The 117,077-nt window shown below is 52.8% G+C and overlaps 3 protein-coding genes across 4 annotated transcripts; 2 read left to right on the top strand and 1 right to left on the bottom strand.

Annotated features, from left to right (window-relative positions):
• The first annotated feature begins 8,221 nt into the window (after nucleotides 1-8,221).
• On the top strand, nucleotides 8,222-61,974 carry COL16A1 (collagen type XVI alpha 1 chain). Its single transcript, XM_064363602.1, has 72 exons — nucleotides 8,222-8,383; nucleotides 9,922-10,028; nucleotides 11,991-12,065; nucleotides 12,176-12,293; nucleotides 13,508-13,631; nucleotides 13,943-14,209; nucleotides 14,812-14,892; nucleotides 15,017-15,142; nucleotides 15,931-15,983; nucleotides 16,276-16,303; nucleotides 16,839-16,874; nucleotides 17,887-17,913; nucleotides 18,891-18,953; nucleotides 19,238-19,279; nucleotides 19,405-19,449; nucleotides 21,839-21,874; nucleotides 22,242-22,304; nucleotides 22,664-22,708; nucleotides 22,794-22,889; nucleotides 23,070-23,108; nucleotides 23,727-23,771; nucleotides 23,905-23,931; nucleotides 24,441-24,551; nucleotides 24,927-24,962; nucleotides 25,200-25,235; nucleotides 25,313-25,423; nucleotides 25,783-25,818; nucleotides 27,967-28,002; nucleotides 28,113-28,157; nucleotides 28,469-28,600; nucleotides 29,382-29,417; nucleotides 29,591-29,698; nucleotides 30,286-30,408; nucleotides 30,513-30,566; nucleotides 30,737-30,778; nucleotides 31,113-31,148; nucleotides 31,236-31,289; nucleotides 31,480-31,548; nucleotides 33,521-33,565; nucleotides 33,657-33,683; nucleotides 34,443-34,502; nucleotides 34,691-34,738; nucleotides 34,862-34,915; nucleotides 38,456-38,509; nucleotides 38,728-38,760; nucleotides 40,860-40,976; nucleotides 41,065-41,106; nucleotides 41,200-41,286; nucleotides 42,039-42,083; nucleotides 43,048-43,092; nucleotides 44,832-44,885; nucleotides 45,445-45,498; nucleotides 46,027-46,080; nucleotides 47,511-47,555; nucleotides 47,649-47,702; nucleotides 47,970-48,005; nucleotides 48,354-48,416; nucleotides 50,740-50,811; nucleotides 51,005-51,058; nucleotides 51,683-51,727; nucleotides 51,927-51,971; nucleotides 52,247-52,300; nucleotides 52,725-52,778; nucleotides 54,900-54,950; nucleotides 55,288-55,377; nucleotides 57,163-57,198; nucleotides 57,800-57,844; nucleotides 59,034-59,222; nucleotides 59,650-59,716; nucleotides 60,460-60,636; nucleotides 60,808-60,885; nucleotides 61,630-61,974. Exons 2-72 carry the CDS (start codon nucleotides 9,956-9,958, stop codon nucleotides 61,830-61,832), a joined length of 4,851 nt encoding a protein of 1,616 aa, XP_064219672.1. The 5' UTR covers nucleotides 8,222-8,383; nucleotides 9,922-9,955; the 3' UTR covers nucleotides 61,833-61,974.
• Nucleotides 61,975-70,380: 8,406 nt separating this feature from the next.
• Nucleotides 70,381-86,084, top strand: PEF1 (penta-EF-hand domain containing 1). Of its 2 annotated transcripts, XM_064363601.1 has the most exons (6): nucleotides 70,433-70,447; nucleotides 70,962-71,100; nucleotides 80,512-80,812; nucleotides 82,384-82,539; nucleotides 83,051-83,194; nucleotides 85,103-86,084. In XM_064363601.1, exons 3-6 carry the CDS (start codon nucleotides 80,698-80,700, stop codon nucleotides 85,330-85,332), a joined length of 645 nt encoding a protein of 214 aa, XP_064219671.1. In that variant the 5' UTR covers nucleotides 70,433-70,447; nucleotides 70,962-71,100; nucleotides 80,512-80,697; the 3' UTR covers nucleotides 85,333-86,084. The 2 variants fall into 2 exon arrangements, with proteins under 2 accessions (XP_012295532.1, XP_064219671.1); XM_012440109.2 differs by lacking the exon at nucleotides 70,962-71,100 and having other exon boundaries at nucleotides 70,381-70,447.
• A 2,650-nt stretch (nucleotides 86,085-88,734) lies between these two features.
• Nucleotides 88,735-98,257, bottom strand: HCRTR1 (hypocretin receptor 1). The gene is made up of 9 exons (XM_012440110.3): nucleotides 98,065-98,257; nucleotides 97,098-97,158; nucleotides 96,523-96,864; nucleotides 96,199-96,377; nucleotides 94,831-95,074; nucleotides 94,326-94,441; nucleotides 92,216-92,430; nucleotides 90,842-90,963; nucleotides 88,735-89,158 (listed from the first exon to the last, which is right to left on the bottom strand). The coding sequence occupies exons 3-9, from the start codon at nucleotides 96,719-96,721 to the stop codon at nucleotides 88,968-88,970; spliced, it is 1,266 nt and encodes a 421-aa protein (XP_012295533.2). The 5' UTR covers nucleotides 96,722-96,864; nucleotides 97,098-97,158; nucleotides 98,065-98,257; the 3' UTR covers nucleotides 88,735-88,967.
• Between the last annotated feature and the right edge of the window lie 18,820 nt (nucleotides 98,258-117,077).

Raw genomic sequence — 117,077 nt, 5'->3', positions numbered from 1 at the left:
CACAGGTAACCCTCACAGCATGCTTGTGAGGTTGGGACAATTGTTTCACCAATGAGAAAACTGAGCTTTACTCCAGGAAGATGGAGTAGTTTGTCAAAAGTCATACAGCTAGTAAGTGGTAAAGGTGGGATGTGAACCCAGTTACCCTGGAGCTACAGTCCCTTTGCCCCTTCCTTTAGCCACTATGCTGAGCTCTTATTTGCCTTTTTTGGAAACAGGATCTCTGTTTGTTGCCCAGGCTGCAATGCAGTGGCATAATCACAGCTCACTGCAGTTTTAACCTCCTGGGCTCAGGAGATCTTCCTGCCTCAGCTTCCTGAGTAGCTGAACTACAGGCATGCACCACCACACCTAGCTAATTTAAAAATTTTTTTGTAGAGACAAGGGTCTTACTATGTTGCCCAAGCTGGTCTCAAACTCCTGGGTTCAAGTGATCCTCCTGCCTGGACCCCCCCAAAGTGCTGAGATTATAGGTGTGAACCACCATACCTGGCTCTTATTTGATTTTTACAGGTGAAGAAAGTAAGGCTCAGAGGAGCCTAGGGATTAGCTCAAGGTCACACAGCACAGCAGGACTGACTTGTGTTGGTTAGTGGCCAAAGGGATGTTTGGATAAGGGTGTGGTGGTAGCAAGCTATGCCATTCTTGCCCTGAAAGGCTAGGGTCATTAGGTGTGGGATTGGGTCTGGAGGAAGTCTGGGGGCCAGGCCAGTCTGGGGGTTCTCACTGCTGCCTATGTGCCAGCCTCACTTCGGCTCCAGGAGAACTTGTGCTACGGGGCAGGAGCCCCTGGAAACACCTAGGCAGACGTGAGCCACATCCCGCTGCCCCGCCTGGGCTTATCTCAGATGGCATCTTGTCCTTGCTCTGCTTAGGTCTGGAGAGATATCTGATAGGTAGGAGAAGAGGATGTGTTAGTTCTTTGCTCTCTGGGAGCTTCTTCTGTCTGGGGAGAGGGAGCATTGCCTGGGTTAGGGATCCTCATGCGGGCAGGCATTTCTGAGAGGCCACTAGGTGCCAGCATCATGTGAGGGACTTTTTCTTTGTCACTATCTCCTTTAATCCTTCCAGCAACCCGAAGTGATAGGCACTGCTGTTATCTCCCACACAGAAGAAGAGGTTACATGATATCCCCATCATAGAAACAGTAAGAGCTGGAGTCAGGATTTGAACCCACACGCAGGTAATCAAACATCATACTCTCCTGCAGGGGTTTTCAAATGTGGTCCCTGGGTCCGCAATATCAGCATCACTCTGAGAGTGGGGCCTGATGATCTGTGTTAACAAGTCCTCCAAGCTTGAGAACTCCTACCCTCCTGCTTTACCGTACTTGGGGGACCGCGGGTGACCTGATTAAACTCATGGCCCCTGGGGTTAGGCAGAGTGGAGTTCCAATCTCTGTCCCACTACTTTCCAGCCTTAAATCTTTTTTTTTTTTTTTTTTTTTTTTTTTTGAGATGGCGTCTCACTCTGTTGCCCAGGCTGGAGTGCAGTGGTGTGATCTTAGCTCACTGCAACCTCCGCCTCCTGGGTTAAAGCAATTCTCCTGCCTCAGCCTCCCAAGTAGCTGGGATTACAGGTGCGTGCCACCATGCCTGGCTCATTTTTGTATTTTTAGTAGAGATGGTGTTTCACCATGTTGGCCAGGCTGGTCTCGAATTCCTGACTGCCGATGATCCCTCCGCCTTGACCTCCCAAAGTGCTGGGATTACAGGCATGAGCCACCGTGCCCAGCCCTAGCCTTAAATCTCGACTCCTTGTGAAGCAGGGTGATAGCAGCACCTTACCTCTGTGAACTGTGGCGGGGTTAAATGAGATAGTGAATCCCATCTGACAGATGAGCAAAAGGAGTCTCAAAGAGGGAAAAGGACTTGTTCAGGTGCCTGCATGTGAGCTCATTCCCAGAAGGACCCTGCTCTGTGGGCCTGTCTCAAAACGACCAGTTCAAGCCCAGGCTCCAGCTGTGTCAGCTGTGGAAGCTTCTTCATTCTTAGCATGGGGAAGGTACAACCAACCATAGGTACTCCTGTGGTTGCTGAGACTACATGAGTTTCTCCCCATCACTCAGGCTGGAGTGCAGTGGCGCCATCTCAGCTCACTGAAGTCTTGACCTCCTGGACTCAAGTGATCCTCCCACCTTACCCCCCAAATAGCTAGGACTACAGGCTCACACCACCACACCCAGCCAATTTTTGTGTTATTTTGTAGCGATGGGGTTTCACCGTGTTGCCCAGGTTGGTCTCGAACTCCTGGGCTCATGCAATCCACCTGCCTCGGCCTTCCAAAGGGCTGAGATTACAGGCATGAGCCACCACACCCAGCCATTAGCTGCTGTTATTAAAGGGAGAGCCGGGCTCCAACTCTGGTGTCCTGAGTCTTCTCATGATCCAGCCCTTGCTTAGAATATGATTAAGGGTTTAAAGAAGGTGATGCAATATGGGAATTCTGAGGAGCAGAATCTTCCTTTTGGGACAGAGAAGGATTTCTTTAATTTTTTATTTTTGGAGACTGAATCTTGTTCTGTCACCCAGGCTGGAGTGCAGTTGTGCGATCTCAGCTCAGCTCACTGCAACCTCCAGGTTCAAGTGATTCTCCCACCTCAGCCTCCCCAGTAGCTGAGATTACAGGCATGTGCCACCATGCCCAGATAATTTTTGTATTTTTAGTAGAGATGGAGTTTCACCACATTGGCCAGGACGGTCTCGAACTCCTGGCCTCAAGTGATCCGCCTACTTCTGCCTCCCAAAGTGCTGGGATTATAGGTGTGAGTCACCTCACCCAGCCCAGAACAGGATTTCTGCCCCTCAGCACCACTGACATTTGGGACCAGATAATTCTGATTGTCAGGGGCCATTTTGGGATTGGAGGACAGTGGGCACATTCTTGGCCTCTGTCCTCTGGATGCCAGTGGCAACCCCTCCCCCATTATGACAATCAGAAATGTCTCCAAACACTGCCAAATGTCCCCTGGGAGCAAAGTTGCCCCCTGTGGAGAACCACTGGCCAGAATAATTAGGCCAGTTTCTTTTAGATGCTGTAACACACCAGGTAGGTAGGTTAAGCTGGGATTATATGCCACATGGAGGCCAGGGCCCAGGGTCACATAGTGGATAGAGGTAAGACTGGCACCCAGGGCTTTTGTACCTGCCACAACTCTGTGAGTCATTCAAAACAGATGGGCAGAGCCCAGGGGCAGCCAAGCTGGGGCTCAGGATCCCTGGAGTGTCTCCCTCCCCCAGTGTCCATCTTCCCTGGCCAATTGCCACATCCACAGCAGGGCCCACCAGGCTCTGGGCTCACCTCTCTTGCAGCCCTGGGATGGTCAAACCAAGCAGGTGTCTGGTAACAGGAGCGGCTTGAAGTAGGATGCCCTGGCTGGGCCTGGTGGCTGGGGAAGGTTGCCAGGGCCTAGGTCTCAGTGAGGAGATTGCCATGGCCCCATAGGGAAGGTGGGCATGATCAGAAAGGAGCACTGACCTTCCCACTATGACCATAAAGCTGCCAGTCAGAGATGAAAGATGGGTCTCCCTGCCACAGGGACGCGGACAGCCGTGGAGACATGGTGGCCCAGCTGATTTAGGGCAAGAGGGAGGGAGAAGGAAAGACAGAGAGGCCGAGATCTAGAGCCAGCAAGATGGAGACCAGACCCAGAAACAGAGACGGGCAGATGGAGAATGAGTGAGACACACACACAGAGACAGAGACAGGGTGAAGAGAGATACAAATGCACAGCGAGATAGGAACAGGGGAGTCAGAGACAAAGACAGACAGAAGACAGGAATGTATGCAGCAAGTGTGAGAAAAAGAGACCAGAGGCACAAACACATAGAGATGCAGAGTTAGATACACAGGGTCCAAACCAGAGGGCAACAGAGACCCGAGGGAGAGAGCTGGAGACGGGCCAGGCCCACTGAGAAGGAAGACAGAGCCACAGAGATCTCACACAGATACAGAGGACAGAGACAGAGAGAGACACACTCAGAGAAACCAAAGCAGGACCAAGCCTGGTCCTCTGCTCTCCGTCTCTCTTCTGCGCCCCAGATGCTGCACCCGGGTGTCTGCAGATGAGGATGCACGTGCATACTCATGTGTGCTGATGCCATACCTCCTGCGGTGCACGTCTGTGTCTGTGTGCTTGGACAGTGCTTGCGTGCATTTAGCCATTCATTCAATCGTGGGTGCCTGCAGGGTGCCAGGCTCAGCTGAAGGACGGTATTATTGGTGGACAGTGACACTCAAGGAGCTTTCGTGCTTATTAGTAGAGAAAGACAACAAGCAAACAAATACCAGAGCTATGTAGAGATTTCAAACAGGGCAGGCCGGGCACAGTGACTCATGCCTGTAATCCCAGCACTTTGGGAGCCTGTGGCAGGAGGATCACTTGAGACCAGGAATTAATTCAAGACCAGCCTACGTAACATAGCGAGACTGTGCCTCTACAATTTTTTAAAAAAAAAATAGCCAGGAGTGGTGGCACCAGTCTGTAGTCCTAGTTTCTCAGGAGGCTGAGGAGGGAGGATCACTTGAATCCAGGAGTTCAAGGCTGCAGTAAGCTATGATCACACCACTGCACTCCAGCCTGGGTGACAGAATAAGACCCTGTCTCAAAAAAAGCAAAGCAAAGCAAACCAACAAACAAAAAAACCCAAACCAGGATCATGTGATGGGGAGCAACTAGCAACTCCTCATATCTGGTGGGCAGGAAAGGCCACTCTGAGGAGGTGAGACCTGGATATCGGAATGCCAGCCTGGCAAAGACGAGGGGCAAATCCTTCCCAGCAGGGGGAAGAGTTGGTGCACAAGCCACGAGGGGAAAGTCAACTTAGTGACTTCAGGGCTGAGAAAGGAAGTGAGTGGGAGGCTACAGCTTTTGGGGTGAGGCGGACAGGAAGGCAGAGGCGAGATCATAAAGGACTTGGCAAGGCCAAGGGAAAGATTTGGGGCTTTATTCTAGGAAGAGGGAGGCAAGAGAGTGAAGCCAACTGATAGGGGTTTGAAAAGGTCTTACTGGCTGCCGGGTAGGAGGTAAGCGGGTAGCAGGGCCCCCAGGCAGCAGGCAGACCAGCTGGGGGCTCTTGCAACAGCCTAGCAGAAGATGATAGTGGCCTGGGTGAGGGTCGTAGCTGGGGAGGTGGGGAGGAGTGGATGAGCATGGGCTGTATTTGGGAGGTGGAATTGACAGGACTGGATGGGGCTGGTAGTGAAAAGGAAGGAGCCAAGGTTTTCAGGTTTTTGCCTGAGCATCAGAATGAATTATGGCAGCATTTAAAGGGATGAGGAAGTCAGGAAGGGCTTATCTGTGAAGAGTAATCAATCATGTGGGATGTGTCTGTGTGTGCACCCGCATGTGCATATGCCTGGGCCCAGGTGTGCACTGTACATATGGGAGTTCCGGTCCACTCTGCAAGCCTCAGGCCTTTCCACCATCTCTGCTTGAATGCGTGGGGGCTCCTGGGCCTGTCCTGGGACCAGGCCCTGTGTTGGCTCTTCACTCTGCCCCAGCCCCAGGGTCTGCCCTGCCAGACGGGGATTCCCCAGTGGGGACGGAGGGCCCTTGGGCACTGCCAACATCTGGGCAGACTACCCCAGGTCCAGGAGGCCTTGGTAGCCCCACCCAGCAGCAGCATGCAGGCTCCAGGGCAGCTGGTGGTGATTAGCAGCATTGATTACCTCGAGGCGATGCCATCTGGGGTGAGGGCACTGAGCCCAGCCCCAGGGGATACCCGGCTTGCTGGCATGCAGGGCTTTCTGGCACTGCATGCATGTAAATGTGTCAGCATGGCTTCGTGTGTGCATATGTGTACCTGTGTCGTGTGCTCATGTCCCAGCGGGTGTTTCTCTGCGAGCCAAGTCTGTGCGGCCACCTATGTGTGCACACAAGCATGTGCTGCAGGTCTGCAGCCTTCTCTGCTTGCATATCTGAGTAATTATGGGCACATGTATGTTTGTGTGCACACGTGTCTGCATGTACATGCGTTTGTCTGTGTGTGCACATTCAAGTATACGCAGCGCTGTGTGCATGCATTCTGAGAATTACGCACCTGCGTTTGGGTGTGTCCAGGGATATACTTTTGTGGGGTAATCCGGGCTCTTACATATGTCTCTGTGTATCTTTTATGTGGAGGCATACCCTGTGTGTCTCTGCTGTGTTTGAGTGTTTTTAGGGCCAGGGTGTGTCTATGTGAACATGAATGCCTATACATGCATATGGAGTCTGCACACCTGAGTGCTGTGCTAGAACATACTTGACCTCGTGTTTCTGGATGTGTGCACCTAGGTGGAAGGGAGGAAGGGCGTGGCACATTCTATGATAGTGTTTCTAGGTGTGAGGTGTGTCGCAGGCGTGGCTGTCCCTGTGAGCACCCTTGGTGTGCTGTGGGAAGGCATCTGGCTCTCCCTTCTCAGGTTCCTCCACCCCTGGTCCCGCCACCTGCCCTATCTGGGCGCAGTGGGAGCTGTCAGGATGGCACAGGGTTGAGAACACGTGCTGAGTCCAGGCTGGCTGGACGTGAGTCCTGCTCCACCGCTGACTAGCTGTGGGGTCCCGGGCAAGTTGTGTTTTTCCTGTGCTGCAGGTTTGGGAATAAAAAGGAAATTCTGCCTCACGTTGTTGTCAAGATCGAAGGAGTTAGCATACGTGAATTTCCACCACAGAGCCTGACATATATGCGTTTCCCACCTCTCCCAAGTGCCTACCACGGGCAGGGCAGGTGGTGCCTGTGCCTGCCCACCCCTCGGGCCAGAGCACTCAGAAGGCCCCACCCCCTCCGCTTCCCGCCTGCTGAGCTCAGCACTTCCCAGGCCCCACCGCTGCCACCGCCACATCTGGGGCTGGCTCCTCACTGGGACCACAGTGGACGCCTCTGTGGCGTGGTTGGGGTTTCCGCTGACTCAGCGCCTCTGGGTCTGGAGGTGGGAAATCCCAGGGCTGCCCCCCCAACCTCCCCCTGCCCGGGTTAGACAGGGCCACACGGCTGGGCACGTTGCTTTGACAGGGCCCCCCTCAGTTGGGGGCCCTCAGTTTCTCCCTCTTCAGCCTAGCATCTCATGGCCTCTTGAACCGACTTTGTGGCTCCTCGGCCTCGGGTCAGCCCACGGGGGAGGAGACCCTTGGCGGGGGGTTCATCTTGGTCCGCGGCCCTGCCTCTGGACAGAACTGGAAACATTACCCGCTCCTTCCTCCTCGGAGCTCCAATCTTTCAGCCCAGCTCAATTCCTCTTGCGTCCTTGAACCCTGAGTATAAAGCAGCTCCTTTCCCAGTGCTGGTATAAAGGCTCAAAATCCAGTCCCGTCCCCGCCAGGGATCTCAGTGATAACAATAATAGCAGCAGATATTTACTGAGCTCCTGTATGTGCCAGACCGTGTGCTAAGCACTCTTACAGCCTTTCCCCCATTTCCTGCTTACAGAAGGCCATGAGGCATGTGCTCTCACGATCCCACCTTCCAGATGAGAAAACGGAGTACGGTTACACGGCACATTTGGAGCTGCAAAGCCAGAGCAGGGGCCAGGGATCTGAGCCCTTCCAACCTCATGGAGTCGGGAGGAATAAGAAGAGAATAAGAAGACTCCCTCAGTCCGGCTTCTCTGGGAGTCAGGCCAGAGCAGAGGGGGTTAATTTAGCACAGGGGAGGGAGGGGTTTCCTCCCCTTCCTCTGTGTTCTCCTCCTCCCAGTACAGACAGACTAGGGACAGACTGACTGGGAATGTTAGGCCGAGGGACTGGAAAAAGCTGACCACCGAGGCTTGGGCGGCAGCCACATCATGGGTGCCACGCACTTGGGAGGAGGGTCTCAACCCCTCTCCCTCCACCTCCTTCCCTCACCCATAACCCCCGCAGCCTTCTGGGGGCGCAGCCGGGACTTGGATAGGAGGGCACTTCAAACTCCAGGCCTGGCTCTTAAAGGGCCCACAGGAGCCCCCTTCCAGGGCAGCTCTGGGCACGCAGGGTCCCGCCTAGCTCGAGGCTGGCTCACCTGGCAGGGAGGCAGGAGGGGCGGGCCTGGGAGCTCGGCCAGAACCGGGGAAGGGCGGGGCTGTGCACCCCGCAGTCCAGCCGCCTCTGCTGGCGCTGGAGCCCCCTCCCAGCTCTCCTCCTCCTCCTCCTGCCTGGTGGGCCGGTCCAGCTGTGTTCCATTAGTGTCCCTGGCAGGCCCCCAGCCCCCTGGAACCGCCCCTCTTCCCCCACCCGGAGTGACCGGCAGTCCGCGGCAGGCGTGCACGGGGCAGCAGACAGCCGGGAGAGCTCGAGCGCCAGGAAGCTGGGGACTGGCGACCCTCAGGAAGAGATGGAGACCCCCCAGCGGGCCTGAGGAACCTGGGCCCTGCTTCCTCAGGCTGCTGCCTGGACGGCTCAGTGAGGTGGGGGGATCCCAGGCCACTGGTAAGTGGGGATACAGTGAGTGGTCTCAGGGCTCTGGGCTGAGAGGCCCTTTCTGCCCCTGACTTGCTGTGTGACCTGGGGAAAGTGGCATTCCCTCTCTGGGCCTTGCTTGTCTTCCCTAGAGCGAGATGAGCTCTAAACTCCAACCTGGTTCTGACTGTCCCTGCGCCCAAATCTATGCCTCTGTGTTGGGGTAAGCAGTCTCCTTGGAAGCTTCTCTGGCTCTGTCCCTGTAACCCTCCACTCTGGCTGGAGCCCGAGGAGTGGGGACAGGATCACACCCATCCTCACGCCTCCACATGCACCCACATGCGGCCCACAGCTGGAAGCCCTTCTATTGGCTGGCAGGAGGGGAAGGCCAGGGTAGGGTTTGAGAGGTGGGATATGTATACCGCTGGGACGGGGGAGGAATAGGCTGGGGGCACAGTTCTGTCCCAGGGAGAAGGGGGCTGGAGTCCTAGCTCCAAATAGATTGGAATAAGGGGTCCTTTCTGTTTTCATTTCCTATCCATGATTGATAGAAGGAAAATTGGATTCCATCAGAGTTGGAAGGAATGAGGTCAGACTTGCATTAGAACTTCCCAACAGGAAGACCTACAGGAGGGGTGGTCCTAGGCTGGCTGTGTGCACGTGGGTATATGCAAGCTGCTGTGTCTGGGTCTATCAGCGAGCATATGTTTCTGTGAGCATGTCTGTGTGCAGATAGGTGTGTGTGCACACTGGTGCCACATGTGTCCTGACGTACATGTACCTGTGCATCTGCGTGTGCTGCCTGGCTCTATGTTTGTGCACGTGAGCTGCCCGTCCTGGGAGAGGCCAGATGATGTATGGCTCTGCTGGCCGCTTGCTGAGCCTGCATTGATTTATCTGGGCCCATCCATCAGGGTTTAATAAAACTAAAAGACGAGCATCCATCAGTGGGGGGCTGGCCATGAGAGCCTGAACCCTAGAGACCTTCTCTCCTGTCCACTGTACACATGGGGAAAGCTTCTGTGGCCCCCACACTGCCTGTGGAAGCCTGTGGCCCACAGTCTCAGCCCAGTCACCAGCCCCTGACCTTGTTGGGCTGAGCTGGGTGCAGCTATTTAGGTAACAGGCCGGTATAGACACCAGGACAGTGCACAAGTTGTTAGGCTGTTGAAAGTCTTCCATGTGTCTGGATGAATAGCCTCTGTTTTAAGCCCCCATCACTATTCCAACTTCTCTGGCCTTTTAAGACCTTCCAGACCTCTCCTCAATCCAGCAAGTATCCACTGGTGAGGCCAGATGCTGCCTGGACACGATTTCAGTGCAGTGGGCAGTTTTCTGCTCTGGCTGGTTGGTATCCGTGCCATACCGGTGGTTAAATATTTTGAATATCACCTCTGCCCAAATCCTAGCCCAAGGCCTGTGGTTGGGCCCCTGGGAGAGACTGATGCCTGGCCAGACCTCCTGCCACCCCAATACCAGTGCCCCACAGGCTGGCTACTACTTACCCACATGTGGAGTTGTGCTGTGTGAACTCAGAAATCCACCTTCCCGGTCTCTGTGGTTTTCAGGTGCTGTGGCTGTAGCTGACCTCTTTGGACCAGGATGTGGGTATCCTGGGCTCCTGGCCTGTGGCTGCTCGGCCTCTGGGCTACCTTCAACCATGGGGCAAATACAGGTGAGATGACACAGGAGACCCAGAGTATCACAGGCCTGCAACTGGGTTCCTGGGGTGCTGGGGTCCTTGCACATATGTGACCATGTATGTGTGGTCATATGGGCAGTTACAGCAGAGTCTAGGGGCTGGGCTCAGGGTGGTCTGGCGCGTGGGCACCCTCGAGCTTGTGTGCGGTCAGCTGGAGAGCGTGTGCACATGTGTCTTTGTACGTTTATGTCTCTGAGCATCTGTGTTTGTCTCTCAGACTGGCTCTATGCATTTGTAGGTATTCCTGTGTCTCTGTGTGTAAGACAACACCCCCCACCCCAATACATAAACCAAGCCTGTGGACTCATTGCTGGTTGGGCCAGTGGGGTGGGGAGGAACAGGTAGCGAGCTCATCCTGCAGAAGGACGCCGCCTCCCCAGAGAACCCCAAGTCCCGCGGATCCTTTTCATGGTGGAGACTCTATCCCTCTAGCTCACGTGCTTCTCCTCCTCCACGGCTGGCCCTGAATCCCCAATAAAAGGCCCGCCCCAAGGCCCAGACTCTGGATGAGACAGAGGGTGCAGCTTTCCAGGGCCCAAAGCCAGGGGAAGTTGACCGGGCAACTTGCCTGGCCTTGCTGGGTGCCCTCTGGGCTCAGTAGCTCAGCCGCCTAGCCAAGCAGGAACAGAACTCCTAGAACCCAAATCCAGCTAGGAAAGGCAGAAAAACCAAGGAGCTGAAGTGAGAGGGATTGTGCACCCAGGGTGAGTGTGACCGCCTGCCCCTTGTATGTGCACGTATGTGTTTCTGCTTGTGTGTGCGTGAGCTTCGCTCTCCTCTCCCTCACCGGGTCCCCTCGGGGGATGGGGCAGAGAATTTCAACATCTGTAAAGAATCTGGGCCCAATGCCAAGGGGTGAGTCACCCACTGCTGCTGTGATGCTGAAGACAGTGATGGTCTTTCTGACCAGACCTGGGGGAGGGAGAGTCCAGTGGGGTCACTGGGACTGGGACCCAGGGACCCAGGATTCCTTCTTCCAGCCAGTCTAGCCAGGGAGTGCAAGACCAGCTTCACTGTCTTCCCCCACCTATCCCTCTGCGTGGATGAGAAGGCCTTTTTGATTCTGGCCTCTGTCATTCGTGTTGCAGCACCTCCCCCAACACTTCTGCTCAGTCAGCCCCAGGAAGAGGGCAGTCCATGGCTGCCCACCTGTTCTTTCAGGGCTTTGGAAACCTGAATTAAGCTATCTCCTTCTCTGGGAGCCCTTACCCCTTAATATGCCCTGCCTGGAGCTCCGAGGCCCTGGTGGTACTCTTGAGCTTGTGGTCCCCTCAGACCCTCAGTCTCTTCTCACTGTTTCACAAGGTGGTTATTCAGGTAAATATTCATTCTTTTGGCTCAAACTTGTGTCTGGCCTGCTTGTCTACTTTGGACATAGGAAGTTCCCATTGCTGGGAGCACGTGTGCCAGCTGTGCATGTCATCCTGGTGGCAGGAGAGCTACAACTCCCACATGTACAGACATGCACATATAATTAAACATAACACAAAGTGTGCATGATTGTGGCATTTCCTCACCTCCGAAGAGCTCCTCTGCCCCCCACCTGGGTGTACGTCATGAGAGGGCACACGTGTAGATACACAGCTCCCCACGCCATCCGAACTCGAGGACCGCTTAGAGTTTCTTGTATTCTCTCCCGTTCCAACCTAGCTCTTGACCTGGAGTGTTGGGAGATTTGGGTTCCTGGAGTTCTGGGCTTTCTCTGTTGTTGGCTCACTTAGTGGCCTTGGCCCAGACCTCAGTCTTCTCAACTGTATGCTGGGCGGCCTTCTGGCTCCCTGGAAAGCCAGGGTCAGAAGGCAGGTGGTGAAGGCAGGATCTAGCTGATGTCGAGTGAGGACTATAAACCTGCTCCCTCCCAGGTTCCCCAAGCGTCCAACCATGCAGCAACTGTGACCTGAGCGCACCTGATGCCCCCTGCCCCTTCTCTTCCAGGTGCACAGTGCCCACCTTCACAGCAGGAAGGACTCAAGTTGGAACACAGTAGCAGCCTGCCAGCCAACGTGACTGGTGAGCGCCCATCCATCGCATCCTGCCGACCCTGCGACCTTCCTCTGGGAGTGATCTGTACCCCTCTCCACCTGCTCAGCTGAGCTCTTCACCTGGTGTCTCCCCCAAAGGCTTCAACCTCATCCGCCGACTCAGCCTCATGAAGACGTCTGCCATCAAGAAGATCCGCAACCCCAAGGGGCCTCTCATCCTGCGCCTGGGGGCGGCCCCCGTGACCCAGCCCACCCGGTAAAGCCATCCACGTGACCACTGAGAATCAACACTGACCTCAGCCGTGCTCCCTGGCAACTCTGGATGTGGGGCCTAAGCCCAGGGGCCTCTCTGTGGGTCATCTCATCCCACCCCCTGCCAAGAGTCAACCTGGCCTCCACCCCAGGCTTGCAGGGTGGGCTGAGAGGGGCACCTGGCAGACCTACCTTCTGTCCCTCTCCCCTGTCTCTGGCCAGCAGTGGGTGGGAACAGATCTGCATCTTATGGGCACTGTGAGAACACAGGATGTGGGTGGGAACCTGGCAAGAGTCGTGTGTGTGTGTGTGTGTGCATACATGTGAGCATGTGCACCCATGTGTGTGAAGTCCAAACTCCCACAAGCCCCTGGGTGGTCTGACCCCTGCTTGCCTCTTCAACCTCAGCTCTCAAAATGCTCTTTTTTCTCTCTTGCTGCTCTAGTCATGCTGAACTCTTTCCAGCTTTTTTTCAGCATCTCTCCTTCCAGCCTAGGCCCAGTTATTCACCCAGGGTATCCTGGATTCGCTGGAAGCACTTATTCAAATTGCAATGCGAGAGTGAAATAGCCATTCTGGGGATTCTTTGCTCATGGCCTCCCTGCCCCCATCAGACTTGAAGGCTCCATGAGGGCAGGCACATTTTCACCACTATATGTGTGTGTATGTGTGTGTGTTTTACACTTGATCTTAGCCAAAAGGCTGAGAACTGATTGTGTGTGTGTTTTTTGAGACCAAGTCTTGCTCTGTCGCCCAGGCTGGAGCGCAGTGGCACGATCTCAGCTCACTGCAACCTCTACCTCCTGGGTTCAAGTGATTCTCCTACCGCAGCCTCCCAAGTAGCTGGGATTACAGGTGCCCACCACTACACCTGGCTAATTTTTATATTTTTATTAGAGATGGAGTTTCACCATGTTGCCCAGGCTGGTCTCCAACTCCTGGCCTCAGGTGATCCTCCTGCCTTGGCCTCCCAAAGTGCTGGGATTTCAGGCATGAGCCACCACACCCCGCCTTTACCACTGTATTCCCAGCAGCCAGATCCACACCTAGCAGGTGGAAGGCACTCAGTAAAGGTGTGGAGAGTGAATGAATGTATATGCGATGCAAGGTGAGTGCCTGTGCACGTCTTGGGTAGGCTCAGCAATCCTGAGGGCCCAGGGTGGGCAGCAGTTGGGACCTCACCGGAGCCTCAGGGCACCCTCCCTGCTCCATCTCCAGACGAATATTCCCTCGGGGCCTCCCGGAGGAGTTTGCCCTGGTGCTGACACTACTGCTGAAGAAACACACCTACCAGAAGACGTGGTATCTGTTTCAAGTGACCGATGCAGATGGGTACCCACAGGTGAACCTCCCCTGTGCCCTTACTGCTTCTCAGGGTGCTGGGTAGTACCAGTCCAGCCCAACTTTCTTCCTGGCTTGTGATTTCTGGGGTCTTCCTGCTCCATCCTGTGCCTACCTTCAAGGTTGCCCCCAGCCCACCGGTACCTGCCTCATTTTTTCAGGATGTATAGCTCCTTGACCCCAGCCAGCTTTCTTCCCTTTCTGGGTCTCAGTTTCCTCTCCTGTGAAATGAGCTTGGGGTCCCTGAATGTGCCCGTGCTGGGACTCTGGAGCTCTGTGTCTTTGTCCTGCCCCTTTCTCCATTCCATTCAGATTTCCCTGGAAGTCAATAGCCAAGAGCGGAGCCTGGAGCTCAGGGCCCAGGGCCAGGATGGCGACTTCGTGTCCTGCGTCTTCCCAGTGCCACAGGTCTTTGACCTGCGTTGGCACAAGCTGATGCTGAGTGTGGCTGGACGTGTGGCCTCTGTGCATGTGGACTGCAGCTCAGCGTCCTCCCAGCCTCTGGGGCCCCGGAGACCCCTGCGGCCCGTGGGCCACGTATTTCTCGGCTTGGATGCTGAGCAGGGCAAGCCTGTCTCGGTGAGTGCTAGGTCAGGCCCTGACCTCTGCTCCTCTCTTCTGGGAACCTGAATGAGCTTCCTGGAATCTGCATCAGAACAAGTCCTTCTGCTCAGAATCTTCCCCTGCTTTTCCATTGCCCTCCAAACGCAGCCTAAACATATTTACCTGGCATTCAAGGCCCTTCATGATCTGGTCCCTGTAAGTGTCTGCAGCATCGTCTTCCTTTACATCTCTCCGTGCAGCGCTGCTCTGATCAATTCCACCCTAGTCACCCAGCTCACCTAGTATTTTCACACTGCTATGCCTTCGGCTACACTGTTACCTCCACCTGGAATGCCTTTCCTTGCCTGCTCTTCTGCTGTGTAGCTACCAGCCCTTCAAAGCCCAGCATGAGTGGAGCCTCCTCCTCTTTTGTTCCTCTGGGCCTGCTCTCCCTCGTTCCTGTGCGCACAGTTTTGTTCTGCCTTTGGCGACAGCTCCATTTTTGATGTCTCCCAGGCCAGACTGGAAACACCCTGAGGTCAGATCCTGAGGCAGAGACATCTCTGTGCCTCCTTGGGGGCCGGGACACAAAGCCATTTGATAAAATGAAGTGAAATTGATGTGTGTGTCCCCTGCAGTTTGACCTTCAGCAGGCGCACATCTACTGCGACCCGGAGCTCGTGCTGGAGGAGGGTTGCTGTGAGATTTTACCGGCAGGGGTGAGTGGCCCAGCCCTCGCACTGCCCGGGGATACACTGTGCCGGAGATGAGGGTCTGGAAGGTGATGCCTGGAGGTTTTAGGAGGAGTCAGCTTCTGTACTGACCCTAGCCCTGCCCCTCCAGTGCCCCCCAGAGACCTCCAAGGCCCGCCGGGACACCCAGAGCAATGAGCTCATCGAGATCAATCCACAGACTGAAGGCAAGGTCTACACCCGCTGCTTCTGCCTGGAGGAGCCTCAAAACAGCCAGGTAGGTGGGCAGGGCAGGCTGATGCCAGCACAGGCAGGCACAAGTGAGATACCCCTCCCCTGACCTGATTGACGTCTGCCGCCAGGGTCAGTTGGCCCTGTGCCCAGGGCAGGAGGGCACTGGAAGCCCCCTCTATTTGTACACCACCCCTAAAGGATTCAGGGAGGTAGAGGCAGCCCATTGGGTGGTCCTGTGCCCACTTACCTATGGATGTTGAGAGTGGTACCATCTAGCTCTGGCATTGCCTAGACCCTCACGGATGCCATCCAAACTTTTCTGATGAGGGCAGGACCAGGCTTGTCCCTCACAGGCAGTTTCTCCAGGACAGAGATACCTGGGATCAGAGATCAGGTCATACTGCTTCCCCCAGGGATGGCTCACTCTCCTGGGCCCCAGCACCAGCCAGTGACAGACTGGTTCTAACCCAGCACCATGGCCAGCTGCCCTGCCCACTCTCAGGTTCTCTAGAGGTGGCACATAAGCCTGGTTCCTCCCTTAGCCCCACCTCCTGGCTGGGTATTCTCCCTGCCTGCCCGGGCATCCTGCCCAGCCTTGGGCTGCGGGAACACAGGATCCCATTGATGCATGGTCTTGTTTGCTCTGACATCACATGGCTGGGTGGGGGGAAGGAAGGGGACCTGTTGGGGCAGCCACAGGGCCCTGGGAGGTGCCAGATGCCAGGCTGAGGGGATACCTGGGGTCCATGCCCCCTGCCTGGGTGCCCCTTTCCAGTGTGGGCCCCAGAACTGCCCCCTCCTCAAGGGTTTCTCTTTGCTCTGTCTGCCCAGGTGGATGCCCAGCTGACAGGAAGAATCAGCCAGAAGGCAGAAAGGGGAGCAAAGGTAGAGGCGGGGGTGGGGGCCACGTGCCCTCAGTCTGCCCTCTGTGCCCCTGTAAACCCCAGGGATAAGGTGCTCCGCTCCCACTCTCCTCCTGCCTTTCCCACCTCCTGGACAGAGCTTAGGAAATGTAGGTGCCAGCTCTGATCAAGATGGACGGATGGGTTAAGACAGATGCAGTGTCTGGCACTCCCTAGAGTGCCCACTCCTTTTGGTTTGGAGCTATAGGTGTTGAAAACAGTGCTAGGGCCCCTGAGCTCCCTGCCTATTCCCACACCCCCCACCCTTTCCTCGGGTCCATCAGGAGACAGCAGCCGATGAGGTAAGCCTCCCAGTGGGCTGGCAGCAGGGGAGGTGCCAGCATGAACTCTTTGGACCAGGCTTTGGGCACAGAGCCTGAGCATGGGGGTGCTGGCTGACTACACAGCTCCCGTCATTCCTTGGGGGCCCAATGCTGGGCCCTGTCTACCCACTGCCTCTCCTTGGGTTGGGGGGTAGGTACCCTGGAGGGCACTCCTGCTGAGTTGGCAGCAAGTGACCTCAGGCATCATGGGGAGAGCCTAGCCTTCAGCCATGGTGCCCTTTTATTCTGGGCTGTACTCTGCCCCAGCATGCTGTGTGACCTGGGGCATATTGCTATTCCTCTCTGGGCTTCAGTTTCCCATCTGAAAAATGGCTATGGGGCTGGGTGGGTGGGAAATGAGGGGTGAGGCTTGTTTTATAGGATTCCTGTCTTCAGGCTCTTCTCAGATTCCACTTAAGCCACGCGTGCTATTCTGTGGGGCCAGCGGTGGCGGGGTGGGAAGGCCCACCCCAGGGGCTCAGAATTGACCTCTTGGCCTGTTCTTCCGTTTCAGTGCCCGCCCTGTGTCCATGGTGCCGGGAACAGCAGTGTGAGTGAATGGAGGGTGTGCAGGGTAGAGTGGGCAAGAGCTGGGAGTGGATGTTGCCTAGAGCTGGCTGGCAGCCTCCTGGGTGAGGACAAGGGGGTCTTTGTGCACTTTCACACTCCCTCCCTGCCCATCTCCCAGAGCCAGGCTTGACCCCCACTCCCATCCCCACCAATGCAGGGCTGTGTGGAAGAAAGCCTGTGATCTGCCTTGTCATCCACAGTGTGTTGGGGTTCAGGGCATGGGCATGGGGTGGGGGCCGGCAGGACCAGGGCCTTGGTTGCTGATCCCAGCTTTGCAGTCCCCACGAGGTCTTAGCCTGCTCTGGTGGAGGCTTCCTGCATTCTCCTGGAGGCTTAGAGAAGGGGAAGGGCTGGCTGAGCCCGGTGAGGGCCTACAGTATTGGCTCAGGGCCTGCTATCCCTTTCCAGCTGGCCTTGGTCCAGCCTTCCTCTGGGGGTCCAGAAGGGCAAGGGAGAGGGGCTCAGTGTGAGCCCAGCTGGCACCCAACTGTGCCTTTTCCATAGGCAGCATGAGTCACCATTCTTCTGTGGTCTGACCTTCTGAGTTGACCTGCCACATTGGTCCACCAAGGTCACAACCCCAGCTACCCTCAGCTCCAAGCCCCCTGACTTTAGGGGATATCAGGAGTACCCTCTCTGCTCCCTGCCCCTCTTTCAATCAAGTCCCCCACCAAATCTGGTAAGGCGGATGGTTCCCAGATGTGCAGGGGTTACCATGGAAACCGAGCAGCCATGTTATTCCAGCAACTGGGAGGCGGAGCTAACGAAAGCCAGGCAGGTTAGAGGAGGCAGGTTAGACCCTCTGGAAATGTTGCAGCCTGAGGACATGGAGTCGGCTGGCTGGTTTGCCTGGGAGGCAGAACAGAGGCTGGGATACAGGCTGCTGGTCCTGTTACCATGCTGTGTGACCCCGTCTAAATTGCTTGACTTCTCTGGGCCCCTGGTTTTCTCTCTCTCCCAGAAGTATGATACCCTCTCCTCTGTCCCCTCAGGTCACACTTGCTCCCTCTGGCCCCAAGGTGAGTCATAATGGAGAATAGGATTTTCTTGTCCTCTTTGGCACCCCCAGCCATCCCACAGCATGTGACCCTGTGGCTGTGTTTATATCAGGGGCAGCTGAGCCTGTATGTGTGTAGGGAGATTAGGTGTATACATGGTAGAGAAAGCAGGGGGTTGTGTGTGTGCAGAGATGCTAAGAGCGGCCCCTTTTCTGAGGCCCTACTGTGCACCAGGCCCTGGGCCACACCTCTGCACACTTGTTACCTTTCTGAGCCCTCTCACTACTCAACCTACAGGGTGGCTGCTATCATTTTACTTCAGGGGAAACTGAGGACCAGCTGTGCCCACATATGTCTGACTGGGTGTGTCAGAATGATTATGTGTGGGTGTGGCTGCATGCATCTCTGGGACACATGCTTGCACATGTGTGGCACATGAAGGCTGGGGTTCAACCCATAGGCCTGTGGGCCTAACGAGGCCTCAGAGCTTGTGAGTCATAAGGAGGGAACCTATGAAACTGTGGGTTGTGCTTGTGTGTGCTCGTCAATATCGTTTTATGGCTGAAGAAACTGAGGCTCAGAAAGGTGACATGACCTGCTCTGAGTGACATGCTAGCAAGTACGAGATTTGAAGTCAGGCAGCCTGACGCTCAGCCAGCATGGGTTTCTGCCACCCTGCATGTGTGTCCATATCCTCCAGCTGTGCTGTGTGTGTGAGCTGATGTGCTGGATACGGGTGTGGTGGAGGGAATATCCCCTGCTTGAGACTGTAGATTTGCCAAATATAGCCTCTTGGGGTGGGAGGGCTTGTGGATGGACGGATGTGGAATCCATATGCCTGTGTGCGGTGGGGGTAGAGCGGTGGACACTGCTCATGTGTGCACGTTTGCACAGCCACGTATGGTGGGAGAGTGGAGGGGGCCAGGGGTGGGGAGAGCTTCCTTGAGGCTCCCATGTGCACCCTGTGGTCCTAGCTTCCATTCTGGTTTCACTCTCAGGGAGGGAAAGGTGAGCGGGGCCTGCCTGGTCCGCCAGGCTCCAAGGGAGAGAAGGGAGCACAGGTAAGTGTCTCAGCCCAGCTCGTGGCAGGACCCTTGCCAGCTGTGCCCTGGGGTGAGGTGGGATGTGAGCCATCACCCCGTCACCCCAGCAGAAAGCCTGCAGCCTGGCCCAGATCAGGGGCTGGGGGTGAGGGCCAGGGTCTTTTTCTAGGGGTTTGGGTGTGGAAGCCTCTCTTTTCTAGGGATACGTAGGACTACGGGGTTCCTGGGCCTATCCTCCTCACAGCAGGTCTAGGGGACTTCCCCGGGAGTTCCTGCCCCTGATCCCTTGTTCCCTACCCCAGGGCAATGACTGCGTTCGAATCTCCCCGGATGCCCCGCTTCAGGTAAGACTTGGAGGCGATGCCTGCTTCAGGGCTGACGTGGGGCCAGCCCCTTGGGGAGGTGCTGTGCACTTGGCAGCCCATCCAGTGACCCTCTGCCCCCCTCAACACTGCACTCCCCTGTTCAGTGTGCAGAAGGCCCGAAGGGAGAGAAGGGGGAGTCAGGAGCTCTGGTGAGTGTGGGACCAGGGATAGAGCCGGGGTGGTGGGTCCTGGGCCCAGCCTCACCCTCCCTGCCTCACCCTCCTTCCTCACCCTCCTTCCTCACCCTCCCTTCCTCACCCTCCTTCCTCACCCTCCTTCCTCACCCTCCCTGCCTCACCCTCCTGCCTCACCCTCCTTCCTCACCCTCCTTCCTCACCCTCCTTCCTCACCCTCCTTCCTCACCCTCCATTCCTCACCCTCCTTCCTCACCCTCCTTCCTCACCCTCCTTCCTCATCCTCCTTCCTCACCCTCCTTCCTCATCCTCCTTCCTCACCCTCCTTCCTCACCCTCCCTGCCTCACCCTCCTTCCTCACCCCCCTTCCTCACCTTCCTTCCTCACCCTCCTTCCTCACCCTCCTTCCTCATCCTCCTTCCTCACCCTCCTTCCTCACCCTCCCTGCCTCACCCTCCTTCCTCACCCTCCTTCCTCACCCTCCTTCCTCACCCTCCCCTTCCTCACCCTCCTTCCTCACCCTCCTTCCTCACCCTCCTTCCTCACCCTCCCCTTCCTCACCCTCCCCTTCCTCACCCTCCTTCCTCACCCTCCTTCCTCACCCTCCTTCCTCACCCTCCCCTTCCTCACCCTCCCCTTCCTCACCCTCCTTCCTCACCCTCCTTCCTCACCCTCCCCTTCCTCACCCTCCTGCCTCACCCTCCTTCCTCACCCCCCTTCCTCACCCTCCTTCCTCACCCTCCTTCCTCACCCTCCTTCCTCACCCTCCCCTTCCTCACCCTCCTGCCTCACCCTCCTTCCTCACCCTCCCCTTCCTCACCCTCCTTCCTCACCCTCCTTCCTCACCCTCCCCTTCCTCACCCTCCCCTTCCTCACCCTCCTTCCTCACCCTCCTTCCTCACCCTCCCCTTCCTCACCCTCCTGCCTCACCCTCCTTCCTCACCCTCCCCTTCCTCACCCTCCCCTTCCTCACCCTCCTTCCTCACCCTCCTTCCTCACCCTCCCCTTCCTCACCCTCCTTCCTCACCCCCCTTCCTCACCCTCCTTCCTCACCCTCCTTCCTCACCCTCCCCTTCCTCACCCTCCTTCCTCACCCTCCTTCCTCACCCTCCCCTTCCTCACCCTCCTTCCTCACCCTCCTTCCTCACCCTCCTTCCTCACCCTCCTTCCTCACCCTCCTTCCTCACCCTCCCCTTCCTCACCCTCCTTCCTCACCCTCCTTCCTCACCCTCCTTCCTCACCCTCCCCTTCCTCACCCTCCTTCCTCACCCTCCTTCCTCACCCTCCCCTTCCTCACCCTCCTTCCTCACCCTCCTTCCTCACCCTCCTTCCTCACCCTCCCCTTCCTCACCCTCCTTCCTCACCCTCCTTCCTCACCCTCCTTCCTTACCCTCCCCTTCCTCACCCTCCCCTTCCTCACCCTCCTTCCTCACCCTCCTTCCTCACCCTCCCCTTCCTCACCCTCCTGCCTCACCCTCCTTCCTCACCCCCCTTCCTCACCCTCCTTCCTCACCCTCCTTCCTCACCCTCCCCTTCCTCACCCTCCTGCCTCACCCTCCTTCCTCACCCTCCCTTCCTCACCCTCCTTCCTCACCCTCCCCTTCCTCACCCTCCTTCCTCACCCTCCCCTTCCTCACCCTCCCCTTCCTCACCCTCCCTGCCTCACCCTCCTTCCTCACCCTCCCCTTCCTCACCCTCCCCTTCCTCACCCTCCCCTTCCTCACCCTCCTTCCTCACCCTCCTTCCTCACCCTCCCTTCCTCACCCTCCTTCCTCACCCTCCCCTTCCTCACCCTCCTTCCTCACCCTCCTTCCTCACCCTCCTTCCTCACCCTCCTTCCTCACCCTCCCCTTCCTCACCCTCCCCTTCCTCACCCTCCCCTTCCTCACCCTCCTTCCTCACCCTCCTTCCTCACCCTCCTTCCTCACCCTCCTTCCTCACCCTCCCCTTCCTCACCCTCCCCTTCCTCACCCTCCCCTTCCTCACCCTCCTTCCTCACCCTCCCTGCCTCACCCTCCTTCCTCACCCTCCTTCCTCACCCTCCTTCCTCACCCTCCCCTTCCTCACCCTCCTTCCTCACCCTCCCTGCCTCACCCTCCTGCCTCACCCTCCTTCCTCACCCTCCCCTTCCTCACCCTCCCCTTCCTCACCCTCCTTCCTCACCCTACCCTTCCTCACCCTCCTTCCTCACCCTCCTTCCTCACCCTCCCTGCCTCACCCTCCCTGCCTCACCCTCCTTCCTCACCCTCCCCTTCCTCACCCTCCCCTTCCTCACCCTCCTTCCTCACCCTCCTTCCTCACCCTCCTTCCTCACCCTCCTTCCTCACCCTTCCCTTCCTCACCCTCCCCTTCCTCACCCTCCTTGCCTCACTACCCCTTCCTTTGTGTCCCCTCCTCATCTCAGGGACCCTCAGGACTCCCAGGCTCAACAGGCGAGAAGGTAACAAGCCGGGATTTGGAGGGGTGGGTTCCCCAGGGAGGTCTGCGGGCTCTACAGCCATGAGGAAGGAGGAGCCGGTGCCAGTGAGCTCGAGGTTGGCAGGACCCTCCCACACTCATCCCGGTCATCCTGTCTGGTCCAAATGCCCAGCCGACCTGGCGGGGAATGCCAGACTCCCCCAGTGAGTGGCCTGGCTGGTCTGGAAGTTCTTCCTGTTGTCTGCTCTCCTGTGGTGATTGAAGCCATTCACCCTCAGGGGAGACAGAGACCAGGGATCTAGAAGGCAGTTGTCCCTCCCCCAGGTGGAGCTGCCTGGCTGTCCCAGTCCCTTCACTCATCTTGGTCACTTTGTTTCTTCCTTCCCCAGGGCCAGAAAGGCGAGAAGGGCGATGGAGGCATCAAGGGTGTGCCGGGAAAGCCAGGCCGGGATGTAGGTGCCTGGGATCCTTCCCCACCACCACCCCCAGCATGGGGTCTAAGGATGCTAGGATTTAACCTTCAGAATCCAGCTCCCTCCCCTTGCTCAGACAGGACAGGGAGGGGCTGTGCCCCAGGAGGCACAGCAAGAAGGGGACAGAAAAAGGACCTTGTCCCAGGGCTCCTCACTCCCAGCCCCAGAACCTGAACCTCTAACACCCTAGGACTGACATGTGCTGATCTCAGGGCACTGGGGTGGGCTCCGGCTTGGGGGAGGGGCGGGGAGGGTGGGACAGGCAGCCATGTACCTGTCCCCATGGGGAAGTGCCAAGCCTCAGGGCTGTTCCTACATCCTACCCGCAACCCCCACAGGGCCGGCCTGGAGAGATCTGTGTCATTGGACCCAAAGGGCAGAAGGTGAGTTGTGGGTGTTTGTGGGGTGGAGATGGGGTGGCAGGGCTGAGGTGGCAGCTCTCTGATGCCCACCTTATGTTTGTGCCAGGGGGACCCTGGCTTTGTTGGGCCTGAAGGGCTGGCAGGAGAGCCCGGGCTCCCCGGCCTCCCTGGACCCCCTGGGATAGGACTGCCTGGGACCCCAGTGAGTACCCCCTTGCTTCTCTTGCTGCCCTTTTCTCAGAGACCCCTCTCCCATTCTGGCCAGTGGGTGAGATAAAGCTCTGTCCCAGGGTTCCTGGCTGGAGGAGAGGGTGCCCGTAGGAGATCTTGCTGTAGTGAGAGGTCCCTGGAAACTTCCACCTGACTCTGTTTCTGCCCTCAGGGGGATCCAGGAGGCCCACCAGGCCCTAAGGGAGACAAGGTAAGCAGAGGTAGGCATGTGGGCACTCGGGGAGTTCCATGCTTGGCAGGAGGAGAGAGGAGAAGGGGCCAGGGTGGCCTCCCACAGGGGAAGCAAGTCCCAGCGGGGAGGCCGGGCCTTTAGAGGAGGAGGCTGGGCTTGGCTTGGCCAGGCCTCTTGGTGGGGAGTGCCCTGTCCACATCCTGGGGCTCACTGAGGTGGGAACCTTGGCCTGCGTTCCAGGTATGGGGGTGGGCAGGCCTAAGTGTTGTAAAGACCAAAGCAGACTTTGCTGGAGGGCCCAGGCTCATTTGAGGGCCTTGTGCCTGGATGTGCAGAAAGCCCTGGAAATTTCTATGTGACTGCTATGGTTCCCCTGGGGTTGCGTGGATCACCTCCTAACCTGTGCACCAGTAAAGGGGCACACGGAGGCCTCGTTTTCTCCCTTCCTTTGAAACCCGGAATGGCTTGGGTTAGACATGGAGGGCAGGCAACAGGAACCGACCAAATGGAGCCAATGGTGCCAGGAGATTTGGCAGAGATTGTTCTGCCGTCAAGAGGGGCATGGGTGGGGAGGGGGAATGCGCTGAGGTCGCACTGGCCAGGAGGATCCCCTCTTAACCTTCCTTCTGACCACAGGGCAGCTCTGGGATGCCAGGAAAAGAAGGCCCTGGTGGGAAACCGGTGAGTCACCCCAATCTGGTGGGGAGGGTCGGGTCTTCCAAGGCCTCCAGAGGGAGGGCTAGGTCCTTGGGCCCTCAGTGGGCACGTCAGCCCTGTGCCCTGGCACTGATGCCCACTGACTCTTTTCTAACAGGGGAAGCCAGGTGTGAAGGGAGAGAAGGTGAGTCCCCTGCCTGGCTGCCCAGATCAGGGTGGGAATGGGACCCCCGTCTCTGCAAATGACAGGGAGCATCAAGGGCCCTGGTCCTAGGGGTGCTGGACCTTCCTCAGGGAACCCCCTACCCTTTCTTCCTCTGATGTCCTTGTGCAATCACTTCCTGGCTTGGAGGTTTGCTGGGTTCAAACCCTGCCTCCACCACATGCATGGTTATGAATGTGCCGAGTCAATTAGCTTCTCTCATAGCTCAAGTTTCCATTGTCTGTCAGTAGGACACAGTTGTGCTTTAAGGCTTACTGCGAGGATGTAGTTTTGTGTGGCCCTGGAATCTTGTGGTGAATGAATGAGTCACTTGAACAGGAAGACCCAGCGGCATTCCTGCTGTCCACTTTGATGTTGGGGGTGGGGAACTGGCGAGCCCAACGTCTAGGGCTGGTGTGTGCAAAAGGCTCCTTGCCTTCCCGGGGGTCTCAGCCCCACCCTGTCCACTCATAGCCTCTCCCTTCTGCTAGGGTGAACCCTGTGAAGTGTGCCCAACGCTGCCTGAAGGGTTCCAGAACTTTGTCGGGCTCCCTGGAAAGCTGGGGCCCAAAGGGGAGCCTGGTGACCCCGCACCAGCCAGAGTGAGTGCCCAGAGTGACCATTGAGGGACCTCCCCAACACACAAAGAAACCTGGGGGCATGATCGTAGAGAGGAATTGGGCAGAGGGACTGGGTACTTCTGACTACAGAGAGATTATGGGCAGAGTCTAGGCTTTTGTGGTGGTGAGGGGTCTGAACCATAGAACTCAGGGCTGGGCTAGAGTGCCACCTCAGGTCTCCATGGCAACCTCCCAGGGTTCTCCAGGAGACTCTAGGATGCCTTTTGGGCAAGTTAGGCTGGAGCCCACCCTTATCGTGAGTGAGGCTGTGCCCTAGGATTGGGTGTATTTTGGGGGTGAAGGAAAGGAGTGGGCAGGGTTGGGTGAGCCCCCTCTCTCACAGACCCCCTCTTTCAGGAGTACCTGGGAGCTGGCGGACAAAAAGGTGATCGGGTACGTGCAGGAAGTTTCTATTGGGGTAGCTTAACCTGGCCTCATTCCCCCTGCCACGCTCCTGCTTCTTACACGGGTTGATGAAGCCTGCCTCTGGGGTGCTGGCCTTGAACCCCACGGGACCCCTAGGTGTTTGAATGGTCTGCGTGTGTGACATTGCTGTCCTCACATATGGCCAGAGCGTTTGGGGTGCTCCAACATGCCCTGTCTCAGCCCACAAACCTTTTTTCCCTGCAGGGAGACCCTGGCATCCAAGGCATCAAAGGAGAGAAGGTGAGGGACCCCTCTGTCCTGGCCGCCCTCCTCTGCCTATCTGGGAGCATTTCTGATCCTTCCTCTTCTTTCCCCAGGGGGAGCCCTGCTTGTCCTGCAGCTCAGTTGTAGGGGCCCAGCACCTTGCCTCCTCCACTGGGGCCGGTGGAGAGGTGGGCTCCCCTGTCTTCAGTTTGCCTGGCCTTCCGGTGAGTGACTACTTTCTCCCAGCCCAGACCAGTTCAGCCCATCCTTGCCATACTGGTGATCTCCCTGGATTTTCAGATCCTAGGTCTCAGGGCAGGGATCAGGAAGGAGGGGATGAGGCAGGTGTCTCAGGCTTGTCACCTGGTCCCTCCCTCCGTCCCTGTGCTGTCCCAGGCTCCTTGCCCCGGAACTTCCTCTTGGCACCTCTAACTTCAGCTGTCTAACTGAAGAAACTGTCCAGCTACCTGAAGGGCATAGTTCCTATCTTGCCTTTCTCTTTCTGGTTGGACACTGGGACCCAGGGAGCCTTGGAGGGTTGGGAATGGGGAGATGCTGTGACTCTGTCTTGGTTGTTTTTCAGGGGACAGCCGGGGCGCCAGGGCTGAAAGGAGAGAAGGTGAGACCTGAGTTAGATGTCAAGGACACTGGGGCATCTTGGTAGGGAGGCAGGGTAGGAACGGCATGGGCGGGGAATAAGGGTAATATAAACAAGCGATTCAGGTGGTAAATTCACAGTGAAATTAATTTACTAGTGTTTTGCAGACTGGAATCAAAGAATTTATTTCTGAGGGTCCTCATGTTCTGTAAGAGAATTCCTTAGTGTAGGTGTGATGATAATTTAAAACTATTAAGCACATTCAAGATTACCTTACAATGTTTATAATATGTAACACTTCTTAATTGCTTATTATGTGCCGGGAACTATTCCAAATCTTGTAAGTGTATTTACTTGTTTTGCCCTCCCAGACTTTATGGGGTAGGTGCTCCATTATTCCCATTTCACAGATGAGGAAACAGAGGCACAGAAAGGCCAAGTAACTTGCCCACAGTCACCCAGGTGATTGGATGCAGAGCTGGGGTTGAGCTCAGGAAGCCTGGCTCCAGAGACTGTAATCTTCACGACTCCGCTGGGTCACTCAATTTCAGTGCCTGTGTGAACGTGTCTGTTTATGATTGCACTGGAGACACATGGCCGACTTGAACTTCTAACGTAGTGTTACCCAGATGAGGGGCTCTGTGGATGTGCGAGCACACAAGTGTAAGAAACACAGAAGGATGTGTGCAGACTCAACCCTAACAGGCGAAGCCTGCAGGTCACGTCGCACATGGGACCTTTGCACCTCCTCCCTGCTCTGGAGACTCTTCCCAGCTTCTCCAACTCACAGCCGGCCCCTCAAAGCCCAGCCTTACGGTCGTCCTCAGGTCCTCCATGCCTCACACTGTCCCCTCTCTCCAGCCCCCTGGGAGCCCTGACAGCTCTGCCCACAATGGCTCCATCACCCCCCCCCCCGCTTCCCTCCATGTCCGCCACTGCCATGGTAGTCTGCGTCCCCATGCCCTGTCTCCTGCATGGTGGAATCTCCTCTGGCCTACCCGTGGCCACTGCAGACCTGCAGTGGTCCGGTTTTCACCTGGTAGCTTTTTGTTTTTGTTTTTGAGGCTGAGCCTCACTCCATTGTCCAGGCTGGAGTGCAGTGGCGTGACCTCTGCTCATTGCAACCTCTGCCTCCCAGATTCAAGCGATTCTTCTGCTTCAGCCTCCTGATTAGCTGGGATTACAGGTGCCCACAACCACAATTAGCTAATTTTGGTATTTTTAGTAGAGATGGGGTTTTGCCATGTTAGCCAGTCTGGTCTCAAACTCCTGACCTCAAGTGATCTACCCTCCTTGGCCTCCCAAAGTGCTGGGATTACAGGCGTGAGCCACCACCGTGCCTGGCCTTCACCCGGTAGTTTAATGTGGCTTTGTAGAAGAATCAGTAATTCCCTGCTTAGAGACCTTCTGTGACTTACTTTCTACCATAGCTCCACTGTGCCTCGCAGGACTCCGGATGCCCCAGCCCTCATCCTCCCCAAATTCATCCCCTTCCTCCCCATCTTCTCTTCTGGTTTACTGTGCTTCCGCCACGCAAACCTTCTTCCCGTTAGGGACTATGTCTGGACCACTCCCACCGGTCAGATTTTATACTTGCGGTCCCCACCAGAAATGTCTAGGATGTTTTTCCTCTCTACTCTCCCTATTCTTTCATTGGATGACCTTATTCTCATTCATCCGGTAATAATCAGGGTTAACACCTCTCTGAGCACCTCCACTTACTCTGTCTCATCACCTTGTTTATTTCCTTCATAGTACGCACCACTTTCAAAACGATGATTTTAAAAGTTCTGCGTGTGCAAGCTCGACAGGCATTGCTGTTCGGCTGCTCGCTGCTGTCTAGTGCCTCAGCCCAGTGCTCTGGGTGTAAAGGTGTCCAATGAATAGCTGTTGGAAAAACGCACTCACGGTTTTTGTGTGCTGAGCCAGGGCTGAGGGTGGGGCTGGATTCCATGAAGTGACACTGGGGGCAGAAATAGGGCTTCTAGCCCCTGGCTGGTCACAGACTCCCTTGGGGACCTTGAGAAAGCCCTCTTCCTCTGGAAGCCCTGGAAATGAGAGGATAGTCTAGACATCCCAAGGGGCTGCTTTTGTGGTTTTGGGTTTGGGCTTGCTCTAGCACCTAGACCCCATCCCCTCTTTAATCATGGTATCTGTGCTTTCTCTCAGGGTAACTTCGGGGAGGCAGGGCCAGCTGGCAGTCCAGTAAGTATATTTTGGGGGAGGACAAGGTGGGAGGGCTGCCCACCGCTGGAGAGCTGATAGGCATGGCCCTGGCAGACGCTGGGCATCACCTGTGGCATCTTAACATGCAGGGGCCACCAGGACCAGTGGGACCAGCAGGCATCAAAGGAGCGAAGGTGAGTCTGGGGACATTCTCCATGCTGCAGCCCAGGTGAACTTCCTGGACAGACACTCGTCTCGCTCTACTTCAAACCCTCCGGGCTCCTTGCTGCCTGTCAGCCAGACTCTGACTCCTTAGCAAGGCGCCAAGACCCCTGATGACTCGGCTTTACCTTTGTTTCTTTCCTGTTCTCTCTCTATCTCTCCTGAGATACCCCCTTGCCCAGCAGAGGTACTGTGTCAGACCTGGTGACATTCCCCAGCCCCAGATTCCAAGCCTGGCACTAGAGCCAGGGGAACCCCCTAACTCAATGTCCTTGCTTGGCAGGGGGAGCCCTGTGAGCCGTGCCCAGCACTGTCCAACCTTCAGGATGGGGAGGTCCGTGTGGTGGCCTTGCCTGGCACGTCCGGAGACAAGGGGGAACCTGGGCCTCCAGGCTTTGGCCTGCCAGGAAAACAGGTGAGGCGGGATATAGGCAGGAGCCTCTGGAGTGGGGATGCAGGCCGGGCTCCGGAGAGGGGAGGGGTCCTGCCTCGGTCTCTTGACTCCCTGGGCAGTTGGGGGTAGCGGGGAGGATGTGGCAGGGTCAGAGTCTCTGTCTCCAGAAGGAGCTGCCCTCACAGATCTGTGCCCTTTATCCTGGGACAGAGTGGGCAGAAAGAGCGCCATCCTAGGACCAGAGAGACCTGGGTTCCAATCTTAGCTTTGCCTCTAAGTCTTTGACTTGAGCAAGTCACCTTCTCTCTACCTCTGTTTCCTGCACAGAGTGTGGTACAGCTTGGTTACGACGTGTGTGAAGTGCTTAGTGGCACACCATGGGCATTCGGGAAGTGGTAGTTACCATGTGGTGATTATCATTGCTACTGCTTTCATAGTAACGGGCAGCACTGCCACAGTGGACACTAAGTGCCAGGCCCTGCTGCACACAACACATTAGCTTGTCTAACCTCACAGGATCCCTGCAGGGCAGAAACCTATACTATTTTTATCATCCCCATTTGACAGCTGAAGAAACTGAGGCATGGAAATAGATGAGCTAGTTTGCCCAGGTCACCCAGGCAAGGAGTCTGGCACAAATCTCTCCTCTGAACCTGGGCAAGATTGCTTCACTAGCACGAATAGCATGAAAGCAGAGATTTTGTTTGTTTGTTTACTGTTGTATCCTCCGGCCTCACATGGTGCTGGGCACTTCTGGGTGGCCGGTCTGAGTAAGTGGGTGCTGGAAATGCTTTCTCCTCAGGGCAAGGCTGGAGAGCGTGGACTGAAGGGGCAAAAGGTGAGAGGGCCTCTGTGGGCATGCGGGTGGGCCCAGCTTCCTCTCAGATGCCCTCCTTGCCTCCTTTTTCTCCCTCCCTTGCCCCCAACCCCCTGTGAGTGCCTGCAGGTCCCAGGGGGTGACCTGCCCCCAGCTGGGCTGTCCTTGCCTTCCTTGAACCCCACTCCTTACAGGGTGATGCTGGGAATCCCGGAGACCCTGGAATGCCGGGCACCACTGGGCGGCCAGGACTGTCAGGAGAGCCTGGAGTTCGGGGCCCCACGGGGCCAAAAGGAGAAAAGGTCAGTCAGGCGGGGTGGCTGGGGTTGGGGAAGGGTTTGTTGCATAAAAAAATCAGGAGGTATGGCTCACGCCTGTAATCCCAGCACTTTGGGAGGCCAAGGCAGGCGATCACGAGGTCAAGACTTCAAGACCAGCTTGGCCAATATGGTGAAACTCCGTCTCTACTAAAAATACAAAAAAATTAGCCAGGCATGGTGGCACACGCCTGTAGTCCCAGCTACTTGGGAGGCTGAGGCAGGAGAATCACTTGAACCTGTGAGGCGGAGGTTGCAGTGAGCCGAGATCATGCCACTGCACTCCAGCCTGGGCAACAGAGTGAGATTCCGTCTCAAAAAAAAAAACAAACCAGGTGGCGCTTCAGTGAGGGAAGGACTGCAGGGGCCGCTGGGGCCTTCATGGCTGTTGGAATCACTGGGTGGCGGCTCCTCGGGGCTTCTCCTCAACCAGGAGTGTCAGGGGCCTGTTTCGATTTCCCAGGCTGAGGTGAGGGTAGCAAAGGGGCAGAGTGTTCAGAGGCATGCGGGGCGTCCTGGCCTGGGTGCCAGCCTGGGCTCATGCGCTCCTGGCTGTACCCATCTCTGACCAGGGTGATGGCTGCACTGCCTGCCCCAGCCTGCAGGGGACAGTGACCGACATGGCAGGACGGCCTGGGCAGCCCGGCCCCAAAGGAGAGCAGGGCCCCGAAGGCGTGGGCCGACCCGGTAAACCGGTGAGTTGCCTGCCCTCTGGCCCTTCCCTGCCTGGGCTTTGCCTCCTCTCCCTCCTGCCCCCTTTTCCCATGCGGGGACTCCATGGGCCACCTGTGCTTCTTAGGGCCAACCCGGTCTACCAGGAGTTCAAGGGCCCCCAGGACTGAAAGGCGTGCAGGTATGTGTGAGTCTTGGGGACATGGGCAAGGGAGCGCTGGGGAGGTCCATGAGGGCAGTGGGCCTGGAGTGGGAAGTGGAGACAGCATGCAGGGCAGGGAGAAGCTGGAGGAGAAGGGTGAGGGATGACTGGGGAATCTCGAGCCAGGGACTGTCCTTTTGCCTCTTCAGGGAGAGCCAGGGCCTCCAGGAAGGGGAGTCCAGGGACCCCAGGTGAGTCTCTAGCCTGCCTTTGCCTGCCCCTCAACATTTCTATTAGCCAGCTACCTACTCCATCTGCTCTCAAACTGCAAGGCTCTGCTTGCCCCCAGATGCACAGGGCCTAGTTCTGGGACCAGGGGTCAGGCTGCAGCCCTGGCCTGCTGTCGCTTCTGCCAGGGACTTGCCTTTGACCCCAGCCTCTCTGACCTTCAGGGTCTTCTTGGGGAGCTCTTCTGAATTTGGACTGGCAGCTGCCCCACCCAGACCAGGTCTGCCGGTGTGGTAGGGCCAGTGGGGCTGGTTGGCTGTGGCTGCTGTGCCCCAGTCTGCCCTTTCTGACTTGCAGGGGGAGCCTGGAGCCCCGGGTTTGCCTGGCATTCAGGTACGTCTGTCTGAGTCCTGGAGGAGGATGGCAGGGGGAGGGGGCCACTCTAGGATACAGGTTAACTAAATGTGCTTCCATCTGCAGGGACTTCCAGGACCTCGGGGACCACCTGGCTCCACTGGAGAGAAGGGTGCCCAGGTGAGCCTCTGCCTCATGGGCATTGGGCCTGCAGTGTTCCAGAGTGCCCCAGGAGCAGGCACAGGGGACATGGGGACCGAGTGATGCCTATCAGAGGGCCACCCAATACCTGTTGGGATGTGTCTCAGCTGCTGGGTTGTAGCTGACTTCCAATCCTGCCCCTGCAACCTTTGTACCCTCTCTTACACAGGGATCTCCAGGGATGAAAGGAGCCACCGGACCCATGGGACCTCCTGGGGCCAGTGTCTCTGGGCCTCCGGTGAGTCTTCTCTGTGCTCCATGCTGGTGGTGTTGCTGAAACCAATGATGTCGCTGCTGCGAAGAGGGCTCGGGGCTGACCCTGCCCATCCCAGCAGCACAGGGGACGGGAGGAGAGAGGCCTCAGTCCAGCCCAGCTTCAGACAAGGAACCCTCACTGTTTTAGGGGAGTGCTTGAACAACACAATAACGATCACCACCATTTTTTGAACAGGGATCGTGCTGGGGCCCCGTGCTAAGCTCTAAACACAGAAATTCATGTAATCTTCATCACATCAGCCCTGTAAGGGAACTCCCTTCATAGATCAGGAAGTTGAAGGCCAGAGGGTGACGAGGCAGAGCCAGGGACTTGAGCTAGGTCTGTCTGACTCAAAGCCCATCCCCATTCAAACCTTGGAGTCATGAGGGACATCTGACCAGTTCTGCCCAGGAGAACTGTCTATGAGGATGGAAATGCTGTGTTCTGTACCCATCTCTGACCAGGGTGATGGCTGCACTGCTGCCCCAGCCTACAGGGGACAGTGACCGATGTGGCAGGATGGCCTGGGCAGCCCGGCCCCAAAGGAGAGCCACAGGTGGCTGCTGAGTGCACCTGAAACGTGGCTAGTGTGACTGAGGAACTCAATTTTAAGTGTCATTTAATTTTAAATAATTTAAATTTAAATAGCCCCATGTGGCTATTGACTACTGTATCAGACAGCACAGATCCAGACCAGCAACTACTTCCAACGTAATTGGAAAGACCTTCCCTTTGTACTATTCCCCCAGTGGTTCCCCTGTTTTAAAAGGCGTGTCTGTTGAACAAATTGCACAGAGTAAGTAATCGTAAGTGCATTTTCTCATTTTTAGTCATCAAGGACCTGTATAGTTGTCAGCTTCTACTCCACATGAACCCGCTAGAATTTTACAAGATAATCTAATTGCAGCCTAAATCAAAAGCAGGCCACCTTTCAGCCAGTCTGTTCCGTGCCAGGCGGTGGGCAAATGTATGATTTGTCTTGGGGCTTTGGTAGTGTTAAAAATAGCCCAGCGAACTGTATCCTCTTCTATCTTTGCGGATCCCTAGAGAAATTCTAATTCCAGGTGGGGAATTAAATGATAGGAAAATGCTCCAACGTCCAAAGTGGGCAGGGACTCGCCCAAGCCCACACAGCCAGTCTGTATTGCCCTACAGAGCTGGACAGCCAGGGTCCCTGCCTGTCCCAGGGAGTCCCAGGGCAAAAAGAGAGACATGGGCCAGGTCCTCAGGGAGCTTCAAGTCCCGGGTGTGAAGATGCAGGAGCCCCCAGGAAAGCAGCTATGGGGACGCGCTCTGTGTGGCCAGACTGGCCTCTCCTGGCCTGAGCGGACTCCATGCTGTTGCCCAAGCTGCTTTCCTTTACAGGAGAACGTTCCAGACCTCTCCTCATGCTGAATTCCATCCAGCAGGCTTCCCAGTCTCAGCCTCACACTCACTAGGGTTGTGACCTTAGGCAAGTGACAGCTTCTCAAAGTCTCCAATTTCTTGTGGGTAAAATAGGGGCTGAAAACCCCCTTCTCCCGGTTAAGTCAACAGAGCTAACCTTTATGATAGGGAGGAAGGTTATCAAGCACTAGAGGGAGGGAGGAGAGAGCAGAGACTTCAGGCCACACACGCCTGGCTGCAGCAGTGCCCTTGGGTCTATGATGAATTTTCTTCAAGGCTCAGTTTCCTCACCTGAAAACCAGAACAATACTGTCCTCCCGGGCTGGGAGGGGGTTTCCATTCAGTCTTCTCTGACAGGTACTGGAGCCTGTGGTTGGTACCCAGACGTGCTCGGGAAATGCCAGTCTTCTTCCTCCCCATGCCTTAGTCTCCTCCGCTGGAACATGGGCCTTGGGCTCCAGAGGAGCCTGGGGTTGCTTCTGTTTGTCCTACAGCCCTTTTCTGCAGCAGGCCCGATGGCTGGCCGCTGCCCAGTCTCACTCCCTGACTCTGGACTCTCTCCCTTTAGGGCCGTGATGGGCAGCAAGGACAGACCGGAGCCAGAGGGACGCCGGTGAGTACAGTATCTCAGGGCAGCAGGAAGCCATGGCTGGCCCAGCCTCGGCACCCCTATGCATTCACCTTCCTGTGTTTCTTCCCTGCAGGGTGAAAAGGGATCAAGAGGAGAGAAGGTGAGTCTCAAGGACCTGTGACCCATAAATCTGGGGGAATCGGCAGCCCTTCCAGCCTTCCCACCTCCTACCAGGGGAGCCTATGCACGTAGAAGCTGCCTTGGGCTGGAGGACGGGAGTGGAGGAGGCATCCCGGTCTCTTTGCTACCTCCCGGCTCCCTGGTTTCAGGGGCTCTGCATATTCCCAACTTCACCTGGTTGCTGGCCTGGGACTCAGCCAGGATCACAGGAGACTGGAAGACTCCAAGGCCCCCTTAGAGGGCAGCTGCATTTTCAAATGGGGGCTGAGTCAGAGGATGGGGCAGGAACTCAGCTGGGAAGGACTAGTGGTGAGAGGGCAGAGGGGTGAGGGGCCCTTGAGAGAAGGGCATGGAAGCCAGGGTGGGCCCAGAGGAGTGGGGCTGCAGGTGTACTGAAGGCAAGATTACCTGCACGGCACAGACAAGGTTATCACTGGCTATCGTAATAGCAGGACCATCGTTTGCTAAATAATCACCATGCGACAGGACCCCTGTGTACACAAATCCTTTTTGTCCTCCTGAAACTCTATGCACTTGGAATTGCTGTCCCCATTTTACAGGCGCGGAGGCTGAGGTGCAGAGAGGTTGGACGGGCAGCCTAAGGGCACAATCGTAAGAGGCAGATCCTGGATTGAAACCCCGGCCTCTCCATCTCTAGAGCGCCCGTGCCTCTCTGACGTCTGTTTCCAGAGGGCCCTTCATCTTTGTCCAGGTCTCACAAAGGCTCTTGTCTTTTCAGGGCGAGCCAGGGGAGTGCTCCTGCCCCTCTCGAGGTGACGTCGTCTTCTCTGGCATGCCGGTAAGTGGCACTGAGAGCCTTCCCCCTGCTTGGGGGAGAGGACCAGCTTCAGCCTCCTCTGGTGCCAGTGTGCAAGGGCCCCACAGGGCCTTGAGCCCCAGCCAGCCGCCTTCCCACGCAGCCCTGCGCTTGGTGTAGACATTGCCTATAACCTCTCCCCTTCTTTTGCGACCCCCACTCCCACCCAGGGTGCTCCGGGAATGTGGATGGGCAGCTCCTGGCAGCCGGGCCCGCAGGTGTGTGTCGCTTGTCTCCTCCGTCTCTCTGCCAGCGCCCCGTGGCTTGCCCACCCTAAACAGCTGCTCTCAGCCATGGGGCAGAGCTCTCTCCTGGCTCTGACTCTTTCTTCTCTCCCTCAGGGTCCACCAGGCATTCCCGGACCACCAGGCCCCCCTGGAGTACCTGGGCTGCAGGTAAAGAGGGAGAAGAGAATGAGGAGTTTGAACTCTTGCAATCAGGGTGGCTGCTCCAGGCTGGACCCCAAGGACAAGGACGCTGCTCCCCTGCCCCCAAAACACACGCATGCCATTTCTCACTCTTCTGTTCACCTGCCTTGCAGGGTGGCATGGAGGGCCCACTGACCCTCCAGGCCAGGCTCTTGGCACTCCCGGCACTGTTTCAAGGAATGCCCTGTTGCATCAGCAGCCAGGAACCCAGAATCTGGGTCAGATAATAATCCCTTATGCTGGTTCAGAGCCCGGCCCACTGTTTTGGAGCAGCATTCAACACTCATTCATGCTATTTTCTGGCACTGTTTCAAGCGCTGTGAATACAGTAGTGGCTAAAAATTAAAATCCCTGCCCTCTTGGAGCTTATATTCTAGTAGGAGAGACAGACAATAAGCAAGATAAATAAATAAAATATAGTGTGTTAGGCTAGGAATTGACAATGCTAGACCAAGGCTTCCCCGTGCAAAGCACTTTCTGCCTTCTTCTGACGCCTTACAGGACATTTCCCAGCGGTTGGCATCCCAAGCCATGTTTTCCGGGGGTTCTAGGTGGCATAGACACCACTTTCCGTGTGTCTGACTCCCAGCTCCTAAGGGAGTAATTCTCACCTGAAGAAGCAGGGCAGAATCACATGGAAGCCTTTTACAAGCTATTCCTCCTTGCCCCAGTGATTTGATACATTCCATATCTTCCCTTCCCACCCCCGCCACCCTGGCACACCTCCCTTGCCACCCTGTGCTGGGAGTCTGCTCTGGTGAGCCGCTGTTGCTGATGGGAGTCTCTGCCAGGATTCCAGTTCTCTCTAGCCCATTGGAAGTGCTGAACTAAAGCCCTCGCCACACATTTGCCAAGTGTCTGGGGCTTCCTGCCACACTGCCAGGAAACAGAAATCTGTCTGCAGAGGGCTTGCAGTTTGCTTGGGGAAGCATAATAGTCATTTCAAAGTGACCCATTAATAAGCGAGAGCTGATGTAGTGTGAACCCTGCCAAGACATGCTGGGGGAATGAGCCAGAAAAGAGTGACTGCTGAGTCTGGTCCCAGGCACCCAAGTCCTCGTCTAGTGCCAGTGCTTGAGACCAAGCGAGGCTGCTGCTAACAGACACTCACCCCATGCCAGGTGGGACACAGGAGGGCCGAGCAGCTCCTTTCTTCAAGTATAGACACAGGCTCCGGGATGTACAGCACTTACTCATCCAGGGCCATATGGTCCTAGTGCTTAGTTATCTCATTTCATCTCAATCCATTTCACAGAGGAGGAAGCTGAGGCACTGAGGCTAAGAAAGGTACCTGAGGCAACAGGCAATTAGTAGGTTATCTAGACTAGGTTTAAACTCAGTCTGCATTCTTCACTTCCGCAGTAGGACAATAAGTAGAACGTTTAGTTCCGGGAGGTCAGGAAAACAATTACAAAGTATCAGGCGTGAACTAACACACTGGCCATGGAGAGGCAAGCAGGGGATGAGTAATGATTTAGGGCATGATAATTAACATGTTTGGGCCAGGCGTGGTGGCTCATGCCTGTAATCCCAGCACTTTGGGAAGCTGAGGCCGGTGGATCACTTGAGGTCAGGAGTTCGAGACCAGCTTGGCCAACATAGTGAAGCCCCATCTCTACTAAAAATACAAAAAGAATTAACTGGGTATCGTGGCGCACGTCTGTAACCCCAGCTACTTGGGAGGCTGAGGCAGGAGAATCGCTTGAACCCAGGAAGCGGAGGTTGCGATGAGCTGAGTACACCACTGCACTCCAGCCTGGGCGACAGAGAGATATGTCTCAAAAAAATAAATAGATAAAAAATAAGAAGAAGAAGAAGAAGAATTGACATGTTCAAAGCATTTTCCCTGTGCCAGGCACTGCTCTAAGACCTGATGGCGCAGGGAGGTACCAGAGGGGGTGGGATGGAGGCTGGCTTCAGGTCTGACCCAGGCCTGGTAGAGCCTGCCTGAAAATTGCTTAGGGCTGATGATATGTTCCATTGCTGGGAGCTGGGACTTGAAGGAAGGCCAGATCTCAGAGTGCGCCAAGGAAATCCTGTGCAGGGAGGAGCAGGCTGAGCAGCGGTGCGTTCACTCAACACGTACTTAATGCGCACCTCCTCCGTGTCGGGCACTGGGGATTCAAAATGGAACATCCTCCCTGCCTCCATGGAGTATTTAATATGCAAATGTGCCTCGTGAATCTGCACGGGGAACAGAGTCTGGGTAGCTTGCATCCTTACAGCCATTGTCTCCTTGAAGCCTCACCATAAACTATCCCTTTTTTATAGATAAGGAAACTGAGGCATAGAATTTTTTTCCCCCAAACAACTTACCGAAAGAATTCTGTATCTAGATGAGGCTGACTGGCAAGCACCCGCCCTTGCTGTGCACATGAATGTTCTGGGGATGTCTGAGAAATGGTGCTGGAACCGTGGTTGAGAGAGGGGTTAGAAGCCAGTGCCTGGCTGAACTTGTGACTTTTGGCAAGTTACTTATTCCTCTGGGTTCTTTTTTTTTTTTTTTGAGACAGTTTCCTTCTGTTACCCAGATGATAGTGCAGTGGCGCCATCTCAGCTCACTGCAACCTCAGTCTCCTGGGTTCAAGCGATTCTTCTGCCTCAGCCTCCCATGTAGCTGGGACCACAGGTGCACACCACCATGCCCTGCTAATTTTTGTATTTTTAGTAGAGACAGTGTTTCACCATGTTGGCCAGGCTGGTCTCAAACTCCTGACCTGAAGTGATCTGCCTGTCTCAGCCTCCCAAAGTGCTGGGATTACAGGCATGAGCCACGGCACCCAGCCTCCTCTAGGTTCTTTGTGCTACTTTTAAGATGGAGATAACAACGCCTAGTTCAACAAGATAACTGTGGCGATTAAATGAGAAAGCAGGCTAGGTACAGTGGCTCACACCTGTAATCCCAACATTTTGAAAGGCCGAGATGGAAGGATCACTTGAGCACAGAAGTTTGAGACCAGACTGGGAAACAGCGAGACCTGGTCTCTACAATAAATACAAAAGAATTAGCCAGACGTGGTGGTGAGCACCTCTAGTCCCAGCTACTCAGGAGGCTGAGGTGGGAAGATTGCCTAAGCTGAATTCGAGGCTATAGTGAGCTATAATTATGCCATTGCACTCCAGCCTAGGTGACAGAGTGAGACCCCCATCTTTAAAAAGAAAAAAAAAAGCAAAGAGAAAAAGAAAATAAAGAAAAACGATTTAGCACAGAAATAAAGAGTAGTTCCATGGAAGATACTCTGCTCAATTTCTGACCTTCCTCTAAGGCGTGGGGGAAACACTTGCTGTTGGACTTGTTTTGGGGGTCACTTTTCTGGGCCTCCTTGGCTTTCCCTATAAAGGGTCGAGAGGCTCTTAAGCTAAGAATAGATGTCAGCCTTGTGCCAGCCAGGGCTCTCAGCTCTGCAGGACAAGAGGAAGAGGAGGCGGGGAGGATGAGAAGGAAACAGGCTGACCAGCAGGCTGGAGAGAAGGAGCCCACTCACTCGTGTCTCTTCTTGGCTACAGGGAGTGCCTGGAAACAACGGTTTGCCAGGGCAGCCTGGGCTAACTGCGGAACTGGTGGGTACCGGCCAGGACTCCCTGTCCTTTCCCCTTCCCTGCCCTTTCCAGGGCTGATCAGGCTATGAAGCTGGCCCGGTAGCTGCAGTGGGGGTCCCTCTTCTCTCCCCCTGGTGAGGCTGGAAGGTGCATGGCATGTCCCGAAGCTCCGCCTGATCCCATAAGTCTCCCTGTCCCTTCCCCTCACATGCTTGAGCTTACACATCTGTCTCTTGCAGGGATCCTTACCAATTGAACAGCACCTCCTTAAGGTAAGAGGGTACCCAGGAGGGAAGTGTGAGCTGGCGGGGGTGTCTCCTGAGGGGATTCTCTTAGTAAGTGCTCAGCTGTGTGGCACCTCGCAGAGAGAGCAGCAGTTTGCAGGGAATACACATTCCAGACATCTGTCTAAGAAGGCCTAGCTGGTGCCTGGCTTATAACAGGCCCCCGGGTGACATTTGCTGAATGAGTGCTTAAAGGAATCCTGTGAAGGTGCCCACATGGCAGATGCTGTCGGCAGAACCCAGCCCCGAAGGCTGCCCGCAGCAGCTGGCAAGGAGACCCTGTAGCACCCGGGTTGCACCACGGCCGAGCCCGGCAGCTTCCAAAGCAAAGCAGAGGGGGTGAAAGTGCAGCAGTAGGGCCTGTGAGGTTGGGTGTGGCCTGAAGAAGGCTTCAGTCGTTCTCTAGTCAATCCGGGAAGAATCCAGGGAGGATTTGGATTTGAGAAGCACTTCCGGTAGTCCAAGAAAGGGGACGTGGGACCTGGTCAGAGAGTCAGCCTGTACCAGGGCCTGTACACAGCCTTCACACCCCACCAGAGGGCTGTGACCTGGTCCGGCTTCCCAAACTGAGCAGAAGTTCCTATTGGGAACCAAGGGCGGCGCAGCCCATCTTTGCTTAGCCACCTCTAGAAACGAGAGCACAGGAGTTCCTCAGGTCACCCTCAGGCTTTTGAAGGAGGCCTTTATGCTCCTGGACTTTCCTCCAGCTCAGCATCCTCAGATGTGTTGACCTCCAGAGCCCCCCTCATCCTGGCCACCCTGGCTAGTCAGTATCCTGGACATCCCATGACCCTGATGGGCCTTGGTCAGGGCAGAGCATGGGGACTCTCTACCCTTCCCATGCTCTGAATGGCAGATTCTTCAGAAGCAGCCAGAGGAGGTCGGGGTAATCACTTGGCATCAGTTACATGTTGGATCACAGTGGGGTTGTGGCAACAAAACCCCCAGCTCTTCTCCCCTCTGCTTCTGTCAATGCCTGGGCGGTGATGGTGTGACTCCAAATCCAGGAGTTGACATTTCTCCCTGCAACGTGTCATCTGCTGGCTTCCTCATCAAGTGCTCTGCAGAGGGCCCCAAATAGAAACTGCACATAGTGTGGAGAAGGGGTCAGATGGCACCCTGGCTCATGCTGACCTGGAGCCCAGCCACCATCTGCACCCACAGTCCAGCAACCCTGGCCTGGGACAGGCCCATGCCACTCCAGGCTCCCACTTTCCTTAGACAAGTCATGCCGCCTCTCTTGAATGTTGGCTTTCCCATCTCCACGATGCTTATAAGATTCCCTGCCTCACTGCACCATCAGGATGGGCTGTGATACGTGCAGGGCTTATTACGTACAACGCCCAGCATCGTGGGTGCCATTATCACTGGGCTTGGCAGCAAGCAGTGAAGGTGAGGAGGGGCTCCTGCCTGGGTATCTGTGGACACCACACTAGCCACAAACAGGCTCCAGGCTCCTGAGTCCTCAGAAACTGCAGGCTTGTTTTCACTAGTGGGTTTGATTTTTCTGGGAAAAGGATCCATGGCTTCCATCAAACTCTCAAAGGGGTCTGCAACCCAAAGAAGATTAAACCCTTTCCTGCGGGGAGACCATTCTGGTGGCGTGAGCTGAGCCAGAGCCTGTGAGCAATCCGAGATCCATCCCAGGGGTCTCCTGGGAAGGGCCTGGCTCCTCCCGCAGCTGTGCCTTTGCTCCCTTGGGCAGAGAAGCTGGCATTCGGAGCCAGCCTTTCCAGCTCGCTCCTCGTGGCTTGTCCTCACAGTGGGTGCAGGTTGCAGGAACAGCCGGGACAGATGGTCCCTCCGCGGGCCCCTCGCCTCCGCCCACACGCCTGTCTGGAAAGTGGCTTTGGCTTAGCTCTAGCGGAGCTTCTTCCTGGAGGAAACTCAAAGCCAATTGTTGGGAGTGGGTCCCCCGAGGATGGAGCAAAGCAGCCGCAGGGATGCGGCTGGGGAGGGAGGGAGGGTGGGAGGAGGGAAGCCTGTGGGGCAGGGAGCCTGGCTCTGGGTTCTCAGTGGGGCTCCCCAGTCAGCCCATCCTGGCCTCCCTGACCCAGGCCTCACTCCTCTCCCCACTCCCTGCTCAGAGTATCTGCGGAGACTGTGTCCAGGGGCAGAGGGCCCACCCAGCATACCTCGTGGAGAAGGGAGAGAAGGGAGACCAGGGCATCCCTGGCGTGCCAGGCCTCGACAACTGCGCCCAGGTAGGGACGGCTGGGCTAGGGGCCGCCCCATGCAGGAGGGCTCCCTGGCTGCCTCACCCAACAGAGTGCCTCTCCTTGTACCTTGCAGTGCTTTTTGTCCCTGGAGCGCCCACGAGCCGAAGAGGCCCGGGTGAGTGCCTCGCCTTATCTCCCCTGACCATGTCCCATGCCCCACAGGGACAGGCCCTGACTGCTCACTCTCACCATCTTTGTCCCTCTCCAGGGTGACAACAATGAGGGAGATCCTGGCTGTGTTGGGAGCCCCGGCCTGCCTGGTCCTCCTGGACTGCCAGGCCAGAGAGGAGAAGAGGTAAGACCAGGGATGGAGCCTCATCCTCAAGGGGGCTGGGGACCCTGTCTGCCTTTGAGACCTTTCGGGGGCCTCCGAGGCCTCACGTGATTTATGCCTCTTACCACTCTGGACTCATTTGCTCTCCTGGCACGTGGCTCCTCTGAGACACTCAGGACCCAGAGCAGGACACACTCTTTCTCCGCAGCATCAAGTTGCATCCTCTGCCTGCAACACTCTTCTCCGGGGCTCATTCCTGCACTCCTTCAGCTCTGCTCCAATGTCGCTTTCTCAGAGACCTCCCCTGACCATCCTCTTTAAATTGAACCCCACACCAACTCCAGAGCCTCCAGTCACCCTGGCCTGCATTATACTCATCACTATTCAACCTCCTGCGTAGTTACTTCATTCAGGAACATTCCACAGGTGTCAACTTGACACCAACTATGTGCCAGTCCTGTTCTATTTTCAGTGTCCATCTCTCCCCTGGAACATAAGTGCTTTGAGGCAGGGGTTTTTATTTATTTTGTTTATGCTGTGATCTCAGCCCCTGGACTAGTGCCTGGTACATAATAGTTGCTCAATAAATGTTCATAGGATGACTGAATGAACCAAATGAAAGATTGTTCTACCATCAGCTAAGTGGTCCTGCTTGGGCAACAGCCTCCCTCTGTTGACCTTGGCCCTGGCAAGTTGGGAGGAAGGCTGCTGGGACCCCAGGGGCTCTATGGGGCCTGGGCCTCCTCATCTATTTCCCTTGGCTTCCTTTGCAGGGTCCGCCTGGCATGAGGGGCTCCCCGGGTCCTCCAGGCCCTATCGTAAGTATCTGTGGTGCCCTGGTCTGCTTGAAAGGCTGTCAAAGGGGTCATGACACTCAGACACCATTCAGCTGCCTTGTCCCCAAAAGGCTGGGCAAGGAAGGAGGCGGGGACTTCCACTGCCCTCTCCTGTCCCTCCGAAGAGCATCTGCAGAGATTGTGCTCTCCCACCACCGAATGCCCTGGAAGCGCCCTGCTCTGCCCACTACCTGTGGTCCTGCTTAGGGGAGGTCCTCAGAGGCACATCTTTGCTTCCCTGTCCCCACCCCCTGCTGTACTTTACATGGTGGCCCCAGGCCACCCTCAGCAGGGAGCCTAGGCTTCAGGCTCACAGCCTCCACAGCCAGGGAAGCCTGCGGCATGCCGGCCAGACCTCTCCATGCCCCTGTGACGCCAGTCCCCACAAGGGCTCGGAGCTAAGATGGAACTGTCCTCCATTGCTCTGTAGGGCCATTGTTAGGGTAAATCTACAAAGACCAGACCAGGGCATCTACTCTGGAGTCCTCTGTGATGTTGACATGGCAGGCAAATAGAAGTGACTAGGGAAGGCTGAAGGAACTGAAAGGCTTTCTTTGGAGAAGAAAATAGCTGGTGGGAGCCACCCTAGAGCCAGGGAGCCCCCCCCCCACTTGGGGCACAGATGGAGGTTGGGTGGCAGGCATGCTGGGCAAGGCCAAAAGAAACAGCTTCCGCTGCAACCGAGTCTTCGTTAGACTCCGGAAGGCTGGGGAAGCACTCTGGAGCCGTTCCGCAGCCCTGCCAATGGAGGAGCCACTCTTCTCGGAGCCAAGGGGAGGAGCAGTTGTCTTTTGGGCCAAGACTTTCAAGGAGTCTTTTCTAGCTGCCTTGAAAATACTCCCATGACCTCTTTTCCCCATGACTCCCATGGCCCCAGACTGTGCCTTCCAGGCTGCCCCAGGGTTACTGTGCCTGTGAGATGTGACCTGCCTGTTTCTCCCACCAGGGCCCCCCAGGTTTTCCTGGTGCTGTTGGCTCCCCCGGATTGCCTGTAAGAACCTAGCGCTGCTCGACCTCCCCTCCCCCGGTCAGCCAGGTCTCTGTGGCTTTTGCTCCGCTCCCCTCCTGTCATGACTTCACCTCCGTCCTCCGTGTTTGCTGTCCCCCTTCAGGCACGGTAGCTAACGACACAGGTTCTCTGAGGTCCCGGCGGCTTGGACATCCTCCCAGTCTCTGACTCCTTTCCAGTCTCTCCTCTCCCTCTCCTCCTGCGTTCTTTCTCTCCTCTTGTCCTCTTACCCCGTTCCGTCTTCTTTCTCCATCTCTCCCACCATCCTGCAGCACTCCCCCAAGTCCTCCTGAGCTCGTGAACCTTCCTCTTAACTGGTGCCTCTAGGGGCCTCTCCATTCCTGCCTTCTCACTCTGCCTCCTGCTTCTCACCACCTTCGGTGTTGCCTGAAGATTTGCTGAAAGTAGTTCTTGGGGCCCTGCCAGGCCCCTGGCTCAGAGCCCAGCAGAGATGCCAAAGCTTCAGAGCTTCACATTGCAGGCTGGCACAGGTTTGCTGCCCTGCTGCTTGGCAGGGCTGTCCAGAGGCACCCAGGGATTTAAAGGCAGCCCTGCCTGCGCCTTTCCATCGTGCTAGAGGAAACTCTCAGCTTCCTCCTCTTCCCTTCCTCTTCTTTGGCTCCAGTCCCAGTCTGCTCCAAGGTGGGGCGTGTGATACCAGCCAGTTGGGTTTCTGAGGGTCGTGCGCCCTGCCCCTCTGTGTCCGGCACCTTGGCCGGCTCCTTCTGCCAGGTGTCGTTAATTGCTCTGCCTTCGTCATCGTCACAGGTGTGTTTACATCACCCCCAGCCTCACTGTTGCTCCCTCCTGGGTCACGGAAACTAACCTCCTGTGTGTCAGGTTTCATGTTCCCGGGGCCTGGCTCCTCTCCTCCCAGGCGTGGTGATGGAGGCTCAGGGAGCAGGGCCCCTCGTTGTCACAGCTCCATCTGTCCCCACGTCCTCATCTCTGGCCGGGCCTTGTCTGTTTCTGCTTGCTTGGGTGAAGGGGCCATCTGTCCGTCTAGCCATCTGTCTTGTGTCATGGAAAGGCTTGGGCACCGTCTCTTGAGGGGACGAAGGGGAAGGGGGCAGGAAAGGTGACGTTAATGGCGAGGCACCTGCAAAGGCCAGGGTAAAGAATTAGGGGTGGGGCTGTGGCTCTCGTGGAAAGTGACATGCCCTCCCCCCCACAAAGTGACAGGGACTGCTCTGGAGGCAGCCCTCCTGCGTCTCTCCCCTGCATCCCTCCAAGAAGTTGATTTTTGGCTTGGGTGGGGGACTTGGACAGGTGAGTGCTGGGTGTCTGATGATATCATACACTTTGGTGGCAGCATCCATATGGGGTACCTTTCCTGACAGTTGCCCCTCAGAATAAGCACACATCTGATCCGTCACCCTCCTAGGGGTATACATCAGTCAGTTACACACAGGGCATACCAGCTACAGGCACCTGAGAGGTACCCTCCCAGAACCACCCCCCCGGGGGGCATATTTCTACAGCTACCTGTTTTGAAGGGTGTCCTCCTGAAAGGCACCCATGTGTGGGGGTTCACACCTCCACCAGTCATCCTTCTGGAGCACACCCCTTACAGGTCACCTTGCCACAGACACACTAGGAGAGCCACGATGGCCTCCGCATTTGCCTGGAGTGGGAACAGATGGCTGTGGGCAGGGGGACGGAGTCAGGGGCTGGGTGGGGACCGCCCGCTCCTGCAGTTTCTCATGATTTTTCTCTCCAAGGGCCTTCAAGGAGAGCGAGGCCTCACGGGCCTGACCGGAGACAAGGGGGAGCCGGTAAGAGGAAGCTGGCAGGGGCTGGAAAGGGCTGGAAAGGGAGGAAGAGCTGGGGAGGCAGAGCCTGGGCTCCGAGGGGTGGTTGCTGGGTGGAAGCTGGCAGGTGGACTCCTTGAGATTCTCTGCTCCTCTGCGGGGATTCCCTTAGTGTGGGGTTTCTGCACTCCCCCAGGAGCAAAGGAGGCCGATCTCCATGTGCCCTGATTCCCTGCCAGAAGGACACACAACCCCTGTCTTCCAGCAGCGTCCCTGGGGGCACTCAGCATCCCCGCCCACACCCTCCTCCCTGGTCCTCATGTGTGCTCTGGGCTCCCTGCTCTGGCTCAGCTCCCAGGGTCTGGGCCAGGTTGGGGGTTGCCTCCCCAGCCCAGGTCTGTGGTGGTGGTCACCACCAAGGGGACCTTGGGCTTGGGGAGATGGCCCAGTGTGGCAGTACTGGGGCAGGTCGGCGCCTGCTAGATGGCAGCCCCAGAGGTTTTGGCTTTGGCCACCCTCTTACCCAGGGAGGGGAGGATGGAAATGCTGCGGGGCTGTCCAGCCTGGCTGCCTTTCTTTGCAGGGTCCTCCAGGGCAACCCGGTTACCCAGGTGCCATGGGTCCCCCAGGACTGCCTGTGAGTAAGGGGACCCTTGCTGGGGAGTGGGTGTGGGCTACCAGAGGCTTGGGCTGGTGGTGAGGACAGGGCCAGGCTGTGCAGCCCTCGGCGGGTTCCCCGTTCCCGGGCATTTCAGCCTCTTCCTTGGCTGAAAGTCCATGCAGCCCCTCCCCGCACTGTAGGCCCCCTTGGTAGTGTGGCTTGGCCCCACCACTCTGCTCGGAGCACTCTGCCAGGCCCAGACAAGGAAGAACTGAGATCTGCCTCCTGGGGCCAGGGTGGGGGGAGGAAGGGGGGCCGGTGGGGAGAACTGGAGAGACAGCCACCCCCACAGAAGCCACTGGGTGGGTGTGTCCTCCTTTCCGCTTGGGGCTTGGGGGGCACGGTGGCAGATGGAAGGCATAGTAGCCTTGGAGCACCCAGCGGTCTTCCCGGTGTCATCCCCCAGAGCCGGCTGGGTGCCAGCTGCAGTCTCCGCTCCTTGCCTTGGCGCCTTGACAGGCTAATTCTGCAGGCTAATTCTGCTCTCTCTTTGCCACTTGTCAGGGCATCAAGGGAGAGCGTGGCTACACCGGGTCAGCGGGAGAGAAAGGAGAGCCGGTGAGTCCCAGCGGCGTGGTGGGGGGGTGCAGGGCTGCACGTGGAGCCGCAGAGCCTGGGGCTGGAGACTTGGCAGCAGCCAGCGAAGGCGCACTGTGACCCCTGCTGCCCCCGCCCCCAAGCCGGCAGCACAGTCTGGGCCGCGGAGGTGGAGGCTGTGAGGAGAACCCCCACAGGGCTTCCAAGGGGAGGGGCTGGGAGGGGGCCACAGAAGCACTTCTCCACCTCCTGCAAAGGAGGGCCTTGCTGTGGCCCCAGCCCCTGCAGCGCCACCCTCCAGGGCCAAGGCCTGCCAGGCCCCACACTGAGCACAGGAGTTGGGCTGTGACCAGATGGGGACACTGGGGCCCCCAGAGTGACAAAGTTGTGACTCACCTGCAGCTAGTGAGTGAGTTAGTGGTGACACCTGGACTTGAACCCACGTCTATCTGGTGACACATCTCACAAACCTCAGATCTAGAATCGGCCAAACTGGGACTGCAGCCTTACAGATTCACCAAGTTCGGTGCAGCCTCAGCGGGATTCAGCAAACCCTATCAAGCATTTACTCAGTAACAGATATTCTCAGGGGCCTGTGGGGTGCTGGGCTCGCCTCTGAGGGTGTCTGGGTGAACAGGGCAGGCAGTTACCCTCATGCCCTGCTGTGGGGGAGGCAGCTGCCGGATGAATAAGCAAGTGCATAGGAGCAACGACGGCTGGGACTCATGGAGGAAGTGGGGCAGGGAAAGGGAAGGGGCTAGAGAGGTGTTCGGGCACCTTCGAGGCGGAGGAGGTGGCATTTGAGCTGAGAGCTGATTAGCAAGAGGGAGGGATCCCCAAGGCTGTCTGTACTGGGGAATTCCAGAGGGAGAGGCCAGGTGGGGCACTGCAGGAACAGCTTCCAGCCATCGAGTGATTTGGCAAGGTTTCAGGGGACCTAGAAAGGGGGGAAAGGGGCATTCGAGGTAGAAGGGAGAGCGTGCTAAGAGTGCAGAGGCCTGGGGACATAAGGGTATGGGGTGTGTCAGGGAACAGCAGTCTGACTGAGCAAGACAGAAGATGAGAAGGAAAGAGGGAGGAGAAGTGAGAGAGGGTGGCTGGTGCAGATCACAGGCTGCCTCAAAGACCAGCGTTGGTGGGAAGTGTGCGCCCCACTCAGGCAGAGGGAGCCGCTCAAGGTGTTTGAGCAAGAGAGTGACATAATCAGAGCTGTGCTAGAGGAGAAGAGGGCAGCCATTTGCTGGCTGGCTTGCAGTGAGCCAGGAGGTGGCAGGACAAGTTAGGAGGCTGGGTCAGTAGCTCAGGCGGGAGAGGGGAAGCCTGAGCAAACCAGGCAGAGGGGGCCTCCCCGCATGTGCCCGCCTCTGTTCTGTGCAGTCCCCCATGGAACCCCCTGCCTCGCCCTTCACCTCCCCAGGTGGAGTGACTGATTCTGTTCCTTTGTGTCTTAGGGTCCCCCAGGATCTGAAGGCCTCCCAGGCTCCCCAGGCCCAGTGGTGAGTGAAGGAGGGGCAGAGATATGTGGACAGGACCGGGGTCTGAGGGCAGGAGGATTAGGTTTCAGCTGCATTGTTCTCTGTGAGTGACAGGGTCCCCGAGGAGAGCGAGGACCCCAAGGGAACTCCGGTGAGAAGGGCGACCAGGTGAGTGATGATTGGGACCTAGCTGCAGGGAGGCAGGGAAGGGGCTGGGTCCTCCTCCCTGGTGGTCACCGGCTCTAGTCTTCCCATCCCACCTGTCCTTGGGCTGTGACCTACCTCCTGCCCAGAGCCTCACCTGCCAGCCATGGTGGGCAGAGGGGAGGGCAAAGCCCGTGAGTTTGAGGGTGTCCCCACCTGTCACTCTTTCCACCTGGGCAGCCAGGCAGGAGAGGGGGGCGGCACAGCACTGTCCCTTGCTTCTTATCCTAGGGATTTCAAGGCCAGCCAGGCTTTCCAGGCCCACCGGTGAGTGAAGAAGACACAAAGCCGGCTCTGTCTGATGTGGTCTCGTCGGGAGGGGCAGGCCTGACCAGGCCAGGCTCAGGGAGGATGGTCCTGGGGACAAGAGGGGAGAGGCAGGGGAGAACAGCCTGGGTGGCCAGGCCTGATTCCAGGAACCAGGACCTGGAGAGTGCAGCCTCTTGGGTGGGCCTCAGCCTGGCAGGCCAGGCAGACGTAATACTCCTGGGTGGTGCTTCTAGGAAGTCAAAATGAATTGCTTTAACAACAGTGCATCACGCACAGAAGGAAGAAAGAAGGGGAGCTCCCCCTGTTGCCCCACTTTCATTCCTGCCTGCCCCTTTGTTGATATAGGGTCCCCCTGGATTCCCAGGCAAAGTTGGAGCACCTGGCCCACCCGGCCCCCAAGCAGAGAAGGTGAGCAGGACCCCTGGTTGGCCAAAGTCATAGATCTGAGCCATGCAGCTTCCATGCCCCTGTCCCACCCCTAGCATGAGGCTTTTGGGAAATCCCAAGACTGACCCAATTGCATGAAGGCTGGGAAAAGAGGCCTTCAGGATGGGCCCAGTGACTACTGGAGGGTGACAGGGCCCGCAGCAGACCAGCAGGCTCCTCGGGATGTCTGCTTGGCCCAGGATGCCTGCGGCCTCTGTGCAGCCCAGGTCCATGTCTGCTGGGTTGGGGGGAAAAGCAGGGAGGTAGGGGGAGGAGGCAGAACTCGACAGGCAGCTCAGGCTGCCTTCCTCTCCTAAGCAGGAGGAGGATCGAAGAGCTGAGAGAAGGGGAAAGTGAGTCCCAAAGGAGGACACCAACATGGAAGGGGCATGCACTTCTCCTGGGTAGCCGTGCTCCAGTTGTGCCCAAGGGCCCAGAGAGGGCAGGGGTGGCCTATGTCCTGCCTAGTGACAAGGGTGTGGGGAGCAGCAGTCGGAGGAGTCCTGTGCTGGCTGCCCTTGAGTTTGGCTTGATCAATGTTAGAGATACAGCTCTGCCTTGGTTTGGGGCTGACATCTCTGTCTCAGTGCAACCTCTGGGCTCCCTAGATGTTCTGGGTGGATGATGTAAGAAGCCCCTGAGCTTGGGATGGGGGGATCTGGGTCGAGAGGGACGAGCAGGAGCCTACAGCTTTAAGGAGAGCCTCTTTCCTCTGAGAGCACACACATGAATGTCTCACTGTGCAGGTGAGGAAACTGATGCCCACAGGCTTGGGGCAGCCCAGGGGCACACAGCAGTGTTAGCAGCTGAGCTGAGACTTCCTTCCCAGTCCAGGAGGACCTAGGTCCCTTGCTACCTCCCCAGAGCCCATGCTGATCAGCCATGGTTGGGACAGTTGCGGTTGCCAGCTCCCTTCACTTCCCTTCCCTGCGGAGGACCTGCAGCCCCTGCTCTCCTTAGGCTGGTCATTGCAGAGAATCCCAAACCTCTGGCCAGTGGTTCTTCATCCCAACTCCCAGTGGGGGCCAACATTGGCTGGGGCTGTGCTGACCCCTCCTGGTGGCTGGTGGCATTGCAATGCCCCCCCAAGTTCTTTTTCTCCTTTGCTGGGTCTCTCTAGTGGGATGCCGTCCCTTGACCACCCCACAGCCACTGATCCAGGGCAGCTGCCCTCTCCCAACTGGGAGAATGCAGCAACCCTCCCCGCTATGCTGCTTGCCTCTCCCCGCCTTTTCTGGTAAACATTCCAATCCACGCATCAGTTCTCATCACTCTTCTGCTTTGAACCTTCAATGGCTCCCCAGTGCCTGTAGCAGGAGTTTTCAGACTTTATTTTGTAGTCCCTGAGCCTTTTTATCATATAAAAACAAACGTAAAAACGTCAATCTATAAAACAAATACCAGTGAAGCTGCCCTGGCTAAGACAACAGTTGGGGTCCTGGAGTCCCCCGTCTTCAGTCCCCACTTCATGCCCCCAGCTTCTAGGCTCCCCTAGGAGCCCCCAGTGCTCTGAGAAGTACAGCTGAAAACCACTGACTGTTTGATAAAGTTTAGCACAGCGTTCAGGGTCACCACCCATCAAGGTGACTCTTCTGGCCTCTTCTGCCTGCCCACCCATCCCACGGGCTCCCCTAGACACCCTAGACACATGCCAGGCCAGGCACGTGACCACTTGCAAATCTTTATCCTTCTCTTAGGTTCCCTCAGGCATGTGCTCTTCTCCTCTACCTGCCCAATCCTCAGAGTCTAGCATCTGGTGACACTTTTGTGACACTTTCCCTGGTCCCCAGCCAGAGGGAACCGCTCCCTCTTCTGAGCGCCCACAGCCCCTTTCCACCCAGAACACACGGACTGTTGCATTGCCCCTGCTTGTGTCGGGCCCGTGACCCTAACTGGACCGTGAGCTCTTTGAGGACAGGGGTGTCCACTTTTTCATCTCGACTCAGAGCCCACGTGGCGCTGCGTGCACTGTGGAGGCCCGTGTGGATTGAGCCCGTGTGGATTCCAGTTCAGCACATGCTACAGAGCCCCTGCCATGCTGGGCCCTGGGTCAGCACTGGAGAAGATGCCCTGTCCCTTCTGCAGGGAGCAGCAAGGAAGGGGGACGCTTTGCACACGAAGACAGAGCCTCCTGGGGAGGACGTGTGGCACATATGCAGTTAGACAGGAACAGACCTGGCCCAGAAGCCAGCTAGCTGTCCTGTTCCAGCAGTCACCAGAACCCTTGACCCAGGGCCTGGTCTCCACGGTGGGACAAAGCCCTGCTGACTTTATTGGTGTTGTTTGGGGGGGGTCTGGTTTCCAGGGCAGCGAAGGGATTCGAGGCCCATCAGGCATGCCTGGCTCCCCTGGGCCACCGGGACCTCCTGGGATTCAGGTGAGTGTGTGCCCTCTCAGCCTGGCAGGTGTGTGGGGTGTGTGTGCACGTGTGGGGTGCATGTGTGTGTGTGTGTTTGTGTGTGCTGGCGGGAGACAGTGGAGGGGTGGAGAGAGTCGAGGGGCTGGGCCATGTCTCCTAGCTCCTCGGGCTCTGGCACCGGCATGCAGAAATGCCTCTTTCCTGTTTCCAGGGCCCTGCTGGTCTGGATGGTCTGGATGGGAAGGACGGCAAGCCTGGCTTGAGGGTGAGATGCTGGGCCGGGAGGGCAGGCACCCCTTCCTCTCCTTTTTTCCTGGAGAGCCAAAGTCAAGGAAACCGTGATGGAAAGAACCGAAGCATCCCCGTCTTTGTCGGGGGCACCCGTGCCCTCCTCAGTGTGTCTCTCTCTGCCCCCAGCTCCCCAGTAGCACCACAGCCCCTTGGTTTCCAGTTCTCCTAGTGGCCTTAAGCAGGGTAGGTGAGCTAGGTCTCACCAAAGGCCAGATGATGAAGGCAGTATGTATGCGGAAAGTCAGACAGCTGAGGAACCCAGGCTGGGCTTTGGGAAGGGTCAGGGTGTGGACAGGGGAAGACTGGAGCAAGCCCTGCTCCTTGGGTTTTGCTGGGGAATCCGAAAGGGCTGGGGCCACGGGAAAGGGTAGAACATCAAAGTCAACCCCCCTATATATCCCAAAGAAGGAAAACGAAGGCCCAGAGAGGGGCTGGAAGTCACAGGATCCACAGCCAGTCAGAGGCTGAGCCAGGCTTGGGTTCTTCCCTCCATCTGAGGAGAGCTGCAGAGGGGTTGGACAGAGGGGAGGACAGAGGGATGAGTTGGGTACAAGCTGGGCAAAACTCCTGTCTCAATCCTCCTGGTCTCTTTCCCTAGGGGGACCCTGGTCCTGCTGGCCCCCCTGGACTCATGGGGCCACCGGTAAGTTGAGCTGCAGGAAGGAGTTGGAAGCTGCGATGCTGCAGCTTCTGCCTGGGTGGCTGCAACAGCAAATCCAGATCCTCCATGGACCGTGCTGTGACTTTGGATGGGTTTGAATTGTTTAAGCTGAAGAAGGAGGAGTGGGAAGAGGCCCCTAGCTGACGTGAAGGACATGAGAATTCCCCGCTTTTTCTTTCAGGGCTTTAAGGGGAAAACAGGACATCCCGGCCTCCCAGGACCTAAGGTAAGGGCCTGGTGACCTCTGCCAAGCAGGTTGTCTCTGCTCTCCTGAAGGCCTGCCCCCAGGCAGACATGGCAGCCTAGCCTGGGCAGAGAGGCCATCCCAGCATCAGAGCCTCCTGGGGCCAGTGGTGCTTGGCAGACTGGGTCAGAGCTTCTCTGTCTACCAGCCGGAGGGCATCAGAGGTGGCCCACCCATCTGATGTGAGGTTGACTTGGGGTAGGGATGTCAAGTGATGGTCTGGCGTGTTCCCGCTGCCTGCCCTCTCTCTCTTCTAGGGTGACTGTGGCAAACCAGGACCCCCTGGCAGCACTGGCCGGCCTGGCGCAGAGGTAAGGGCCAGGGATCCACACGGCTGCCTTCAGTTTGCCTTTGGACTCTTCAGACTCTGGGGTGCAGCCGCTTCCTCCTGCTCTGTGGCAGAGGGGCTGCTTTCTACCTCAGTCTTCTGGGAGGGGTTCACCCACCACTGCACCTCTCGAACTTTCTCCCTCCTCTTAAGGGTTGTAACTGGTTCTTCTCCCTGGAGGTTGCTGGGTCACCAACCTAAAAAGGCAGGGCCTGACCTGCTCAGGCTGTGGGTCTGCCTTTTCCACCTGACTCTCTAGGAGGCATGGGTCTGGAGGCTGGGAATCACCTGCCTCCTTTGGCCATGGGCGTTAACACCTGTTCTGCCCAGCCCTCTCCCACCCGACAGCCACATGGTGCAAGTCAGTCAGTTTCAGTGTCATTTTGTCCTTTTTCTGACTTCTGCAGGGTGAACCTGGTGCCATGGGACCCCAGGGAAGACCTGGTCCCCCCGGCCATGTTGTGAGTTGAACCAATTTCGTCTCTGTCTCCATGAGAGGTAGCATTTTGGTGGGGTGGGTGGCGGTGCCTAGGCTGTCATGACCTGAAGGAACTAGCCACAGGGGCTGCCCAGCCATGGAGCTAGACGGCTCCTATGTGGGAGCTAGTGGCCCAGCACTGGGGCTGCTCCTGTGGTTTCCAGGCTTTTCGTCATTTTCTTATTTTCTGGGCACATTCAAGTCCACTTATCAGATGAAGGTCATTCAGTCAACACATAATCATGGAGCACCTGCGCCATGCCAGGCAGCAATCCAAGCGCTGGGGCAACAGCAGTGAGCAAGAAAGGCGAGGTCCCTGAGCTCAGAGCAGACAGAAGACCCAACGTGAAAGCATCAGGCAGCCATGTGCTGTCACAGAGAGGGACCGGGAGGTGACTTTGGAGGAACCCTTCTTGGAGAAGTGACATTTGAGCTGAGGCCTGAATAAAAGAAGGAGGCAGCTATTGAGCAGTCTAGGGGAGGAGTCCCAGGCAGAAGGGGCAGCAGACACAAAGGGCCCGAGGCAGGGAGGAGCTGGATGTGTTTGAGGAACCCAAAAAGAGCAGGTGGCTGGAATGTAGAGTGAGAAAGCTGTGAGTAGCAAGGGGACAGCTGAGCTTGGGGAAGGACATGGTGGCGATAGGAGCGGCCCTCTCGGTGTGGTCAGGGGTGGGAGAGGACAGACTCACAGAAGCCGTGGCTGGATGGTTGCAGTGGAGACGAGGAGCTGTGGTCAGATCTGGGAGGTGTCTGGAGGTGGGGGACTTGCTGATGAACTGGACTGGGGTTGGGGAGACAGACTGACGTAAAGAGGGGAATCAGGGATGACTCCTGCATTTGGCTTGGGCAACTGGGTAAATAGGTGGAGTGTTTCCCAAGACAGGGGGACTCGGAGAGGACATTTATCAAGCAATAATGAATTTCCTGTCTACTTCACTCATCACTAACACAGACGACTGCCAGGCGGTGCCTTTGATCAGTATGACAGCACCGGGCTGATGGGACTCCAGAGAAAAGCGAAGATACTGGCATTTTGTTGCAGCCTGTTGTGGCTGACTGCATAATAATTTCCAAAAGGCTTTTGGAAACGTTAAAAATAGTTCATGACCAAAAAAAAAAAAAGGAGCTCTTAGGTCTACATCTCTATTTTTACGCTTCTCAAGGGGTCCAGAGGCCCTGGATTCAGAATGTCGTATCGAGGCTGGTTCCCCTCACATGACAGGTGACAGGGAGGCACACTCAGAAACGTGGCCCCACTGGAGACTCAGTGCGGTGCTGGGGCCGACAGGGTGCAGGCTTCCGCCTCTCACGTCTGTCTGTCCAGCCCCTTCGCCCTGCGGCGTGGCAGTCTCCACACAGGACATTTCCACCCCAGGAGACTGGAGATGAATCTGGAATGTGCCACCTGGGGGTGTGAAGGGAAGCACTCTGAGAGAGACCCAAGTGCCCCCGGGGGTTCAGAGAAGGTGTCACTCTGGCCAGGGAGGTGACCTTGGAGCTGCACCGCAGAGGTGTGGATGTAGGCATCAGAGCTGGGGGAGGGCGTTTTAGACGCAGCCCTAGTGCAGCAGCGGGGAATGTCTGGGTGTTGGAGTTCCGGGCGCCCCAGTGTTGGACAGCAAGTGTCGGCTCCTTGTCCCCGTGGATGTCAGGGTCAGTGTCAAGCCTCTACCCCTCACCCCTGCTACACAGACCCCCAGCTCCTGGTCTTCCCTCCTCCATAGAACAGCAGGAAGTGGGCTGCTGTTAGGGAAGCAGGGGTCTCAGTGGCCACCTAGGCCGATGGTAACTCCCCAGGCCTTTGTCCTCTGCACTTGGCCACTGGCCATGGCTTTCAGGTCATCCCCCTCAGCACAGCCCCAGATGCTCCACTCAGCCTGGGTTGGAGGGAGGGTCCTGTGTGCCCAGGGTCCCCAGGGTCCCCAGGCCTCAGCTCTGGGCACAAATCTTGTCAGAAGCTCAAATGTAAGACCAGAGGGAAGGCAGGTTTCCGGAGGAAACGGAGCTGCTGAAGTTTAGTGCTTGTTCCTGCTGTCAGGCCCTGTGCCCCTTGGGGTGTTGCTATTAGAACCTGTTTCTGTCCCACTGACTCATCTCTCTTTAGGGGCCACCAGGGCCTCCAGGCCAGCCAGGACCAGCCGGGATCTCTGCAGTGGTGAGTAACATGCTCTGCTCCTTCCTCCCTCCCAGGAGTTTTGCCCTGCTTGGCTGTGGGCTCCATTTCAAGGAAGCTGGGAGGATGGAGAACAGTTTGTCTCATTGCGTCCTTCCCTGGCATTGGCCTCTCCTGTCCCCAAAGATCTCGCCTTCTAGGATGTGGCAGAGGGCTTTGGAGAGGGCTGGAGGTCATCTCAGAGTCCTGCTGCAAGCTCAGGCAGTGCCACCTCTCCCTGTGGTCCCTGGCACACAATGGGGTATCTGTCTGGCTACATGGGGGTCCACTTTGCCTGCTTCCCTCTCCTCTCACTGTCTTCCTTCCTATTCATATCTAGGGTCTGAAAGGAGACCGAGGAGCCACCGGAGAAAGGGGCCTTGCAGGGCTCCCAGGCCAGCCCGGCCCCCCTGGACACCCTGGCCCCCCGGTAGGACCCCCCATCTTGCAGCATAGCCCACAGGGAAAGAATCACTTGGCTGAAGGTCCGCTGAGCACAGCATGACATATCTGGGGTCTCCAAGGAAGGAGTGACTGCCAGCATAGTAGGATGGCAGCCAGGTGCTTGGGCCTGAGGATCATGTGAATTTGGAAGGACAGGCCCTGCAGGGCAGTGCTATGCCAGGCTGCACACGAGATCACTGCCTGTGACGGTGCACCAGCCTCAATCTTCTGCAGACCCCTCGGCTGCGTGGCCCTGTTCTGCCCCTGCCCCTGCCCCAGGGGAGCTTGTTGGTAACCACAGAAAATCTTGCTAAATGTCAGGAACCAGAAATGCAGTCCTATTACTGTAACTTCCTGAGGTTCTCAAAAACCAGTTCTTGGTCTTAGCTCACATTTCATACTAAGAGCGCTGAGATATTGGTCACTGACGCATGCTGAGTGGTGGACTAAGCATTTGATGTGCATTTTATCTTTCTCTCTCTCTGTCTTTCTCTTTTTCTCTCTCTCTTTCTTCTCTTCTTTCTTTTTCTTTTTTTTTTTTTTTTTGACGGAGTTTCTCACTTGTTGCCTAGGCTGGAATGTGGTGGCACAATCTCGGCTCACTGCAACCTGATTCTCCTGCTCGGCCTCCGGAATAGCTGAGATTACAGGCATGCGCCACCACGCCTGGCTAATTTTGTATTTTTAGTAGAGACGGGGTTTCACCATGCAGGTCAGGCTGGTCTTGAACTCCTGACCTCAAGCAATCCACCTGCCTCGGCCTCCCAAAGTGCTGGGATTACAGGTGTGAGCCATCGTGCCCAGCCTTGCATTTTGTCTTAATCTGTGCCACAGTCCCATTTAGTGGATCTGATTGTCCATGTTTTACAGATGAGGAAGCTGGGGCTCTGAAAGGTTAGGTAGGTTGCTTGGAGTCACACAGCTCGTGAGTGGAAGAGCTCTGACTTGATCCCAGCCTGCCTGATTCCAGAACCTGTGTCCTTAGCCACTCTGCAAATCTACCTCTCTCAAAAGTTCCAGACAAGTGAACCCCATTAGGTGCAACTGATTGCCAGGCTCAGGGATGAAGTCTCCTGGGAGAGCAGAGGCAGGGACCCAGGTCTCCTGGGACCCATCAGGATGCTTTCCACCAATGCAGACTTTTGCTGGGGGACAGCAGCAGTGACTGTAGGGCTGCTGGCCTGGGCTGGGGTGTTTGACTCCCATTGGCCCATCTGCCAGGTGGGCTCAGTCTCACCATGCCTATTGGCTCTGATTCCTGCCAAGGACTCTGCCTTCCTCCTTGCAGGCTCAGGAGCCTCCAGGGCCCCTGGATGAATCTCCCACTTGCCTAGCAATCACTAAGTCCTCTTCCCCAGCAGCCACCAGAAGGGGGCTGGCCCAGAGAGGCAGCCTTGCTGGTTGCAGAGAGTGGGCAGGCTCAGGCTGTTCATGTGTTCATTCAGCAAACGTTTAACATAGATTCAGAACCAGGGAGTGTGCAAGGTGCCAGGATCCAAGCACACAGCAAGGCAGGCATGGTCTGTTCTTCCCTTGTAGAGCTCTTGTAGACAGGGGCTGGGAGCCACTGGGGCTCTGGGATCAGGCTGAAGTATGGGGTGGAGGGGTCTAAGTTTCCACTGCCTGTGCCCAGAGCGTCAGAGGGTGAGGGCTGGAGGATCATGGCCTCTGGGTGGAACAGGGGGCTGGGCATGCCCCATGTACGATGTGAGGCATCTGACACAAAACTGGGTTGGAGCTCATCACGTCTCCCTTGCTCTCTACTCCCCAGGGTGAACCTGGTGCAGATGGCACAGCTGGCAAAGAGGTACACTTGTACTGGTCTTCTCTGTTTCCTTGGGGATGCTTCCCGCTCCTCGCCTTGCCCTGATCCCTCGTTTATTCAGTAAACATTCCCTCTCAATGTTTACGGACTATCTCTGGACAGATATACAGGAAACTGTTAACCCTTGTTGTCCTGGGGAGAGGAATTAGAGAATTGGGGCCAAGGACGGGAGTGAGATTTGTTTTACTTTTTTAAAACCCTGTACCTCGTCAAAAAGAGACAACGACGACAACAAAATAATAATAATAAAAAATTCCAAACAAACATCTCTTGGGCACCAGGTCCTTCCCGTCCCCCCAGTATGCCACAGACTGGCCGTCTCATTCTGACTTCTCACCTCTCTTCACCTGTGATGGGGGTCCAGCCAGCATGCTTAAACAAGGCCATGCCCTGGGGACATCACTTTCCTTTCCAGCTGTCAGCCCCTCTGTGGGCAGAAAGGCTGTGGTCCTTTCTCACACAGAGCCCGGCTGGACACACCGGGGCCTCGGGCTGTGGAAGGGGCCTCTTCACTGCTCCTCCCTCCCCAGGGCGCCTCAGAGACGCTGCCCGGACTTCACCTCTCACTCTTGCTTTCCTCTAGGGACCCCCTGGAAAGCAGGGACTCTATGGACCTCCTGGGCCCAAGGTGAGTGGGCACTGGCTGGGTGTGAGAGGAGAAGCTGGAGAGTTGATGAAGCCCAGCTCCAAGTTACCACTTTAGCCACAGAGAGGAGACACAGGAAGGCCAGTGGGCATGGGAAAAAATGGCAGAACTGGGAGCAGCAGAGTGTCTGAAAATTTCCCACGTTGGGTCATTAGCTGTGGCTGGGGGAAAGGAAATCTCCAGTTCATTTACTCACTGATTGACTGATTCATTCATTCATTGTTTTCATTTCCTGAGCATCCCCTTGCTCCTGCTCACATTCCAGGCCCTCATCCTGGCCTCAGGTAAACCGAGGTCCCTGAACAATAGGTGCTCATAAAAGACCAGTCCCACTTACAGGGGAATAGCAAGTTTCCAGAAGCCAAAGAGACATAGCGCTGTGGGCGAGAGGCAGAAGCACCCAACCCAGCCTGGGGAGTCCAGGAGGCTTCGGAGAGAATGGGACACTTCAGCTCAGGAGGGGTGCGCTGGGTAGAGAGAGATGAGGGGAAGGGCGTTCCAGGCCAGGAGGACCACAACAGAGAATCATAACCAGTGAGGTCTGGCAGGAGGTGGAGGGCAAGGAGAGGAGGCTGAGGAAGGAAGGATCAGAACCACATCATGAATGGCCTTGCATGCCTGGCCCAGGAGTGAGTGCTTTATCCTGAGGGCATTTGGGAGCCATCAGAATTTCCTTTTTTTTTTTTTTTTTTTCCTGAGACAAGAGTCTTGCTCTGTCACCCAGGCTGGAGTGCAGTGGTGCGATCTTTTGACTCACCACAACCTCTGCCTCCTGGGTTCAAGCAATTCTCTACCTCAGCCTCCTAAGTAGCTGGAATTACAGATGTGTGCCACCACACCTGGCCAATTTTTGTATTTTTAGTAGAGACGGGGCTTCACCATCTTGGTCAGGCTGGTCTTGAACTCCTGACCTCGTGATCCCCCACCTTGGCTTCCCAAAGTGCTGGGATTACAGGCGTAAACCACCACGCCCGGTCTAGGAGCCATCAGAATTTCTAAGCAGGGAGTAACAACAAGAGAACTGTCTTCTAGGAGGACCAGTGACCTGTCAGGATGCTGTAGCCACAGTCCAGAGGGAGATGCTGGGGTCTGGTGGGACGATGGACAGAAAAGGGAAGACTGGTGAGATATCACGATATAATTTGACAGGACTTTGTATCTATCCTTGTAGGGTGATCCAGGAGCTGCCGGACAGAAGGGCCAGCCAGGAGAGAAGGGGAGAGCCGGCATGCCTGGTGGGCCGGGCAAGAGTGGTTCCATGGGGCCTGTTGGGCCACCAGGCCCTGCAGGAGAGAGAGGCCACCCTGGATCTCCAGGGCCTTCGGGGAGCCCTGGATTGCCTGGTGTGCCTGGCTCCATGGTAAGGGGGAAGGCTGGCAGCCGTCGGCACTGTCCCATAGAGCAGGCATGTGGGGTGGAGCACGGATCATCTTCCAAGCTCTTGCTAACATTCTGCGGGAAAGAGCATGGCTCCCAGAGGGTGGTTCTTAACTAAAGGTCGGGATGATAGGACCCTCTCCCCAGAAAAATGTGCTTAAGCACAAAATGTTTTGTACCATTTCTGGGTGGTTAGGACTTTGGATTAAGAATCTACGGAGGTTGCTGTGAGCTGAGATCGCACCACTGTACTCCAGTCTGGGTGACAAAGTGAAACTCTGTCTCAAAAAAAAAAAAGAATTTGTGGGAGGCTTCTGGGACCTTTGCCTTCCTCCGCATCCTTTATTTCCATAGGGGAAAGTGCCAGGTTTGGAAGTATAATTGAGGCAGGTTTTCTTCTCTTTCTTCAGGGAGACATGGTGAATTATGATGAAATCAAGAGGTTCATCAGACAAGAGATCATTAAAATGTTTGATGGTAACTGGCAGCCAGCTGGGTGGCAGTGGGTGCTGCCTGCCCTTCCCTGCAACTTCTCTGCCCTGACTTGGCCTCCTTTTCCTTAAAGCTCAATGTCCTCCTGCTCTCGCCCTCCACACACTCACAGGCCTGGGGTTGACAGGCATATGTTCAATTATCCTTCAGACCTTCCTTGTCACCTGCTCTGTTCAGAGATAAAATGATTCCCTCCCGCCTTCCCTGTACCCCCACTTGAGCAAAGGAGACAGACAAGAAAATTGGTATCAAACGAGTCTGCCTGAAGTGAGCTCTAAATACAGGGGCAAGCGGCATTGTAAGATGGCTGGGGTGGTTTATTTGAAGTGTTTTTTTCTGTTCATTTGTTCATCCAACATTGATGTGCCAGGGACTGGGGAAAACACGGGCCCTGTCCTGAAGGGGCTGAATGTCTTGCTTGGGAAGCAGACCTTGAATGCCAAGCAAGGAATCTGGACTTTATTCTGAAGCCAGCGGTGAACTAATGAGGGGTGCTGGAGCAGAGAGATGCCATAGTCAGATCTGTGCTTTGGAAGGATCTCCATGGGGAGCGATGTGGAGGCCAGGACATGGGACCCCACTTGGGAGAGCCACCCCCACACTCCTTTCCCTGACATCCCTGTGAAGGCAGGCTGCTGTGGGCTCCGTGCTGGCGACCAGTATGCAGCATCTGCAGTCATTCTGAGTCCCTGGGGGACCCTCTGACCTGTCCTTGTCTTTTTTTACAGAGAGAATGGCTTACTACACCTCCAGGATGCAGTTCCCCATGGAGATGGCAGCGGCTCCGGGACGACCAGGGCCCCCAGGGAAGGATGGTGCTCCGGGCAGGCCAGGCGCTCCAGGATCACCTGGGCTCCCTGGTCAGATTGGCAGAGAAGGACGGCAGGGCTTGCCAGGAATGAGAGGTAGCTCTGCCCTACAGTTCCCAAGGGGCACACGTAGTTCTTTGGGGCAGGCCTAAGTATTCCATGAGGTCTCTTGTGAATATGAGGGGTGTGTGTGTCTTTCAAGTAATCTGACTGGCTGTGTCATTTTTCTGCTCAGGGATAGGACTTACTTTATTTCTTTTGTTCCAGGACTGCCTGGCACCAAAGGTGAAAAAGGGGACATTGGTGTTGGCATTGCAGGAGAAAATGGTCTTCCCGGCCCCCCAGGTAGGAAAAACCACCACTCGAGACCATGAATCCAGAGCAGCTGAGACCCCTTTTCTTTCTGATCCTCCGATGACACAGCTGTGTCAAACTCCAAATAACGGCAGGCCAACCAACCACCACTTATAGTAATGCCACTGCGTGCAAGACGCTCTGCCAGGGCCTGTGGGGATGTGGGGGCGGAAGACTCAGAGCCTGTCCTTAAGTCCTAAACTGGGCTAGCATGACGCAGTGGGAGACAGCCGCATGGAGTTGGGGCTGAGGAACTCCAGTTCAGGTTCTACTCAGCACCTCACTGGCTGCACACCTTGAGGAGGCCTTTGAAGCCCTCCGGAGGTGCTCTCTAAGATGCGTATTGGCTGTTCAGCCTGAAAGAGAGTGGCCAAAGCCTGATGACCTGGCTCTGAGACCCAGCATCACAGCTTACCAGATGTGCAACCTCTCTGAGCCTGTGTCCTCATCTACAAAATTAGGCAATAGCTCCTTTCTCAGGAACTTGTGCAGATTCAATGAATAATGCATCAGAAGCACTCAGCCCCATGCCTGGCACACGGAAGCTCTAAATAAAACTTGCCAGCAGTATTGTTAGCGTTAAAATAATGTGAGGGTCAGACTAGGTCTTCATGAAAACACGTGGTAACTTGAGAAACAGTCACCAAACAGAAGGTGTTATTTGATGCCATTATGGCTTTTTTCCCTCATGATCTGGGTCCTCTGATTGTCCCTTTGTGGCCCTTCCCTCCCTAGGTCCTCAAGGTCCTCCAGGCTATGGCAAGATGGGCGCAACAGGACCGATGGGCCAGCAAGGCATCCCTGGCATCCCTGGGCCCCCGGGTCCCATGGGCCAGCCAGGCAAGGCTGGCCAGTGTAACCCCTCTGACTGCTTTGGGGCCATGCCGATGGAGCAGCAGTATCCACCCATGAAAACCATGAAGGGGCCTTTTGGCTGAAATCACCACCTGCCTTTGGATGAAGGACTCCATTGGGAATAAATGGCCAAAGCTTATAGGACTCTGTGAAAGGTTGTGAATGTTTTTATTGTTGTTTTTTAATTGCTGTTAATATTTTTTAAATAATAAAGAAACAAAACGATCTGCCTTTTTCCTTCCAGTGGGTTCCCCTGCAGCCAGAGCTCCCTGTTGCCCTCCTTTTCTCATTTAGTCCCAGGATCAAAAAAGGGCATTGTGGGTACAGGGGCATACACCTGTAATCCCAGCTATTCAAGGGGCTGAGGTGGGGGGATCGCCTGAGCCAGGAGTTTGAGACCAGCCTGGGCAACATGATGAGACTGAGTATCCAAAAAATAAAAATTAAAAAATAAAGGGCATTTCCCTCCTGGCTCGTGGTCAGCCAGTGGTGCTGTGGAATGCTGCTGGATGATCCGCTGCTCCTTGGAACCTTCTTCCCTGTCCTTATGCACACTTCTCTTGAGTTAGAGAAGGAGCATCATTCAGCCCCTCCTCTCGAATGAACCAAAGCAGGTTGGAAGGCCCCACTTCCAGCTTATAAAGGCTCCTGCCTATTTGATTCCCTAAATAAACCATTGTTTGGCACCCCACCCACTCTTTGCCCAACCACTTCATCTTGTCGGCGTGACCCAGAGCCGGTCCGGGTTGCTCCCTGGGAAAATGCCACCCGGTGCGGAGGTGTGTTCATCTGCCTGGAAGCCCTTCTAAGCATGCAGGCGCTTCTTGATGCTCCAGTAATTCTGTGATTAGAAAACCTGTGCAAACAGGAGAGAAGATAGACTCCAGCTCTGGCCTAGGCGGCCAGGGAATGCTTCTCTGGGAAATGAGATGGAACCTTCTGCCTGAACCAATGCATGGCCCCGTCACTAGCTCTCCATAAGGGCTTCCAGCAATGAATTTCTGGAGGGCAAATGACTTATCCTGTTATTCTTCGTTATTCTAACATATGTGGTGCCTTTCCTGTACATCTTAGCCTAGGCCTTTAGAAACAGCCAGGCTGTATCAGTACAAAGGGGTCATAGGCAAGCCATGAGCAGATCTAAGCTCACGATCCTCAAAGTCCACTGGGAGTTTGGTGGTCTATCTGCTGTCTCCTTCTCCCTACGTAAAAAAGGGTAGGAAGGAAAAAAAAGTGAATTGAACATTACAGAAACATTCTCTCCCGAGCTTCTTCCTTCTCTCCTTTTTAGATCCTTTGTCCTGATGGGCTGGCTGCCCCGTGAGAAAGCAACAAGGCACTTCCAGGGGGATTTCCAAAGAAAGCTTTTTCACTGGCCCCAGCTATCTGGAAGGTTTATTCAAGTTGGATACACTTCAAAGGACTCACAGAGCAGGCTCAGAAATGTACCCAAAATCTAGATGCTTATCCAAACTGCCTGAAGCCTTCAAACTGGCTGTCAAATCTCTGCAGAGCTGGTATTTCTAGCACATTCTGAAAATTCCCTTCTCTAGTTGGGTCCCAAATACCAGAAGACCAGCCTATTGATGGCTTTTCTGAACCTTTGCCCTATTTTTTTTTTCCTGCCAGGAGCAAAGGTGTGCTGGTGGCCAGAAGAATGAAATCAGACAGACTCCTGAGCACGCCCGAGGTCTCATGTGATGTTTTTAGATAAAGGAGGAGCTGATTCTTTTTTCATCCCTCCCCAGCTATTCTCAGTTAACCCCGGTTCTAACATAAAACATTAAAAAGCAAAGGCATCATTTTTGCATTGAAGTGGCGGCCAGGGTTTGGACCATTGTCAAGGACAGATGTGAAAGCACTCCCATTGGAAGGCCAGCTTCCTCTTGCAGCCTCGTCTGCCGAGTACTAGCCGATGATAACCCTTATGATGAGGGGCATGTTGGCGCCAGCAGAAAGAAAGAGAAGCAAGGACCAGCTGTGGAATTGAGCAGGTTGGCTTTGAAGGCCAGAGGGGGAAAACCGCTATGAGGAAACATCAAACTCATCCCCTGTCAGGGTCACCAGGGAATCGATCCTTACAGAGTAAATGATGCCTTCCTCACTTTTCTTCCTGAGTCAAATTCATGCTACTCTTAGGGGATTCTACGACAGGCTAGGTTTAAGCTTTCATGATTTGAATACATGTCTCCCTGGAGTTTGAAATTACTGTATTTTCTTGGACCATGAAGAACCAGATGGAAAGCTGAATTTTATAGTCTCTTCTGTTACTGTGGTCAGCAAAAAATCCACGGATCTTGCTCATCAGTTCAGGAGCTGGGTAAGCTGAACAGAAAGGAAGGAGGGGCACGTGTCTTCCACTCCTCTTAGGCAGCTTTTACATGTTCCAACCCCGTTATCCTTCTGTCTTCATTTCTTATCCTACTCCAGGCTTTTAAGGCAGCACATAGATCATTCAGATTGGAAAAGTCTAACTTGATGAGTCCATTTTTCCCTCCTACTTTGTCTCAGGGACTGTACTAGGCTCTGGGGATCCCAAGGCAAACTAGACAGATAGGGTCCCTGCCCCTACAGCATCCACGGGGAGAGCAGACAGTTAAGCAAGCAGTTATAGTAAAGTGGGATAGGACAGTGCCAGGTACCAGGGGAGTGCACAGCTGGGGAAACTGACCATATCTAGACAGAGATGGATTCAGGCAGAGGGAATAGCATGTGCCAAGGCCCAGAAACGACTGGGAGCAGCAGGCTGAGTGACGGGAGACAGGACAGTATGGTTGGATTTTGGAGCATGAACAGGGGAGACACAGCGGAAGTCACTAGTGTGTTTCTCACAAAGGAGTGTCAAGTCAGGTTTGCTGAGTGGGGAGTTCGCTGATGGCAGTGTGAAGGATGGACTGGAGGGCCCGTAATTTGAGAAACCCTTCTGCTCAGTAAGATGGAGAAAAGGCTGCTGCGTATTTATTATGCAGAGAGAAATCTAAACTTTGATGCTTCTGGAATTTAAATCTTCCTTTTTGTCATAATATTTTCCTCTGTCACTCAAATTCGACAGAATCTAATTAGACTCTTTCTTCATCTGGGGTCTGTTAACCCCTTTGCATGACTAGATTTTTCTTTTTTTTTCGGAGGTGGGGGATGGAGTCTCACTCTGTTGCCCAGGCTGAAGTGCAGTGGCACGATCTCGGCTCGATGCAACCTCTGATTCCCAGGTTCGAGTGATTCCCCTGACTCAGCCTCTGGAGAAGTTGGGACTAGGCGCAAGCCACCATGCCCAGCTAAGTTTCGTATTTTTAGTAGAGACGGAGTTTCACCATGTTGGTCAGGTCTTGAACTCTTGGCCTCAGGTGATCTGCCTGCCTCAGCCTCCCAAAGTGCTGGGATTACAGGTGTGAGCCAGGATGCCGGGCCACGGATTTTTTTTTTTTTTTTTTTTTTTTTTGGTGCCGGAGATCCCAAAGGACCAGATCTTTTTTGCGGCTGTCCTGAATAGTTTATGGGAATAGACAATGTCAATGTACTCTCCTTATGATTCGATAATGGAAGCGGAGTGTGGCCAAATTGCCACATCTGCTGTTCTCATTCCTTGGTCGCTTATACGGACAGTTGCAAATCATCCTCTGATCCACAGCATCCAACTGGAATTTAAATTTCAGAACTAGATCTTGTTGGAATCAAAGAGAATTAATTCCATAATAATTAGGTGGGTGTTGGTATTTCTTCTCGGTAAGCCATACAGAAGCTTGGCGTAGAGCCAAGTGGCCGCTGGGAGGTTGTGTCTCCAGGGGACGCAATATTTTCCAGTGGATGGGCCTTTCATTACCAAGCTCTGCCTCACCTCTAATGGGTCAACCACAGGGCTTCCACGAACTCACAGGAAAGTGCTCTGTGCTCTAAAAAAAGGCTGGAATCCATGCTTTCCCCCTGGGCTAAAACTGAAACAATAACAGGAACTTCTCCACCCACCTCTGTCTGCCTCAGGTAGTTGAGGTTTTAGAAAGGAATTGATTGTTTTTCAGTCTTTGGAAGATCCTGATCTCTCTTTTATCCAGCCCCCTCCAAAACAAACATACCCGGGCCTGTGTAGGTCTTCAGAGGCATAGTCCTGGCTGTTGGCTTTGGCGGGTCCCTGACTGCCTAAGAAAAGACTTGGATGCTCCATCCCCACAAATAGCACAGACCTCCCACAGATAGTTCTCCTAAGCCCTTAGCTGGGCATAGGGAAACGGGGGCAAATAACTCTCGTAGGAGTTGGATTCTCATCACCTAGAACAGTGCCTAGCAAGAGGTGGGAACTCAATGGGCTGATATGTTGGTGGAATAAATGAGTGTGTGTCACATGACTCCAGTTTGCAGGCCAAGTGTCGCTGTTCCCTCTCCAGGCAAATACCCCCTTGACCTTCCACCTTCCTTTCTGAAATTTTGAAGTTCAAATCCAACAATATTTTTTGAACTGGGGGGTTAGAAAGGTAATAAAGACACGACCTACTATTAAATACTGAGTAGTTAAAAAAAAAAATGCAGACCTGGGATCCAGTCCTATTTCTCCATTTATCTTTTTTTCCCCCAGAATCTCTCTGTTGCCCAGGCTGGAGTGCAGTGGTGCAAACATAGTTCATTGCAGCCTTGACCTCCTGGGCTCAAGCAATCCTCCCACTGTGGCCTCTGGAGTGGCTGGGACTCCAGACACATGCATCACACCTGGCTAATTTTTTTTTTAATTATTTTTTGTAGCGATAGGGTTTCACTATGTTGTCCAGGCTGGTTTCGAACTCCTAGGCTCAAGCAATCTTCCTCCCTGCCTCCCAAAGTGTTGGGATTACAGGTGTAAGTCACTGGGCTTGGCCACATTTATCTTTCTGATAATAGGAAGGTCACTTAACCTCTCTGAGCCTCAGCTCCTTATTATAAATGGGTAATAGTATGTATCTCAAAAGACTGTGGTGAAAATTAAACAACACATAGTACTTAGCACAATGTCTGGCACCTAGTAAGCATGATAATAATAACTACTAACATTGAATTCATGCTAGGCACCATTCTAGGTACTGAGGTTAGAGGAATACAAAAGAAAATGACAATTCTACAATATACATGTAAGCAAATTGGACAATTCAAGTACTGACACATATTATGAAAAATAAGATAGATGATGGGACATTGGAGGGAAGCAGTGTCAAGAAATGCCCCCCTACCCCAGGTGACACGTGAACTGAGATCTGGATGATAAGGAAAAGAAGCCAACCAGTGAAAAGTCAAGGAAAGAATGTCCCAGACAGAGGGAAAAGCTAATCCAAAGTCCTGGGGGCAGGAATGAGCAGGCAGAGACCAGCCAAAGCCAACATCCAGGAATGAGCTCTGTACATTCCAGGAATGGCACAACCAGGCCGGCACGGCTGGAATGAGGCAAGGAGGACAGCAACAGCAAGAAGTGAGGCTGGAGATGCTGGTATGTTTGGCCATGAAGGTCATAAGGATGAGTTTAGCTTTTATTATAAGAGTAATGGGAAGCCCCAATGGGAGTTGAAGCTGACGAATAAGATAATCACTCTGGCTGCCTGTGGAGAAAATGGAGTGTGGGGAGAAGAGTGAAAGCAGCATTGGATACAATGAGTTCTAAGTTTCTCTTCAAATAATCAGTATGTCAGTATGTTCAGTTTTTTGTCCTCCATTTTAAAGTTTAACTTCCTTGTACTTTCAGTAAACAGCCTTTTCCATCAGTTCTAATCAGTAATTCACATCTGTTCCCCTGGTCACCTTCTCTGTCCTGACTCATCCTGGTCACCTGCTTTGACCTGAGTTACCCCCAGTCACCTGCTCTGACCTGAGTTACCTTTAGTTACCTGTTCCATAATTGTTTTTCCCGCCAAACTGCTCACCCCACCACTCTGGTTCATACCCCTGCTCTCTTTAAAATAGCCAGTCGGAATTAGCTTAAACTTTGCAGTCCAACCCTAGCCACTAGGGCAATGACACAGCAGTAGGGACTACCTGAGTCAGGGATAAGAACCCCTGACTCAGGTATTTAGGTGTGCGCCCGCCATTGCTCCATCTGTAAGATGCACCCTTCTATAGAAGTAAATTGCCTTGCTGAGAAAATTTATATTTGAGTGCCACTTCTTTTGCGGCACTGAAAATTTACATATAACAGGCTGGGAGCAGTGGCTCAAGCCTGTAATCCCAGCACTTTGGGAGGCTGAGGTGGGTGGATCACCTGAGATCAGGAGTTCGAGACCAGCCTGGCCAATATGGTGAAACCCCCTCTCTACTAGAAATACAAAAAAATTAGTTGGCCATGGTGGTGCGTGCCTGTAATCCCAGATAGCCGGGAGGCTGAGGCAGGAGAATCGCTTGAGTCTGGGAGGTGGAGATTACAGTGAGCAGAGATTGCACCACTGCACTCCAACCTGGGCAACAGAGTGAGATTCTTTCTTGAAAAAAAAAAAAAAAGAAAGAAAAGAAAAAAGAAAATTTACATATAACAGCAGAACATTGGTCAATCAGCTATTGTAGTGATCCAGGCATGGATGATAGTGTCTTGGACTACAGTGACAGTGCGAACAGGGAGAAGAGAGCAGATGTGTACATTTTTGAATTAGAGCATATGGAGATAAGAGAGGTGGGGGAGTGTGTGGAGAAAAAAAGGACATACAGGAATGATCTTAGGTTTTTGTCCTGAGAGACTGGGTGGATTCTCTGAGATGGAGAGCAATGGGTTTTGGGCAAAACATCAAAAGAAAATTCCTATACAAGGTAGGCTGGAATATGGCACAGTGACAGTACCAAGTGCAAAGGGACAGTGGCAAGAGAGAGTGGTTAACTCTGGAGCTAGGGAGAATGTGGGAAGGTTAGGTGGAGAATGGAACTGGAACTGAGCCTTGCAGGACTGGAGATGGGAGGGCTGCTGGTCCAGGTGAAAGGAGTGGTTTGAACCTAAGTTTGTGGGTATGAGCAGGTAAAATAAGCTAATTTTCAAATTTACGTATTTGTTCCTGTCAGCTAAGAAAACTGAAACTCAGAGAGGTTAAATAACTTGCCTAAGTAAAATATGGTACATATATGCCATGGAATACTATGCAGCCATAAAAAGGAACAAGATCATTTTCTACGCAGGGACATGGATGGAATTGGAAGCCATTATCCTCAGTAAACTAACACAGAAACAGAAAACCAAACACTGCATGTTCTCACTTACAAGTGGGAGCTGAATGAGGAGAGCACATAGACATGCACTAGGGTCTGTCGGAGGGTGCGGGGAGGTGGGAGGAGGGAGAACATCAGGAAGAATAGCTAATGGATGCTGGGCTTAATACCTAGGTAATGGGATGATCTGTGTAACAAACCACCCTGGCACACATTTACCTATATCACAAACCACATCTCCTGCACATATATCGTCTTAAAAGTTGGAAATTAAAAAAAAAAGAAATCTTGCCTAAGGTGATATAGTTAGAAAGTGATAAAACAAACATTCTCCCTCCAAAGCAGAAGTGCTGAATGATGAAACTCAGCACAGGAATACAGAGTAGCAGAAGATTGGAAAGGTAAGGCTGGGCCACATTCTGAAGGGCCTGGAGTGCCAGGATGAAGAGATTTGGCCTTATTTTGTAGGCGTGGATGAAGAGCATGCATGATCAGATGCCACTTGCCCATGATTTTGGAAAGTGCACTTGGTTAGATAGATGGGCCCACACTGGATAACACTTCATAACATTCATTTATTCATTTTATTTTAAAAATCGTGTCAGTCACTGTACTAGGTACTGGGGTTATAATGACAAGCAAAAACAGACAAAACCCTTGCCCACATGGAAGAACTTGACAAATTAATCAAATAAGCACACAAGTGTAGAAACGGAACCACTGAGTGGCAAGTACATGGTACTGAGATCACTCAGTCACCAGGATTTGACCTACGATGGGGACTGACCTAGACTTCCCTGTTGAGAACTGGACATCCATAGACCCGGTTCTAGGCCACCTACTGTGAGCTAAGGCAAGACACTGCCTCTGTGGACCTCAGTTTCTCCATTTATGAAGAAAGAGACACTAGATAATTTAATTTTCCTCCATCTCTAACGGTCTGGGATTTTTTTTCTCCAAAGACCACAGATCTGTATCCCACTATAAGGCTACTAACTGGTACCCAGTGTCTTGACATTAGAGGAGTAATTCCGCCATTGTCTCTCCCTTCCGGGAGGACTCGGTCGTTTCCCCGTTGTCAGGGCAACTGCCTGGCCGCCTCCTCTCCTCTCCTCCCCCCACCCCCGCTCTCCTTTGCGGAAACTCGGGGGAGACGCCACATCTACGTCACTATCATGCGTCCCATTTGCCAGGTTACAACATGGCTACCACAGCAACACTCCACCCAGACTTTTCACTAAATATCCGAACCTAACCACCGCTTAGGCCCACTCCAGATCAGGAAAGGGAGGAACACTAGCGCCGGTACAGCCACCAAAACTTCCGGAATCTCCATCAGGCACTCAACGCTCCTGATCTCTCGGGTAGGCACCCTCCCACCGCCCCCTATCGTCACTTCCGTCGGCCGACAGCGCCCAAGATTGACAGGGTGGGAAGTCCAGTCAGATGCGGGTCCAGCCCCAAAGCCGAGGCGAGGGGCGGGTTTGAGAGCGGAAAGCCCCATCCCTTGCCTGCGTGTGACGTCAGAATCGCCATGGCCAGCTATCCCTACCGGCAGGTGAGTGTGTGAGGGGTCCGCGAATCCAGGTAGCGGCCGTGCCCAGCGCAGGCCCGGCGCCCCCTGACTCTTTCTCCCCGCTCTCTCTGCGCCCTTCTCACGATGGGTTCGCTTCAGCAAGGCCTTGCGCTGTAGAGAACAGAAAAGGGACCGTCGGTCGCGCCTGGCTCACGTCATGCAGGACCGCACATTTAGCAGGTCGTGTCGCGCCCCCTTTGACGTCGCTCACGCGAAGATTTGGGGACCCTGGACCCCACAGGTCCAGGCTGGTCCTGGCCTGGGCTCCACAGCCTCCTAAGGCTCCCACGGGGGCCTTGGGCGGGGGCATCAGCCATGACCGGACGTTTAGAGTTCTGGTTCCATCGATCTCATTTGGGGCGTCGGATAAAATTCCAGGCTTCTGGACCCACCCCAACACTGCCTCACAGTCATCAGGAAACTCTGGTTATAGCAGGCGCCACAAGTGAGCTAGTTTGACCACTGACTTAGTTCAACACCTCCATTTCGCTTTTAGGAAAGTGAACCCCGAGAAGACACAGAACTTACCTGAAGTCACCAGGCAGTTAGCCAGCAGGGCCATGGTCAGAACCCTGGCTGTCTTCAGATGCCTCTTCCCCAGCCCGTCTTGATTCAGCCAGGAATACCACAGCAAGGTGATTCTGTGGCCAGAATTCTTTGTTGGGTGAAAGTAGGGTGTTTAAGTGCAATTTGGAGTCAGAGGTAGGTTCATATCTTGGCTCTACCACGTAAATAGTTGTGAGCCCTTGAATATTTTGCCGTTCCGAGTCCAAGTTTCCTCCTGTAAAATAGGGCCGAATAATAGGGGCTGCCTTATAAAGCTGTTGTGGAGAGTAAGGAGGTGAGGCTTATGAAGCATTTGGTATATAGTAAGGTGTAACGTGTTGCCCTTCAGCGTTTTGATTTTCCTAGACTTCTAAAAGACCAGTGCCCGGAGGGTCCTCAAAATAGTCCCCTCATTTTACAGAGGAAGAAATGAAGCCCACAGAGGCCTGCCATCACACAGTTATTTAGAAGATGAAACCCATGCAGCAAAAGTGGGAAAACAAGATCTGTTGGTATATTACATAGTGCTCAAATGAGTATAGTCACATGCTAAAAGATGTAACAGCCCTTCCAGGGAGTGCAGTCTTGTACAGGTTACACAGTATTTGGACCTCCATTCTTCTAATCATAAAGGCCCTATTGGCATGCAGGTATTATTATCCCTCATTTACTGCTAAGGAACAAACCCAAAGAGATTAAGTGGCTTCTCAAAGGTCATATGTACTAAGTGAGGGTGAGGCCATGACCAGAGCCTAGGACTTCTCTCATTGCATTCTTAGAGAGAGGTAGGAAAGAGAGGCCAGTGCGGGCTGGAGTTAGGAGGAAGTGTAACATAGTCGTTGTGTTCTAAACTCTTCCACTTGCTGAGTCTTGTGAGACGTTAATAGATATTGTTAATATAGGAGGAGTCTGTAGTTAACTAAAGTTTTGGAAATACTCTTGTTAAGTATAGCTGAATAATGTTGACCACAAGTCATTTTCAAAATTCTTTTTTTTTTGAGATGGAGTTTTTGCCCCTTTGCTCAGACTGGAGTGCCATGGCACGATCTTGGCCCACCACAACCCTGAACGCCTCCTGGGTTCAAGGGAGTCTCCTGCCTCAGCCTCCTGAGTAGCTAGGACTACAGGCATGCGCCATGATGCCCGGCTAATTTTTTTATTTTTAGTAGAGACAAGAGTTCACTGTGTTGGCCAGGCTGGTCTCGAACTGCTGACCTTGTGATCTACCCGCCTCGGCCTCCCAAAGTGCTAGGATTACAGGCTTGAGCCACTGTGCCCAGCTCAAAAATTTTAATTTGCTAATATACATTGTAAATCTTCCAGAAAGGAATATAATATGCAGTATTTCTTAAACGTGTTTAACCACAGAAACTCTCTGTCCCCTCTTTCTTTTCAGATGTCTGGCCACTTTTTGTGACTCTGGTATTTCTGAGGAACACAGGCTGAGAAAACATTCATAGTGCCTTGTTTCCCAGTGGTTGGTCTTCTGCCTTAGAATCACCTGAGAGCTTGTTTAAGAAAGCACACTTTTGGGTCCCACTTCAGACCTGTTCTGTACCCAGGAATCTACATGTTAATAAGTATTAGGGACAATTCGTTTGCATTCTAAAAGCAATGACAAGTTAGACAGAACTGTGCTAGAATTCTAGCTGTATTACTTAATAGTTATATACCCTTAGACAAACTTAAGGGCTCCGAGCCTCGCCTTTCTCACCTTTATAAGAAGAAATAATATCCGTGAAAAGGGCTAAAATGAGGTTGAAATGCAGGGAGCCTGGCACGTTGCTAGTGCCTGGTACATGCCAGTGTCTGGTGGCAGCTCCTGCTGCCTTACTGCTCTCATCATGCCATGCTGCCTGGGCTATTCTTGGAGTGAAATACTGAAAAGCAGCACAGAGAGAAGAATCTGGAATAGAAAAAGAAATGGTGCTTTTTTTCCTACCATACCCTTGGCCGCCTCCTGGTCTCAGGTGTTCTAAGAAAGGAAACGGGTTGTTTAAAGCATCTCAGTCAGTGCTGCCTCCCCTCCACCCACTACATAGCTTTGGAGGATTCCAGCCTAGTGTTAGGAGTCCAAATTCCTGTAATTTTCCACGGCTTCCAGTCCAGGGTACCCAGGCTGGGACTGGGTGTTGGAGTGGTAAAATTCAAGCACTCTTGGGTCCTGTAGGGGGAGCCTGTTGGGGGATTTCAGTGCTTAAGAGCTTAGTCTCCGAGGCCACAGAGATTTGGCTTCAAATCCCTGCTTTGCCACTCCCTTGCAGAAGTTTGTTGCAAAAGTCTGAGACTCAGTTTTTCCTTTTTTTTTTTATTTCTATCTTTTAATTTTTTTTTTGAGACAATTTTTTTTTTTTTTTTTTTTTTTTTTTTGAGACAGAGTCTTGCTCTATCACCCAGGCTGGAGTGCAGTGGTGCAATCTTGGCTCACTGCAACCTCTGCCTTCCAGGTTCATGAGATTCTTCTGCCTCAGCCTCCCAAGTAACTGGGATTACAGGCACACACCACCATGCCCAGCTAATTTTTTGTATTTTAAAGTGCTTGGTATGGTGTTGGGCACGTAAAATACTCCCAAGTGGAGGAGTAATGCAGTTATGTAGACGAGGCAATGTGATAAGTATGAAATGGGAGTAAGTATTAGGTACTAGGACAGCATGGGAGAGTGAGATACCTAACTCAGGCTAGGGGTGCATCAAGACTTTTTAAAAGAGGTGATATTTAAGCCAAAAACTGAATCACTGGTAGAAATTAGCTGAGTGAAGAAAGGAATGATTCCAGCAGAGATAGCTGCACAAAGCCCAGGAAGCAAGTAAGACCGTATAGCATTCTGTGGGGACTTGAAGGAGTTCAGGGTAGTTGTAGTGATGTGGGGGAGAGGGGTAAGAAATAGACTAGAAAGGTAAGCAAGGGCCAGATCCCAAAGGGCCTTGTGTGCCTTTTTGGGGAGTGTGACTTCTTTCTGAGATGCTTCTCTTTCTGAGAGTAGTGAGGGAGCCAGCGAAGTGTTGTGTCCCATTTGTGCTTTGGAGCGTTTACCTTGGGGTGCTGTGAGAATGGACTGAAGCAGGAGAGACAGGAGGCATGTATACCAGTTTTGAAGCTATTGAGGTAATCTAGGCTAACGAGAACTGTGACCTAGTAGAGAAGATTGGAGAAACACTTGGGAGGTAGAGTTGAGAAAATCTGGTGCCTAAGTGAGGTGACAGAGGATAGGAAAGAGGAGGTTCCCGGGAGGGCACTGAGGCTTTAGGTTTGGATGATGAGGCGGAATGGAGCTCCATTCACTGCGATGAGAACAGAGGGAGGCATAGGTTTGGAGGGAAGGTCCAAGAGGCTGCTGGATATGTGGGTCTGTAGCTCAGGAGTGATGAAGCTGGAGAGAAAGATTTGGAAGTGTGAGCACAGAGGTGGTAATTGAAGGCTGGGGACAGTCCTTGCTCATTGTTTATTGGTTGCATGCTTCTCTCCTATTTCCAGTGGCTCTGCTGGTGAATGCTTGAACCATTCCTTTTGTCTTGTGATTGTTTAACCCCTTAGTTTGGGCTTCCTACCTCCTCCTGTGGATACTTGTAGTTTTGGGGTGCAAACCTGTCTTTGCAATGGTCCCTCCTCTGTTTGTCATCAGGGCTTAGCTTGGAACAGCCTTTGATGCCTTTGAACTTCACAAAGGTCTTGAGGGTAGAAGAGTGAGTCCTCCGAACTGGAAAAAAAAATACAGGACTTTCTGAGTGGGTTATCTGGGAGGAGGTAAGCTCCCTACTGCTTGCGGGAGTGCAAGTAGACATTCCAGGTGGTGCTGCAGAGACTCCAGTATGAACTGAGAGGTTGGACTCAAGAGTCTTTTGGGTATCTTCCAAAATGTGGCTCTCAAACTGGGTTGAGGTGCTGGGACAAAAAAGAATGAGATTTTTTTGAGACTCCCTGATTGCTGGGCTTGAAAGGTCTGAGAGATCACCTAAGCCAGCCTTCCCCCTCTACCTCTGTCCACAGTAGAAATTCATTATATTTGACAAAGACATTTAGCACAATCCATCGCACAGACACATGCTAGGCACTCATTTATTGAGTGAAAAAACAGAAAGGGGGGTAGTGTAGAGTCATGCAGACCCTGACTTGAATCCCACCTCGCCCATTCTAGCTGCATGATCTCAGGCATGTTATTCAACTTTCTGCCCCTTAATTTTCTCATCTGCAAAATGGAGATGATGGTGCTTACCTCACAAGACTGAGGGTCAGTGAGAGCTGATTGAACTTGAAGCACCTAGCAGAGCCTCAATAAATGTTCATTGCCCCCAATCCCCCAGGGCATCAGATGTAGCTTTTCTTCTGTGTTGCTTCAGAAGCTGCAGTTACTGAACTCTTCCTGTTTTACCCCCTTCACAAACTTGTGTTTATCAGTATGAAATACTCTTGGAAAAACGCTAAAAAGGGCTGGCAGCAGGGAGTAGTGTAAAAGAACATGGAGTCAGGGACTCCGTTTTTCATTTCTGGTTCAGACCTTTGCTAACAGCTCAGTGACACTTGGTGACCCTCTGTGAGGCAGGGACCAACTCATCTTCCCCAAACTTCCTGTGTAGCCTGGATTCTGTCTCAATTGGCTCCACCTCCTTCATCTTGTGTAAGCTAGAAACCTGAGTCATTCTAAACACTTTGCTGACACCCCCTCCATCCCTTTGCTAATCTAATTAGTCACCAAGTCATGTCTGGTCTGTCTCAAATAGCTTCAGAATCCATTCCATTCTCTTCATCCCCAAGTGTGCCGTCTGGTTCCTGCCCTGCCTGCCCAGCACCAGAGCTGCTGCCTCCCTTGCTAGCTCATCCTCTACACCACCACTGCTTACCTAAACAAGGCTCTGATCACGTTCCTCTCCTATTGGAAACCCTTTTGTGGTGCTCTGTTTTCTCCAGCATAAAGCCCAAACCAAACTCTTTAGAGTGATGTTCATTTGTTTAAATATTTACGGAGGCTTGCAGGTGCCAGGCACTGTGCTGGGCCCTGGGGTACCATGATGAACGAGGCCCAGTGTCTGCCCCTGGGGGACTTACTGTTGGGTGGGGGAGATGCTAGACAGATCAGATTGAAACTACTGAGACACTGGTAACTCACAGCTAACTGAACTGGAGTGGGAGAGGTGCTTGGTCAAGGAGTGTATAAAGGGCCTGCTTTCTGGGTTCACACCGCATTCTTGCCTCTGCAGTTTAACTCATTCCCTGAATGCACTATGCTCATTTTTTTTTTTTTTTTTTGAGACAGAGTTTCGCTCTTGTTACCCAGGCTGGAGTGCAATGGTGCGATCTCGGCTCACTGCAACCTCCGCCTCCTGGGTTCAGGCAATTCTCCTGCCTCAGCCTCCTGAGTAGCTGGGATTACAGGCACGCGCCACCATGCCCAGCTAATTTTTTGTATTTTTAGTAGAGACGGGGTTTCACCGTGTTGACCAGGATGGTCTCGATCTCTTGACCTCGTGATCCACCCGCCTCGGCCTCCCAAAGTGCTGGGATTACAGGCGTGAGCCACCACCGCGCCCGGCCTATGCTCATTCTTAAGTCTATGCTTTTGTCTTTTTTCTCCTGTCTGGAGTGCCCTTCCCTGCCTGCCTTTTGGAGAATGTCTATGCATCCTTCCAGGACTAATTCCAGTATCACTGCCACTTCCTCCAGGAAGCCTTCCGTGACCTACTTCACATGTTCATTTATTCATTCTACAGACAGCACAAATTCCTCCATCTAAGTTTCCTTTATAGCACATAAGTAGATTTTTCTGATGACACTGATCAGATTGTATCATAATTATCTGTGGGCTCCTCAAAGGCAGGACCCCATTTAGTTATGACCTCAGGCCTACCACAGAGCCTAGTACAATATCGTCACTCTGAAAATGTGTGCTGAATGAAGTCATTTAACAGCTCTGTGCCTTAGTTTCTTCATCTGAAAAAGAGGCCAACTAACATCTTCCTTTTTTCTTTTAGGAGGCTGTTGGCAAGATTCTGCCAGTAGTGTTTGTGTGTTTGAGTGCTTTCTAAACTACGCAGGAGGTCTTTAATGCAGGACAGAAAGGAAAGGGTTTAATTGCCTCCAAACTGCAGTGGGCCTCTGGAATGTGATAGCAAGAAGGGCAGAAGACCTGTCTGGCAGCACCTGCTTTGTTGGCTTGGTGGTGTTTCCTAGCTGGTTTTCTAGGTGGGTTCTCCTAGGTGCCAGGTACAGTTTATAGCTTTGCTCACAGGGCTTATAGTGGGGCAGCTACTTCTGGCCTGTTCTTTGGGTGTGCCCAGATTTTGCAGAGTCCCCACTCCCTTTCCATCCTATGCTAGCATCCTGAGCCCTATTGCTTAAGGAAGGAGCATTGTAGCAGGAGGCAGAGGGAGTCATTGGGTGCAAGAGAGCAGTCCAGCCTTGTCTCTGCTGCCAGCCCATGGCATGACTTGGGTATGCTGCCTCCCCCACCTGTAAAATGAGGGTGTTAGGTTAAGTGACTTGTCTTCTGGATGTTTCTTTTGTCACACCTCTCCAACCCCTTGGGAATCTTGTTCATTCTTTAAGTCCTAGCTCAAACGCCACTCTTATGGAAACACACCCTGATTTCCCCTCCTTCCTTTGCAGTCCTATGGCACATGGCTTTTGTCTCCATTTCAAACACCTATTTTCCTCATGCTGTTTTGTTAGACATTACACAGTGTCTCCATATTAAGTCCTGTTAACTGTGAGCTCCTTCAGATTGCTTCACTCTCCTTTATACCCCACTCCCCACAATTGACCTGGCCCAGGACTTTGCTGATAATAGTAATGAATATAGTTGTAACAGTAGCAGCTATGACTTACTGATCATTTGTTTTATGCCAAGCACTGTTGTAAAAACTATTTTTCTTATGTGAGTCGTTTTCCGACTGTCTTTTCAGTCACTATGAGGGTTCTTCAGAGCCCCTCAGAATCTAGCAAGGGAGGGGGTTCCATATAGTTGGGGAAGAGCCCACCTTACTTCAGCCAGAGCAACTTTCTTGTATTAGTTTTATTTTATCAAAGGATTCTTTCTTTCTCTCTCTGTCTCTCTCTCTTTTTTTTTTTTTTTTGACAGGGTCTCGCTCTGTTACTCAGGCTGGAGTGTTGTGGCACTATCACAGCTCACTGTAGCCTCCAACTCTGGGGCTCAAGTGATCCTCCGACTTTAGCCTCCTGAGTAGCAGGGACTACAGGTGGACCACCACGCCCAGCTGATTTTTAAAAATTTTTTGTAGAGGCAGGATCTTACTGTGTTGCCCAGGTTGGTTATCAAAAGATTTGATTCTTTAGTTAAAAATTAAACTAACAGAATTTTGCTGCATTTATTTCTTGTAATCTGCAGAACAGTCCAATGAAGAAGGGATTGTTCAATTTGTGAGGAAGCAGGCTCAGAGAGGTGAAGCCTCAGGCCCACAGTCATGAACTCAGCTGATGGGAGCAGAGTTTTAAATTGAGATCTGCCTGAGCCGTTCTTGTCTGTGAAGGAGTCTTGCTAGCAGCTTTGATGGCTTCTAGGGAGAAGCTCCCAAGGATTGCTGATTGGGGGAGGTGGCAGGGCCTGCTTCCTGTTCTCCCAAAAAACCCCATGCCTCCAATTAGCCTTGAGAGTAATTGTCTCAGAAGCTATCAAACACAATAAAAAGAGAAAGCCCAGGCCCTCAGTGGGTTGGCCACTGTTACACTTATAGGGTGATTTAGAACATGTCTAGATGGTTCTGTCCTCAGAGCTGTTCCCAGCTGCTCTCTGTGCCCTTGAGCTCAGCTTGTCTGCAGATGTGTTGGGGCTCTGCTCTGCTGGGTCCTGTGCTAGCCATTTAGGGAGATGGAGCGGAACATGCCAAGCCTCAGGGATCCCTGGCCGTTGGTGTGGGAAGATGGATAAGAGGGAATGTCCCCATGTATTCTCTAATGCACAGATGCCCTGCACTTAGAGCCAAGAGACCCAGGTTCTGGTCCCAGCCCTTCCACACAGCCTGTGTGTGACTTTCCTGGACTTGAGTCTTGTCCTCTGTAGGAGTCTATTATTAGTAGTTAATGTTTATTGAGTGCTTACTCTGTGCCAGGCCCTGTGTCAGAGTGCTTCACATAGCTGGCCTCATTTCATTCACATACCACCCTGAGAGGTAGCTACTATTATTATTCCCATTTTACAGCAGAAAATATTGAGGCTCAGAGAGAATTAAGTCAGTCCAGTTAGTAAGTGGCAGACCCTGAACTTGAACTCTTGGACTGATTGTTGTTTTTTTTTTTTTTTTTGAGATTGAGTCTTACTCTATCACCCAGGCTGGAGTACAGTGGTACGATCATGGCTCACTGTAAGTCTCCACCCCCCTCCAGGCTCAGGTGATCCTCCCACCTTTGCCTCCCGAGTCACTGGGACTATAGGTATGCACCAACACGCCCAGCTATTTTTTTTTTTTTTTTAATCTTGCTCTGTCACTAGGATGGAGTGGTGGCAAAATCTCAGCTCACTGCAACCTCTGCCTCCCTGGTTCAAGCGATTCTTCTGCCTTAGCCTCCCTAGTAGCTGGGACTACAGGCGCACGTCACTACGCCCAGCTAATTTTTTTTTTTTTTGTATTTTCAGTAGAGATGGGGTTTCACCATGTTGGCCAGGGTGGTCTTGATCTCTTGTCCTCATGATCCACCTGCCTTGGCCTCCCAAAGTGCTGGGATTACAGGCGTGAGCCATTGTGCCCAGCCTCGATTTTTTATTTTATTTTATTTTTTTAGTAGAGATGGTGTTTTGCCATGTTGCCCAGGCTTGTCTTCAACTCCTGGGGCTCAGGCGATCTGCCCGCCTCAGCCTTCCAAAGTGCTGGGATTACAGGTGTGAGCCACCATGCCTGGCTGTTGAACTGGCCTTTTAAACCATTGTATCATATTGCCTTAGGAATAGGGTCTCCCCTGCCTGCCTCACGGAGTTGTGAGTGAGGATAGGGAAATATTTTTACATCAGGATCTACAACGGGGTAAGGAAGACATGCTGTGAATGAATCCATGCTATAGATATGTTGTTGGTGACTGATGAGGGTCAGGGGTGTGTGTTAGAGACTGCATTTGCCTTGTGAGTTCTGCAGATAGAGCAGATAGAGATGGGGGTACCACAGGATGGGCATTTGGAATTCTTTTTGATTCATCTGCCTATTCATTCATTCAGGAAATATTTACTGAGCATCCATTATACACTGGGAGCTGGGGATAAAGTGACAGACCAGACATGATCCTAGCCCTTGTGGAGCCCCTTGGTGTCCAGGAAAGGAGAGTTAGGAGAGCAGGACTCCACCCTGACTCTGCAGGTTATTTGCGGAGTGACTTTGGGTAACCTGTTGCTCCTCTGGAAGCCTCAGTTTGCCCATCTCAGAAGTGAGATCTTAATTCCATTCCTATCTATAGGATCAGTTGAAAGGGTGGTGGTAGAAGTGCTTTAGGGCTGTAAAGTGCCATACTCTGCGTAGTTTCTGGCCTTGTCATTCTGACTGATATCTTGCTTTTCCTGCAGGGCTGCCCAGGAGCTGCAGGACAAGCGCCAGGAGCCCCTCCGGGTAGCTACTACCCTGGACCCCCCAATAGTGGAGGGCAGTATGGCAGCGGGCTACCCCCTGGTGGTGGTTATGGGGGTCCTGCCCCTGGAGGACCTTATGGACCACCAGCTGGTGGAGGGCCCTATGGACACCCCAATCCTGGGATGTTCCCCTCCGGAACTCCAGGAGGACCATATGGCGGTGCAGCTCCAGGGGGCCCCTATGGTCAGCCACCTCCAAATTCCTACGGTGCCCAGCAGCCTGGGCCTTATGGACAGGGTAAGTAGTGATCTTGGACTCTGGGTATGTCTGACATGGTTCTGAGTTATCCATGGCCAGCCCTTGTCCTCCCTGTGGATGGGCAGGCAGCCTGGTCTCTGGCACCTAAGCATCTTGCTTCCAGCTTCAGTGTGTGTCCTCAAAATGAGAATTCTGTCAGTTTTGTGGCAAGCATTTATTCGTATTGCTTGCTCACACTTACTTGCTTTTGCTTACATGCCAGCAGCTGTTAGTTGGCTCTTGAGTTTCTGTTTGTGTGTCTTTTCATTCTGGCATCCATGCTGAAGGAACAGCTCCTGTTTGGGATATGTTATCTTTGTGGCAGAGAGAAAGAGCAGGTGAGCCAGCAGGAAAGCACAATGCCTCTTAAAGCTTCTTCTCTGAAATACTGTGTGTCTTGTCTACTCGCATTCTTTCGGCCAGAGCACCCCCGATCAAGCCTGACATCAGCAGGATGGGAATGGATGCCCCTCTGCAAGCCACCAGGCAGTGGGAGAGGATGTACAATGCTCTTACAGGGAAGGGGAGATTAGGAAATAATCTAGTAATAATGAGATTATTGAACTGGCCTTTTAAACCATTTTGTACCATATTGATACAGTGTCTGTGGGTGTGCAGACTATGTCTCCTGCTATAGATTATTAGCCAGGAGATGATAATATAGCCTACCATGGGGAGAAACTCAGTTTAAATATCCGTTTCTCTGTGCAAATATCTCAGAATGCACACCTTCCAGGCTCTTTGCTAAGGACTTTATTTTGCCGTTATCTCATTTAATCATCACAACAATCCTGGGGAAATGGGTTTGTTTTAGAAATGTGGAAATCATTACTCAGAAAATTATACATTTAGTCACACAAGCTAGTAAGGATCAGATCCAGGGTTTAAATCTAGGTCTACTTTGATTCCAAAGCCTGAGCTCTTCTATACAAACTGCACAGATCAAACATGTTACAGAAACTCTCCTGCCTCGGGGCTGTGGCCCTTGCTCCCCTATGACACTGATGTTTTAGGAAGATGGGTAGAATCTGCCTGGATTTTTCCCATCCAAGGAAGTCAGACTAATCCTAAGTCAGGCACACCTTTTTTCCCTCTGTCCTTACTGGGCTTTGGTACTAGGCAGTGGTCTCCATCCTCCACAGCTGCCCATGACTGTCCTTGTGTGAAGGGGCCCCTATTGTGGCCAGTTAACTCAATGTCCTAAGATAGACTTACCAGCTTCTACACTTCTGTCTACCACCCATTCCCCCATCTCTCAGCTCACCTTTTCCAGAGAATTCTTGAAATGCTACAGGGGTATGGGTCCCTGTTCCTTAAAAACATAAAATCATTTAGAGTAGTGGCTGGAACACTATACACGAACTCCAGAGGACTCATGGAATAGTCAACTGCAAATACTCATGAATTTTCACTGAAGTTCCTCTTCCATCAGAGTAAGAATGTCAACCTGATGAAAGGCAGGGTAGGTGAATTTGTGAGGCTTTGTGGGTAGGAAAAACCTGAGCCAGGAAGTTACCCAGGCTGGCCCTTCCCAGCCTTTCTGTTGATGGCCTTCACACCCCTTCCTCCAGGCGGTGCCCCTCCCAATGTGGATCCTGAGGCTTACTCCTGGTTCCAGTCAGTGGACTCCGATCACAGTGGCTATATCTCCATGAAGGAGCTGAAGCAAGCCCTGGTCAACTGCAATTGGTCCTCGTTCAATGATGAGACCTGCCTCATGATGATAAGTGAGTCTCCGCCTTGCCCATGGGCCCAAGCCAGGGCAGAGCTACCTGATAGTGGGCAGTAGGTGGGCGGGTAGACATTCTGAGGAGAAATCCATTGACCAGGGAGGACTGCGAGGAGGAAGCTGGGTCCAGGGTGGGATCCTCTAGACTGAGAGCTGTTTTCCTGAGATCTTACTTAATGTCCTAGACCCTGCCTAGTTACAGGCTAACCCGTTTCCTCTTCTGCAGAATGGTACTCCCTCTCCTGGTAGGAAATAGCAGGGAGGGCCAGGTGCCAAGCCTGCAGAGAAAATGCAATTCTGGATGGGGTGGGGCTAACGGTGGCCAGGGGAGGAGGCCAGTGCAACGCTTGATGTGGGTGTCTCGGGTACAAGCATCTGGGCCTTAGGCCTTGGTTCTGTGAAGTCGCCTACTCCAGCGCGGGGAGAAGGGCTGCCTCAGTGAGGCCTGCTTGGGGCCCTTGGCCTTCAGTCTTGAAGCCTTCCTCCCTTCCTTTCCTCCTCACCTTCAGACATGTTTGACAAGACTAAGTCAGGCCGCATCGATGTCTACGGCTTCTCAGCCCTGTGGAAATTCATCCAGCAGTGGAAGAACCTCTTCCAGCAGTATGACCGGGACCGCTCGGGCTCCATTAGCTACACAGAGCTGCAGCAAGGTGCGGGCCATGGCCGGGGCACAGTGGGCAGGGCAGAGCTAGACTCTTCTCTTTATACCCTAAGGTACAACAAGGGGTTCTCCTCTTGTTACTGAATGTCTGCCTGCACTGCAGAATGCTGATCTCAGTGCAGGCCTGCGTCCCTTACCCCTTCTGTGACCCAGCTGGGGCACTAAGCCAAGATCCAGGGCAAGGAAACATCTGAGTCCAAAATCAGGGCTGCACCCCCTGGTGATTGGACTCCCAGAATTCTGGGTGAGATGGCCCCAGCCACAGGGAGCCGTAAGAATGGAAACTTGGCACCTTAAGGACTACGGGACCAGTGTGTGTTGCTTGGGTGGCTCTTTCCTCTCCTGTTTCTAGCATGTTGGATGGAAAGAGCCCTAAACAGGGCTCAGAAAGATGGATCTGTTGCCACCTCTGCTAGTGGGCAGTTTCTTTCCCGACTTTAAAAGTTGAATTTTAAAAGACACTGAGCACTTTAAAAGTTGCGGTTGGGGAAGATGACCTGAGGCCAGAGCCCCAGGCCTAGTTCTGAACTGCCTCTGTAAGGCTGGAGGCTACAGCTTGGGCTCAGGCAGGTTAGTAAGATGTTGAGGGGAGGACCTGAGAGGGAGCCTTGCCACCCAGGAGGAAGAAAGGACTTCCTGGAGAGTCTAATCCTTTGCCCAGGCTATGGATTTCAGTTACACTAAGGAGGTCTGTGGGCAGGAGTGAGTGCACCACATCTGCCCCCAGTAGAGGGGAAGGGAGAATGACCGATACTAATCACCTGCTCTCCCAGCTTTTGTCATAGATATTAGTAGGGGTGATATTAACCACAACAAAACTGATACTTACTGAATGCTTGCTATTTGTAATAGGTTTATGTAATTCATTCTTCACATGTGCTATTTATAATTCCACACCTTTTGATGAAGAATCCCTTGTTATCTCCCTTTTACAGATGAGAAAACTTGAGGTTTAGTGTAGGTAACCTGCTCAAGGGCCTGCATAGCAAATTGAGAGCTGAGGTTTTAGCCTGGCCTGGTAAGTTATGAGCAGAGGAAGCAAGGAAGCATCCCAGTGGAGAGACAGGATGCTCCAAGAGACCTTGGAGTGGTCTTTATGAAAATAGCACTTAGGGCAGGTGGATCACGAGGTCAAAAGATCGAGACCATCCTGGTCAACATGGTGAAACCCCGTCTCTACTAAAAATACAAAAATTAGCTGGGCATATTGGTGCACGCCTGTAGTCCCAGCTACTGGGAAGGCTGAGGCAGGAGAATTGCTTGAATCCAGGAGGTGGAGGTTGCGGTGAGCCAAGATCGAGCCATTGCACTCCAGCCTGGGTAACAAGAGTGAAACTCTGTCTCAAAAATAAAAAAAAAGAAAATAGCACTTACTGAGTGCTTTTTATGTGCCAGTCACTGTGCTAGGTGCTTTACATGATCACCCTTTTTCATCCTTACTAGAACCTACAAGTTAAGTATTAGCCCCATTTTAGAGATGATAAGACAGGGATAGTGAGGCTAAGCAACTTGCCCAGGGACCGACTCCAGAGCAGGTCCTCCTACCTCTGCTGTGCGGCCTCTGATGTCTGCCCTAGGCAAGGTGGTCTGGGGGCTCAGAGATGATTGCAGGTAGTCTGTTGTCATCTCTGGAATCCCATGAGCCTCAGTTGAAGAGACAATAATGGGGATTTGAAGAAAGAGGGATGAGGGGCTTCCAGTTAAGGGGAGCATCCAGACAGGGCCCCTGTTGTGCACCTGACATCTTGGACAGACCCTTGGGACATCTCTGCCCTTTTTATGCTTCTGTGCCCATCTTCTCGAAGTCCCCTGAACTGCTGTGCTCCAGTATTGCTGATTGATGGAGGTGCTCATGGTAGGTTTTTGTGTGTCTGGTCTGTGTGCCCCTCTTCTCCAGCTCTGTCCCAAATGGGCTACAACCTGAGTCCCCAGTTCACCCAGCTTCTGGTCTCCCGCTACTGCCCACGCTCTGCCAATCCTGCCATGCAGCTTGACCGCTTCATCCAGGTGTGCACCCAGCTGCAGGTGCTGACGGAGGCCTTCCGGGAGAAGGACACAGCTGTACAAGGCAACATTCGGCTCAGCTTCGAGGACTTCGTCACCATGACAGCTTCTCGGATGCTATGACCCAACCCATCTGTGGAGAGTGGAGTGCATCACGGACCTTTCCTGCCTTCTTAGAGTGAGAGAAGCATGTGGACCTCTCTTCCTTTCCTGCCCCTCTAGAAGAACATTCTCCCTTGCTTGATGCAACACTGTTCCAAAAGAGGGTTGAGAGTCCTGCATCATAGCCACCAAATAGTGATGACCGGGCCTGAGGCCACAGGTAGGGGCCTGATGGAGGAGAGGATGGAAGCTGAATGTCCTGATAGCCATGAGCAGTTGAGTGGCACAGTCTGGCACCAGGAGCAGGAGATATCAGTCCTCGTAATGGAGTTAGTGTCCAGTCAGCTGAGCTCCACCCTGGTGCCAGTGGTGAGTGTTTGTCGACCTGTTACTGTTAGCACCTGTGTTCCCTCACCACCCCTCAGGCCATACTGTCACATGAGCTCATTTTCTGCAAAGTGGAATCTGACCAAGCATGAGAGAGATTTGCCCATGGGACCAGTGGCTTGGATTCCACCACACCCATAAATCCTTGTGTGTTAACTTCTAGCTGCCTGGGGCTGTCCCTGCTCAGGGAGCTCAGACAAATCTCCCTGGGCATCTTTGGCCAAGGTACTGCCCTCTGCAGCTGGGACTCCTCACTTGCCTGCCATGCTCTGCCCAACTTCGGTCTCCAGGGGACAGTAGACACCTCTCCCTGCCAAAACTTTTTTAAATTTGAGGCCAAAAGTCCAGTGAAATTGTAAGCTTCAATAAAAGGATGAAACTCTGGGGTTCCATGTTTCCACCATGATTTCTCAGCTACAGGTTCATCCACTCATTCTTCCAGTGACTATGTAAGTACATCCTATATACCAAGCCATGCAGAAAGCAGCAGCTCGGGGGGACATGGCCTATGTGGGGCTCCTCTCATTTGCCAGAGTGAAGTTAAGTGTAGGATAGCCTGCTGGGGGGCCTGCCAGGTTCAGTTCAGTCTGGCCTAGAGGTCTATTCAGGAAGCTGTTTCATAGCAGTTTTAGGGCTGGCATTGTGGGCTGAAAGCAGCTACCTCAAACTTCATAGCTTGGCCTTTTCTATTTTCTCAGGCCCCAGTTTTATCTTCCAGACAAACTCCATTTATTAAGTCATAACTTTCCCCCATTTTTATTAAGCACAGACATCTGTACTTGCAAGTCGGATCTTTAGATCAGCATAATACCCAGTCTACACCGAGTGTCTGTAATGAGCTGGCCACATTTCAATCAAAAGCCAAAGACATCAGACATTCTAGTTTGCCAGGGGGCTTTATACTGGGTAATGGTGATTATCTTTTGGCTTTTTGAGATAAAGATAAGAGCTCTGAGGCCCTGCGCAGGGCTCTCCTCCCTGCAGTGGGTAGTTGGAAGTAACTTATGACTGTTTTGCAGGTCAGGGAGGCCCAGCAGGTGTGTCGGGCTTAGCCAGGTCAGCTGCATTCTCCTCTGGGCTGCTGTAGTGCTAGAATCCCAGCATTAGATGGAATCCAGTTCCCAGAGGCCAGCCCCCATACAGAGCTAAAATCCCCCTCATACCCCCTCCCTGTGAGTCTGGCCTCTGCTTGCCAACCTCCAGTGGCAAAGAACTCAGTGCCTTTCCAGGCAGCCCATTTCCTCCATGACTGGCAGAAACATCTTCCTGATGTGGATTCTAAATCCTGCCATCTTGAAAACCCCACCATTGGCTGTGGTTTTCTCTGGGGGCCACCCAGGACATAATCACCCTTTCTGCATGCTAACCCTCTACATAGTGGAGCCTACCCTATATGCCACATTTTCCCCAAGTCCTCCCTTCCCTAGGCCAGATAGCCCTGGGCTCTTGAGCATTCCCTTGCCGAGCATCTCCACCCTCAGCATCCTGGTCACCTCCGCTGAGTTTTCTTCAGTTTATTCAAGTCCCCCACAGTGGAGGGCTGAGGCCTCCATAGTGCTGGGTTCAGCCAGCAGAGAGGGGTGAACTGCAGCCATCGGAAGCAGCGCCTTTGTTCCCACTGAACCAAGTGTCTGCTGAAACCGATGCTGCCAATTGTAGTCTCTCATCTTTGTGCTCAGCTGAGGCTGACGAGCCCAAGACCTGCATTGATCTTGTGAGCATGATGGTTGGTTCTGAGCTTGGGGGCCAGCCCTCACACCTCATCCTGCACACTCACCTCCAAGCCTACCTACACACTGTGCCAACAGCTTTGGATCCTAAGGCCAGTGGGAGTGTGGAATGGGCAGGAGAGCCCATCCTCCTGGCAGCTGCTGGAGCTCTGCCCCATCCACAGAGAGCTGGGCTGGCGAGTCATGTGGAGAGCAGGTGTCATACTTAGACCACACATTCCACCTGCTCTGGGTAAAGCGGCGTGCCTAGGAGGGCAGTGTTTCAGCACTCCTGAGCGGGCCCCTGGCAGCACCAAGGCTCTGCCTACCTTCTTGATGGGTGAGGTCAGAGGGAGCCCACAGCTCCATTAATCAAGTTAAGCAGACGTGGTGTGCATAGCAGAGCTGGCCCCTGCCAGATGTCCCTGTTCTCAGCAGAGTAGCACTTCAGACTGTGTTCCATGTCCTGCTCTGGCAACAAGGCTCAGGGCCTTTGGCAGCCTTAAAGTCATCTCGGTGGCAGACGGAGCGTGTCTGGCCAAGTCTGGCTTTCTCTTTTTATCCTATGAGTTCATAAAAAATAGACGCAAGTCCTGGTTTCCAAGAAGAAGGTAACAGTAAATCAGCCTGTTAACCTGCTGTCTGCCTACCCTGCCGCCCTTACCTTCCCCAGGCCGTTGGGCCTGTGAGCAGACAGTTGTGTTAAGCGAGGTCCCGGCGTCACAGGATTGGCACCGCATGAGGAGGCAGCACCATGTGTGCCGAGGCCTGGCTGAGTCCACCTGGGATCCCGTGTGGTGGTGGTGGGACATCAGCAGATAAGAGCATTCTAGTGCCTTCTTGTCTTCCCTCCCCCCAGCTTCCCCACCTTCTTCTGCTCCTAACCTAAGCAGCACAGATTTTGTGCAATGACAAGGAAAGGGAACATTCAGTGCCAGGCTTTTAATTACAGTTGCTTCGGGCTGCTGGCCTCTGTGCCAAGTGGCCATGGAGAGTGTTTTATCACACCACAAAGCCAACAAGTTCGGGTCTGTGGTGTGTGCCCTTGGCACCTGGTGAGGGTGGGGCTGTGCTTGTGGCCCACTGGAGAAAGGCTGGGCCCAGATTAGTTCACACAGGCATCAAAACAGCCAGCCAAGTGCAGCCCTGGGCTTCAGGCAGCCACTGGACCAGATGGAAATGCCTGTTGGGACCTTTAGAGCAGCCTCCAGGGAAGGCCTGTAATTGGGTAGGAAAGGGGGTTTTGGGAGGATGGCCAAGCTCTGGAAGGATGATGGGGACAGATTATACTGTGGGGTATGGCCAAATGAGAGAAGTACAACAATAATCATGTCCACAACACTTCACAGTTTACAAGGAGCGTTCCACTTGCTTCAGCATGCTTAATCCTCACATCAACCCTGCTTAGAGGACACAAGCTCAGAGAGGGGAAGTGACTTGTCCAGAGTCACACAGGCAGAAACCTAGGACAGAAGCTCCAGCCTTTTGCCACACTCAGTTGTTTTTCCATGAGGGGTAGGGGCAGATCCCCCGAGCTGGAGCCGCCAGGGCAGCCCTCGCTCAGGGCAGCACTGTGGTGACGCTGGTGAGCACTACATGCTCAGAGATTTTGGAGACGGAGCATTGGCTCTGCAAGGACAAGGACTTGTGGCTGACAGAGGAGCGGGGACTAGGGGCCTTCAGAGAACCGCAGGGACCCCGGCCAGGCAGGCAGCAGGAGAAGGCAGCCTTAAACTGCTCCCGGAATTTGCCTTGGTTGGGAGACAAAAGACACAGCCATAAGGAGACAGATGCAGCAGGAAGGGGCCTTGAGCCCAGGGACACCCACGCAGCTCCAGCCAAGCTGCCTGTGAGGGGTGGGGAGGGAGGGACAGAGCTGGGAGGGAGAGTCCTGAGGCCACCTCAGCACCACCGCTGCCGCCGGGGAGAGTGAGGACAGAGGCCCTGGAGCGCGTTCCCAAAGAGAGACAATCTGATTCCTTGACTGCGCTCTGGCTCAGAGGCTGGCTCAAACGTGGTGTCTGGCTCAGGGGCCTCAGGTCACCTCTGCCTTCCTTGGTGTGTATGTGGGCTCACTATCTGTTGCTAGGCTTGGCCCCTCTCTGCCCTTTGATCATGAAAATGACAGCAGCAGCAGCCCTTTTGCATATCGCAGTCACACTGTGCCGGGTGCCTCAGCCTCTGTCCCCCAGAGCATCCCAGCACCCAGAAAGGATAGAGTCCTTTATCCTCACTTCACAGATGAGATGCACAGAGGTACAGTGACTTGCCCCAGGCCACCCAGCCAGAAGCTAAACCCAATTCCAATTCCAAAGCCCTTCTCTTAAGCAGGCGGGGGAGGGGGGAAGGGAAGGAGGGACCACCATACCACCCATACCACCTTGTTCAGCCCAAGTATACCAGGGACACAGATTTTGTCAGGATGAAGCCCCTTTGATCATGTGTCATTAGCCTGCCAGCCTCTCTGGTGCCCAGCACAGGGCCGAGCACACAGTAGGTGCTCAGTAAACATAGGCCAAACCAAGTCATATGTGTCAGGAAGTCTGTCTGCCCTCCCCTCCCCACAGGGCTCATCTCTTCTGTTCTCTTTTCTGAGCTGGAAACCCGCAACCAGCCTTGTTGAGTAATTCTTGAGTCTCATTGAGGGTTATACTATTGACTCCTGATCCCTTCTTTAACCTTTTAATAGTTCCTCAAAGATTATTTCTGTCCAGGCTTGAACAGTCATCTGGACCAGTTCTTTAGAAACCTAGTCCCAAAGCAGAGGGCTGGTGAGTCACACTTCTGCTGAGTTCAGCATCAGGGCCATTACCACCCCGAGACTGGGAGGTAGAGGGAGAGGGTGGGCACGGTGGGACAGCAGAAAGGGGAGCCCTGGAGTGGGAGTGGGGGCAGCTGGGAAGGAAGACTTCCAGAGGGGACAACCCCTGAGATTCTGGTCACTCTGCCAGTGTGTGTCTAGCTGAGCAGGGGAAGCCCTTTCCCCAGGTCTAGCCTGTCTGCTGGTGACCCTCCTTTAACCCTGACACCTGGACTGTGCGATCCTTCCTCAGGCAGGGCTCCAGGGCCTTCCTCCCACAGGTGTAACTCCATCTGGGGAAGATGGACTCTCTGCCTGTGCTGACTGGAGGTCCTGCTGTGCCTGCACTGGGATGGGAGTGGGGGCGAGCTGGCCTAGCCCCTGCCCTTCCACTCACTCACTGGTCTGCAGAATCGCAAAACTGGATCCTGGGTGCAGGCTACTGTGGGGAGTGTGGCCTGTCTCCCACTCAGGCCAGGGCTCCTTGGGGTGGGTCCTCCCAGAGCAGGATCACTGTGCCCACAGCAGCATATCCTTGCCTACCGTCCTTTATTTGGGCCCTGGCTTGGGGATGGGGAGACTTGTCACATGGACTGTTGGCCACCCTCAGTCGCTGCCTCCCCAGCCTGCTCACCGCTGAGGAAGTTGTAGATGATGGGGTTGGCAGCGCTGTTGGCGTACACCAGCCAGTGGGAGAAGGTGAAGCAGGCGTAGACAGCTTCGCGGTTGCTGGCTTGGCGGAACATCCCGAACACCCTAGGCCCAGGGTGGAGGAGTGTCAGAAATGGGGTAGCTGTGTGTGCATGTGTTGGGGGAGCACTGCTCACAGAACCTGAGCTGTAAAGGGCAGGAGTTCCTACTGCCCACTTCCATCCAAGTTTTCTGGCCTTCTGTATCTGAGGTCTTGGCCAGGGTTTGGGGTTCTGAACATGGAGGGTGTCAAGCTCTGCGGTGGACATCGCCAGTCTCCTGGCCATCAGATCCCCTGGGGCTTCCCATCCGCTTTCTCATCCATCCTCACAGCAACATGATGAGTCATAAACATCATCCATCTTTCCGTTAAGGAAACTGAGGCTCAGAGAGGTAAACTGACATGCCGAAGATCACACAGCCAGGAAGTGGCCAAACACAATCTCCAAGTAAGACTGTCTTCTGTCTAGTAGCCCGCATTCTCTCCCCGGCACCCTGTGGCCCTCATTGGCTGTCCCTCCAGACACATATGTGGTTTACTCTCTCACTTCCTTCAAGTCTCCGCCCAAATGCCATTTCCTTGGAAAGGCTTTTTTTTTTTTTTTTTTTTGAGACAGGGTCTTGCTCTGTCACCCAGGCTGGAGTGCAGTGGTGCAATCATGGCTCGCTGCAGCCTCGACCTCCTGGGCTCAAGCTATTCTTCCACCTCAGTCTGTGTAGCTAGAACTACAGGCACATGCCACCATGCCTGGATAATTTTTTTGAATTTTAGTAGAGACAAAGTCTCACTATGTTGCCCAGGCTGATCTTGAACTCCTGGCCTCAAGCGATCCTCTCTCTTTGGCCTCCCAACACATTGGGATTACAGGCATGAGCCACTGCACCTGGCCCGCTGCTTTTTTTTAAACCATTATATCTAAAGCGAAAGCAAAAACCCACCAACTCTTGTCATTGGCACTCCCCATCCTATTTTGTTTTTCTCCCCAGCAGTGATCACTGCCTGACATTGTCATATACACTGAGTTTTCTATTTACGTCCCTTCTCTCCTGTTAGAATGCAGCCTCCATGAGGCAGGGGCTTGATCTGTCTTCTGCACTTGTTCACTCTATTTCCAGCCCCCTAAAATGTGATGATTGAGTGAATGAATGCGTGAATTTTCACGATAGCCCTAGGAGACAGAGGCTCAGAGAAGAGAAATGGCCTGCCCAAGGTCACACAGTGGAGAAGGGATGGAGCCACATCTTTATCCCAAGCAAGGAGAGCTCCTTCCCCTGACCTCAAACTTCTCCCCACCCCAACCATACCCCATGCTCTCACCTCTTAAGGACATTGAGGACACTGATGGGCAGGTAGCAGAGGGCGAAGACCAGCAGCACCACCATCAGCATCTTGGCTGTCTTCCTCCGCGCACGCATCTGCTTCACTTCAGCCAGGAAGGCGCGGGCCCGGGGCTGGGGCTCTCCACTCAGGTCCCCCAGCTGGTCTGAGGGCCGCTTCCAGTTCCGAACCAGTGCTGAGGTGGTGCCGGGGATCTGTCCAGCACACATAGAGATAGCAGTGGTGGGTATAGCACCTTGGGAGGGTGGTTGCCTTTTGTGGGGCCCCCTCCAGGCTGGACCCTGGGCAGGGTGGGGGGCAAAGGGAACAAGCCCTTGCAAGAGAAAGGACCCTAATGTTTATGATAAAGCACTCTCGATTTGAGAGTGAACAATAGACTTTCTTTTTCTTTTTCTTTCTTTTTTTTGAGATAGAATTTCACTCTTGTCATCTAGGCTGGAGTGCAATGGTGCGATCTTGGCTCACTGCAACCTCAGCCTCCTGAATAGCTGGGACTACAGGTGTGTACCCCCATGCCCAGCTAATTTTTGTATTTTTAGTAGAGATGGGGTTTCACCATGTTGGCCAGGCTGGTCTTGAACTCCTGACCTCAGGTGATCCCCCTGCCTCAGCCTCCCAAAGTGCTAGGATTACAGGCGTGAGCCACTGCGCCTGGTCTAGACTTTGATTTTCCATTAGCTCATTGTGAAACCCCCTGCAACATGCCTTGTGGAAAGATATTATTGGCCCTTAGGTATAGATGAAGCAACTAAGACTCAGAGAGGTGGGGACCCTTGACAAGACCCCAGGCCACATCCTCTCAGCTGCCCATCCATCCTCCCTAAATCTCCAACACTATCTTTGAGGGTAGGGGTGAGGGTGAGTTGTGCCTCCCCTGGGTCATACCAGACTGTGGGGAGGCCTGTGCAAGGGGTGAACAGGTGGGCAGCATGGAATGGCCTGGGCCAGTGCCCATAACCCTGGCTGTTTCTGGGCTCCCGGAGAAGCCTCTCCTACCACTGGACACTTGAGTCACCCACAACAGAGGGGTATGGCGCTACAGTTCCAGAAACATGCGTCTAAAGCCAGCTCAGACATTTGTGAGCTATGTGACCTTGGCCGCCTCACTTTCCTTTCTCAGCCTGGCTTTCATGTCTGTCACATGAGGAGGATTATGCTTGTGTCCTGCTCGGCTGGGGGGTTGTGGGAGCAGATGATCAGTGTGGGTGGACTGCAGGGCTGGCCACCCAAGAAGAGCCCTACTGGACTGCGTGCTCCTCCCAGGCAGGACCTGGGTCTCAGCCAGTCTGTGTCCCCACCCACTGCCCGGCACGGCCTGGGTGCAAGCCAATACTGTCTGTGGAATGTAGGTGACGTCCCCAAGTGTGAGAGTCCCTTCCTGAGCCTGGTCATGTTCTGGGCTGCATTTTCTCACTTCCCAGACACCAACCCAGGACTCCCACTCGCTAGGCCAAGGGCCTCTGAACACCCCTGCCCCCCAAAAAACCTAGGAAACCCACTGTGGGTCAGTCTGCAATGCAGGAAAGAAGACAGGCCCTGGAACCGGAAGGCTCTGCTGCTGTCGGCTGTGGCAAGTGGGTGCCCTTATTTGCCATTCGTGACGTTTGCAGCTTTTGTTAGATAGTTGTTAAGACATTGGATGCAAAGTGCCTAGTTTGGCAAGCAAGACGGAGTTACTATTATTGTTGCAGTGGTACTAAACTGAGCAGTGGGGGGCTCACAGATCTGGGTTTTACTTCCTGATCCACTCGCTGAGTAGTTTGGGGGAAGTTTTATTGATCTTCTGGGTCTCGGTTTTCTCATATATTTAATGGGGGCAACAAATGATGGTTAAGAGGATGTGAGACTATCTGGGAGCGGATGGTTCAATACATGGCAGCCACTCATATTAGAAGGATGTGTTACTACTATTGCATTCCAGGGTGGCCACTAGCGCTTTTCGCCTTGAGTTCGACGTGTCTCTGGGCTTCCCCTCTTTGGTTGCAGCCAAGTTGGCATGTGCTGATGGCAGAGGACTGTCTACTCCGTTAGGCCAGTAGCCCCCTACCCCCCGCCCTAGCCCACACGGTGACACCAGAGTGGGCCTTACCTGGCGGCCCCAGAGCTTTCGGAATATCTGGAAATAGGCCATGGCCATGAGGCCCAGTGGGGCCAGGTAGGTGACAACGAAGAAGCAGCTGTGGTAGATCTTGGGATAGAGGTCATCTGCAGGGGTCAAAACGTACAAAGTCAGGCCCCGTCTGAGAGCCCCACCCTGCCCTGGTTAGCAATGCCACCCTGTCCTGACTAGGGCCAAAGCAAGGCCTAGGAGCAGCTGGACCCCATGCAGCCAGCATGACAGACAGAGACCCTGGAGTTGTCCAACTTGGGGTGTCCATCCTGGAAGGATGTCTACACTAGAGCAGATGTCTACATAAGAGAAGGTACCCACCCTGGGATATCCCTGGTAAGTGCCAGCCTAGGGTGTCCCCTAGGGAGATACCTGCCCTGGGATTTCCTACCCTGGAAGGGTCCCTGCTAGATGCCCGCCCTAGGGGTACGTGCTCCCAAAGTGCCCACCTGAGGGGATGCCTGCTTGAGGCTTCCACCATTACCTGCCCAGTGTTCATCACAGACAGAGAAGAGCCATGTTCGGTTGGCTAGCTCGGGCAGCACACTGCTGCATTCCATGACTGCAGCCTGGGGCACCATGACAGCCAGTGACACAGCCCAGATGCCCAGGATGGAGCCACGGGCCCGCCGGGCTGTGCTCTTGAACAATAGCGGGTGGCAGATGGCATACCAGCGGTCCAGGGCGATGAAGCTGAGAGTCAGCACTGCCACTGACACAGACACAGCCTGGCCAATGGGGACACAACGTCAGTCATTTTGGGGGCCACTCAGAGATGGGAGAGTAGGTGAGTGAGGAGGCTGATGGCAGGTGCAGTGCAGGGCAAATCCTGACTCCACCACTTACTGGCTGTGTAAATGTGGGTAAGTCACTCATCCTCTCTGAGGCTTGTCTACAGAATAGGAATATACCATCTACCAGGCAGGATTCAAGTGAAATCATGTCTAAACAATGTCCAGCTTCAGACCTGGCACATGGTAGGAGCACCCCTACTGTGAATAATAACTTGCACCTACAGAACTTACTATGTGCTGGCCACTGTTCTTAACATCCTCACAACAACCCTACAAAATAAGTGCTCTAACCCCCCATTACAGATGAGGAAACCGAGGCACAGAATTCCCTCATCCTTCTGTCTTTATGCTCAGGGTCACCAGAGTTAACTAGTTGAGTGGGAAACCTCGAAACAGTGGGAATCCAACAGGCATTTCTCCGTCCTGGAATGCCATCCCTTCCCCAGGCTGTTAGGAAAAGAATCCTCATTCTGGGAGGCAGAGATGAGTCTGGGCCAGAAGTGTGTGGGCATTGCCTCCAGGGGTGGATCCTGCCCTCTGGGGTGCAGGAAGTGGATCGAAGCGTACAAACTGAGAGAAGTCTTCCTTCCACCCCACTAACACCATCTGGACATCCTGGTTTCCACCACTGGGTCTTCTGGCCAGTGTGGGAGGGAGAGGAGAAGGCTGTTTCCATCAGGCCCCCTCATGTCTGCCCCTTTGGGACTGGGGAGCAGGCCCAGGGTGTTGTGTATGTGTCTCTGTCTCTGTGGGCTGTGCCTCTCCTCCACTATGTGCCTGTGTACCTGGAGGTGACTACATGTGTCCACACGTATCTATGTATATGTCTGTGACTGCAACCAGGAGGGGATCTTTGTGAGTGTGTGGGGTTGTGTCTGTGTCCTTGAGTGTCTGATCTGGTGGCTTGCCCTTGCTTGCAGTAGAGGATGACACTTCAGGGGTCGTGAGCCACTGACCTGTCTGAAAGGCAAATCTGAGGGTCATGGAGGCCTATGCAAGGCCGTGGGTTTTGTGCAGGTGTGACAAGGAGTAGTGAGGGGTGCCTGGGCAGAGCTCACCTGTAGATAGGGGATGACCTTGCAGAGGGCATGGCCAAAGAGCCAGGACTCAGTGATGTCTACTAGCAGGCTGGCCGGCAGGCAGATGGCTGTCACCAGGACATCAGCCAGAGACAGGTTCACGATGAAGTAGTTGGTGACTGTCCTCATCTGGTGGTTCCGCCACACAGCCAGGCAGACTGCAGGGTGCAGCAGGGTGAGGTGAAGCTGGTGGCAGAGCCACGCCCATCCTGGTTCTGCCCAATCAGTGAGCCCCTCCCCACACACCCCTCCTTCAGTCCCCAGGGAAAGCTGGCAGCACTGCAGGGCAAGCTCTGGACCTACCCAGCGTGTTGCCCACCAGGGCCACGAGGAACACAGCTACATAGGCTGTGATGAGGACCCACTCATACTGCTTTGGGTACAGATAATCGTGCCACAGATAGCGGAGAAACTCATCTTCATAGTCTGGAGGCACAGGGGACGGCTCCCTGCTGCCAGGGGGGACCCCCATCTGGGCCCCTGGGGTGGCTGAGGGCTCCATGAGCTCAGGAGGTGCGGCAGCAGAGAGGCATCCTAGGCTCTGTGGAGGGAGAGGAGGGAACCCTGGGCCAGCCCTCAGTCCGCTCCCCTCAGGGTATCTGAAAGCTTGCACCCACGTCTTTTGGGGTCTCAGCCCCAAACTTCCTGAAGGGAGGAAGGAAAGAAAGGAGTGGGGAAAGAGGGAAGGAAGGAAACATTAGGGAGTGTGGCAGGCACTTTGCATATAAGTTTCCTCTTAATTCTCACAGTCATGAAATTGATGGAGGAAGACAGACCTGGGTTGCATCCCAATTCCACACAGTTGCCTTAGGTAACTTACCTGGCCTCTTTCAGCCTCGGTTTCCCCATCCATCTAATGGGGTGATAACCCTACCTACCTTACAGGGCCGAGATGAGGAGTAATGAGCTCTGATGCATGCCAAATGCCTCACCAAGAACCTGGCACGAGAAGGTGGTTTGGGGGATGTTTCCGGCTACTCTTATTAGGGTACCCTGCTTTGCAGATGAGATGGAAGCTCAGAGAGATTCCCTTGCTCAAGGTCACAAAGCTCCTAAGCCAGGTCTGTCCGAACCCACCAAACACCATAGATTTAGGTGGAAAAGCCATCCCGATTTCAAATGTTTCTTGAGCCAGTTCACAGGCTTTAATTTTGGGTTGGGAAAAAGGGTCAATGGAGGTGTTAGAGACCCAAACTCCACCCGCCAGACCTGCCAGACCTGCCAGACCCTCCAGTGGGCACAAGCGCGCGCGCGCACACACACACACACACAGACACACACACACACCACAGTGGGGGTGGTTCGGGGAGGGACTGACGACCCCTTGGGAGCAATGGGGGCGTCCAAGCCCCCTGCGGGGCCCCCTTTGGGTCCCCAGGGCCGCGACGCTCCCCGACGGCCGCCAGGAGCCGCTGTTCCGGCGTGCTGGCCGCTCTCCATTCATAAATCCAGCCAGCCTGGCTACCCGCCTCTCTCTCCTCCCGCACTCAGCCCTTCCTTCACCCGGCTGGCCTGGGAAGACCCCTGCCGGGTGCCGGAGGGTTGCGGATCACCGGAGACCCCTGGGGAGGGAGAGGGGACGCCTTCGTACCCCACTGAACGCCGGCAGGCCCGCTCCGTCCGCGGGACCTCCCTGCACCTCGGGGGCTGCAGGGGCTCCGGGGAGGCGCGGGGAGCGAGGGCACTCGGGGTTCTGCAGTAGCCTGCCTGGAGGAGAGCAGCGCAGGCCGGGGAGCCAGTCTCCCAGCACCCCGCTTACCACCCGAGAATCTTGGCTCCCCTCATCCCTCACCGCAGGTCTTTGGAACCCCATCCCGGGCCTGGGGGGTCCCCCACACCCCGCACCTGTTGACTCCGGGACCCGGGCGTTCTCGGCTGCTGGTGCCCGGACCTGGCACCGGGAACTTCGCCCTCCTGTGGGGAAGGCCGGACCTCTGGGGTCCGAGGCTGCGGGAGGGGGCCGGGGCAGCCCCCTCCCTAGGCTGCGCTGCCTCGGCTCGAGGGGCTGAACGCGAGGCCGGGCTACTGCGCGGGCTGTGGCTCGGCGCGGGCCCCGCCGGGCTGCTCGCTGCGTGGAGGGGGGCCGGTGGGAGAGGCAGGGCGGGGTGGGAGCCCCCAGCAGGTCTCGGCTCCGTGTTTTCCAGCCCCGAGACCCGCAGGGCGGAGAGAGACGCTCGTTCCTTCTCGCCTCCCACTTCACGCTTCCATCCCACCTTCATTCATGCGTCCATCCGTTCATTCACTCCATCCCCATTCATTCCACATTTATGCCCCTGGCCACCCTGCATTCTGAGCGCACTTAGTGTGTGCCGGCGGACCTGGCAGCTTCGGAGGGCCACAGTGCAGAGGTGGAGCCCAGCCCCGCCTCTCCTTGCTGCCTCACCTAACTGAGGAGGAGGATGGCACAGGCGGGTCACAGGGGTGAGACAGAGAGGATGCCGCCACCGCCTCCAGCCCAGCTCCGGATGCTGCTGGAACAGCTAGCTCCCAACGATGCCAGAGAGCCCTGCTCTCCCGTCTCCCAGCCCCTCCCCATTCTTTCTGCCCCCAATTATTCTTTTTGTTATACCTACTGCTCCCCTCCCAAAACAGGGACGCTGGTGGGGGCAGGAGTGGGGGTTCATTAATTCCACAAATAACGATTTATTAAGCTATGTGCCAAACAATGAGATATATTAATAAAGTTACATGATGTCTGATCTCGTTTAATTTTCACATCAACCTGGTGAGGTAGTTATTATTGTCCCCATTTTACAGATGAGGACACTGGACCCACATGGTGCAATGACTTGCCCAAGGTCACACAGCAGAGGCAGAGCTGGGCGTCAAGCCTGTGCCTCTCTCAGATCTACCAGCCTCTCTCATCAGATGGAGGCTCCCTGCCCTGCAAAGTCTCTCTGGCTGCTGGAGGAGGCAGGTGCACAGCTAGGCAATTTTTCCTTGGTGTGGGGAGAGTGCGAGGGACCTGGGGGCTGTGGCGCACAGGAGGACAGACGACTCAGCCAGGGCATGAGAACAGGCTTCCTGGAGCAGGAGCATCTCCATGGAGACCTGGAGAATAAGAAGGTAACCCTGCAAGGGGGATTGTAGTATTCAAGGCGAGGTATTCAAGGTCAGGAAACAGCAGGTGCAAAGGCTTGAAGGTTGGGGCTTCTGGAAATCACTCACTCAAGGGAAGGTGAAGGGTGACTGCCTGAGCATCAAGCAGTCACCTTGGCCATTCCCTACCTCAGGATAGGACCTTCCTAACACGTCACCCTCTGAAACTCACACTCTTTCCCTCCTGGGAGGTGATTCCTGGGATGTAACCACCGTCTTTCCCGTTGCAGCCAAAGCCCTTTTCAAAGGCTCTGGAGATGCACCATTAGGCATAGGAGGTGTGGAAGAGGAACTGGAGCAGCACAAGGGGCGGGGCCGGTGACCTTCACCTCTGCAGAGCAGGAGGATGGATTGAAGCCAAACCCAAGGCAGAACTTTGTCCTTGGGCAGATATGGCATCTGCATGGTGGGTGATGTCCTTTCTGCCCTAGGTGCTGGCTGAGATAGATGGAGTGAAGGGACTCAGAAGAGGGGCTGATGTGTGTGTGTGCATGGGTGTCTGCATATGTGTGCATGTGTGTGTGTTTGTGTTTGAGTCTTGAATTCAAGTAAGGGCTGTGGTGTGTGTCTAGGGAATCCAGTGTGTGTGTGTGTGTGTGTGTTTGTGTGTGTGTGTATGTGTCTGACTGTGCATATGAGCAGAGTATGGGCTCTGGGTTAATGACTGGTGTCACCCTGGGTGGGATGTGTCTGTCTGGGTTTTGATCTGTCCCTGTGCTTTGGCCTTTTTGTCTATGAGGAACGTGTATGTGTGAGGGGGTGTCTGTTTCTCAGTGTGGATCTGAATGCTCAACTGTGGCTTTGACTAGTGCTTGTGAGTGTGGACATGCCTTTGTGTGCAAAGCTCTGTGAGTGTGTGTATGTGGAACTTGGTATATCTGTTCCCACGGCAATGACTCATCTTACCCCCCCCCGCATTCTTTCCCCAACCTGGAGCTGTGACTGTTTGCTATGTTGAGGCTGAGGAGGGGGATGCACCATGTGGGGGGATGGGAGGCAGATTGTGCAGGGACACTCCAATGACAGCTGCGGCAAACAAGGTGCAGCCAGCGAAGTGGAAGGTACAGCTCCATGTTTGTCTGTGTGGGCGGGAGGCACCAGCCGAGCCCAGCACAGCCCCGACTTAGAACCTAACCCAGAATGCGGATCTCCACGATTCAGGGCCTCCCAGATACCCTGGCTTGGAGTGGACAAGGGGCTCACCAGGTTCCCCAAGTCATGACACAGGTTGGTGCATGTCTGTGTAGGGAGGAACTCATGGCTGAGAACTCCCCCCAGTGCACAATTTCACAGAGCCAGTCCCAGCTCCACTCAAGAGGACTCTCAATTGCCAACCTTCCCCAACCCTTTATCCTTTGGGTCCCCAAAGATGACTGCTCCCCAGGTCAAAGGGTCCTGAGAGCTTCCTGCCACACACAAGCAACAGATCTCTCTGTCTCCCCTATCAGACTCTGGCCAGGTATTTTCAAGCCAGCCACAGGAGCCAGGGCTCTGGCCCAGAGGCACTAGACCTCGCAGCCTCTCTGGTCATGAATCTGGCCTATTTAGCCACAGCCTGAGGGTGGGAGAGGCCAGTTATTTGGCCTAGATGGGCATGGGAGAGAGTGGGTGTATGCTCAGAGAAAATCCTGGGGGCGGGGCGGTAGGAACCAGCAGTGCTCTAGAAGGCCTACAAGGAGCTGCAGGCTTTTGGTCCCCGGGCACAACAGCACTGGCCTCTGGGAACCCCTGGCAAAATGCCCACATCCAAGGGAGGACCCCAGGGACCTCAGGTCCTCCATGTCCAGGCTGGGCTCCCAGTCCTGGCGCCTCCTCTGCCCAGGGAGGGCTGGCTTCAAGCCTTTGCTGCGCTTGAGCTGTCTGTCAACAGGGGCCCGCATGACCTCGTTCCTGGAACCAGCCAGCCCCAGCCTTGTTGATCTAATCCTGAGCCTCTGAGCCACAGGTCCCTGTCATATCCATCTTCAAGTGTCACCCTAGGCACTGGCCCCAGTTGCTACCTCCTCTTCCCTCCCAATTCTGATGTGACTTACAGTAACCTCTGTCTGGCTAAGACTAGAGTAATTGAAATATAATTGGGTTTCCTCTTGCTAATGCCGCTACAGACCTGGGAACGTGGATAGGAAAACTCTGGGCAGGGCAGAGGTGCCTTGTAGAAGAACAGAGATCAGGCAGCAGGCTGAGGTATGGGATTGGGTGAGGGGAGGGCCAGCAGAGATGGGCTGTGTGGAGGAAAGGGGGTTCTCAGGGCGGCGCCTAGGGAGGCCACTGAGCAGCTGTGGTGTTTTGGTCTTTGGGCCTCTGGGAGCTTATGCCCAGGGAGGGACCCAGAGACCTCCTGTTCCCCATATCCAGGTCCTCAGCCTTTGTGCCTCTTCTCCTCTGGATGGGCCTCCTCCTTCAGGGTCTGTGTGGCTTGAAGGGGACAGGCAGCCACCAGGAGAGGAGGAGCCCAGGACCCAGAGTCAGGCATTCTCTGTGACTCCAAAAGCTAGAGCATCTTCCTTTTTTGTTTTGTTTTGTTTTTTGAGACAGTCTTGCTCTGTTGCCCAAGCTGGAGTGCAATGGCACGATCATGACTCACTGCAATCTCCACCTCCTGCTTAAGCGATCCTCCTGCCTTGGCCTCCCAAAGTGCTGGGATTACAAGCGTGAGCCACTACTCCCGGCCAAGAGTGCATCTTCAAGCCCGTGGCAGGAGCCAGGGAGAAGGGGCTGAAGCCAGCACCCTTCTGTCTCTCCACTCACTCATATACTCACTCAACAAACAAACACGGAGGCCAGGTAAGCTGCAGAGATGGAGGTCCTCCTGGTTAGGCTGGGGAGACCCTCATGGAGAAGAGTAGACAGAGTGGTGTCAAATGCATCAGGATGGAGCCTATGGAGGCAGGCTGGGGGCGGAACGGACAGCACCAAACAGCATAAGAACCACCCAAAACACATCCCCTCCCTCCCGCCCCCACCCGCCCCTGGTGTTGAGGGGAGGTCAGGAGCAAGGCTTTGGGGTCAGGAAGATGGGGATTAGACACCATTCTGCTGCTTACTACTAGGCGATCTTGGGCTGGTCACTTCCTTCACCTCCGGGATAGGCTGAATAATGACCCCGAAGATGTCCACGTCCTAACCCCCAGAACCTGTGGCTACGTTCCATGGCAAAAGGGGCTTTGAAGATGCGGCTAAATTAAGGATCTTGAGATGAGGAGCTTATCCCGGATTGTGCAGGTGGGCCCGGTGCAATCACACGGTCCTTGTAAGAGGGAGCCCCGAGGGTCAGAAAGAGAAGACACGATGATGGAAGAGGGAATGCAGTCCCGCCAAGCCCTGGATTTTAGCCCCATGAGACTTTTGACTTCTAGTGCCACGAGAGAATAAACTTGAGTGGTTTTTATTTATACTTGTATCTATCTATTTATCTATCTATCATCTATATTTTGAATAACCTTACAGTAACCTCTGTCATGCAAAATGCCCATGTCCAAGGGAGGGCCCCAGGGACCTCAAGTCCAGGCTTAATCAATTAAGCCTGGGTGACAGTCTTGCTCTGTTGCCCGGGCTGGAGAGCAGTGGCGCAATCACAGCTTACTGTAGCCTGGACTTCCCTGGCTCAAGCAATCCTCCTGCTTCAGCCTCCCAAGTAGCTGGGACCACAGGCACACACCACCACATCCGTTTAATTTCTGTATTTTTTGTAAAGACGGGATTTTGCCATGTTGCCCAGGCTGATCTCGAACTCCTGAGCTCAAACCATCCACCTTCCTTGAGCTTCCAAAGTGTTGGGATTACAGGCACGAGCCACTGTGCCAGGCTTTGTGCTGTTTGAAGCTGCTAAATCTGTGGTAATCTGTTACAGCAGGAATAGAAAACTAACAGCCTCTCTGTGCCTCACTTCACTGGTTATGAGATGAAACTAACAAGGACCTTTGCCATACAGAATTTGTAAGGATTCCCTAAGACCAGATACGTGTGTAGGGCATCAGGAGCTGGGGCACCAGCAAGGCAGAGACAGACATAATCATACACACACACATCTTTAAGAAGTCAAAGTGGTCATCATGAGAGGAATGAGGATTTTGTCAGACATTGTGACACTTAAGTGGACATTTGGTATTGTTGTGAGCCACATATTGGTGCTGGGGGCTGCTAAAGATCTAAATCCTAAAATAATAAGTAATATTAGTAATAAACAATGGCTATAGTAAATGTGTGCTGGTGTGATTATTTGACACAGGGACACACAAATGGGGGAAGGAAAAGAAGGAGGGGCCTGTTCTTCCTGGAGGAGGGGTGTGTGTGTGTGTGTGTGTGTGTGTGTGTGTGTGTGTGTGTGGTGGGAAAGGTGGGTAGCTAGGGGTTTCAAACTATAACCTGGATCACCAGACATTTGAGGAAAATATTTAACAGGACAGAGAAAGACCAAGATAAATAGAAAAAATTTCCAGAGACAATTTGGGCTGGGTATTGAGGGATGAATAAGAGTTCACAGCTAGGCAGGAGTGGGAGAGGAAGGAGGGGCAGTATTTCAGGTAGAGGGGACAGCATGAGCACAGGCAAGGGGTGGGCATAGTGAAAGTCCTGTTGCAAACTAGTATGCAGCAAACACTAGTGTGGTCTGAGAGTGTTCCCATGAGGAGGAGCAAAAACAAACGAACAGAAAAATGAGTGAAATGCTGGCTTCCAGGGCAGGCTGAGGCTCCTGAACTCAATCTGTCCCAAAGGCGGTGGGAGGGTTTAAGCCAGGTGCGACCCAGATGGGTCCGCAGTTTTGTCCTGCAACTTAGCAGATTTGAAATTAATAACACATTTTTCTTGTAAAATATTCAAACCACTCATAAGAAAAGGAAAGCACTATTTTTACTTCTGTGGCTATCTATTGACTCCTGTATTTGAATACAGCGACTGTAACCAAGAGCCCCTTCAAATGACAGTGGCTTTGAAAGTTGAAAGTGTTTTTCTTGGCTGGGAGAGGTGTCTCATGCCTGTAATCCCAGCACTCTGGGAGACCAAGGCAGGCGGATCACTTGAGGTCAGGAGTTTGAGACCAGCCTGGTCTCAACATAGTGAAACTAAAAGTACAAAAGTTTTAAAATTCTACAAAAATTTTCTACTAAAAATACTAAAAGAATTAGCTGGGAGTGGTGGTATGTGCTTATAAGCCCAGCTACTTGGAAGGCTGAGGCAGGAGAATCACTTGAACCTGGGGGGCAGAGTTTGCAGTGAGCTGAGACGGTACCACTGCACTCCATCTGGGTGACAGAGTAAGACTTGGTCTAAAAAATAAATAAAAATAAAAAGTGTCTTTCTCTCTGCAGGCTATCCAGGGTTGGTCAGGCAACTCCATGGTCATAAGAAAGCCAGAATTCTGCCAGGATAGAAGAATATGGTGGCTATATGAACAGATTCTAGGACCATATTGTGTGGGTTTAAATCATGGATCTGCCACTTACCAGCTGTGTGATCCTGGGCATTCTATTTAGCTTCTCCATGCTGAGTTTCATCATCTCTAAAAGAGGATGACATAGTACCCATCTGTGGTAGGGAGAATAATATTTCCCCAAAGATGTCTGAGTCCTAATCGCTAGAATCTTTGAATGTTACCTTATGCGGCAAAAAGGATTCGCAGAAGTGATTGAGTTAAACATTTTGAGTTGATGGTATTATCCTAGATTATCCAGGTGGACTCCATGAAATGCAAGGGTCCTTATAAGAGGGAGGCAGGAGGTTAGAGTAGTGATAGGAGATGTGAGGATGGCAGCAAGCAGTCGTGGTGGGAACAGGAAAGGCCCACGAGCCAAGGAATGTAGGTGACCTATAGAAGCTGAAAAAGGGAAGGAAATGGATTTTCTTGAGTCTCCAGATGGAACGACACACTGATTTTAGATGTCTGAACTGTAGGAGAATAACTTTGTGTTGCTTTAAGCCACTAAGTTTGTGGTTAATTTGTTACAGCAGCAATAGGAAGTGACTACACATCCTCATTGGGTTAAAAGAGTTCATACATGCAAAACACTTTGAAAGGTGCCTGATGGGTAGTTATCGTGTATATAACTGTTAGCCACCATTATATTTATGACAAAACTCTTGGCCTGGGTCGGGTGCAGTGGCTGACACCTGTAATTTCAGCACTTTGGGAGGCTGAGGTAGGCGGATCACTTGAGGTCAGGAGTTCAAGACCAGCCTGGCCAACATAGTGAAACCCTGTCTCTATTAAAAATACAAAAATTAGTCAGATGTGGTGGTATGTGCCTGTAAGACCAGCTATTCAGGAGGCTGATGCATGAGAATTGCTTGAACCTGGGAGGCAGGGTTGCAGTCAGCTGATATCACGCCACTGCACTCCAGTCTAGGTGACAGAGCAAGACTTTGTTCCAAAAAGAAAAAAACTCTCAGCCTAGTTCAGAGATGGTCACGTCCATAATCCAACTAGTGGAAAGGGACATCACTTCTGCTAACATCAGGTTGACCTGAATTCAGTCACCCGATCACATGTAGCTGCAAGGGAGGCTGGGAAATATAATTTTTGTCTGGGTAGCTATGTCAGCTGGTGCCCAGCTGAGATTTAAGGGTTCTATGACTAAAGGTAGAGGAAGGGGTGGTTATTGAAGAACTAACAGCATCTGAAACAATTCCTACTACGAAATATGAGTTTATGGCCAGGTGTGGCGGCTCATACCTGTAATGCCCATGTCTATAACCCCAGCACTTTGGGAGGCCAGGGCTGGCAGGTCACTTGAGTCCAGAAGTTCTAGATCAGTCTGGGAAACATGGAAAAACCCCATCTCTACAAAAAATACAAAAAATTAGCTGGGCTTGGTGGCAGGTGCCTGTAGTTCCAGCTACCTGAGAGGCTGAGGTGGAAGGATCATCTGAGCCCAGGAGATCAAGATTGCAGTGATCTGTGATTGTGCCACTGCACTCCAGCCTGGACATCAGAGCAAGACCCTGTCAAAAAAAAAAAACAAAAAACAAAAAACAAAAGGAAAGGAAAAAAAACAGAAAAGAAAGATGAGTTTAAGCCGGGTGCCAAGCTGGGTGCAGTGGCACCTGTAATTCCAGGACTTTGGGAGGCTGAGGTGGGCGAATCACGAGGTCAGGAGTTCGAGACCAGCTTGGCCAACATGGTGAAACCCCTGTCTCTACTACAAATACAAAAAATTAGCTGGGTGCGGTGGCAGGTGCCTGTAATTCCAGCTATTTGGGAGGCTGAGGCAGGAGAATCACTTGAACCCAGGAGGTGGAGGTTGTAGTGAGCCAAGATGGCGCCACTCCACTCCAGCCAGAGTGACAGTGTGAGACTCTGTCTCAAAAAAAAAAAAAAAAAAGATGAGTTTTGCAAAGGTAACATCCCTGCAGAGTTTGGTTAGACATAGATACTTCCAGCTCTTTTTTCTTGTGTCGTTAATTTCATGTGCTATCTGTTGACTCCCCACTGTGTAAGATGAGACATCCTTTATCACTCTCGCTTTCTCTTCTAATTCCTCTTGCTAAACCCCTACATTTGCATATAGTTCTATATCCATAATTAAAATGTTCTAGTATTGTCTATCTCTGAATTTCAAGTATTGAGAATCAATAAAGTGTTCTTAAACAATATTATGATTATATAAACATTATTCTCTACAGAGTCAAGTAGCATCCTGGGACACGTCGAGAAGGAACTACAATCTTATGGTTTAAGTGCTGCTCAAAGGGAAATGCTCCAGGCTTCAAGCTCAAGTGTATCTCCTCCACTCCCTCAGCTATTCGCAGTCATATGACATTTTAATTCACTTCACATTTGGACCATGACTTCTTACACAACTTTTTGTTCTCCTGGAGTTTCTAATTGCTTTTCTCTTTTCTTCTTGAGAGAAGAAACATATGCCTTTTAAGTTAAGTCATTAAAATCTTCCAGCTTCTTAATTACCTTATTTGTTGAGTGAAACCCATTTTCTTCTCAAGACGTTCTTCTCCAACCCTCTGACTTCCTATTCTAATTTTGATGGATGGCTTTATGGACCTCTGGTATTTCCATTCATTTGTGGTACTGGGTTAATTCCACCGTTCTGTGAATCCATTATCTCTCTCTTTCTTGAGTATGTCCCTTTATCTGGAGTATATTTTCAAATAACCTTTTAAAAGGGGGTGCATGGAAGGAAAGCTCTCTGAATCTTTGCATGTCTGAAGATGTCTTAGGTTGTTCTTTCACTTACTGAGTGGGGGAGGATGAACCAGCAGGCTTAGGGTAGAGATAGGCAGACACTTCAGCCTCCACCCTGGGCCACATTAGGAAGGGTTTACTCTGAACATCAACATTCCCTGTAGGCACTCTAGTCCTTATGAAAAGGATCACTCACTATTTTTTTTCTTTTTTTTTTTGAGACAGAGTCTCACTCTGTCACCCAGCCTGGACTGTAGTGGTGCAATCTTGGCTCACTGCAACTTCTGCCTACCAGGTTCAAGCAATTCTCCTGCCTCAGCCTCCTGAGTACAGGCACGTGCCACCACACTCGGCTATTTTTTGCATTTTTAGTAGAGATGGAGTTTTGCCATGTTAGCCAAACTGGATCTCAGCTCCTGACCTCAGGTGATCCGCCTGCCTCGGCCTCCCAAAGTGCTGGGATTACAGGTGTGAGCCACCAAGCCTGGCCAAGATCACTGAATTTTTTAGAAAGCAGTTCTCTCTCTTTAAAAATCTCTCCCCTTCCTGTATGTTCCAGATGTCTGCGTTTGTAAGGGGGTGGGGTGTCGATAGTAAATACTGGCTTGTTACTCACTAATAGGCTTTTACTTGAGTATTTTGTAAACTTCTGTTATTCTCATGCCACATCTCAATTTTTGTGGCATCTTCTCGCTACTTTATTGTTATTTGCTTATGTACGTATGATGGTTAATATTAGGTGTCAACTTGATGGGATAGACGGATGCCTAGATGGCTGAGGTTGTTTCGGATGTGTTTGTGAGGGTGTGGGCAGAGGAGACTGATACTCGAATCAGTGGACAGGGGGAGAGGAAGACTCACCCTTAGTATGGGTGGACACCATCCTTTCAACTGCCAGCAGCTAGAACGAGGCAGGTGGAATGAAGGTGGGATCACTGCGTGCTGATGGGTGAGCAGCTTTTCATATGCCTGCTTGCCCCTTGTATGTCTTCTTTTGAGAAATGTCTATTCAGGTCTTCTGTCCGTTTTTAATCAGATTACTAGATTTATAGAGTTCCTTGAGTTCCTTATATATTCTTTTATTATTTTTTCCTGTAGAGACAGAGTCTCTCTCTGTCGCCCAGACTGGAGTGCAGTGGCACAGTCTCGGCTCACTGCAATCTCTGCCTCCCAGGTTCAAGCAATTCTCCTGCCTCAGCCTCCCGAGTAGCTGGGACTATAGGAGCATGCTGCCATGCCCAGCTAATTTCTTTTGTATTTTAGTAGAGACTGGGTTTCACCGTGTTGCCCAAGCTGGTCTCGAACTCCTGAGCTCAGGCAATCCGCCCGCCTCGGCCTCCTAAAGTGCTAGGATTACAGGTGTGTGCCACTGCACCTGGCCAAGCTGCTTGTTTATTCTGGTTATTAATCCCTTGTTGAATGCAGAGTCTGCAGATGTTTTCTCCCATTCTGTGGCTTGTCTCTTCTCCTTGCTGATGGTTTCCTTTGCTGTGCAGACCCGTTTTAACTTGATGTATTCCCATTTGCCCATTTTTGCTTTGGTTGCCAGTGCTTGTGGGATATAATTCAAGAAATCTTTTCCTAGTCCAATGTCCTGGGGAGTTTTCTTGTAGCAGTTTCATAGTTTGAGGACTTAGTTTTAAGTTTTTAACCCATTTGATTGGATTTTTGTATACGGTGAGAGATAGGGATCCAGTTTCATTCTTCTGCATACAGATATCCAGTTTTCAAGGGGGTCTCCTTTAAATAGTCCTTTTCCTCCTCACCCAGATTCTAACATGCTGGGGAAGAAAGCAAAAGACTGATTATGGAAGCACAATAGCCCTTTTATTGTTGATGATGTACAGTGGGAGGCCTTAGCGGAGGGCAAGAGCTGAAGAGTCCTCCCAGCTGAACCTCATCGCAACCTCACGACATACTAACAAGCATGACAGCCCCGCATCTCACGTCATGGGCTCACAGCCTCGGTCATGCCTCTCCTGCCCTCTCTTGGCGTCCTGGTATGTCTGGCCTCATTGATGGAGTGTCCTGAGTTTTTGCAGGAGGTGAAGAGCCTCCTGGAAGAGAGAATTTTTCTTATGGACCAAGGAGCAGGACCCTGAGAGCTTGGCCCAGAAAACCTTGGTCATCAGAAGGGTGCAGTGGCTCTCAGCTGTAATCCCAGCACTTTGGGAGGCTGAGGCAGGTGGATTGCTTGAGGTCAGGAGTTCGAGACCAGCCTAATTAACATGGCAAACCCTGTCTCTACTAAAAATACAAAATTAGCCGGGAGTGGTGGTGTGCACCTGTAATCCCAGTTACTAGGGAGGCTGAGGCAGGAGAATTGCTTGAACCCAGGAGGCAGAGGTTGCAGTGAGCTGAGATTGCACCACTGCACTCCAGCCTGGGTGACAGAGCAAGCTTCCGTCTAAAAATAAATAAATAAATAAATAAATGGTATAAACCACTGGAAAGGAAGAAATAAAGTGGTCCTTCTATATTTATAGACCATGTGATTGTCTACATAGAAAATCCGAGCGATTCTACAGGCAAACTATTAACACTGTTGAGAAGGTTCGTGTTGAGAGAGACCTTTCCATGGGTCTGGTGTGTTTCTGGATGCCCTGCACAGAGGCACTGGCTGCTGTTTTGTTCTGGACTCTCTCTTCGGGGATGTTTGTATATCAACCATCTTTGGAACATGAAGTTAGTGTCTCTATCTTGAACAGGAGACTGATTACTGTCCAGCCTAATAATGTCTTCCTTTTTGATGTCAACCTGAAAAAACAGAGAAAGAGGCTCTCTAAAAGAAAATGCTATCTATTCAGGAAGAAGCATTGCAATGCCATAGTAAACTATCTGCATTTTCATGGAGGTAAAGGAAGGCAAAAGATTTTAAGGGAAAAATGAGGATTCCATGCTTGTTCCAAGATAATTATCCTTGGCTACAAAGATCAATAATAAGGATGTCACTAGTCTGAGGTTGGACAGGAAATTTCTGGGCAGATCGCCTTGCAGTAGATTGTGATGGTTGTTGCAGTCTTTTGGGGTAGAGTTTTTTGTTTTTTTTTAAAGACGGTATATCCCAGTATCCCTCTGTCGCCCAGGCTGAAGTGAAGTGGCTTAATCACAGCTCACACTGCAACCTCTGCCTCCCGAGCTCAAGTGATCCTTTCACCTCAGCCTCCCAGGTATCTGGAACTACAGGCATGCACCACCACGCCTGGCTAATTGGGATAGTTCTTGTGATCAGGCAACTTATGCATGAGAGCTGTCTCTTTATGACCTTCTCCAGCTCTATTTGTCACTTTTAACATAAGTGACTCCATTTTGATTCTGATAACTTTTACAGTAGCAAAGATCAGGGATTTCAGTTCCCTAAACTCAGGGTTCCTCTGCTATTATGCAAACTCACCGCATGTGCGTCATCCGTCTGCAGCACGCCCACTGCCCTCATTGTCGCTGTGGGTTTTGAGGGGCACGTAAAACTACTGACTTAGACATGAAACTGATGCCGCTTCCTGGGCCATGAGTGATAAAGTCCTTTGTCTCTGACCCAAGACTCTCAAGTGTTCTGCCAGCATACACAATACTGTGCCAGCTAAGGGTCTGGGTTGGTCTCCTCCTGCCTCGGCCTCCCTAAAATTACAGGCATCAGCCACCGTGCCTGGCGAAAAGTTTTTAAAAATTAAAAAGTTTTTTATAAAATAAAAAAGTTACTGAAGCTAAGGTTCATTTGTTATTAAAGAAAACATTTAAAATAAATTTAGTGTATCCTAAGTGTACAGTTTAGAAAGTCTACAGTAGTGTATGGTAATGTGCTAGGCCTTCGCATTCACTCTCCACTCACTGACACTCAAGCAGCTTCCAGTTCTGCAAGCTTCACTCATAGCAAGTGCCCTATACAGGTGTAGCATTTAAAAATCTTTCGGCCGGGCAAGGTGGTGCACGCCTATAATCCCAGAACTTTGTGAGGCTGAGGTGGGCAGATCACAAGGTCAAGAGATTGAGACCATCCTGGCCAACATGGTGAAACCCCATCTCTACTAAAAGTACAAGAATTTGCTGGGCATGGTGGCACACACCTGTAGTCCCAGCTACTCAGGAGGCTGAGGCAGGAGAATTGCTTGTATTTTTGTAGAGACTGGGTTTTGTCACTTTGGCCAGGCTGGTCTCGAACTCCTGACCTCAAGTGATCTGCCCACCTTGGTCTCCCAAAGTGCTAGGATTACAGGCAAGAACAACTGTGCTCCGCCCCTCAAAATGGTTTTCTGCCTTCCTATCGAGAGTCAGTTTTCAAGACAAAACAAAACAAAACAAAACAAAACCCACTACAACCTAAAAAACTCTTAGAAACAGATTTTAATCATAAACATGCAATACAGAAACATTAAAAGTTGGATAGAGGAGGCCGGGCGCGGTGGCTCACGCCTGTAATCCCAGCACCTTGGGAGGCCGAGGTGGGCGGACCACGAGGTCAAGAGCTCGAGACCATCCTGGCCAACATGGTGAAACCCCGTCTCTACTAAAAATACAAAAATTAGCCAGGCGTGGTGGCACGTGCCTGTAGTCCCAGCTACTCGGGAGGCTGAGGCAGGAGAATTGCTTGAACCTGGGAGGCAGAGGTTGCAGTGAGCCGAGATTTTGCCACTGTACTCCAGCCTGGTGACAGAGCGAGACTCCGTCTCAAAACAAAATAAAACAAACTTTTATAATATATTGGTACTGTAACCTCTCTATGTTTAAATATTTTTAGATGTACAAATACTCACCATTGCATTGCCTACAGTCACCAGTATAATAACATGCTGTACACGTTTGTATCCTAGGAGCAGGCTGTACCATATAGCCTAGGTGTATCTGTAGTAGGCGATCTCATCTAATTTTGGGTAAGTACACTCTATGATGTCCACACAACAGTAAAATCTTCTCTCGGAACATCCCAGTCGTTACAAACATAACATTCTATTTATAAAATATACCATTTTTAAAAGCATAAAAACTATGGGATACCTAGGAATAAATCTAAGAGATACGCAATATTTTCATGGAGAAAATTATACTTTCTTTCTTTCTTTCATCCTTTTTTGAGACAAATTCTTGCTCTGTTGCCCAGGCTGAAGTGCAGTGGTGCGATCTTGGCTCACTGCAACCTCCGCCTCCCAGGTTCAAGAGATTCCCCTGCCTCAGCCTCCCAAGTAGCTGGGATTATAGCCACTCACCACCATGCCCAGCTAATTTTTGTATTTTTTGTAGAGACAGGGTTTCACCATGTTGGCCTAGCTGGTCTCAAACTCCTGACCTCAAATGATCCATCCACCTCGGCCTCCCAAAGTGCTGGGATTACTGTCATGAGTCACCGCACCTAGCCTAAATCTCTCTTAATGGTCATTCAAGAGACCCAGATAAATAGAGAGGTATAACTTGCTCGTAGAAGAAAATACTTAATTGTAAAGATGTTATTTTTAAATTAAACTATAAATTTGTTTTATTTTCAATAAGAGGTTAAACGAAGAGTTATTTTTAAAATTAATGTTTTTGGAAACATGCCAAGCTTATCCTAAGGTCATACGAAAGAGCAAATAGCTAAGAGTGGCCAAGGTAATTTTCAAGAAAATTAACAAAATGAGGAGAATTACCCTCCACATATCAAGATGTATACAACCAAAGTAATTAAGGCAGGGAGGTATTGGTAGAGGGATGCACAAATAAATGGATGGGATAGAATTGAAAGCTCGGAAGCAGAGTTACGCAGACTTGAAGTTCAACCTATGTCAGAGGTTGCATTTAAGTCAATTCTCCCCAATACATGGTGGTGGGAAAATTAGTTCTCCACATGGAAGAAAGAGAAGTATATACCTATATCATACTGTTAACAAAACTCCCAAGGAATCAATCACCATGACTGAGAGCCAGTTAGAAACCATAAATAATAAACTCAGACCCCAAGGATTTCTTATACTGGATTTATCAGATATGGAGTCTAAAACACCATAATTGTGAATAGAATATTTTCATAACTATAACATCAAATTACAAAAATGAACAAGCAACAAGATACTCTAAAATATGATCAGGCAGGCTGGATCAAACTGCTGACTCATAAATATGTATCCAGTAAAGACTATCATTCAAGAATGAGGATTAAAGTCATTTGCAAATTTAAAAAGCATACGGTTATGATCCAGTAAGTGCATCTGGGGTGCTTACTCCAGAGAAATGAAACATTTTGTTCACACAAAACTTGCACATGAATGTTCATAGCAGCTTTCTTTGTAATAGCTAAAAACTGGAAACAACCCAGTGTTGCAGTATGTGAACGGTTGAACAAACCATGGTACATCCATATCATGGAACACTACGCAGCAATGGAAAGGAAGGAGCTATTGATACACATAACAGCCTGGATGAATCTCAGGGGAATTGTGTGGAGTGAGAAATAGCCAAAAGCCAGTCTGAAAAGGTTATGTGTACTATGTGATTCAATTATATAACATTCTTGCTATCACACAAATTATAGAGATAGAGAACAGAATAGTGGTTGCCAGGGGTTGGAATGTTGGAGGGAGGGAAGTGGTTGTGGTTATAAAAGTGTCACCAGTTCCAGTGATGGAACAGTTTGTATTTTGACTGTGATGACAGTCACAGAAGTTTACATGTGCTGAAACTGCATGGAACTACACACACACAAGTGCATATAAAACTGGTAAATTCTAAATCAGATCAGTAGCTTGCACCAATGTCATTTTCTTGGCTGTGAGTTTGCACTCTATGCAAAATGTTACCATTGAGGGAAAGCGGATGTGAGGTATGAGGAATCTGTGTATTATTTCTTACAACGGCATGTCAATCTACAATGATTCCAGAATGAAGTCTTTAATAAATCCACCAACAGACCTACAGTAAAAGAAGTCTAAATATATACAAAAAGATGCCTGAGATGCAAGAATAATTTTTGAGGAAATAAAAATGATAAACATAGAGATATATCTAAACCAACATTGTATAGTATAAGCATCATGATAGCAATTTGGGGGGGAGCTAAACAAAGGGACAGGACCAAAATGAAATTTGAATGTTAAGGACGAAGGGGGTGGCCATTGAAGTTGGAGTTTTCCAAGGTCCTTGGATTATTTGGAAGCAGGGCTGGGAAGTTAATTTAGGCTTTGTTAAGCACGCGGTACAAAAATGTAAAGAGAACCACTCTAGGAAGTAGACAGAAAAAGCATCATAAGAAAACAAACAAAAGCCCAGTCTACTTTTCAAAAAGGCAAGAAGGGAACCCCAGCATGGGTCAAATTGAAAGCAAAAAGCAAAATGGTAGAGTCAAGCCAAAAATAACACATTGACAGTACACACTCAGATGTGAGATAGTTAAAATCACCTCTCTTCATCATTGATTGATTAATCGGTAAAAAAGTTAGTAAAGGTATGGAAGACTTGAACAACACAATGAACAAGCTTGATTATTGACAGAAAGAGAATCCGACACCAATGCTTACTCTTCCCAAGTACGCATGGAGCATTTAGAGACGCAGACTACCTTCCGGGCCACAAAGCAAGTCTTCATTTCAAGAATCACAGTGATACACACCATATTCTCTGGTCAAAATACCATTAAGATAAGAGTTGGTGACAAAGAAAGAAATAATACCCATATATGTGGAAATTTAAAAATACGCTTCTGGAAACACACTTCTGGAAACATCAACAGTTGAACAGATCAATAAATTGTAATATGTTTGTACAAAAAAATGCTACACACCAAAATACATCACACACAAGCACACACACACAACCACTGTAACAGACAAAAACATGGATGAACCTCACAGACATAATTGAGTGAAAGAAGCCAGGAAGAATAGACACCCTCAAATTCCATTTGTATGAAATTCAAAAGGAACCAGAGGTAACCTATGGAGACAGAAGCTAGAATAGTGGTTGCCTCTGGGGATATGGGGGAGGTTAGGACTGAAATTCTGAAAATATTCCACATCTTGCTCTAACTTAGAAAATAAAAAAGAACAATAGAATAAACATAGGGAAAGCAGAACAAAGGAAGTGATGAGCAAAAAATAATAAAACAGAAAACAAAGAGGATTCATGAGCCAAAAGTTGGTTCTTTGAGAAGATTAATAAAATAGTCAAACCTCCAAGGCTGGATTTTTTAAAAAGGAAAGGCACAAATTAATAAATACTAAGAATGCAAATGATACGATAACTACAGGTCCAGGAGAGATTGAAAAGATAAAAATGGAACGATATGAACAATTATTTCTTTTTTTTTTTTTTGAGACGGAGTTTTGCTCTTGTTGCCCAGGCTGGAGTGCAGTGCTGTGATCTCAGTTCACTGCAACGTCCGCTTTCCGGGTTCAAGCAATTCTTCTGCCTCAGCCTGCCGAGTAGCTGGGATTATAGGCACCCGCCACCACGTCCAGCTAATTTTTGTATTTTTGGTAGAGACCAGCCAGGCTGGTCTCGAACTCCTGACCTCAGGTGACCCTCCTGCCTCGGCCTCCCAAAGTGCTGGGATTACAGGTATCAGCCAGTGTGCCCGGCCAACTATTTCTTTAATGTTGTTATTTATTTCTCATGTCTGTTTCTTTTTTACTTTTTTATTTTTATTTGTTTTTATTTATTTATTTTTTGAGACAGAGTCTTGGTCTGTCTCCAGACTGGAGTTCAGTGGCACAATCTCAGCTCACTGTAACCTCTGCCTCCTGGGTTCAAGATTCTTCTGCCTCAGCTGGGAATACAGGAGTACCACAACTAACTTTTGTATTTTTAGTAGAGACAGTTTCATCATGTTGGCCAGACTGGTCTCAAACTCCTGACCTCAAGTGATCGGCCCACCTTGGCTTCCCACAGTGTTGGGATTACAGGCGTGAGCCACTGCCCCCGGCCACTTTTCTATTTCTTAATTCAGTTTTAATGTTACATTTTATAGACAGTTGCCCATTACATCTGCACTTTCAAACGTATTTCTGCAATATTGTTTGTTATGATTTAAAAAATTATCTGTAGTTAAAAAATTATCTGTAGACTTGCTTTGTGGCCTGGAATGTAGTCACTTATCTGTAGTTAAATTCTCCTTTTCATTTCTTTTTTCTTTCTTTTCTTTTTTTGGGTCTTCTCCTTTTTTCCTTTCTCAGTCTTCCTAGAAATAGATCTATTTTATTAGTCACTTGTTTTGACCATCTCTATTGTTTCTTTGTTTTCTGTTTTATTGATTTCTGTATTATTTTCTGCTATTTGGTTGGGGGGGCGTGGGTGTGCTGTTATTATGTTGCCTTTTTCTGATTTCCTAAATTGGATGCTGAATTATTAATGTGTCATCTTTATTCATATCAAATGTATGTATTTAAGAGTACACATACACAGTCCCTCAAGAGTTAGCTATATTCAAACTTTTATCCAGCACTTTGGGAGGCCAAGGCAGGCGGATCACAAGGTCAAGAGACTGAGACCATCCTGGCCAACATGGTGAAACCCGGTCTCTACTAAAAATACAAAAATTAGCTGGACGTGGTGGCGAGCACCTGTAGACCCAGCTTCTCAGGAGGCCGAGGCAGGAGACTCGCTTGAACCTGGGAGACAGAGGTTGCAGTGAGTGGAGATCACACCACTGCATCCCAGCCTG

Source organism: Aotus nancymaae, unplaced genomic scaffold (genome assembly GCF_030222135.1).
Source record: "Aotus nancymaae isolate 86718 unplaced genomic scaffold, 86718_ANA_hifiasm-v0.15.2.pri h1tg000053l, whole genome shotgun sequence".
In the NCBI taxonomy this organism is placed as follows: domain Eukaryota; kingdom Metazoa; phylum Chordata; class Mammalia; order Primates; family Aotidae; genus Aotus; species Aotus nancymaae.
The sequence above is the reverse complement of the archived record's forward strand: the minus strand, read 5'-3'. Positions and strand labels throughout refer to the sequence as shown.

Bases quoted from the DNA above. Each gene is read 5' to 3' on its own strand.
- COL16A1 (XM_064363602.1), top strand. From the start codon at position 9,956: ATGTGGGTATCCTGGGCTCCTGGCCTGTGGCTGCTCGGCCTCTGGGCT. The intron at 12,294-13,507 runs GTAAAGCCATCC...CTCCATCTCCAG, and splicing joins CCCGTGACCCAGCCCACCCG to ACGAATATTCCCTCGGGGCC. The intron at 25,236-25,312 runs GTGAGGGACCCC...TTCTTTCCCCAG, and splicing joins AAGGCATCAAAGGAGAGAAG to GGGGAGCCCTGCTTGTCCTG.
- PEF1 (XM_012440109.2), top strand. From the start codon at position 70,424: ATGGCCAGCTATCCCTACCGGCAG. The intron at 80,813-82,383 runs GTAAGTAGTGAT...CCCTTCCTCCAG, and splicing joins GCCTGGGCCTTATGGACAGG to GCGGTGCCCCTCCCAATGTG. The intron at 82,540-83,050 runs GTGAGTCTCCGC...CCTCACCTTCAG, and splicing joins GACCTGCCTCATGATGATAA to ACATGTTTGACAAGACTAAG.
- HCRTR1 (XM_012440110.3), bottom strand. From the start codon at position 96,721: ATGGAGCCCTCAGCCACCCCAGGGGCCCAGATGGGGGTCCCCCCTGGC. The intron at 96,378-96,522 runs GTAGGTCCAGAG...TGCACCCTGCAG, and splicing joins CCTGGTGGGCAACACGCTGG to TCTGCCTGGCTGTGTGGCGG. The intron at 90,964-92,215 runs GTGAGAGCATGG...CCCTGGGCCTAG, and splicing joins GTCCTCAATGTCCTTAAGAG to GGTGTTCGGGATGTTCCGCC.